This window comes from Perissodus microlepis, chromosome 15 (genome assembly GCF_051167445.1).
Source record: "Perissodus microlepis isolate ML-2025 ecotype Zambia chromosome 15, ASM5116744v1, whole genome shotgun sequence".
NCBI lineage: Eukaryota > Metazoa > Chordata > Actinopteri > Cichliformes > Cichlidae > Perissodus > Perissodus microlepis.
In genome coordinates, this window is record NC_140475.1 from 22836827 (window position 1) to 22981005 (window position 144179).

Here is a 144179-nt window from a genome sequence, read left to right on the forward strand (position 1 = left end):
TCATTTGCTTGTAAATGCAGCTGCTCAGTATCAGTAAGGAACTTAGATAGTGTGTGCCACTGTACTTTACGTTTATTATTATTAGTGTAAATCATGTACATCACTGTTCTCTACGCTGCTGCTGCTAAATGTCCGTCTCTGTATGTTTGCCATTGGTTTGTTTTTATATTAAATGTCACCATGGACGACTTCCCTGTTATCTGTGTACATGTACTGTACACATGTGTAATAACCATAATCAGTGTGGCCTTCACTTTCTCAATATATTATTATTAGTGTTCCCAGCATTTACAGACACAACTCAGAAAACAAGCTTTTGAAAACGCTGCCCCCATTTCCCGGAATAATCCCAGAAGAACCTGAAGTTATTAGCTTTTTAAGGATCGTGAAAATGTTTCTCTTTGTCAATGCTACTCTCTCAATCTCCATGAGACTTTTACTTTCATAAAAGTGTATATAGAGAGCATTCATCATATAAAATGAGAGTTTTGAGGTGTTTCAAACCAAGAATGTAGTTGATTAATCTTTAAATGGAGCCTATTTGAAGATTCGCAGCAGCATTTTCAGAGGTGTGAGGTTTAGTCACTGCATAGCTCGGAAGCTCTGAAGATGAGTAGACTGTCATCCTAAACAAAGACATTTATCATGAATAAGATTTTGTTTCTAAGATTTTACATTTCTATGTTTCCTCCCATCATCCAGGATATCAGTGTTCATCCCATGTAAGTATTAGAAATATGCCCATTTTTGTTGTGATATAAGAGTATGTATGTTGTTTGCAACCCATAAATGTTTATAACCAAAACAACAATGTGTAAAAGTCCAGATTGGTAAAGGACTGTGAGACCTTTATGTCCTTCATAAAGAGGACGGACACAGAAAATGAAATATGGGGAAAGAACTTTGTTTGTTTAGGAAACTCAAACAATATTTGTCTTGCATTCCACACCATTACACCTTTTCATCTTTTAAAATAATGTGGGTGTTGCCTTTGACTGTGTTTTATCGGGTCATGTGTCTCTGGTAATATTCAGTCCACATGAGTTGTGCATGCATTTACTGGAAGTGTTTTCCTACCGAGACCTCTTCTCAGCCTCATATGAAACAAAGCCTCTGCACGGCTGATTATCACATTAAAAATGTTTCTTCTGGCCTGTAATCAGATCTTTGATCTTCTGAGCTCCACAGCAGCTCTGTCATGTGTGCTGGGTGTTGGCTTGTTAGGACTTTTTTTCTGCTGATGTTTCCCATGGGAAGAAGAGCTCAGCAGACTCTGCTCACATGGGTGAGAAGTCTAAACCGTAACGATCGAGGAGACAGATGTGAAATGAAAGTAGAAAACTGGAAAGAAACGAGGGTTGCTTATCAAGATGTACGACCACAGTGCTTTAAGAACCCTGAGTTAATATCAATGGGTGGACTGCGCAGGAGGAAACATGGTGGGGGGAAGTTTAACCTTCAGGGGACCTTATTTTAGGACAAAGTTACACTGTGAAAGGTTTATTGCAAATGTGTTTATAATATTATTGCAAATGTGTTTATAATATTATTGCTGTATTCATTTACAATATTTCACAGGAATTTGCACTACCATTAAGATAATTTCATTTACATTATTATTATTATCATATTATTTTTTATTAAAGTTTACTGTAAACTGGTTTACTGCTGGACTAATGTAGTTTACTGTTTACAGTAATACACAGTACAACAAACAAATTAAGCATCAGGAAAAAATATTGGTACTGCACTGTTGAGTGAAACATTGGTGTTGGTATCTGGGTTTGCATCACTAGAACAAATATGTTGTGAAGATATTTTCTGACTTCTTCGTGAATAAACATAAGGCAGTTTTTTAGAGAACACTGCCCTCTTTTGGCAGAAATTAGACATGACTTTGACTCTGCGTGGAAACAAACTGCTTTTACTTCATGAGCCACGTGCAGCCCAGTCTGATCTCGAGTATCAGACAGTAAAAATGTCCCATAATAGCCTATTTTTATTTTTTTTTTAAAGTCAGTAAGTCACTTACTTATTGTAAGTGTGAAAAAGTACTTTTTGAAAAAGACCCCCTCAGAATCAGAACACCACACTGAGGGAACCTCAAAGTAATCCACCAGGGACCAAAAACTTCAACAATAACTCAGTAGCACAATGAAGCTAATGGGCAGCATCACGAGGATAATAAAAGACATCAGCACAGGAAGACAGAATCCTCGAATCCAGACACTTACATTTAAAACAGCTGATTTTGCACTTCACTTCTAATTTCACTCTTTTAAAGAAAGCTGTCATCACAAAAGCGCTATATAAACGCAATCCATTATTATTATTAAGAGGTATATTTAACTGATAAACTGTACATTGTTACATACACTGTTAAGGAAAAGATTAAGAGAAAATAGAAAGGCCAAAAATGTTAACTTCACAATAAAATGAGTACTTTCGATCATCAAGTTGAGAGAAAATTAAAACTCATTAATTACATGTAATAATTAAAATCGTTCTTTTTACATTAAAATACATAACAATAATAAAGCATTGTAATGGAGGCCTGGTGAGGGAAAAACGGCTAGCATTTAAGAAATTAAATTAAGAAAGCAACATTTCACTTGGTCTTTAAAATGATCTTTGACCCTTGGTTTACATTGTGTTCCTGTCTGCAAGCTGTTTTCCTCTCATCTGTAGGATCCCTGTTACACGGGGACTCAACCGTAGTAACCGAGCCTCTGTGTTTACCCTGAGCCAGCTGCAGAGCTGCAGATAAAGCTGCAGCTGAGACTGGAATGATGTATATTAATATGCACACGGTGTTTCAGGAAGAGACCTGCCAATGCTGCTGTATTTTCAGGCAGACAGCAGCTGTGTAACTTTTCATTAGAACATAGTCAAGTCATAAATCTGGGCATTGTTCCCGGCAGGAATAACAAATATTTACATTATCTTTATTCATTGCCTTGTTAATATTCATTCAGTTTGTATGTCGGTGTGGTCATTTATTTGTTTTTACTGTATAAAGAACCAATGACGTAATGTACTGTTTTTATTAAAGACATATACTTTAAAAAAATATTTTAAAGTTGTTTTTGGAGAAGTTTTACGAGACACGTCGTTTAATGCGCTGTTTTCGACAGCGGATGGCGCCACAGAGCCACCTGTTGAAATTCAACAGAAAGCACTGAAGCTGCCTCTGAGATTGTCTATGACGATGAGTCACTCTGTGTTCTAGTAGAGGAAATACTAGACGCTTAGAAGTGTTCCTGGGTTCTTTATATATTTATATATGTTCTTTATATATACAAACTGTATATACTTTCTAGATAAAGACTTTTTTGAGGGGGTCTTTGGAAGGCTTATAAATAAAATTGACCTCTCTGTCTCCCAGAGGTCTGGCAGCGTGAGGGTTCAGACTCTCATAGGACCAGAGGACGAAGACCTCTGATAAATCTGATGGAGCCACTCTTTCAGTCTGGGGGTTACATCTCCTAATGCTCCTGTCACAGTAAAACCACTTTAGTCTTTACTTTCCACATCTGGTCCAGCTGGTCTTAAACCCCTGGAACTTTCTCAGTTTACTGTCAGCTGGGATTGCTGCAGTTATTTCTACACTGGACTGGTTGGTTAGTCATCACCTGCTTGTCTGTGTGGAGCTGTTAACCACCCTCAGAGGTGTCTCTTAGCAGGACATGGGACTTGCAATATATGTTCTTGTATGCTGCCCTAGTTTTAATGTTACATCGGCGAAGTGGAAGGTCAGGTGTTCCAATCCTGATCAAGGCATCCCTTTAGTAGAACAGGACTCCTGTAACAGTGTGGTGCATGGGGCACAAAACTAAAATCGCTGTCTCTTAGCACATGATGTGAATGCTGTCTATTTTTAAATATATAAAAAGTGAATTTATGACACAGTGACATTTCTCAAATATAGACATTATGATATCAGCCCAATAAAGATTGTCATTTGATTGATAGGGTTTGTCTCCATTATTGTAGGGTCTTTACTGTATGATATAAAGCACCTTGAGGTGACTGTTATTGTGATTTGGCGCAGTTATTGTGATAAAACTAAATTGAATTACATTTTAAATGAGTTGTTTTTCTTTTTAGATAAATGCTATTTTACTTTGAAATGTGACTTATTGTCTCAAGTACTCTGCATTTAAAAGAAAATCACAAGTGATTTATCTCTGTTATGTTAATATTATTTATTAACTAAATTTCTCAAATGTAAAAAGTAGAAATGTTTGTAAAGCAGCATCTTTTCCAAAGTTTGTGCTGAAATCCGGTAATTGCTGTTAGATATTTGTTTTACTGTTTACGTTAATGGACATTAATATCAAAATAAAAAAACTGAAGCAAAGCAGCTCATTTACATCTGTGTGTTTCACATAAAACTATGTAATATATAAAATACCCGCACAAACAGACAGACAAAAGACAATGCTTAAAGTTCAAAGTGGTTTGAAAAAGAGTTTGAGCCTTTTCTGATGCTTCAGCTGTTCAGTCTTTGCTTACTTCTCATGAATCTTCACTTTTAATCTTTGTGCTGCAACCGAAGCCATGAGTGCCTGAAATCTCCGACAGGGCCTGATTATGGAGCCTCCATAAAGAGCGGGGCTGCAGAGTCTCCAGCTGTCCGGTCCCTGAATTTCCCTCAGAGTGTGACCTCCTCCTGCCGGTGAGAGCTGCACTTTTTTTTTTGCCGCTGAGTGTTTCGCAGCTGATAATCATCAGATCCGCATGAAGCTGGAGCTGTTCAGTCGGACTGCGACTTCCCGGGAGAGTTTAGAGAGGAAAGAGTCAAAAACAAAAGGCCAAAGGTCCTTCTGGCTGCTTTTAACTGTCGCTTTCAGTCCCATCGGGACCTGCTGTGGAGGACTCACCGGGTTTGTGTTCCTTAACTCGGCCTTTTTGCGGTCCGAGCTGCCGCTGGATGGGACGCACATTTTCTGCTCGCTTGTGCTGCGATGGAAGCGGAGAAACCACCGGGCTCTCCGAGGTACTTATGATGCCTTTAACTTCTGTTTTTCATTCGTGTGAATGCTGTGAAAAGCAAACAACCTGTTGGCAAAGTTCAGTCTTGGTGCAGGTTCAGTTAATTCAGAGTTATTTTATCATCTCATAAGTGAGCGAAAATCCAGATGTAGCCAACTACAGTTTACAGAGAGATCAAAAGGAAACGGCTCGTATTCATGTGCACGAGCTAGAAGTCGACTGTAATAAATGTTTTAAGTTAAAATCAGACATTTTACACAATCATAAAGCGACAGTTTAATATGAGAATTTTATTTCAAGTTAAACATAACAAAAACAATATCTTTCATGTCAACAATCAATATTGCACCGCTTAACTTATTCAAACCAGGACTTTAGTTTTGGCTTCAAATGAAAACTGTCTGTAAATAATGTGATAATCTGACTCTGATGTTCCTGCAGTATAACTGTTCAAAATGCAGAATTTATTCATAGAAAGTTTCTGCGTAACAATGTCTGAGATAGATGGCAAACAGCAGATGAGCAGTATGGGTCCCTTTTATGGTTTGCCAGCTTGCCACCGGCAGCCACAGTTTCTGACTTTAGCACCTGTTTCAGACGTTATTATGCAATTAAATTCTATAAATAAACTCTGCTTCAGAAGTCAAAGTGTCGAGATGATGAAGTCGACTTTTTGAAGTCAACTCGATGGGCATGTGGAAGCTGTCAGACCCCAAAGGCGTCCGGTAATGCTCATCTGCTGTTTAGTCTCTGTTTCATTCATATTGTTATGCAGTGATTGCAATGCTCATGTCCAACTCTGCTTTTTAATATTGGAGCTTTATTAGAATACATGTACATGAATAAGGGTTCAAAATAATCTTTATATGCTCCTGTCTCTTTAAGGCCAGCCTTCTCTTTAAAGCAACTTTTTTTGATTGGACAGCTTCTGGAAACCTACAGAGGGGCAGCAACAGGCCTCAGTGAGCTTTGTTGCTTGTAGAGACATAACAGAGAGCCATATATTTGGGGGGGGGGAGAAGAAGTCCTTAAGCATGCAGTGCAAAAAAAAAAAAAAGGAAAATTTTTATATTAATAATATTATTCAAATGAGATAAAATAAGATGAAGAGTATCTCTCCCTTCAGGTTTATACTCCTTAAAGCGGCTCGCTAGCACCTGAGCACTGAATATGTGAAGCCTCTGTTGGAGTTGTGCTGCTTATTTTTATTATTTCTGTAAGCGAATCAATACAATATTTTATTTTAGGGGCTAAATATGCTCAAAACTTCACCAAAAAGTTTGCACACATGTCAGAAGTGGATAAAACCTTTGTATTTTATGGGTTTTAAATATGAGAGGTGCAAAATGGTCCCATAGGGCCCCCTGCAAAATTTCAATGCAGTTGCCCGGCTGTTTTGCTTTGCATGCATGTATGGCATTTAATACACGCGTCTTAAGCTGTATGGAAAATCCTCTTTGAGCCATGCCTTATACCCAACAAGAAGTCCACCACTTTTCAAGGTGTATCACAAACTCAACTCAGAGAGGCATCAGCGTGATCTTTGGCCAGTCTAATCGAAACACACTTCTTCAAAGTTTTGAAGTTCTGTGTTAAACTGAGTATATATCTTCTAGTCTGTCTCAAACTTCACATGCTAGACAACTCAGTTATTGATCCAGCTGCGGGGACGCCTGCATTACAGTAATGAGTCACAGTCACAGTGCCACCTACTGGCAACAGTAAATCAGCATCATGTGATCCCTCGTACAACGTTCAGTGTACGTTATGTTTGCGCCGTGTGTTTTTTAAAAAAAAAAAAAATCGTGTGCAGCAGTATGATGTGTCCTTTGTGGGTGTTGTATAATGCAGCGTCATGGACACAGGAAGTGACATGTTTATGCAACACCCAAGAAGATTCCAGGCTTTAAAACATCGAAATGGGACCTGTGCTTTGTTTATCTGTGACCTCCGTAAACACTTTCTTGATGAGTTTTTGGGCTCAGCCACTAATTTCAGGTCATATTTAATAAAATTGCTGAAGTTCATTTTGTAAATTACGATCGTTATTAGAGTCAAGAAGGAGGATTATCCAGGATGTGCTCATTGGCCAATGACCTGTAAACTCACGCATCACTAGACGCGCTTTTCATGCCCAAATTCTCAGCAAGGAGGCTTCTCTTCTTCCATCTTTTCTTTACAGTCAAGTGGCCTTCATGCTGAGGGACCAGTTGTCACTGCCTGCATCTTTAATAACAAACATGTTTACGAAAAAATTTAAAGGTACAACAGAACAGGCTTTTGTGACGGCTACAAGCGATCGGAAGTTTTACAAATTTGCCTTTAACCTTGACATAAACAATTAAAATCATTTACATTTTCATTTAACTAATGACTTATTGAAAATTAGCTGTGCATAACACACCTGCACAATTTTCTACTTGCGTATTTATGGTCATTTATTTTTTATTTTCACATGTATTTAAGCTCAATATGTTAACATAAGATTTCACAATATTTAGACATTCATATTTTGATATTGATGTTAAGAACTGTTCTGCAGTTGTTCTGATGGCGCCACATGAAAGGACCAGCTTTCGAGCGTATATTGTTGTGACGTTTCCTTTCATCTTTCCCAGTGTGCACTGTGACCTTTAGCATAGGTAAAGATGTAAAAGTGTGCCCCCTCTGTGGCATTACACAAACATTTTAAGATGGAATAGCTCAGTTAATCATTACATCATCAAGTTACTGATTGCGCTTTAACCTCTTGAGTATAAACATTTTTATTTAGCTTCTCGAGTAAGGATTTCAGTGCCACCAAAGTTGACGTCCATTTATGTGCAAGTTTCTTACAGATTTTAAAGTTTGAGAGATTTTATTTTTTCCTGACTGATTCAGCTTTCCTCTGTCTTTTATTTCTAGCAGATGTTTTGAGTGAAAGCAGCAGAGACGGGGAAGATCTGCAGCATTTCATCGTTGTTTTCTTGCTCCCGATCAGCAGTCTGATCCAGCAGGTCAGAGGATTTATTGAGGATTTAACCACGTTATAAAACCCTTTAAAGGTGATCTACCCGAGAGCTCAGGCTTTTACTTCAGTCTATTTTTCTTCTGGTTGGCCTCGGAGATGCTCTGCAGTGAGAGGAAGCTTTATTCGCAGGATTTCAGTGCTGAAAAATTGGGACAAATGATTGGACGCACGATGCTCTGCTGACCGTTTTTCTTCTTTTTTCAATTTTGGATGTTCACTTTCGAGGTCGTTCTCCCACCACCACGTCACAGATAGCAGACAATGTCTACCGAGAACAGCCCGCCGCCCCTGCCAGCTTCTCCAAGGTCGTTCCATGCCCTACCTCATCACCCGGCCCCGCCCACCCCATCACCTTCCCCCAGCCCGCCGGCCACCATCTGCAGCCGGCTTTCCAACGGCAGCCAGTCGGCGCCCAGCCCCACGAACTCACGGGGCTCGTTCCACGGCATCTCCTTCCTGCTTCAGATCGGACTCACGAGGGAGGCGGTCACCCTCGACCCTGGAGATGTGTCGCTGTCCTCCGTTAGGGAGCTCGTCTGCTCCATCGTGGATCAGAAGGTAAAACCAAAGGGTTTTTTTGGGGGGTTTTTTCTGTACACTTTCCTTTTTTTCCTCTCTTTTTTTTTTTTTAAATCCACAACCTTAAAGCAGAAGTTTGGAGAATTTAACTGGTACATCTCACCTTCAGGATTCAGAAAAGTTCCCACATCCACCCATTTAGTTGTATAGAAATGAGGCTCAGCACCTTAGCATCCCTTTGTCCTCCTCACCCCACCTTCAGAGGCTCAGTGCCACACAACTTTCTTTTTACCTTTCATTTAAACTTATTGGTCAAAGGTCGGAGTTCAGACACCGGTTGACCATAGGCTGCAGGGCTGAACGCAGCGACACAGGTTTGATTCTGAGCCGAGGCTCTTTGGTGACTGTCTAAACCCACTCTGTTAGTTGTCTAATAAACAGTCCTAAAAAAATTTTTTTTTAAACTTCGGGGTGTGTATGTGCACATAAATATGCATGATTCGATTCCTTGGATCAAAGTAAGGCTCAAGCATGCCGATGCGGCTTTCCACCCCGGTGCAGAACCCGCTCGTTGCTGAGGAAGCCACAGAAGGGAGAGTTTCCAAACCAGCAGGATGTCGGTCTGTTTGCTGTACCTCTTTTCCTGATTACCTTAAGAGCTTTAAGGAGAGGGTGCTATTTGGAGGAAGTCGTAACAATTATAATCTGTGCTGACCAACAACAATCCCAGCGACTGAGAAAACACAACCCCGGCACGTCTACGTGAATGGAAAACTGATCTGAAGAAAGTGTTTTCCTCCTTTGGTCAGCCTACAGGAGGAAAACCCACAACGTGTCATTCAGTCTTTCTGATTCATAGCATCAACTTCTCCTCCTTTTTTTTTCTTTTTTTTTTTCCCCCTTCGCTGCCCTGCTGGATTCTTCTTTTCTAATCGTCGTGTGTCGAGCCTGTCACATTCTGCACTTCAACAAATCTGAACTTTGGCCGCGATGTCTGCGAGAGCTCGTGAGCTGCAAGCATTTGATTGCATTTGTGGAGGAAGGAGTGTTAAATGTTCTCCTCTGCAGTGATGAGCTAATAACGATTAGTCCGCTGCCTCTCCAGTGACTCTGTCAATCTCTGCGTGATCTGCAGCTCCATCATCTTGGTAGTCGTCACTGAGCTTGGAGGCACATGAACTGCTCCTTACCTGTTTCTTGTTAGAATGGCCGTCCAGCTCACAGGGGATTTCCCAAACACACTGTGTTACTGTGAGTAGGTACATTCCAAGACAGTCGATTAGAGCCTGTCTAAAGAAGCGGCTTAATAATATGAAGGACCATCAAAACAAATGAGAACCGAAGTACCAGGATGAGATTTTTATAAGGTAGTTTGCAAACCAGGCGGGATTTGTGCTTGTTTAGAGACTGTTGCAAACCCCCACAGGCAAGAAATGAATCCTATGTGGACACAAATAATTATCAGGTGTGTGGACTTGTGCACAAAGCCCGATGTTAATGGTCTGATGCCAAAAAAACCCTTAAGTGGGTCCTTGCGTGCTTGCAGACGGTGATATACAAATATATTAGAGTCCATCATATAGCGACCAGGGCAGGCATCATTCTGTCAGGCACGTCTAAAAATAAAACCAAAAAAAATTGACGAAATGTGTCGCCAAATATAAGCAAAGTGGGCAGGCCGACACTGTTAGACGCACTCGGGGAAGCATTCAACTTTGTGTCAGAGCTTCTTCGGAAAGCTTCTAGCTTCCGCTCTGAGCCTCACCTTATCTCTCACCATCTACTGGTTTTCTGGTTTTTACCACTGCTGAACGTACCACCTGCGTTTACACCACTCAGTGCATTTCCCAGCAAGCTACAACACGCACTCACAGACACACATACCCAAATGAACACACACAGTTTGCAGCAAGTTTGCAAGGCATGATGGGTTGGAGATTAAAACCTAGTGATGCTCTCATTTTTAACTTCTTTCTGCAGACGCGTTTCCAGCACTGGCTGGGTTGTGCGAGCACATCCAGTCTGTTAGGCAGTGTTTGTTTGCAGCTTGTCACTGGCTGAGCTCACACCCTCAGCAGAGGAAAAGTCTTTTTCACAGGGAATGTCACTTCCTGGTTGGCATTGCTGTGTCAGCGGCTGCACTTCCTGTTTTACAGTCGTGTGTTTGGGGTCGGAGGAGCAACAGGGTGGTCAAAGTGACAGAAAGTGATAAAACAGCCAGCTGATAGGCTGTGTATCTATTGTTATTGCGCATAATGGCAACCGAAAGAGTGTTTTGGTTTGGGGGGTTTTTTTTGGGGGGGGGGGGGGGGGGGGTTTGTGCACATTATTTGGCCTAAATGCCAAAAAATGTGCACAAAAAACACTGATACGTGCGTACATCCAGGTCTCACCACTTCTGTGATATGAAGACACGGCTGTTGTGAGGAAGTTGATTTCCAATTTTTAACATGAAAATGAAGTGATGGGGGCTTCGACTCTCATGCATGCTCACAGTTTAGCTGACAAAATCAAAATCATGTTTGAATATTTGTTTAAAAAGCTCCACACGGGTGAAAAAAAAAAAATCTTTAAAATCTCTTCATTTCTCACTGTCAGGTCTAAGCATTGAGATTTTTAAGATGCTTTCTTTTAATAAAAATTGAAAACAATCAAGTTTTATTTGTATAGCATAACAGAATCAAATAATAAATCAAGAAAGAAATATAAGGAAAAAATTCTTTAACAGTTTAAGTGTCTGGGTGTCATCCTTGATCGTACTCTATCCTTCCATTCTCGTATCCTTTATAAGCCTGAGCTGGTCCAGAACTCAGCTGCCCACGTTATGGGTATAACCCACCTCGACTCGCCACATCATTCCTGTTCTGCAACAGCTTCACTGGCTCCCAATTAAACAGATTTCTCCTACGGACATTCAACCTCACCATCTCTGTCGGACCTTCTTCATGTTCCCACTTCTTCTTGCAGTCTTAGATCTTCTTCCTCCCTCCACCTGACTGTTCCCTCTGCCAGTCTGTTCTGGGGCCAGACCATGAAGGGCTTTAAAAGTAAAGCAAAATCTTAAAATAAATTACAAAAGTTCTGAGCCGCCAGTGTAGTCATTAAAACTGGTGTAATATGTTTACGTTTCTCAGTTTTTGTAATAGTGTTTGCACTTTAATGCTTTATGACTGATACTCTTTGGAAAGTCATTACAATAATCTAAACAAAAGGAAAAAAACCTGTCACTAAACCTGAGTGTTGAACGGATTCTCGCGGTATTCTTAAGGTGGTCGTAGCAGGTCTTTGTTTGTCAAAGGTGAGATTAGAATCAAATATTTGTTGACAGCTTTACAGCCTACTACAGTGATTTTCAAACACGCAGACATGTGTATTTATACCATCACTACTTCTGAAGTTTTCAGATAAAGCCACATTTGATAGCTTGTTTCCAGTATCTGCCAATATGTATCATCACACCTACAGCGTTAGTTTTCTGTGGTTTCCCCCACACATAAAAGCATTTTTTTTCATCCCCTCGCTAAGAATCACACCTGTTTAAAGTCTGCTAATGTAGTAAATATGCATGTAATTTGTTGGTGCAGACATTTGCACAGAATTCAAGGGCAAAACTGGATTTACTGGCCTGCTGCAATCAGTGAGCATATGTAGGCAGATATCAGCCGACAAACTGCAAACAAAACATGAGGTCTAGGTGTCACAACTGAGAAAAAGAAATTGTGACATGTGCAACAGGAAAAGAAGAAGTGAAAACGGGGAAATAAAGTGACTGCAGAGGATTTTTCCAGCTCTTGCAGAATCTTCCCCTCTTCCCTGCCACCTGGGAATCTCTGTGCATCTGCATTTAAAAAAAAAAAAAAAAAAAATCATAGAAATGCATGTAGAGACTGACCTGCTTGCCCACTCCTGGCTCCAGGATGATGATGATAATAATAATTAATAATAATAAATTAAAAAAATATTGCAACTACCAAAATGTTTTATTTGCTAAAACTACAGTATAATTTATAGTGTCATTTCTTTCTTTGGCTGATTGAAAACCCAAAGTAGATGTTCCAGCAGGAACGCTTAAAGAGGTGAAGAGGTGGAAACTGGTCTTGTTTGATTTGTGCCGAAAATGACTCGATCGCTGGAATTTCTCAACCTTTTTTCCTCCTTTTGCATCCACATCAAGAAGCTGAGAGCTCCGTCTGTGGGCGGGTGGATGCATCTGCTCTGATTTACTGTAGTCCTGCCGCGTATGTAGGAGGCCAGAGGAGTTGTGGCAAAGTATAGGGAAGTTCCCCTCCTCTGCAGGTTGCCTTGCTACACCCTCATCCCATGCCACACACACACACACAGTCCCATCCTGGATTGTGAAACACTGAAACCGCAGTATTTTTAATCATCACTGGGCAGACGATAAGCAGCGATAAGATCGCAGAGAATTTTTCTCCTGCAGCTTTCAAAACTTTACGGAGCTTTGCAGCCTCCTGGTTTTGGTCTTGCAGCATTTTTAGTCGATGTGTTGCATCAGCAGCAAGCAAAGGAGCAGCAGCAGCATGTGTGGAGTTGTAGGAGACATGTATTGTGACTTTCAGTCTTATAATCTGTCACTTTTTCAGAATTGCAAAGAGTCTCCTCCTTTACTGTGAGTGCAATAAGGAACAAGCAGGCCGGGCACAGAGGTACTGAAGGGTTAACCAGTTCATCTCTGAAAAAGGCAGCATTAGAGGCTTGTTTTGCTTTTAATTAACTGAATTTACGATCTTTTAGAAAGAACCTTTTTCAGTCACCATAAGTAAGTTCACCTGTAGTGTTCTGCAAGGTTCGATTTTAGGTCCTCTTTTATTTTCTGATTTTCTACACAGATGGAGTTTTCCTTGAGACTTGGTGATCCTAAAAACCCAGCCTCTGTTTCAAACTTAGTGCCTCAAAGTCACAGTAACCTGTCACAATCAGAACTTTTGTGTCAGAAACTCAGGAGTTTGATTTGGTTGAGCTCTCAGCTTTGAACCAACAACATTAATTGATTAAAAAAAAAAATCCAGACCTGCTTCCTCTACATTTGAATAATCTTGAGAATAACACCAATGCATACCTGGGGAAAGTCATCTATACATTTATCTCTCAGGGCTTGACTCATTGTAACTGACTCCTCTGTGGTGTGAACGAAAAGTCACTCTCGCCTCCAGCTGGTGCAAAAAGCAACACTTTTTGCACTGTTTTTCTGCTCTTTACTGATATCTTTTAAAGTACATCTGGCTGTGGAGCTACAGAGTAGAAATATCAGCCTCATTCGAGCAATCGCTCACCTTAGACCTCATGTGGGGTCCTGCTGTCTGCTCCTAAGTCTGGAGCATACTGTTTGCCGTTAGCATTACTGTTAACAGTAATTAGAGGAATTTTCCTTTAAAGACAAATTGGCCATTAATACAAAATGCACAGAAAATACTTGATCTCTATTTTCTTCATTATTTGTGACCACTGTGAAAGTTGCATGCATTTCTATGGATCAGGAATGAGGAAACTCCTTTAAACCTCCCCTTTTAAACACATTTTTATTGACTCGCTTTAGGTGATGTCTTCTTACTGTCTGGTTATCTTTTAGTTGTCTTGCTTACTGCCTGCCTCAAATCTTCAAATCTCCTGAATAGTTTTTTTTCCTTTTAAATTTTGTGCAACTCTAATGTTTAGCTCTTTGTAAATCTTCCCTTTGAATGTCCTTCTGTTGCGTAACTGTCAAAGCGTTTTGCAAATTCTATTAAATTGTAGATGATTATATGGCTAATAATTTTGAGTGTCTTGACGGGTCTGGGAGAAGTACAAACATGAAGGGAACTGATAGATGGCTAGATCATTTGTGGCATTGTTAGTGGTTGTGTTTGTATGTTTTGACAGTTTTACGCTGTTGAAACCTGTTGCTGTCTCTGTTTACCTCATCCCCACCAAGCTCTGCTAGCATTTTAAGGGGCTGCTCAGAACGGCCTCCCCCTGATTAGGTGCTTTTCTTCTAACCTGAAAAGACCCTGCATCTGGCCCTACAGGGGCATTTTCAAACCTGCCCACCAGTTCCTGCACTGGAAAGCACCGCATTAACGTACTTAATCCCAGCACTAACAGCCCTTCATCACTCAGCACATCCTAGAGCAATTTATGAAGCTTAAAACTTTTAAAACGAGCAGTTTTAGTGGGGTGAATAAAAATAACACTGTCTGTATTTCAAAAGATGCCCGCCAACAAAGGGTTTTGGATAATGTGATATTTACACAGTTACAGTTTGAACTTCACTAACCTGGATTATGAGCTCTTAATGTTTCTCAGGTTGTTGTGATCACATCTAAATCTTGCATTTGAATGTTAGAAAACCTGAAAAAGTCATGTTAGCTTATTTGACAGTGACCAGTGGTTCAGGTGTTAAATTTCTTCCTCAGCAACAATAACCAGCATTACAAAACTATGTGCTTGCTTTTAATAAAGGATATCCTTTAAAGCAGTGTCTCTCTTTGCTGTGTCCTCTACTCTGCTGGTTTCCATGGCTGCCAAGGCCAGGTGGTGCTTCAGGTGGAGACGTGAATGTTAGTAGCACAGGTATGTGAGAGTGGGAGTCAGTGTTATGGTGCTTTTAAATGCTTGTAACTCTTGTAGTTGTTGTAAATCTTCAGGTGTGCAGCTCATGTCACCCCAAACACAGAATATACATGTTGTTTACACCAAAGGCAAACGGTGATTAGGATATGCCTTTAGCTTTTTGTCACTAGTAACCGCTCAGTTCGGCTCGACTTGACTCAACTCAGTTTTTAGGGTTTTCCACTAGTTGGTAGTACCTGGTACCAGGTAACTTTTTTTTTTTAAGTACCTACTTGGCTGGGCGTCCAAGAGATCTGTGGACACTGAAAAATGTGATGCATGCCACCAATTGGCTAGTCAGTGGCGTCACTCGATGATTCACGAAAATTAAAAGCACCACTTTTGAAATCCAGAAACAAAGGAAATGGCTCCACACAAACTAACACGGTTGTCCCCGAGTCAGACCAAAAGCCACTGATCGAGCAGCAGGTATATCATCGCCTCAACGAACATCCTTCCTTGTTGTGGTGCTCGTGTTGCAAACAAATGACATCACTGGACTTTCGGCTGTGTTGCTATAACGACCCCACGCTTATTATGTGCTACTCTATTCTAACGGAAAACAACCAAAACCGAGTCGCATCCTGTTAAGTTTAATAGGTACAAGTGGAAAAGGGCTAGTAGACTAGCCACCGTATCACCAGTTGTAACCGCTAGCTATCTGCATGGCTTCACCTTTTGACGACTCTGCTATGTTTGTTTGTGTTTGGTTCTTGTTAGATAATTCTATTAAAAATGCTCTGACTTTTAATATGGTTAAAACTGTGCTTAAGTTTTAATGAGTAAAATTCTTGTATGTCAGCAGACTGTTTGTTGCAAATGAATATTGGCTGATAACTCAGCAGTCCACCCTCTGGTCCAGATGTGGTCACTTCTGGCTATAAAAACCAACATGGTGGTTCCCAAAATGCTGATTATGGGTCTTCAAAATGTAGAATCCAAAAGTCTCCGGTACAAACTGTGCAGATGGTCTGTGTTTGCCGAAAAAGAAATGGGGTAAAATATTGACTTTACTCTTATATTTCAAGGTTTTACGGTTTTTAAAGTGAAATAAAAGCCATTTAAAGCACCGTGACAGGTTCCGTCATATATCTGTGTAATAAATCAGCTAATTGTAGGTCCAGAGGTCTGCACTCTCGCCTCAAAGCAAGAAGGTTGTGGGTTTAAACCTGATTCATAGTTGGCTGAAGGTGGAGGTACATAAAGCAGTGGGTGGGCATGAAGTGTGGAAATGAATAATATGAAATAATTTCTTAGCTGCCTTTTTATTTAAAAAAAAAAAAAAAAAAAAGTCTACCTTTTCCCCTTAAAATACACAATTATCACCAGAAGTTCAAGACTAGTATAAAGGTGTAAGAATAAATTAAAATAATAATAATTTAAAGAACCCTATAAGGTACCTTTATTTTCTGTGTGCCTGTTTCCACAATCCTCAGATGATTTGAGCGTTGAGTAAGGATTTGGGTTATGGAAGTAGTGCTTGTGGGTTATGGTTAGGGTGTCTCCGGGAAATGAATGTAAGTGGATGTAATGTGTCTCTGAAATGACCCGGCTGCTGTCTTTGTGTCAGATTTATAGAGCTTCACGTGTGTCTGGTTCTGCTTTTATATGAATCTCAATCTCATTGCGGGGCTGAGTGCATCTGCACATATGCTTCATTTCCACCGGCATGGATGTTAAAATGCACAAAGGATTTAAATCGCCTAAATCAATAAATGACTCGATGTCAGTTAAAAATTAATGCAGTTAAGTGCACAAAAATAATCTAACATCATTTTATGATTTAATATTTATCAATTAATTTCTCTTTATATTGACTTTATCATTTATTCTTCTCATTTGTTTTGTTCATTCATATTTTTTCCTCCCTATTTTTTTTTGTTTACATCATTTGTTTCCATTTGTTTTAATTTATCTACATACATTTTACATCTTTTTTTAAAAAAATAAAAATAAAAAAAAAATCCCTGTTCTCTTCCAATTCAGTATGCAGATGAGGTGGCTATTACAGGGTAAATAAACTAACAAGCAAACCCATAAGCAACGCATTTAAGGAGGAACTGGATTAGAAATGAGTGCATCAGCGGGACAGCTTGGAGACAAAGCTAAAGAGGAAAGGGTGAGATGGTATGGAGGTGGGATATATTGGACACAGGATGATGAAGATTGAGGTGCCAGACAAGAGGAAAAGAGGAAGAGATAAGTGGAGATTCATAAATTACATAATTTTCTTAGGGATTAATAAAGGAATCTGATTCTGATGTAGTGAAGGAGGAGATGCAGAGGGTTGTTGTACCAGAGGAGGATATAGGAGGCAGATGTTGGCGACCCCTAAAGGGAACGTCTGAAAAGAAAACAACATAATGAAATGATTTATTTGTCTTTTTATTTGGTTTGGATTTTGGCAGTTTTGGCTCTCTGTAGGAGCTCCACGGACACACACATCCATTTTAATATTAAAAACCTTTTTGATAGATATTAGATGAGAAGAGCAGCCAAAGATCATGCTCAGGCTAATATCCTACAGCAACAAGATAAATGTCTTTACCCAAAACTGTTTTATTTTTTTGTTTTTGTGTTTTTTAGGGGATCACATGATTCTACAGGGTCAGACAAATTTAAATTTCCAAGGTTTTTTTTTGTTTGTTTGTTTTGTTTTTGTTTTTTTAAATAAGGTAAAAAAGAAGATTATGGGCCCTACTACAGAACCCTGTGGAACTCCATAGTTCCAGGTATGTTTCAAGTGCATAAGAATAGATGGCTTATGTACATAAATTATTTACATAAACAAAATCAATCAGTTCTCCATATGCAGTTCATACAGATAGCGTAACCGGGTTACTACATAGTCCAAAAAATAATATAATTATAAACAGCAATCATAAGGCTACACTAGGGTGGTTTAAAAAATCCAGAAGTTAAATCAATTAAAGATTAAATGTAAAATGAAATCAACTGTAAAAAAAAAATGAAAACTGGCTTAAAATTTATAAAATAAGAAAAATAACCTATTTTAATGTGGTTTAAAGTTTGGAATGTGCCAACCTTGATTATGATGCCAGGCAGCATGGAGCATATATGGTAAACGTGTGTTCACCAGTCTTGGAGAGCAGCAAGTAACCAGCCTGATCCAGATGACCTGAGCAGGGTCGCAGCGTACGAGCACGTCTGAGACCACGCAGGGTCTCAAAACCACGAATTACAAGTTTGACTTCTCAGTTTTACAGGAAGCCTGTGCAATGACCTCACTACAGGTGATCAGTGGTCACACTTCTTTTGAACTAAACCAAACTCAACAGTGTTTAGTATGACTCACACGATGTAGTTCCTTTTATCCCAGTAATGTTTTCCAGTCTCAGTAATAAACTGCAGAGAAACGGGTCCATTGTTTGAGCCTGTGAGAAGCTCATTAATGACTTTCGCCTGGGCTCTTTCTCCGCTGATACACTCTTCAAATAAGCCTTTATGTTTCATTTCCAGGTTTTTCCAGGATTTTATAAATTCTTAGAAATAAGCAAGGTACAGATGACTTAATAAGAAGTTTAAATGTAGCCAATGTGGACCAAGGCTTAGCATATAAATTAAATAAAATAAGGATTATTTTGAATAGAGAATAAAGCAAAGCCACTATACTAGAGTACAAAAAAAACTGAAGCCAGGAATGAGTAGTTCGACTTGAATTAAATTAAAATATTATTATTATTATTATTATTATTATTATTATTATTATTATTATTATTATTATTATATTTTTTATTTATTTATTTATTTATTTTAAATGTTAGTGATTAAAAATGCTATTAAAGGAGTAAAGTGTTCAGTTTTAACATTTTAAATGTGGATGTGAGGAGGTGTAATCCTGTCACTTACTTCCTTTTATGTAAGATGTTGAATTAAAACATTAACAGCAACGCTTTTTTTAACTTTTGAAAATCCCAGCTTAGCCTTTCGAGCTCCATTTGTCGTCTCATTAGTCAAGAAAATCCCTTGAAAAGCACAAAGTTTCCAGCTTGAACTCTGATCCCGATCATCACACAGCTGCTGTCTGAAACTAAAAGTTTGTTATAAAATCTTTTATTTATCCTGTTGAGTGTCTCTTTAGATTTTGTGTCCTGGGATGCTTTAACTTCTCCGAACTGTCGAGTATTTTGTGTGAGCCCTAAACCCCCACGCTCAGTTTTCTTAATATGACTTTAGGCCTCGTGTTTTTGATATTAATTTAATTATTTAATATATAGTTATAGTTGGTATACAATCTTATAGTTTTTGTTTTATAGTTTGTTTGTAGATGTAATGAAAAGGTTTGAGTTTCAAAGCTAATGAAAGAAAGAATGTTAATAAGAATGTTGTTTGTTGATTGTCATTAAATTTTTGTTAAATTTTGTGTTTTTTAGTCCGTTATAACCGTTTCTGCACTGTGGTTAATCGATTACTGGTTGATCTATGCTCCTGTGCTCAGTTATGACCACGAGGCGACCGAAAGCATGAGATCCAGAATATGAGCAGTGGAGATGGGCCTCCTCCAAAGGTTGAGCCACACACAAGGGGACTAGGTTGGAGCTGCTGCTCCTCAATATCAAAAGTGCCAGTTTAGGTCGTTCAGCCATTTGACCAGAATGGCTCTTAGGTGGCTCCTACGTGTCTACTGAGAAGAGTTCCCAGGGCAGCCACAGGGCATGTTAGAGAGTTGGCGTCCCTCGGCTGGCTTGGGAAAGCTTTGGTTTCCCCTGGAAGAGCTTGAGGAGGTGAACGGGGAGACCCGGACCTGGATAAGTGGCCATTGTTTATGATGGGACAGTTTAGAGTTGCATTGGGCAGCATTTTTTTTTTCCCTCAGAGGGCCAGATTGGCTTAGATACAGTAAGTGAAGAGCCAGATATTAACCAGCTAACATTAAACTTTAAGTGCTGTAATTTATTAAAATCCATTAATGACAGATTTCTTGAAATTAAGCTGGGATACTTCGAAGTGTGATCAATGCGAAAAACCTAAATGCTTCCTACATTTGTTTATTAATTGAAATGCACACCTGCATCAGTAAATACAGACCATGTACATAGATGCAAATTATGTTTTATCATTGCAACGGGCTTACTCTTATTTTGAAAGTTTTGGCCTAGCAACTACCTTTATCTCTGTAAAAGTTCCCCAAACAGTTGGTTAGGGGTTCCAGTAGCGCAGAGAACGCTGCACTAAAAATGTCCTTATGAGTGTTTTGGCTTACAGCAGATCATCTTGATCAACTCTTCTGCGAGCAGCAGTGAAACTTGGACAAAGTGCAAACAGGAAATGGAGAGCATTCACCTTAGCTGCTGCAAAAGGTGCAGCTTTTACTTTGAAGGTGAACGTCAGTACAAAGAAATGTATCACTGGGCTTATCTTACATTTATGTGGTATTATTACATTTTTATTTAACAAGGAAGAGAACCTCAAGAATTTAATTGACTCATTTGTATGATTTGCGACTCATTGCTTCCTGTGACAACATGCAGTATACACGTTTTGTTGTGTGCTTTCCTGGCCCAATTGGGCTGGGCCCAATTAGCCCCTCTGGTGAGCTGCACTTCTGCTCCAGCTACTGCTAAACTAAGTAATAGTACTGAGTGAGAGGAATGTTTGAGGTCGATGATTGAGAGGTGAATGTTTGCTTTTGGAGTTTGAGCGTCACCTTTAACCCCTCACATCGATCTCACACTTGCCATTTTCCTACCTGTTTTATGTAATTAGTATAGATAAGAGCAGAGCTGCCACCACTTTGCATGGACTGAGTCAAGTAAGACCCTTCTCTCTGACTACAGTTTGGCGAGGTGAGCTGTACGCTGGCCCGAGGAAAACGACGAATGTCTGTGAGAAAAACGGCACATGTTCCAGTCTCATTCCCTGATCCAGATGTGCTAGACGAAATGTCTGCACAAGGGTTTCAAAATCATTTTATATTAAAACATATGTTTGCAAAGTGTTGAAAGAAGCATTTACACTGGAGGACAGTAGTAAAATCTGTAATAAATGTGTGAGGAGAATTGTTTTGCCTGTAAATGTGTAGTCAGATCTGTTAATGTATTCTCAGCTCTCTGTATGAGCTCATTTACCTGCCAGAAGCTTGTCCGTGTCCAGCAGGAAGTTTTTATACATAACAGGCTTTTGCCTGCAATTGAAATAAAAGAAGTTGGGTAATTTTTCTCTTGAATTGAGTCTTGCAGGAAGTGCAGTGAACACACCTGCCTGTGTGGCAGATGATCAGCAGTAATGGCGTCTAATTATGGCGCTGGTATTCAACTGCTAAATGTCAGCACATGAGTGACCTGGTTACTGACCTCATTCACCTGCTTCCATTGTACCTGCCACTGTGATAAGAGCCGGGAAGTGGGTTTGTTTCCGTCTGGGCGATGTCGTGTGGTCAGAAAAAGGAAATTGGTTTGCGTTTAATGTTTACTTAGCTCTGCGCAACCATGTCGAATCTAATCGGGATATCTGCAGCTCATTTACATCCAATTTGTCAGGTGAGATGACATCATGTGCAAGGATCACCTTGTCTGTGTCTGCTGCTCTCAAAAAGGGGGCTTTATGTCCAGTTTTTAATGTCAAATGACCAAAGTTAGTATGAGAGGTCCTGGAACGGTGTCTGTGTTAGTGGGCTCGCTGGTAGGCAGATGTCTTCCTGTGCTTGACAACATGATCTCTGAGGTCACCGTAAGTGGGGAAACTTGCCGCTTCCTTAAAGTCCTGGCCATTAAAAGTGATGACTGAAAAACCACAGTGAAAGAAGAAGTTAAAAAAAATGTTGTAATATTAAACGTATTGTACTTGTGCCTCAAGTACAGAGGGCGAGTCATGCGAGAGATGTTAGACTGTGTGTATCAGAAAACTGCTAAAAATGATACTGTTAATGTTCAGAATGTACCCAGACTGGCTTTGATTAGTTACTAAAGAATAAAATGCAGTATATTAGTTTATTTAATTCATGAGCTGGGTGCTTGAGGTGGTTTAAGTGGCTTTGAATGGTTGTTGGTATCAGACGGGCTGGTCTGAGATTTCAGAAACCGTAGATCTGCTGGGACTTTCCCAAACAATAAACTCTGAGTTTACAGAGAGTGATATTAAAAAGAGAAAATTCCCAGTGAGTGACAGAAGCCAGGCTGTTTAAGGTCAGAAGGCAACAATAACTCAAAGTACCACTCGTTACAATCAAGGTCTGCAGAAGAAGAACGTTTCAGACTCTGGAGCAGATGGCTATAGCATCAGAAGACCACACCATGTTCCACTCCTGCTTTGGCACACTTTGGATATTTTGGGACCAAATGAGAATCGTGTAAACCCCACAGCCTACCTGAGTATTGCTGCTGACCACATCCATCCTTGTATGACCGCAGCGCGCCCATCTTCTGATAACACATCATGTCACAAAGCTCAAACCGTCTCAAACTCATTTCCCTAACATGACAATGACTTCTCTGTACTCAAACGGCCTCCACAGTCAGCAGATCCCAGTCAAACAGAGCACCTTTGAGATGTGATGGAACTGGAGATTCACATCAGGGATGTGCGGCCAGCAAATTTGAACCTACAATCTCTAAAGGAATGTTTCCAGCACCCTGAATCTCTGCCACGGAGAATTAAGGCGATCCTAGTATCATGTAACTAATATAATGGCTACTGTTGTGGAGTAGCTGTAACGGGTACATTTTTACAGCAGATTCGTGAGCTGAAGATTACAGTGGGGGATGTTACTTTGAACATTTTCGGTCTCCTGCTGTATTATTCACCCACAGAGGGTTATTATTTATCAAACATTCCTGTTTCTCATGGTATAAAAGGAAGACTTCAATACGAAAAGTATTGCAAACACAGACCAATTTCTACCATGACCCATTGGTCTTCTGTGGTTTATCTGATGATGTTTTGGTCAGATCTGAAATGAGACGCAGAGCAGAATCTGCTGGTCCTTTTGCCTTTTGTGTTCTTTCTCTGTGGTTTTTCAGCAGATGTGTTTTTGATTTTGCCGTTTCTTTTCAGATCGGGTCACACTATCGGCTGTTTCCATTTATCTTTAAGAGATTGTAAAATCTGGAGTTTCTGCTGCAGTTGTGAACTTTTATCAGTAAAAAGTCGCAGCTCTGAAAGGCGTCAGCTCGTTTGTGAAATCTCAGCGCTGGGCGGCTTTGAGTTGGTGTCGAAACTTCTTTTTTTTTTTTTTCTTTTTTTCTTTTAACTGTGGTCATATTGCTCCTGAATGAATGCAAAGGAAGCGCTGAGGTCAGTTTAACACACGCGGAGGTATCTGAGCAGGGAGGATGTTTTTGTAGTGTGTGTTTGTGTGCATGTTCCTCATGTTGTAATGAATCTGACACACACAAAGTGAGTCTCTGTAACACATTTTGTGAGATTTTCGTGCTTTAAAGTTAGTCTCCAGTGACTGTGCTGCAATGTCCTCTAAACTGCAGGAAAGCAAGTGGATGTGTTGTGGTCTGACTTTAGGCATCTTTGGAAAATGACTGTGGAAACCAGTTTGTTGATGGTTCTTGCCTTGGACTTTTTTCATCTATCTTTTTAAACTAGTAAATAGCGCCCTAGTAAATTTGTAAATCCAGTAAATTTATACAAAGTTAGGGAACTTAGGCGTAGTTACAGCAAGTGGTTGGTGCCATGCCCGACTGCGATAGGCCGTCAAAGATCGCTTGGTTTGACCAATGTGCATGCCTCCCCGGTTAGGCCAAACATAGCCTGGCTTACCTCTTCAAGCAAGCATTAGTGCGATCGCTGTCCTACACTTCTTCGACAGATGGCTGGCTCTGCAGAAATCACTAATTAGTAAATATGTGAGAGGACAGTGTGCCACTTCTTCCTCAATTAATCTGCAAAATGCAAAATCACGAAACCTGTGCTTTGCAAGCGTGCATTTGAAAAGCACCTGTCTGTGCGTCAAACAGAAAGTGAGTGCAAAAGAGAGCAGAGAGACTCAGACTGGATTATAAGTTATGGTCAGGCACAGTACGAGGCAGCGGTGCCTGATGTGAGCACACCCTGAGCGGATTCAGCTGGTTCTTCCCAGTTCCTTCCTCACAGCGACGAACCCAACAATCCCTCCATTTTCTTTACTGTTAATTAAACAATCGGATGGGGCTGGAAGATCAGGAACCTTCTTGCTGTGAGCTGATAGTGCTGACCGCCACCCCGCAGCTTATTAATTTAACACTGGTGTTGGATCAGGACTGTCGGCAGTACTATAGCAGAGGTGGTGAAGTTGGATCGGTGCATCGTTGGCAGCCAGGATCAGATTATCAGATTTAGTTCAGCTCTCTGGAAACTTTGAGTTCAACATGGTGTACATCTGTGAGGAGAGTCTTACCTGACTCAGAGTCTGTGTGACGATCTGCTCTGCTCCCATCAGATACTAATTACATAAGACAGGTAGGAAAATCCCAAGTGTGGGTTCGATGTGACGGGTTAAAGGGTTCAAACTCCAAAAGCAAACATTCACCTCTCAATCATTGACCTCAAACATGCGTCTCTCAGCACCGCTGCTCACTTTAGCATTAGTTGGGGCAGAAGTGCAGCCCACCAGGGGGGCTGATCGGGCTCAGTGATTGGCTTTGCAAAAGTATTAAATAAGGAAAGAGCAGGATTTTAGATTTGAAACAATGAGTTGCAAACCACAATGAAAATGGATGAATTTATGGGCCAGGGCACTAAAAGAGGACTTTATTAATCACGGCTCTATTTTCCTGGTTGTATAAAAACGTAATAATACTACAGAAATGTAAGATAAGCCCTGTGACATGTTTCTGTGTAGGGAAAGCAATCTGAGTGTGAGAATACGAGTAAGCAGTATAAGCAGTGATTTTAAAAGTAATCGGTAAAATCTTACATTTTTAATCTTTCCAGCCAGTCAGTGGATCTAACCATCAGTCAACATTGATGTAGACTTCTGAAAGATGAGCTCAATCAGCAGTTATTGTCCTTTATTAGCAGCAGATAAATGGATAAAGTAATATGTGCTGATGAATTTCATGCCAGCTGTGCCAGTCGCGGTGCTGCAAAGCTTTTATGTGAGGTTATTAGACTGGAAGACAGGGGAGTCAGGTGGCCTTAAACAGCTGCTGCAGGAGGGTGTTAAATTAAAGGAATTAATGATTAATTTATGAAGATTGCAGTTTGGTCTCCTGCAGTGACCTCCGGATATTCAAAGCGAGCAGCAGAAAGTTTGACCTGAGCTTCTCTTTGGATAAAAAAACAAATAAAGAGTTCAAAGGTCTCAGAAAGAGAGCAGGGAACAGAGAGTGTTGTCCATGAGCCAATTTCATAGCATTTAAACGGATTCAGTCCTCACTCAGGTAACATAAGCACTGTTTTATTAATGGACAGCCACGATTTGGTGAGTTTTGTTTTCATATTTTGCATTGAGCACTGATTTTTAACAAGTGGATGAATGAAACTCCCACTCGCTCTCACTCGCTCTCACTCGCTCTGACAACCTTGGCCCTCTCTGCGCTGCATCCTGTTGTTTCCTGTGCGAGGTGACAGAGACGAGCGGATGCCGGGGAAAACACTCGCAGCTGTTTGCCTTCACGTTTCCCATCAGCACATTTTACCGCCGTCCCTCCAGGCTAATTGCACGCACACGGCAAGCGCGATCGAGAGTTTTATTGGAGCAGCGGAAGACAGCAGCGGTTTTATCTGTTTGTGCTCTTCACGTCGCTACCGGCTACCGGATACATAAACATGATCTTAAGCAGCTGTTTTATTGACCAGGATTATTTTTAAAGGTTCTGTTTCTTCAACTATAACAAGCAACCAATCACAGTGAAGTGCTCGTAGTGCAGGTGCACGTCATCCTTCTATGCTTTGGTTTCAAACACAGTCTTCTTTTTAGGTAATGTTCAGATATTTTGTGCAGAAACATTTCTCTTTTAGCTTTTGTATTTGCTTCAAGGCTTTTGGCACAGCAAACCTTTATTTTCTCTCAATATAAAGGAGGGTCTTTAATGTAATCTTTCAGAAAGGCTCAGGAGGAAAAACAGGAGGTGAAGCTGAAGTGTGACCAGGATGGACAAGATTAGGGATGAGTGAATCAGAGGGGACAGCTCAGAATGAGAGGTTTGGATATGGGCAGAGGAGGGACGAAGGATGTTAAAGATGGAGGTTCTAGGCAGGACCAAAAAGAAGATTCATGGAGGTAGTGAAGGACTAGCAGAGGGTTGAAGTGACAGCAGAGGATGCTGGGAAAGGGTTGGGTGGACGCAGATGGTCTGCTGTGGCAACTCATAAAGGGAGCAGCTGAAAGAAGAAATGTAACTTTAACCTTTTAATTTTTTACCTTTGAGGTTTTTTGTTCCCTTAGTTGCTTTTTAAGTTGCTTGTCATGTTTTGGTTGCTGTAACACAGTAACTTAGCAACTAGGATTTATCTCTTATTCCCTGTTGGATATTGGTGTTATTAACAGCAGATGCATGTAAGGGAAATCTGTGGGAGCCAGAAGTTTCAGTTTTTCTTCTACTTTTGTCATCACAGCACCTACTCAGCATCAAAGTTGGCCACTGTGCAAACACAACCTCACAAAACAATCTACATGAGAAGTACCACTGGCATTTAAAACACCGCAACGTGCAGGAAACAAGCTGTTAACAGGGAGATATCGCTAATGCTAATGTGAGCAGAATAATATTGTACTAGACGCCTGCTAAAATTAAACTTCTTTTTTTTTTGCACCTGCTGTACTTAAAGCACACATGGGACTAGAGGCACCTTTTAAAATTGTGGATGTGGTTTGTGTCATATGTGTCATAGTCTTTAATAAATCAGCAGTTTTGGCTCCACCGTGCTGTCTGGAGGTCAAAGGTTAAAGCTTAGAGCCTGCAGGTTTTGACCTCTGAGACCCTTAATGACCAAAATCAGACTGTGGAGTTTGGTGATAGCATCAGAGAAGAGTTAGGAAAAATTACTGTGTGTGTGTGTGTGTGTGTGCGTGTGTGCGTGTGTGCGTGTGTGTGTAAACCCGGTTAATGGAGGATTACCCATAAAGAGAGGATCAGTGTGTATTAAACACACACTCTGGTGCATTAACGGTCCTCTCAGTGCGCTTCTCTGCTCACCTCAGAGCAAACGTCAGCTGACGGCTCCATATCCAACACGATTGGATGGAGACCAAATGCATCGTCATGGCAGCTGATCTGAAGTGTTTTCACTTCTGGTTCAGACCTCACCCAGTCCGCTTCCTGCTTTAGTCCTGCTTTCAGAGGTTTCTTTGGTCCAGATGATTTTCTGAAAGCTTTTTTAAGATAAAAATAAAAAGTTGAAATGCTTCATTTGGTTTGATTAAAGGGGCCTCTATCTCCTGTTCCAGTAAGTTCGTATTAAACATGGTTTCATATGACGTATGATTAATGCCTGTGAGGTGAAAGTAGAGTTGGTGTATTTTCCAGGGAGAAAATAAAACGTTAATGTGTGAAAACGTCATTCTTAGGCAGGACGGGAGAGGAAGATGTGAGATTATTTCAAAGCTGGGAGTGTGCATGACATGTTGCTGATGGTATCTGATTATGTTATATTGTGAATTGTCTTTTATAAAAACATGCCGGACAGGAAGTGCACGTCTGTGGTAAAATTTACATGCAGCCCGGGGCGTCCATTGTCATAGTTAGGTTAGCAGTCATCAATTTGAATATAAGCTGATGATGCTCTATAGTGTCAGAGTCCACCTTTATATACTGGCCCACGGGCTGTTATCTCATTCAACATCTGGCCGAATATTCTTGTATTCAGGTGGGAAAATCAATAAGGAACAGCAATGCAGACACGGAGGAGGAGCTGACACATGCCCAGTAGAAGTTCACGACCTTTTCACATATTGTTTTTATAATAGTAAAGATTTTCTCTGCTTTGTATATGTAAACTGTAAATTTAGCGTATATATTTGCTCAGTTTTTAATGGATTTAATCGACACACTTTTTTGTCACGGTGAGAGCTACAGCTCACTCCTCATTGATGGGGAATTTCAAAATAAAAGCTTGGTACCTTCCATGATAGCGGCTGATGAATTTGTCCAGTGTGAGGTAACCAAGGATTATTTCAAACCGTGAATCATGCAGGAGTGCTTCTGCATGACAATAAAACAACTAAACATATAAAGCCATAAATGTGCAGAAATGTTCTTTTTTTAAAAATTTTTTTATTGGTTTTATGTATTAAATCAATATTGATGTAGAGAGGAGCACTTTGTCTAATCTAATGCATGTTTTGTCATGTTTAAAGAATGAACGTGCAACTGAAACCTGTTCTGCTGATTAAAGAAACAACATCAGGCCAGCTGAGTGACTGCAGCATCGTCCTCCATGCCCTCTAGACACAATTTTATTTCCTCCTATTGGACAATGAGCTAAAGCAGAGCTCTTATAACACAATCCAAACCTACTTAGCTTCAACTTTAGAAAGTAATAACTGATCAATAACAGAGTTAATGAAGTTATTTTGTCTTGTTTTTTTTTTCCTTTAATCAAAGTTAAATATTTGACCATTGAAGAAAAAAATATCGCCTTCGATGGTCCAAAACCCTGCAGCTCTCCACCAGCACATAAAAGCATGACCACACATCACTCATACTAGAATCCTGTCAGTGTTAAAACTGCTTTTAATATTTTATTGCTTGCTTTTAAGTCATTGCATGGGTTTCAGCCTCCTTACCTCTCTGCCCTTTTAACTTTAAGTGCTTCCACGGGAATGCTGAGGATGAGGTGCCCCTGGTTGTCCAAGGTTAGGGCCTCGGTGGTTGCAGCAACTGTATCGAGGAATAAACTGCCCCTGACTCCAGCAGACAAGTTTAAAAACAGTTTTTAATTGAAATTTTTTGACAGCAAGTACAAAGAGCCACAAAAGGATCAGGGTTGCAATGTTTTCGGAGGATGTGCCCATCACAAGTAGGCCAGCGTGAGCTGAGTTTCATCTCCTGTGAGAACTCAGACACCAAATAGTTTCTACAGCTTTTTTTTTTTGTTGTTGTTTATCGTGCCCCTGATCAGACCGTCCTGTTCCCGTGTTTCTGACTGTCAGCGTCTCTCTTTTTTTGAGAGGCAGTGTGTAGCCGCACGGCGAATGACTGCAGGGTATTAGTGACGAGACCTCAGCCATAATTCATGATGCACTTTGTGTGTGTGTGTGTTACATCTAACGTGATCCACGCAGCTTGTGCCTCGTCACCTGTTGGGTTGTTTCCTGCCGTCACAGCGGCCTGCAGGATCCACACTGCATGCTTTCTGCACGCTGCTAACATCCTGCTCAGCTCAGCAGGAAGCTGCTCCACCTGCTCCGTCTGCAGGCTGCAGAAGCTGCTGAACTCCAAATCCACTGCACACACACTTTATCACAAAAACACACACACCCTTCACAAAGCTGCAAGAGCACAAACTCTTCGAATTAGCTCCTTATTTCCTCACTAATCAAGTTACTTAGAAGATTTGAGATGGACTTTTATTTACCCACATGGATTATGATATAAATAAAAAGGAAAATTAAAAACACCATCAAAGGATGGAGCAGATTAGTTTTGTTTTTTTTTTAAAATGTAGGTTATCAATAAATCAGAAACCACTGCTGCTTGTTTTACAAACCATGTGACAGTGTTTTAAATACACTATACAGGCAATTAGGAGAAACACCATATACATCTTTACTTGTTGCAGGACCAGCTGTGAGTGAAGTCTCAAGTGTCTGGGTGCCATTAAGTACAGTTTGTGCTCTCAAAAGCAGGAAAACCTCATGTATCAAAATGAGGTATATACGCTGTATGGTTAAGGAAATAAAACCTGCCAAACCACTGCCACGTTTCCTTTAAATGAAGTCTTTACTTATAGATGTCGTGTCACAGAGAAGTTAATGTCATTATTTCTCAGGAATTGTGCAGAAAATAACAAAAAGGAAACAGAGAAAGTCGTGAGCGGTAGTGAGAAGTTCCATTTTTACATGTGTTGGTGTTTCTTTGTAACTTCTATTGATTTCATACAAATGTATAGGCGTGTCTTTATTAAGCCAGTATGTGTTTATTTAAACTTCAAATCTGAGTACTCCATCAAGCTGAGTGATCTGTCTGGTGGTGATTTCCCAATTAAAAAAATAAATCTGGCCAAAGAAATCCTCCTGTTTGTAGGCTACAAGAAGTACAGTTAGGTCCATATACAGTTCTGATCAAAAGTTTAAGACCAATTGAAAAATGGCAAAAAAAAACCCTCATATCTTGCATGGTTGGAACAAGGTCCAAGTAGAGCTTCAACGTGCAACAAGAAATGGGAGTGAGACAAAACATTTTTTGAGCATACAATTTATTGAAAACAACACAGCTGATACAGCTGATGAAAAGTTTAGGACCACATGTCCTTAAAAGGCAAAATCTGTGCAAAAAATTTTCATTTTCTCTCAGGTGGTCACACTGTCATGATGTTCTGATGGCAAAGGCAAATAAACGTTTCCTTTTTGAACGTGGTCGGGTTTTTGAACCACATAAGCAGGGTCTCTCACAGCATGCCGTCGCTGCTGAGGTGGGATTCGGTAAGACAGTCATTTGGAATTTCTTAAATGATCCCGAGGGTTATGGAACAAAAAAGTCAAGGAAACCCCCCAAGGTTTTTACCAGCACTGAGCTGGAGGATCCAATTGGCTGTCCGTCAAGACACTGGACAATCCTCGCCCCGAATTAAGGCCGTTAGTGGTGCTGACTGCAGCCTAATAACTATCAGACGGCATCTGAGACTGAAGGGCTTCAAAAACAAAAAACGTCTTTAAAAGCCTCGTCTCCTTAACGCCACAGAACTGACTGTTTGGACTTTGCAAGAGAGCTCCAAACATGGGACATTGAAAGGTGGAAGAAAGGTTTTTTTTTTTTTTTTTTTTTGTTTTTTTTTTTTCTGATGAGAAAAAGTTTAACCTGGATGGTCCTGACAGTTTCCAACGTTACTGGCATGACAAGCAGATCCCACCTGAGATGTTTTCTATGCGTCACAGTGGAGGGGGCACCATAATGGTCTGGGGTGCTTTTTCCTTCAGTGGAACAATGAAGGGATGTCATACGGCCACTGGGTATGTCCAGATGTTGCTGAGAGCATCCCTCATGACTGAGAGCCCTCGTCTGTGTGGTAACGACTGGGTTTTTTTTTTTAACAGGACAACGCTACAGTACACAGTGACTACAGGAGGAGGGACTTCTTCCAGGAGAGTAACATCACTCTTTTGGACCATCATGTTTGTTCTCCTGATCTAAATCCAATTAAGAACCTTTGGGGATGGATGGCAAGGGAAGTTAAAAAAAATGGACAACAGTTCCAGACAGTCTTCTCAACTTGGAGAAATGTTCCCACTCGCTTCTTTGAAGCGCTTGCATTAAGCATGCCACAACAAATTTTTGAAGTGATCAACAAAAACGGTGGAGCTACTCATTACTGAGTTCATGGTTGGAACTTTGATTTCTGCTTTGAAGGGTTTATGGGTTTTTGGAGGTGTGTTCCTAAACTTCTGATCAGCTGTAAAACAGCCTGTTTCAGTTTAAGTGTTGTTTTCAATACATTGCATGCTCAAAAAATGTTTTGTCTCACTCCCATTTCTTCTTGTTGCATGTTGAAGCTCTACTTGGAACCTTGTTAAGATCCAACCATGCAAAATATGATATTTTTTTGCCATTTTTCAGGTGGTCTTAAACTTTTGATCAGGATTGTATATCGGATGAAGGGTTTAGGAGTTTCAGCTCCTTTACATGTGCCACCCTCTTTTTAAATGGACCAAAGGTAATTGGACAGTTTACTCAAAGGCTATTTACTGGGCAGGTGTGGGCAATTCCTTCGTTATGTCATTATCACTTAAGCAGATAAATCTGATCTGAGGTGTGATGCTTGCATTTGGAAGATGTTGCTGTGAACAGACAACATGCGGTCAAAGAAGCTCTCCATGCAGGTGAAACAAGCCATCCTTAATATGTGAAAACAGGAAAAAAAAAACCACTCCTTTGCCACTCCTGCTACAATAGCAGGAGTGGCAAAATCTACAGTTTGGTGCATCCCGAGAAAGCACTAATGAACTCAGAAACACAAATGGACCTGGACGCCCGCCAAGGACAGCAGTGGTCGATGATCGCAGAATCATTTCCACAGTAAAGAGACAAACCTCATCACGACAGCGGTGTGGTGTCAATGGGTTCAAGACTTCAGGCTGTCATTACCAGCAGAGGGATTTCAACCGAGTATTAGAAATTAACATTTTATTTTCAGTTAGTTAGGGTGTCCAGTTACTTTGAGCCCGTGAAATGAAGAGATAGTGTTTTAAAAAAAAGAAACGCTTTAGTTTCTCACATTTTTATGTATTTGAATCTCTTTCTTCAACCCAAGGTATGGATTTCAATACACTCCATCACACTGATGATGCCAACTTAAAAAATACTGCTTTGGAATGACAGATCCGTCTCACTAATGTTAAAACGCAGGGCTTTAAGAACAGTCAGATGAAGTGGTTAAGTTTACTGCTAAAACCAGGATTTTTATTTATTCATTCATCGCTTGTTTTAGGCACCATCTGAATGATAAGTGGAGGAACAGGCCAAACAATCAACAGTATGTTTCTAGTTCCAGCTCCTAATTTTCATTCTTGGACTCTACTAGGGTAGCTTTGCATGATTCACGCTTCAGAATAATCCCTATTTATCTAATATGGGTCTGAAATGAGCCCATTTCAGCCAGTTTTATTCTGATTAGCAGTTGGGTGGGACTTCTGTACCTAAGATGACCAATCAGAAAGGAGTTCATGGTCCCACAAATGTCTGTTTGCGTACATGTTACCGTTTATCCAACAAGCAGAGAGAAGTTATAACCCACACAGTTCTCAAAAGTCCAGACTGTGCATTGCTGGAAGCAGATGATGTATGCGTCTGCCTGATGCTGATTGGTTGACAAGGGGGCCTGAATAACTGTCACCAGGCGTGAAAGAAGCATGAAACTAATTTCTCCATTGACTGCGGAGCTCTCTGCCGGTAAACAGGTCATCCTCGGACTGCCAGCAGACTGCGAACGTGTTTTCCCTGCTGAGCCATAAATTCAACCTTTAAGAGATCCGGTCTCACTGACATTCAGAGCCAAGTAGAAAAAACCGTCTGAAACCTAGCATTCAGGGCAGCTCGAAGCCTGAGATATTGTATTTTTAAACTTTCAGACTGTATTTTGATGTATTTTCAAATGTTCTTTAATTATGATGATGGTGATCAAATGCACATTAATGTAAATATGCAATACATTTAGTCCATTTTCCTTATATGGACTAAATGCTCAAATAACAAGTATTGAGAGAAAGTTTTACGAAAGATTATTGGCCTGTCCCCCCCTGCAGAGGCATTGTGCCTCAAGCAAAGCAGCACCGACTCAAACATTAGATTTTCTCTGGGGGTTTTTTTTAGTCTGGGAACTAAACAGAGAAGCGGCCTTGCATTAGACATGGACAGTGACCCAAACGTGGAGCTGTCACCACAACATTTGTAAACTTCCTGTTAAAAGAGAAAAAGGAGCTGTAGCTGCTGAGGAATCTTCATGCTTTTCAGCAGAAAATCTAATTCTTGATTTAATTCTACCTATTTCAGCTGCTGTGGGCTTCTGGTAGTTTCCCAGTGTGGCGTTTCTGTGAATTTGTTTCATCACTTGTCATCTGTTCTTCATACGGAAAGGTTAAGTAATCTTTGACTTTGGAAAGAAGCCGGACCACGACAGGCGATGAGGTCATGATTTTAACAAAAAAAACCCTTCCATCTAAGTGGAAAAATTGTTGCAGTGAGAATAAACTGATGATAGTTCACTGAAAGGGGTCAAAGGTCAGCAGGCTATAGCAGCTCTTTTACAGATAGTTCAGCGCGGCTGTAAAACGAATAGAGCACAGAAACTTTGCAATTCAAATAAAAGACGTAAATATTGGTGTTCTTCTTCCTAATACACTTTAAATTTATATTCAAGGACTAAAATCATATTTACTGATTATCTGGGTTTCCTGCACCAGTTTTAAAGTTCATTCTCTTTTAAACAAAACCTTCTTAGGTGCTTTATTCACTGATGATCTCCTGTTTTGCATGCTAGTGCTCAGAATGGCACAAAATATAAAGACACTAACTACTATCAGTGTATCCCCACACATACACATTACCCAAGTATATTACGAGGCTCATTTTAAATTTTTTTTTTTTTTTTTTAAATCGGTCTTATTTTTGAAAGACCAGTTGCTGCTAACTGTTCCAAACACTGAGTCAGGACTTTTTGAACAAAATCCCAGGAACGAGACAGGAAGTGGCCCGCCTGAGTGTAAAAAGTGCTTTATTACATGTGTTTATGTCTAAGAGTCACAATCCATTTATCTCTTTCATCGCACAGATTATGATGAATGAGTCCTCCTCTTCAGTTATATTTGATGGGTTTTCCCCTTGGGCTATAATTTTAAAAACTTACCGCAGGATAAAAGCCGCAGCAGGCAGCAGTGGTGTAATATGTTAGATTGCTTTATTTTGAAAGCTAGCTAGTTCCTAGTTGGAAACGAGTTACCACTTAAAGCTGCCCTAAAGGCTCTGTGTAAAGTGAAGCCATTAAGCTAATCTAGCAATATTTATTGGCCAACAGGGGGTGCCTGCTCTGGTTTAAAAAGACATATGAGAGGAAAATGACCTTACTTTTTACTGAGATCAAAAATAAAGTGACCACTTTCCTGATGGCTGCATGGTCTCGGTCACTAATTTTAAGTCTTATTGAATAAAACGTTTACCTTCTCAGTTTTGGCACTTGGTTTCTAAAGGGACAGTAAAGCAGGGTAGGCTTTAGTGTCACTACAGTGTAAACTGTAATGTCCTTCAGTGTCACTGTTAGATCCACTCTTATTCACGATGCCTGGTTTCAAAAGCTAAGTTGGTGATACCTGAAATCCTCAGACTGATTCTTAAAAAAAGCACCAGTGGGTGAAATCCTAAAATTATTTGTTAACTAATCAATCAGCACTCCACCCTATTGAGTAACTGTGCTCACCTCATGCAAGTGAAAAATTAAAAATGGCATATCCAGCATACATAAAACCAAAATTGAGGCTTCAAAACTGCTGTTCAAACTAATGGGTAATGTCACAGTGGATGTGTCCGTCTTTTATATACAGTCTGTATTCGGCTGTATGTTGTAGCGATCAGCAGAAGGGGAAGCTGGGGGGGCATGTGGTCTGTAACTCAACCACCACACCACAGGAGTCAGGTGAACATGTAAAACCACCATGAGGCTACGACTGTGCCTGACTGATTTTTATGAGTGTTGCATGAATGTAGCGCTTTCTGTTTTTCTTTGTTTAATTCTCTGGATAATTTATTTCAAACTGTAGCCCGGTGTTTTGGAATGATTAGTTTTCTCTGTGAGGGCACAAATGCAGTCACCTAGAGTCCCTAAAACATTTGAATAGTGCAGCACATTTAACACTACCCGTGTGTCTGTGTCGTTTCTTTCATTAACCTTTTGCAGCTCGGACGTGAACTCTGAGCAATAACACCTCCCCCTTTTCCCTCCTCAGTTTCCTGAATGTGGATTTTTTGGGATGTACGACAAGATCCTGCTCTTCCGTCACGACCTGAGCTCGGACAACATCCTGCAGCGTCTGATCTCCGCTGAGGAGATCCAGGAGGGCGACCTGATCGAGGTGGTGCTCTCTGGTAAGGAATGAATAATTTTAGTCAGTTTTCTTTTTTTCCCTCAGCAGGTGGATATAATGTTCGAATTAAAAACATTTATCAAACATGCAAAACTCCGAATAGTGATGGAATCAAGTGTGCATACATAGCCAGAAATACTGCAGCCCTACCCATCCACAACCCATCACTCCAATCCTGCCCTGTCGGAGTTTAATTTTAAATGTAGCTGATCTGGTGTAACTGATCACCCCGTGCCAGCCAGTTTGCGGCCTTGCAGGGAGTTTATGCTAAATGTCGTCACAGCTGCAGGCCCATGGCGCACTTGTGGTGGTGTTTCGACTCGTCGTACGCCTCCTGACTTCTGTAACCTGACACATGTAGCAGTGTCTACACGATGCATCAATGCACGAGGATGGAGATGCTGAGATGGCACAGAGCAAGATCGCTGCAGCATTTGAACAAAATGCCGAAAACGTGCGTGACTGCTTTGTTTCCTGTTTCAACTTCTTCTTCTCCTGTTTTCAGTTCTGAAATGGTGTCATTTTTCTTCTTGGAGTGTTTAGAAACGGACTGAGAGAGAGTCCAGCTTTTATTGTCCCGTTAGTGCTTTTATTAGTGTTTCTATTTAGACTGAATCCCCCTTTTCTTGTTCTCTTGAGTGTACCGTAGGTTTCTCTTTTTTCTCTTCTGAATTTCATGCTTGAGCATGTCCTGTATAAATAACATTCTTTTACATTTTTGTCAATAATCATTGTATGTCCTCCTCTGGTAGCTGCTGAGTCTTTCCCAGTTTTTAAGTTCTTTATTTTCAGACAAGTAGATGATGTCCCTGAGATCTCAGCTTGCTACAGCTTAGAAAGATGCACAGACATTAATGAGATAAGCATGAGTAAAGAAAGAAAGCATGCTGCAAAAACAGAAGACACACTTACAACTGCATGTTGTTGTTTTTTGTGGGATTTCTTTTTTTGGACTTTCTATAAATCATGGTTTAATATTTGGGAGCTCAGGACCATTTAATAAGGTATGAAAAATAATCAAAAAACGATTCCAGCTAATAATAAATAGATTAACTTTAAAATCAGCAGTAAGAATAAAATAATTGTTTAAAATATATCTTAATGAAAAACACGGTCCGTTATTAAATGAATCAGATTTGCCTAACCATGTATTTGGTTTCACACTGAAGTCAAAGGTAAGTTTTAAACATTTAAATTGTATCTTTATTATGTATTTTTGCATCAGTTTCGTATCCTCCGGGTAAAATGAGGCTGGCACAGATCTCGTTTCCTCTCCGCCAGCGCCGCCTCCCTGGGTCACCCCCGTTCGCTCTAAACATAATATTGTGCATAGGATTGTCACTTCCTGAAATGTGTCAACAGGTTGGGCTGTGAAAACTAAAACTGACACCTTTACAGCCGAACACCCAGACGCAGAGCCGCTCCAGGATTAAATTACACAGGAGGGTGAAAACATATCGCAACCGCACAGGGTGCAAACCCACGACCACTTCCTCCTCCTCCTCGTGCACCTCTCGCTGCTACTGCTGCAAAACCCTGCAGAGCTCAGCTGGTTTATTTCACTGTTACCATTCGAGCTGCTACCAGAGCGCCAAGCGATCAAGATGAAACCGGCTCTAGTGTGATTCTTGCTGCTCGGTTGAGTTGTTTTCCAGCTTTTATAAACACAAGCAGCACAAAATGGTCTGTGTGGTTGTGTATATATGTAGTACATACACATTACATTTAAAGTAGATGAAACATTTTCAAAAAATGCAATAATTAAAGGTTGAAAATGCAAAGAACACATCCAATAACAAGATGTTTTTATGTGTTAGCTTGAAGAGTGACATGTGAAAAGTTCATCCTCATTTAAACACTTTTCTCTTCTCTTTACTTGCATATTTTAAATCCTGTGTAACTTCAGCTAATACTTCAGGGCACAACTATTCCACGTGAGGCTTTCTACTTTTGTAACCCCAGAAAGACTTGCCAGACATTGACGTTTAGTGTATGTGTGACCATTTCTAGCGATAAATTCATTTGTCAGATTGTAATTCTGATACGCTCACGCTCAGAGCCCGAGCATCATCGTTTTGGGGGACCATCTCCTGGCGCGGGTGGAAAGCTTCCCACAGAGACAGTCATAGTCTGACTGCGTGTGTGTTTCTGTTTCAGCTCTCGCCACAGAGGAGGACTTCCAGATCCGACCTCACACTCTGTACGTTCACTCCTACAAGGCACCGGCCTTCTGCGATGACTGCGGGGAGATGCTGTGGGGGCTCGTCAGACAGGGACTCAAATGTGAAGGTGAGGAAGCGCTCAGGAAGCTTCTAGGCTGCTGACATGTCCGTTTCCGCTCAGAGAACCCAGAAATTTTAGTCCCAGGAACTGTTTTTCTAACACAGTGGCTAGAAGTTTTGCCCAAGGAACTTTACATCCCAGGTATTTTTATTCCGGGAGCATTTAGTCCCAGGAATTTCTTTTCAAGGAAGGGGTTAGTCCCACAGCTCTAACTCTCAGAACTTTTCCTCTGATATGCTGTGATGTACTTTGTCCCCTTAGAGTCTTTGACTATTTTTTCTGTGTGCTGTGGCAGAAACTGTCTTCACAAAGACCCAATAAACATAAAAAAGCTGTTATTTAAATGCTTAATGTGCTTAAAGTGGGCAAAAATAAATTTTTTAAAAGAGTTCAGTCTGCATTTTAGGCTCGCCGTCTCCCGCCGGAAGGCAAGAGCTCATACTCGAGATGGAGGATGTGCGAGGGGTCTGATAGAGCTCTCTGTGCCAGGAAATTTTATTCCCAGAAACGCTTTTCAAGGAAGGGTGGTCGGAACATTTAGTCCCACAAAACATTTTCTAATGGAAGGAAGAGACAGGTGGCCTTACAGACGGAGGAGCTGAATAAAACAAAACGGGCACTGCACCAAGGCTCCCTATAAAATAAACAGGATTATTCTGAACTATGAAACATGCAAAGCCGCTCTAGTAGAGCCAGAGATGAGTTTTTTGGAGATGAATTCACACACAAAATTGCCCCAAAAATGACCACAAACAAATATATTTGTGCAGTTGCCAAACCCTAAGTAACAGAGAAGCAAATATGTAGTGAAAAGTAGAAAATATAGATGCTGTCCAAGTGTTTGAATTCACAGTTCTTGGCTTACATTTAAGTCTCATTTTCTCAATTTTCAGCAAAAATTTGTTGTTAGCAAAAATTTCATAGCTGTGCCCGCTGCATGTTCAAAGTGAGTGTTGGACCCTGCCAGGGATCTGGTTTGGTGTTTGATTTGGGGTTTGGTGAAGCGAGCAGTATGAGAGTCAGCACATTAAAGGTTGTGGTTCTCTGCCACCACTCTTGGGTTGAGGTACAGTTTTAGCCCCGAGTGAGGGAGTTAGGGGAGGGAGCGAGGTCGTTGTGGCACTGGCAGCAATGTGGGCGCTGTACCGAACTGCTTTTACCCTCACCTGGTCATGAGCTCTAGTTAGTGACTGAACAAATGATTGGCAAATGACTGCATCCAAAATGAGCTTCTGTGAGTGGGTGGGCTGAGCCGGGCTCAGTGGGTGAGGGGCTCAGTCCTCTGGATGGAGCTCAGAATAGAGCCATTGCACTCTTGTGCCAAAAAGCCAGCTCGGGTGATCTGGGTGTGTAGGAAGACCCAGAGTTACAGATCCAGGACTCACTGGAGAGATGATGGGAACACCTTGGGTTATTCTCCCAGGAGGAACTGGAAAATTTTCAAGAGGAAAATCTCGCTTGGCCTGCTAAGAGCAGTCTAACGATCATGAGCATAAAGTCTCAGATTTAGTCACCAGAAATCATTTTCAGGATGTGTGTGCATTAAAATAGGCTCCTCACTATTTACACATTATGATGAGAAGTGATGTCAGTGATTGAGCAGGGATGTAATAGAGGTCCGGCAGGCTGCGTGCTATTCCCTCTGAGTGACCGATAACTGGACCTTCAAACCTATAAAACTCGACTGTTTAAACCTCCATCAGAGTTCACAGTGATGTCATGTTTGCTTTAACACGTCTCATAAAGTTTTATTTTCCCTGAGGTAACACGTGGTGGCTTCTCGGGTTTCCACCACGTCCACGCTGACCAAATCATCACCTCGAGGGAAAAAAAAAAGAGGCACACACACATACACACACTCGGATATTCACACACTGGTTTTTAGACCTGATTTTAAAGCTGCAGCGGCTCGTCGACTTCCTGCAGTCATTTTTCAGACAGTCTTGTCTTTAATGTTTTGATCTCGGCGCTCTGTTGTGATGCCAAGCAGAGAGACACCCGAGCAGCTGATGTTTGGCTTCCGCTTGTACGTTTGAAATGGTTAAAAATGAAAAGTTCCCAAACGTGAAGCAACAGAAAAAAAATAGAAAAACAACCTTGATGGAAGAAAATTTTAGCTTTTTTTTCCCCTGCACATTTAAGCTTCTGATGTTGTAAACAGCTTTCTGAACCACATCCTGGACTCAATAAATTCTGTGTTTTTAAACAGATAATTTGGCTATGAGAAGATTGTTGGGCATAAATGAACCTTTAGAAGAGTAAATTAATACTTTGACACATTTTAATGCATTTATCTGATAAATAATGGGCCTTACTTTGGCCTTACTCGTACAGACAGATTGTTCATGAAGTCTGTGCTCCAGTTGTGAGCAGGCATCTAAATTCAATACAGCTTGTTGACCAGATGTGCTATAAACTTGGTACTCTGTGCTGTCGTCGCATGACCCTACACTGGTTAATTTGAGGGATGAAATTTTCTTCACTGAACCGTATCCATATTTCATATAAGCCAATGATGTTGAGTAACCTGGTTTTCATAGAAAATGGACAGAAAGGACTTAAAAGCCCGGCCCTGTCTGAAGGGTTTAAATTTCCTTGGTAAGAAAAATAAAAGGTTCATGCTCTGCTTTGGCCCTGCCGTGTTTTATCAAGAATCTGCATTCCTGAGGTTTAGTCTCGGCACATTTTAGCCACAAAAGGTACAAAATGACCCTCCTGCAGCACAAGACCAGACATTTATATTCAATTTGATTTTCAATTTAATTTTATTTACACAGCACCAAATCACAACAACAGTCGCCTCAAAGCGCTTTATATTGTAAGGCAGACCCTACAATAATACATACAGAGAAAAACCCAACAGTCATACGACTCCCTATGAGTAAGCACTTTGGCAACAGTGGGAAGGAAAAACTCCCTTTTAACAGGAAGCAACCTCCAGCAGGACCAGGCTCAGGGAGGGGCGGCCATCCGCCGCGACTGGTTGGGGAGAGAGAAGGAAGACAGGATAAAAAACATGTTGTGGAAGAGAGCCAGAGATTCAAAGAAGCTGAACATGGAAGCAAAGCTGCTGATTCACAGGTTTATCTGCGTTTCTACTCTCATCTGTGGTTGTGAAACCAAAAGAATGAAATCATAGATATGAATGATAGATATGATCTTTCTCGATTGTTGTTGGGGCTCTGGCTTAGAGAGAGGGTGAGACTAGGATGCCTCCCGGGGAGGGCCTTGGTCTCATCCTGGAAGAGCTGGAGGTACTGGGGGTGTCTCCCAAAGGCCATGGGTCGGACTCGGTTCCTTTATTAACTTCGGGATCAGAACTTCAGTTGAACTGTGAATCTTAACGATGATTCCTCTCCTGTGCAGGATGTGGACAGAACTACCACAAGCGGTGTGCGTTCAAGATCCCCAACAACTGCAGCGGCGTGAGGAAGAGGCGACTGTCAAACGTCTCCCTGCCAGGCGCCACCTTGTCTGTCGCTCGTCCACCTTCCACTGACTTCAGCCCGGCACTGCAGGAGGAGGTGGGTCTGCTGCGCTCACATGAAATCACTCATTAGTCGTATTCATTTTAGTTGGTTTTTTTTTATTTTTTAAATGAGTTAAAATGTATGCACAGACTTCCCTTGCAGTTGTGCAGCCCCAGCCCCAGTACACACACACACACACACACACACACACACACACGCACACACACACACACGCACACACACACACACACATACACACACATGCACTTTCTGTCTGATGGCTCGAGGCAAACCACTTGATTTTTCCATCCGGTTCAAGCCAACAAGCAGAGAGAGTCACAGTCAGATTCTCACAGGCTGAGCAAGCACACAGATCAGAGGGGGACCCGAGCACAGTCAGACCCATATACGTATCTGACCTGAGTGGACCCGAGCAGCATGTTGTGCAATCAGTTAGTCTGATTGATTAACAAGCAGCCAAGCTAGATTTTACAGATCCCAGAAAGAAACTGTTCCTTTAAGAGACCCGATGTGTGATCACGCTCGGGCAGCAGATCCTAAAGAAGTCTCGCTTTCTTCATGGACATTTCAGATAATTTGGACTTTGTTAGGAGGTCTAGAGGTCCATGCACAAGTGGCGAATCAGTGAAGTGAGAAGGTGGATTATCCAACTGTTCTGTACTAATTCAGGCCCATTGTGTCACATGCTTCCTGCTCCTGCCAGGACAGTGCCCTGCAAGCTGCATGCTGTACAAGGACAGTCATTGTTCTTGTTCTCGTGGATGGAAAAGAGTTTGTCTGTACGCCGCTTTCACGATGAGTGAGCAAATCTCTAAATTTGATGTTTCAGATCAACCTCTGAAGCTCTGGCTACTCCTTTCATTTCCTTTTAGTTAGAACTAAAAAAAAAAAAAAAACATCAATCAAAGACCAAAAACGAGGGAAACTTTCACCTAAAGATCAGCTGCGTGATCCCACCACAGTCCAAGTGCTCGCTCGTTAGGTTAATTGAGTGTTAGTTGGCTTTAGATGTGGGCGTGAGAGTTTCTAGTTGTGTGTCACCGTGTTAGCCTTATGGTGGACTTGTTTCCTTTAAAGTTTCCTAACTCTGATTCATTAGCAGCTCAATCCAGACACATACAGCGGAACGCAGAACAAACTCTACACTAATTCATGTTTTTAGAAGCGTTTGTGTGCTTGTGTGTTATTCTGTCTGTGAAAACGATAGCTTGAAAAGTTTTAAATGAATTCTGATAAAACTTAAAATTTGGCTTACATCCACCAAAAGCTTCCGGCCAACATAATGGTTTACAAAAATCCTCATAGCTCAGAAACTATGATTCTCACATATATGTCATGTTTGACCTCCGACCTCTCCTTCGAGGTCAGAAGATTGCTATAAAGAGTTAAAGTTTTTTAGACTAACAAGAACATGCTGTTGACCTGCAAGCTGGGCGAGTTGCTCCAGCAGATTGTGTGTTAGAAGGAGTTTCAGGAGGGCAAACTGCAAACCTCATAAAGTGCATTTAAAAAGAACAAAGAAAACTACATTTAATACTTTTCCCTTAAATGTAAATGATGCTAGGAGAGTGAGTCACCTCAGCACAGATTTGTGCTTCTTGTTCACATTATGAACACAGAGCACCTTTACTGTGATAATCAGTAGATAAGTCTGCCAACACCCACGTGAAGCTGTGCATGCATGAGCGCAACAACATAACAGGCTCGCCTGTTTCCAGATTCAGCTGATTGCCTCTTTCAGGATGTTTGTGGTAATTAATAAAATAACTTGCATAAAAATGGAGAAAAAAAAGAAGACGGCATCATTTGTTGTTTATATTTGAAAGTTGAATCCACAGATGGTTCAGACATCTTGGTTCTGTATCGGCACAAAATACTATAAACTGAAGTTTTGCCAGAGGCAGAAGAACTGAGATAAAATCTGAACTCTTGACCTCATCAGTCAGAGGATCTGGAAGCCCTGCTGGGAGAGGAAAGGTCACTGAAACTCAAGCTAAAGCTGTTCTCAATGATCACTTTTGATTCTATGAAAAACATTTCTGTCCTGGTGGAAGTCGTCTATTCCAAGGTGGCAGTGCCCTACAGATATAAAAGATACTGTAGATAAGGGTAGGAATTATTAAGCACTTTCTTCCTCCAGCGTCTAAGCGTGATGTCTTTTAATGATTAGTTTATACATGAAGAACAAATTTAAATACAAACTAAAATGAGTTACTGAAGTGTTATTGGTCAGTTTGCCCTCTGTTTGGAAATCTGAGCATAAACAGAAAAATAAATCCTATTTCTTCTTCGCATTTTTGTTTCTGTTCTCCGCCCCTCTGCAGCGTCCTCTTCTGGGTGCCATGAAGCGCAACTCCTTGCTGAGCGGCCGGCCCATCTGGATGGAGAAGATGGTCCTGGGTCGGGTGAAAGTCCCCCACACTTTCTCCGTCCACACCTACACCCGTCCCACCATCTGCCAGTTCTGCAAACGCCTGCTGAAGGGCCTCTTCCGCCAGGGCCTGCAATGCAAAGGTGACGACACACACGCAATAACACACACAGGAAAGTCTCAGAAAATAGAGAAACCAACAGTCCAAACTCCAAAGATATTCAATCTGCTGTGAAGTCCTAACCTTCCTTCACTTTTTTCTTAATCGCCCTGTGAAGTGTGTGGAGAGACTCTGCAGTACTCTGTGGGAACCATCGGTTACTCTTCGTCACATGGTTATTCAAGAAGTTTAAAATGTTTGATATGTTTTTTGTATGTTTGCTTTTTAGACTGTAAATTTAACTGCCATAAGAGATGTGCAGCCAAAGTACCTCGAGACTGCCTGGGCGAGGTCGACTTTAACGGAGGTGAGTCGGTTTCACCTTTACCGCTTTAATCATCTGAAACCTTTGATGGGCAAAATTTAATATCTGCAGACAGATTCTGACGCTGTAGGCAAAGGACGGGAGATTTGCTCTTGGACTCTTTTTAGTTTCTTCCTGTTGTTGGATTTTTATTGACCGCTGAGGACACTTTGGTTTCATACAGGTAGAGAAGATCAAGGAGGAAATGCAATCTCAAAGCCAACAGCTGCCTTCTCATGACAGTTTATGCGATTAGGTTCTTCTGACCAGCGCAGGGAACAGGAAGTTGGCTATACCAGATTCCATAAAACAGTCACAGTTGTGCCCAGAGGCTAAAACAAAACCGTTAAATGGACAGTTAAATGGGTTCCCACCCTGGCTACTGTTTATCTGTAACACCATATCTGATTTCCTTTTTTATTATTCATTGGAACATATGCTCTCCATACAACAATAAAAGACAGCAGTTTAAATAATAATTAAAATGACTGACTAACACTGAAAAGAAGTCAAAAGAAAATAATAAAAGATTACATGAATAAAATTAGAAAACACAAAACTTTATTTGCTCATTCCCCCTGAGCACTAAAGAGCAGCTTGCAACACAGAATTTCTTGCGCTCAAGGCAGAAAATATTTTTAAAAACCCTCAACTGAGGTTCTCAGAGTTCAAAGTGATGTCAAAAAATTTCTAATTTTGCAGCACTGATGGTACCAAACTCTTAACATTAAGTTTGACTTCATTTCGCTCCCTGATTACCCTAACAATGATTTTCCTGTGGGTGACCTGCTCTACGAGACAATGAAATGAGTGAGGAGTCTATATAAGAAATAAAGGAGACAGAAATCTCACGTGTGCAGAGCTCAGACTTTACACTGATCACGTCAGAGTATTTTTGATCTCCTTTTGGTCCCTTGTAGGCCCCTCACCCCATAACACCATTTTATTTTTTAAATTGGATTGAGAAGCGTTTTCATTTCAAGTCTTTGGCATTTTACACCCAACCCCTGCTGGCCATTAGAGGAACTGCAGCTCAGTGAAATCTTGGGCTGGAAGTTTTAAGACCTGTTCCCAGACTCTCATGTTTTTCCTGTTTCTTCAGAGCCAGCCAGTCCCGGTATGGACTCAGAGGCGACGATGGAGGTGGACTGCGATGTGAACAGCGATGGAGGTCACAGCATGGACGAGCAGGACGAGCAGTCCACCGAAGACAAGATCTTCTTCGAGGGTCCCTGCACAGACTGCGAGAAGGATGACGAGACGGTCAGAACGATCAGGTGAAGCAGACGACTGGAACTGGTGACGGGCTTTAAAATAGCATTATAAAAATCTTAATTTATCCTCATGAGAAAATCTATTGAGCCTCAGTATTGGATGCTTTGTCATAAGTAGAGAGATCATGATATGTGTGATGTGAACAGGTTCGATTTCTCTCGGATATACGGTACAATTTCAAAGTGGGGTCCAGTGTTGGATGGCATGTTTTTACCCCCATCAGCAATAAACCACAAGCATGGCTCACCCTCATGTGGTTTGTAACTGAAATCTACAACAAACGAGTCTGTTCAGTGTTAAGAGAGCATAGAGCTGGCTTTAGAGAACAGAAAAGAAGGAACTCCTCCAAAGACTTGCATACATTTTATTTTTTTATTTGAATCTTTGACATTCTCATTAGTATTGTATTTTTGTGTGGGCTTTTTTTCCTTAAAATGCTTCTTTGCATGTTTTTATTTGGTTTCACGCAGCCCGTCGACAAGCAGCAACATCCCTCTGATGCGTGTGGTCCAGTCCATCAAACACACCAAGAGAAAAAGCTCCACAGTGGTTAAAGAAGGCTGGTTGGTGCACTACACCAACCGTGACAACCTGGTGAGATGAAGCACAAAACACAGACAAACTAAGGTGTCTTTTGAGCTTTTTTAGGCCTTTGGGTGCCTGACATAAACACAGCTGGTCTGTTTGCAGGAACAACAACAAAAGCAGGAAATATCTGAATTCATTTTATAATTAAGTAAAAATATCAATCCAGTCTAATCCTTTGGCTTCGGCTAAAAGCTCTTAGGAGCAGCAAAAAAATTCCAAAAAAACAGACAAACACTAAAAGCTAAAACATTTATAGGCAATATTCACACACAAGACATATGAAACACAATGCAAATATAAAATGTTGTATATTACACTGTAAGCACTAATTGGCTAATGTGAATAGCATTTTTCAATAATGTGCTTCGCTGTAGGAGTTACTGGGAGAAAGGCAAAGCCGTCACTAATCCCAGCGTCGTATTTAGAAAATGTAATAAAAGTGATGTTAATCTCCACCAAAATGTCAAACGTTCTTCCTTTTTTATTTGCTCTACCTCACTGCCAAATTTCAAAAATTTCAGCTTGGTAGTTTTTGGAGATGAACAAACATGGGGCACTGATAACCTACGTCAGCTTTAGCACTGTAGTCTGGAAGTTCGAGGTGCTTCATCAAGTCAGTGCAGAAATTATTAAATCCATTTTAATCACTGAGCTTTGGTTTTTGGTATATATCCACACAATCTGGAAACATGTTCTACATGCAAATGCTCTACTAGAAATTAACAAGCAATTAAGTGCATCATGTGAACACATCTATTGTCATCCAGGGAATTAAATTATTGGCCAATAAAAAGACTCTGTCCTACATATAGTACTGTTTGAAAAGGTTTCGTGTACTTCAGATACTTCCATTTATATCCATCACTCAAAACCTCAAAGGAAAGTCTTTGATTACTGGAAACTAAAAGGGATTTAAAGATTTTTATTTTCTCTCTGGACTCAGATTCAAAGCATTCTCCCTAATGACATGTTTTGTCTTTGCAGAGGAAGAGACATTACTGGAGGCTGGACAGCAAGAGTCTGACTCTGTTTCAGAATGAAAGTGGAGCCAAGTATTACAAGGTAGGAGACCCGGTGAGCCCCAGATCTAGTTTCAGCTGCTCGGCCAAACAAAGCAGCAACGTGAAGAGAAGAGCTGGAGGGAGTCGGGTTCATACCGTAACACAGCATGAACCTCATAAGACATTAACACACATCACTGTCTGCTTGTCCACTGTAATTGTTCCAAGAGCAGGTTGTCTATCATTGGTTGAAAGCTCTGTGTTGATAATGTAACTTAATATATTTAAAGAAAGGTGGCAAAGAAACACTAAAAATATCTGTTGTACCAACACTGACATTGAATAATGCGCCTGGCATTGTAAATGCGCCATTTACTGGCCATTTCAGTAAATGGCCAGTATTTGTATAGCGCTTTACTAGTCCCTAAGGACCCCAAAGCACTTTACACATTCAGTCATCCACCCATTCTCACACACACATTGGTGATGGCAAGCTACATTGTAGCCACAGCCACCCTGGGGTGCACTGCCAGAGGCGAGGCTGCCGGACACTGGCGCCACCGGGCCCTCTGACCACCACCAGTAGGCAACGGGTGAAGTGTCTTGCCCAAGGACACAATGACCGAGACTGTCCAAGCCAGGGCTCGAACCGGCAACCTTCCGATTACAAGGCGACCTCCCAACTCTTGAGCCACGATCGCCCATTGTGATTGTAACAAGAACTGGGTGCATACGTTTGAATTTATTTTAGACTTTCTTTAATCCAAGGACAAACATATACATTAACTCACTCAAATATTTTTAAGAAGTGGTGCTGACGTTTCTACAATGTCTTAAGTTCACGTTGCTAAGGCCTGTTAACTGTTGGTGATCACAATTGGCCTCAACTGGTAGTTCCTCTTTGCCAGCATAAAAGGATTTGTTTGACACCACTCATTGGACTGACCCATACTCAAAACCATGGAGAAGTCCAAAGAACTCAGTGAAGATCTAAAAAGGTCATCCAAGATTCAAGATCATTGTTCAAAAAATTGTTCTTTGGATATGTCACCACTTTGGTGAGGTCTGGAAGACAAACCCAAACTGTCACCCTCGGATGATGGACAACCCAGGGTTGAAGCCTGCCATGAACTGTCCACAGTGAAGTGAGTTTTACGTCACTAGACTGAGTGGTTGCTGACCAAGAAAGAAGCCCCCTCTCCAAAATCAGCACTGTCAAGCTTGACTAAAATTTCCAGCTGCCCACATGGACATGCCAAATAACTGCTGAAGAAAAACTTTATGATTTATACAAGATAAAGAGCCACAGTGATAAGAGGTGTTTGAGAAGTAAAGGTGAGGTTTTCAAACCTACTGTAAAGCATGGCGGTGGTAATATCATGTTCTGGGCCAAAGTAGATGAAATAATAAACAAAAAATACTTCAAATCCACAGATAGACGCTTGAAACTTGGATACAATTAGCTGTTCAAACAGAACAGGCTAAATTTAAGCTTCTGGAATGGGCTTCGCAAATCCTCGACCTCAACCCCATTAAAGATTTGTGGGCTACGCTTTAAAGCCATGTCCATGCCAGGAAACCAACCAGTTTGAATGAACTCTACCAATTCTGCCAATAAAAGGTGTCAAATATTCATATTGAACCAGAAGCTTGTTGGTGGCTACCAACTCTGGTCAACTTGCTAAATATTGGGTGTGATGTTTATATCTGAGCCCATATGTAGACATTTGACCATGTGTGAATGAGAAAAAATCCAAAATAAATTCAAGCTCATAATTCTTGTTTTTGAAGTCATTAAAGATGCATGCTGCGCAATCATTTAACTGGAAAAGCAACAGTTCAAAGAAGTCACTAAAAGACCCAAATTACCACGACATTTATGCCCATGACGAGTGCCTGTAAACTTCAGCTGTGTAATGAACAGCCAGAGCAGCAGTGTGCTCACCGATGTGTTTTTAATGACAGTGCAGATCTGTGGCTTTTATTTATTTTTTTAATCCAATTTTGAAGTTGGACTAAATAATTTCCTTGAAAACTGTGATCACTGAATTCAGCTGCAGCTCCATCACTTCCCTCTCTCATACCTCACGTCCTTTTATCTCGCGCCTGCCACCGACCTGTTGACCTTTAGCACAAAGCGCAGCAGAAATCCTCCTTTGAAGAGAAAGCCAGGGAGGCGGTATGAAGCACAAGGCCGGGGAGGTGGGGTGGGGGATCTGTGGTGGTTTTTGGAGATGTCGGGTCGCTTCCCTGCCGCCTCTTTGGCTCACTGCCACGCTGCCAAGTGCCCGAAGCTTCTAAGTCACGTCCTGCCTTTTAATCAGAGGATGAAAAGATGGTGATGGGAGGGCGTGGCTCGGGGTGAACTTGGCAAAATGTTCAAATGAGTCCGAGGAGCGTGGAGACACCACTGAGCCAATCGCTCTTTTTGAAATGTTTGATCTGGCATGGTTAAGGGTTTGTGGATGGGTGCAGGGTTTCTGCACTCTGCCAGAAAAGGAAGGAAGAAAAGTTTTAAACACTGACATTCAAAGAGTGTCTTAGTTTTAGCAAGGAGAGGAGAGGTGCTAGGATGGAGCCCTCTGGATAATTTCAAGACCTCATGGATGATTTTGACTCTTAAAAAATCAAATCAAATCAGAGAAGATATGTTCTATAAGTGCCGAAATTCAAGTTCAGGCTAAAGGGACCTTTTTAGATTACTTCATCCACAAGACCCAGGATTTAAACTTTCTTTTTTATTCCATAGGAGATCCCCCTGTCTGAGATCCTGCAGGTGGAGCCGGCGCAAGACTTTGGCAGACTGCCTCAGGGTAGCAACCCACACTGCTTTGAAATCATCACGGGCAGCATGGTGTACTACGTCGGGGAGGACAACGGTGGCCTCTACCACAACCCAGCTTTGGCAGCATCTGGCGTGGGACGGGATGTAGGACAGAGTTGGGAGAAAGCCATCCGGCAGGCGCTGATGCCCGTCACGCCCAAGGCTAGCGTCGGGACGGGGCCAGGCCAGGGGAAGGATCACAGTGAGTAACGGACCCTCTTTAGTCTTTGGTCCTGTTCTTGGTTTTGCCTGTTCCTTCTGTACCTTCAGCAGGAAATTCAGTTTTGTGTAAAAAATACGGATGTGACCGCTGTGTCTGAAAAGCCAGTGTAGAAGTTAATAGCCAAAACAAACAAACAAAACCCCCAAAAAAGTCCAGTCATTTTCTTTTCAAGCTCTCAATACTACCATGAACTGAATGGCTGAAAACCTAAATAAATACAGAAGTGTCATAAACCTGCATTTATTCTAATGGCCAGCAGGGGGCGGTGGGTCTTGCTGTAATGGAACATTCTCATTTTTTTTTAACTATGACTTCAGTAGATATGTTATGCTTATGGAAGCCCGTTTCCGCCACTAAATAAAAACAAAAAAGCTAGTATCCATAACTCGAAATTTCGAGTTACTTTTCTCAAAATTTCGAGTTAGCTCTGCCAATCAAAAATATACGTGAATGAGGTCGCTTTCTTGTTACCCGGAAGCATATGACGCAGAGGAACGCGCACTCAAAAACGGATCCCAACAAATTGGCGCTTTCGCGAGTACGTTTGCTGATAGTAACACCATGTGATTCAGCTAATAACACAGGGATTTCATCATTTGTGAAGCCAGGCTGAAAACACTCAGCAATCTGTGCATTCACGACTGGATGTAATGTAGCTTAGCTGTAGCATTTGTAGCTGAGGGCTTCAGCTTCCGGGTAACGAGGAAATGACGTCATTCACGTAGATTACTGATTGGCAGCGCTAACTCGAAATTTCGAGTTACTTTTCTCAAAATTTTGAGTTAATAAATCGAAATTTCGAGTTACTTTCTCGAAATTTCGACATATTAACTCGAAATTTCGAGAAAATAACTCAGAATTTCGAGAAAATAACTCGAAATTTTGAGTTATGGATCCTTTTTTTTTTTTTTAGTGGCGGAAACTGGCTTCCATATATGCTAGCTGCAGGTCATACTGAAAAAAACAAACTAGGAATTAATTTTGTGAAGTATTGTCATTTTTAAGGTCAAAAATTGAGATTTAACCAGTGACTTATCAGACACAATTCAAAACACCAAGATGGCGACCGTGACATTGTTTAGTTTGAGGCTTTTCAAACCAAGATCATGGTGGCTACACCAGTCTTTCTTTTACTCTCTCTATGGTTTACAAGCGTGTAAAAAGACAAAAACAGAATATTTGAGGAATTAGTCTTGCATTTATTCATGTTACATAAGACCCAACCTCTTGAGGAATGGCAACCAATCAAAAATGTGAACCCAATAAGATGACACTCATATTGGCTTGTTCATTCCAGCAAAATTAAATGATTGAAAATGAGGAAGCACCGTCAGTTCTCTTCCAAGATTTAATGGTCCATTGGCTCCCCAATGTGATAAAGTCGTTCCGTACAGTCAGAAACATTCCCAAAGCGTAATGGTTCCACCTCCATGCTTGACTGCGGGAATGTGTTACTGATGGTCTTCTTGGTGCCTTCGGGTCATTAACAAGCTGTGTAGTTTTGGGCTCATCCACCAGCTCTTGTTTGGAGCTAAAGGACGAAGGTGACTGATGGTCATTTTAGATTTCTTTCATTTCCCATTTATCACCTTCTCACTGAGCTTCATGTTGCTCGTCTTCTAGTCTGTTCCAGTCTTGTTCTTTGACATCTCGTTGCTCTTGTCCGTAGTGGTGGAGAGGCTGGAATGTTTGAAACCGGTTCTTTAGCGAGGTGTGCTTTATACACAACAAGGAGAGATCAGGAGTATCTGTAATTGATTAACTAACTCTAATCTGCGTGCCCATTTGGCTCACAGCCAGTCTGTGGAAGCAGGAACTCTAGCTGGGTTACAGGGGATCAAATACATACCTCACTCAATGACACAAGTCAATTTGACTTTTATGTAATGTGTTCTTTCTGGATTTTTGGTTGATACTCTGTTTCTCTCTGTTGAAATGAAACTATTGTAAAAATCGGAAACTGTTCATTTGTTTGTAAATGAACAAACTTACAAATTCAGCAGGAGATAAATTATTTCCCCCATTGTATGTATACTTATAGACATATTTTTAAACCTGTGGATATTTCCACTGATGGATTGCATCTACTTTTGTTGTACATGTAGTAGTAATAATTTGAAAAGCGTTGTTATGGTTTGTTCTACCTCTGACGATCTTTCTGCTGCTGCATCACTGAGCTGATGCACTTCAGTCTCGATACATACAGTCTTTCTATTTTATATTCAGTCTGTATATTTTTAGAAAGATGGAATATCTTTCTAAATTGTATCTTTATGTAATAAAAGGCAGATGTTTGATAATGGAGGCACACCCAGTGAGGTTCATGCACACTATATTAATGCCCATCTTTGCCCTTTGATACAGTAATGGAGTCGCTTCTGAAATCAGATTACTTTTTATGCTTTAATGGACGTGCGTTTGTTTGTTCGCCTGTGAAAAGCTTCCAAATATTGTTTTAGGAGGCCACCGTTACACAACACACACACGCGCATACACACGCCGTCTGCTGGCATTTTAACATGATTGAAGGGATTTCAGAGGATTTTCCGCTTCATCTCAGCTCCGATCCATCTCAGGTTAAACTGTCTCTTTGTCTGAAAATAAGAGTCTTAAGTTTCATCCTTTAAATTAGAGCACCTAAATGCACCTCGTGGAATTAAAGTAAAAGAGCATTAGCTGTTATTGAGCACAGTTGGTGTGTTATAAAAGTGCGGCGCTTCAGGGGACGCAGTCAGCAGTGGCGTTTTCCACTTGTTGAGTAATTAATGCGGAGCTTCAATTTCCTCCTGAAAATGGATGTTTTGTTTTTGAAATCATGGCATCAATAAGTTAATGCACCGGTGATGTAACACCACTTTTTTTTTTTTATTACCTCATAGACACACAGACCGCCACTGGACCTTTATAGTCATGTATAACCGAGGGAAATCCACTCCCACCCAAAAGAAAAAAAGGAAAGAAATGACACTGCTCTGCTGCAGATGCATTAGTGTCAATAAAGTTATATAAATGGAAGCGATCAGCAGGCATGCAAACACTGGTGCTGCGTTTACAGGTCGTGTGGTGTTCTGTGGAGATTATTGAAGCATTAAAAGACTTCATGTGATGTTATCCTTTTTTTTTTTTTTCTTTTTTCAGTGGTCCAACCGTTTTATTGTTGTTATTGTACTGTTATGAAATGTTATTCTATCTGACGAATGATTACATGACATAAACTTGCAGTGGTCGGGGTTTGTCTTTGTTAGGGAACAGCAGTAATCGCACAGATTTAGACAGGAAGAAGCATTTCGTCAATTTAAAAGAGTCAGTATTTACAGAAATAACAGGTTTTTTTTTTTCATATCTGATCCATCCCTGTGGTCAAAGGTGATCACAGTGTAGGGGCTCTTGGTTATCTACCTGTTTTTTTTTTTGTTTTTTTAAATATTGATTATAGATTCTTGATCGGATTAAGCTCTTGGGAATTTCCACGCCATGGATCCAAAATGTTAACTTGATGTTCTCACTTTTGCCTTGTGACATGACGCTCCATCTTCCTGGAAAATGCAGATTGCCAACAAATTGCTCCTGGATCGCTTTCATTTAGCTCATTTCATGGAAACTCAGCAACCTGACCCCCTCAGAATCAGCTGTTTTTGTGCAATAACTTTAATATATTTGATAAAAACATGCTAGTTTATTCGTTTATTCTCGGGTGAGTCTCTAAATCTAAAGACAAAATCACGTTTGGTTTTTTTTTTTCTTAGCACCAGTTCAATGTCTGATGTAGAGGAACAGAAACAAACGTTTGCACTTTGTATGTTTGATCTGATACGTCACTGGAGAAAATGTCACAAGGTGTACAGGAGTGCAGTCCTAGGAATGTTTCGGCTGCTCAAACTCTCAGGCCTCTAGTGAAAGAATTGCATCCCTGGGTCAGAATTCCTCAGCACTCTTTGCAGATGTGTGCTTCCCACTTCGATAAACCTACATCAGCTCTGCATGGTGACCTAAATATCAACAGGCTGCCTATCTACATCAGACTGCAGGTATTGATCGCAGAGGGGTGACCCGATCAAACCCCGGGCAGCGATCCAAAATCGATGTCAGCTCATCAGTTTTCTTTGCACAGAACGCGCCGTCGGCTTTCAGTGTCAGCCTGAATTAATGCTCCCATCACATGAAAGGAGGAGACAGGAAACAGAGGCTTTTATTCTTGTGAGATCTGGAAAGCGATTTGGAGATCGTTGTCACAGCTGGAAACGTCGTCAGGGCTCTTTTCATTGTGCGGTGTACAAAGAAATCCGCATGTTTGATCCCAGCTGGAAATCTCCCATCACCTCTGTCTTTGATAAACAAGGAAATGTTGAAAATGAGATTTTAATGATTTGGAGGTTGGGGGAAAAAACACGTGTTTGCTGTAAGTGAAGGGGGTTAAATACCTGCAGATTTCACTTTTTTATATATATATCTATATATATATATATATCTATGTATATATATATATGTATATATGTATATATATATATGTGTGTGTGTGTGTGTGTGTGTGTGTGTGTGTATATATATATGTGTGTGTGTGTGTGTGTGTATATATATATATATATAGAGAGAGAGAGAGAGTTATAGAGAGATATAGATAAATATGTATATGTATTTTATTTTGTGTCTTCTCAGAGGAACTGTCTATCAGCATATCAGTGTCCAACTCCCAGATACAAGAAAATGTGGTAAGCCATCACACACAAGCAGATTTTTTTTTCCTCTTTATTTCAGATTTGTCGCTTCTTAAAACACAGTTAAGGATGTTCTCACCGTCTGAGGTGCTCTAATCTGTCTTGTTCAGGATATCAGCTCAGTGTATCAGATCTTTGCTGACGAGGTCCTCGGCTCGGGACAGTTTGGGATCGTTTATGGAGGTGAGAGGTCGTGTTAAAATGAGACATATTTTATATGCATTACAGGCAATTACAAACAATCAAATTGATCTCTTTTCTCATCTTCTGCAGGCAAACACAGAAAGACCGGCAGAGACGTGGCGATCAAAATCATCGACAAAATGCGGTTTCCTACTAAGCAGGAGAGCCAGCTGAGGAACGAGGTGGCCATACTTCAGGTGAGACGTGACGAGCTTTATTAATTTAATGTGAGATTAAGTTAGAGCTGTACAATCAATCAAATTTTAATCTCACAATCTCGGTTTCCCACGATGAATGCAGTGATCAAACAATATTTAAAATGAGGCTGAAGATGTAATCGAGCATCATGTTTGAAGAATCCTTTTTATAGTTTTAAAAAATGGATAACATCTTTACAAAACTGTTAATTACTTCATTAGATTGCTCCAGTTGGAATCTGGTTTTCACAGATTGTCTCCTATGTGTGACAGAACCTCCACCATCCGGGGATTGTTAACCTGGAGTGCATGTTTGAGACGCCCGAGCAGGTGTTTGTGGTCATGGAGAAGCTTCACGGTGACATGCTGGAGATGATTTTATCCAGCGAGAAGAGCCGGCTACCCGAACGGCTCACCAAGTTCCTGGTTACACAGGTGAGAACGTGAAAGCTCAGGCGGAAGGAGACACTTTTTTGTCTGTTTTCTTAGGCAGGGTTTATGTGGATGTCTGATAGGACTCTGATAGGAGTCATTCAGTTTGTGACTGTTGGGTCTGCAGATCCTGGTAGCCCTGAGGCATCTTCACTTCAAGAACATCGTCCACTGTGATCTGAAGCCTGAGAACGTCCTGCTGGCCTCTGCAGAGCCGTTTCCTCAGGTTAGTACAAATGCACTTTCCCACACTGAGGCAGCTCACCCAGGAGTTGCAATTGGTTGGAACTTGGTTGCTATTGCGCTGGTCCTTGATGTCATTCAGCTGCTTTCCAGGGAGCCTTGTCTTTCGGTCTGACAGTACTCCACACCAGTGCACTGCAGACCACAAGAACCAGAAGTTTTCATAGTACCGATCTCACCAAGGGTCCAGAGCAGAACGATAGTCGCCGCCACAGCTACCTTCTGTTTAATTATAAATTAGAAGGACGAGGAACTCACGGGAGAGCCAGTGGATTAATGCCGCATTTCCCCCTCTCAACCAGGTGAAGCTCTGCGACTTTGGTTTCGCTCGTATCATCGGAGAGAAGTCGTTCCGCCGCTCAGTGGTCGGCACTCCGGCATACTTGGCACCCGAGGTGCTCCGCAGCAAAGGCTACAACCGATCTCTGGACATGTGGTCGGTTGGCGTCATCGTCTACGTCAGTCTGAGCGGGACATTTCCCTTCAATGAGGACGAGGACATCAATGACCAGATCCAGAATGCCGCCTTCATGTACCCAGCCAACCCCTGGAAGGAGATCTCAGAAGAGGGTAAGGGAACATCTGGACTTGGGTTCATTCATGTTCACATTTGTAACAATTTGTGTGTTTTAACACCGCTTGACTATTCTTCTCCGACAGCCAAAGACCTGATTAATAACCTGCTGCAGGTGAAGATGAGGAAGCGCTACAGCGTGGACAAGTCGCTGAGCCACCCCTGGCTGCAGGTAACCAAACTGCTTTCCTTAGAAGAGTCTGCAGTATCGCATGAGCGTTGTTAAAGTAAATAAAGATTTAATGAAAGTAAAACATTTATTCCCCCCTTTAGGAAAAAATGTAATGAGGTCATAGAGCAAGAAGGGCGAAGGCTGGTTTCTCATTCACTAGTCTTTGTGTAACCACAGGAGTCGCCCCCTGCTGGCCATTAGAATGAATGCAGATTCACGTTGGCTTCATATTTATGTTTTAGACTTGGAAGCTGTGTCCATCTTTTGTGTACAGTCTGTGATGCAGGACATAAAGTTATTATTTTAACTCTGTTTTTGAATGATCAAATCATACCTTAAATCACCGATTTAAAGGGACAGTTGACCTCTATATCAAATATACAACAATAGATTTTCTCAGGCTTATAGACATGCTTCTTAGCAGATTTCCCTAATATGGTCATGTAACACAGCCAAGGGGCAACCAATCAGAAGAAAGTTGGCTTAATAGGGGGGAGGAGCTATAATGGCTTGTTTCAAATGGAGGATGAACTGGTCCAGTCTAACATAAATAAGGATTATTTTGAGCAATGAATCATGCAAAGCTCCTGTAGCAGTCTAAGATGGAGCGAAAGCTGAGCATAAAAAAAAAGTGTTTAATGTTGTCGTTATCGTCCAGGACTACCAGACCTGGCTGGACCTCAGGGAGTTCGAGACACGGCGAGGTGAGCGATACATCACTCACGAAAGCGACGATGCCCGATGGGAGGAATACGCTGACGAGAGAGGCTTGCACTACCCCAAACACTTCATCATGTCTCCCAACCTGGATGACATGGAGGAGGACCCCTAGAGGCCTCGGCCATGTTGACTTTTCTTAAGAGGGTTAGCCTCAAACCCGGGAAACTATTGACAGAAGCGCCGCTGTGTAGGCCGCAGGCTTTCCCCCATGGCGGCGTGTGATGACCCATGAGGACACGGTGATCAGGCAGCGATGCAGCGATAATTCAGGTCCAGAGAATTAAAAATTTTCAAATATTTTATCTTTTTCCAGTTTATTTTTCGTTTCTACAAAGCCATAAACAAACGGATGCTAAGAGCCGAAACACGGAAGCATCGTGTTTTTTCTCCCCAGAATTCAACTTGGGGCTTCAACATACGTCAGCACTGCCAGTGGAGTCGTGGAAGGGCTAATCTAAAACCAAACCAGAGACTCAACTCACTTTTTCAGCTCAATAGCACAGTTTTAGCAGGTGGTCGTTACATTTTAGTTCTAAAAAGCTGTGTAGATGTTAATGTCGTCTTTTGTGACTAACTGGAACTCACGAGAAACAAGCGCTCTCACCCAACTGTAGTTTTTGTTCTTGTTGGGATGTCTTTGCACTATTGGGAAACTTTTTTTTTTTCATGAGAATTTCACTGTCAGTAAGTCTCAGTTTGATCATCTGCAAAAGTTTGAAGCCATGTTAGCCTCCCTCGAGGCTGCAATTACAATCTTAAAATTAGAAAATGAATGTTGGCCAAATAGTCAACAAAACATTTATTCAATGCAGATTAAATTACTTTTATCTGACTAGTTTTGAGAACAGATTTGGCCTTTAAAGCATCAAAACAATATCAATGCTATGTTCCAAGACCTGCAGTTCCTCTAATGGTCACTTGAGGCTGGCCCTACGTCTAACAATGGTTCTTAAGTATGAAGTTTATTTAATGAACACTTCCTGGACTCAAATAAGAAATATTTTTTTATGTACCATTAATTGTTAGTAGAGTTGGTTAGTTTTTCTATTTAAAGAAACTCTTTTGCTAACAGACTTATTTTAGCTGGTGACAGATGCAGACATTATGTTAAAGTTAAGTGGGTATATACATCACTGTCTCCGACCTGTAATAATGTGGCTGTATGGCAGAAACTTTTGCAGAGGAACAAACGTGAGTTATTTTCAGAAACTCTGGATGGGCTGAGAAGAATCGAGCTGCTATTGTCTCCTTTGTCTTTCTGAACTCTAACGTGTTCGTCAATCCCGATCTGACTCCAGCCTGAGAATTTATTTCACATGTTTTATATTTTTGCAAGAAATGTTTTGTCATGTGGATGAAAATATTAAAGATGAACGGCAAAATGCGGGAGAGTCGTCATTGTTGTTCCTGTGCCAGTCGTCTTCTAGATGAGGCTCCAGCACTGTGGAAAAAAACAGGCGGACGTCTTCGCAGGTCTTGACTTACTCCATAGAGTTTGAGTTTTTCTGGCATTTCCTTTGAGCACTCTCAAGACAAAAACTTTGCCTTCATTTATCAGTCATAGGAAGTGATTTAAACCCTTCATCGGGCACCAGCAGTGTTTTACTCGAGGACTACTTGCACTCTTGTCACACTTCGACAGCCTATCCAAGTTTGCATGTTCTCCCTGTGCCTGTGTGCGCTCTCAGACTTCCTCTCACAGTCCAAAGACATGCGTGTTAGGTTTACTGTTTGCTCTAACTGACTGTAGGTTAGTCCCGTGATTAACTAATGACCTGGACAGGTGTTCCACGTCTCACCCTGTGACAGCTGAAACCTTGTGACCCTGCACAGATAGAAGAAACTGATGGAAACACAAATTATGTGGGCAAAATGTTTTTAAAAAATCAGATTATTTGGGCTTTTTTTGTTTTGTTTTGTTTTTTTTGTTTTTATTTTGAAAAATTGTAGTGTGGGTTTAATAACTGACCATAATTATAAATAAGCAGTAATTAGAGAGCCAGAGATTTAAATATGCAAAAAAAAAATTATTAGTTCATCAAGTTCAGGGCTGGAGTCTATCCCAGCTACCGTTGGGTGAGAGGCGGGGTACACTCTGGACAGGTCAAAGGACTAACACACAGAGGGACTGACCGCCATTCACACCAACTTAGAATCACCAAGTGATCTAACCCAACTAACTGTGTGTCTTTGGACTGTGGAAGGAAGCCCGAGTACCTGGAGAGAACCCACGCAAACATGGAGAGAACACGTGAAGTTCATGTGGGGGGGATTTTGTCAAATTTTGAGATTCGACTGTGTCCATACCAAATCTGACCAAATTAATGAAGACTAACACAAATCTTTATTTTATTCCTTTATTTTTAACTTGTTTCAGTTAAATAATAAGCTCTGTGGAACAAATATTAATGAAGGTTGTAGATCTTCAGTGTAGATCTTTTATAAACTGCTCGCAGTGAGGTTTGTGGATTTCTTGAGGAACGGATCAGTTTTGGGTCAATACACATTACTGCTGCTGCTTTTGTTTTTTTCAATTACTATTTTAATAATTCTAAATAACCACTGCACTGAATCGAAGGCAGGTCTTTTCTGAACAAGTTCCCCTTAAAATTGGGCAACGTGTACATACATATTTTGGTTGGATGTAGCATGAATTTGAATTTGGGGTGGACTGTTTAAGCTACACACAAAGTCTGATGTATGTATTGTGAATTAGCTCCAATCTCAAGGATTTAAAAAGCACAAGTGTTTCTAAAATTTTGGATGCCGGTGGCAGATTCAAGGTGATAAACGTTTCGAACGTCTTCGCTCAAAACAGGTTTAATGAAATCATGCAATCCCTTCCAAATGTACTAGTCAGACTCTTCAGCAAGGGACACCATGAATCGGAGGAAAAGCTGATAGCGATCTGCAGCAGGATGTTTGGAAATGATCATTTAATTACCAGTCCTGAACCGGGTCGCTGCTTGTTTTGGCAGCAGCGACCCCACCGCCACTGCCACCACATGTAACCGAATCTTTTAATTTCTACCGGAGGAGCGATGGGCTCGTTGTGAATGGCTGCTGCACAACAGTGAGCTCAGCTAACTGCTTCAAGATGTGCAGGATGGCAGCCGGCTGACCAATGGAACGAGATCCTCCTACGTGAGATGACCTATGACCTGAAGTGCTGCACAGTTTAATCCAGTCATTCAGTGTTTGGTGTCCATAATCTGACAAGAACAGTCCACGAATGTTTTAATGTTTTGAAATTTTTATTTTATTTATAGGTCATAAAACTACAAAATATTTGTTAAAACACATCAGAACATGATCTTTTAAACCAACAGACATCTCGTAATGTCCAAACTCTCACACTCCCCAAGTTAAAGTGCCAAAAACTGCAGTTCCTCTAATGTCCACTTGAGGCTGTCTCCAAAAGTCCCCATAGACTTCCATATTAAAAAGTTCAACTTTACAGCAGAAACAAACATGTTTACAGCTACAAAAGAACAGTTTTGGCCTTTTTGGATAGTTTCCTCCTTCATAATGACTCTACAGGAGTGAATCTAATTAATGACTCACCCATTTTGGATTTCACACAGGCTTAAAGGAAGTGATGAAGCAGCTGTCTGCTCGTTTTTAGCTCTGTAAATCTCTTTATTGTTTGCTTTGTGGTGCAGTCAGTTCAAGAAGTTTGGGACAGTGTAGTTGTTTGCACTCACTACTGACTCGACAGCCAAAATTTCAAAGTCGTCTCTTTCAGGCGAACTTGAGCTCGGTGAATCCGGCCACAGGCAGCGGTGCCGGGCTCTTCTTCTCAAGCTTCAGCCCCTCTGGCTTCTGGGGTTTGGCAAGGCGACTGGGGTGCAGCAGGCTGAAGAAATGGAAGCGCTCGCCCATCTTGGCGGGGTTGGTCAGCATGTTGTAGCTGCTGCTAAGCTGCTTCCTGGTGGACGGGTCGCTGCAGTTCCTCAGCAGAACCTGCGGAGAACAACCGGGGGTTAAAGCCTTGGGGCATACTGTGTGTGTCTGATGTCCTGGTTTTCTAACTGTGGGCCACAGCGTGTCACCCAGAAACACTAAAATGTTTGGATCATCTTACAATCATACGATGTTTTACTTTTCTTTGTGCTCATTGTTTTAGTTCTGTCACAAAGTAAGTTTCACTGAACTAACAGCTTCACCTGCCCAGAAATGGCTACAATATCTCTGCTGAAAGTTTTTCCCTGCACAGCATTTTTCTGAAGAGGTAATATTTTTAAACTCGTGAATGAATTTTTGCATAAACCTGGTGGGAATGCACCCTAGGTCTGTGTACTCAAATTTTAACCTGAAACTAAGAAAAAGGAGCAGTGTGTCACACTCTTTGGTGTTGGATTTCCACCAAATGAGGAAATGACACTAAAAGAAATCATGCTGATTGTTTTTATTGGCATCTGTCAGTGATGAAGACTCACCTGCATCCTGGTGTCAATACCCATGTTCTTCAGGAACATCCTCTGAGTGACGGGGCCCAGACAGGCCACGCCTCCTCCCGCCATCCTCCGCAGATAGTTGAAATCCACGTCGGCGGTGAGGTCGGCAGAGCCAGGGGAGGCGAGGACGTCATGAAGCTGGTGACCTTTAAAACCCTGACCAACAGCAAAGGAGCAAAATGATGAGCAAACCTATGATGGGTTCAACGCAAAATCTTATTTACAGTGGCAGTAGCAGCTTCTTACACAGTTTTTCCTTCAAACTACATGAGGAGATGTTTAAGAAGTACAGCATGAATAAAAGGTTTAAAACTATTTCTAACCATCTAAAACGATTCTAACCCAGTAAAAAAAAAAAGCTGTGAAATCTTGGCAACCTCAGAAGAAGAATTGAGGAAGAGGAGCGACGGGCCGGTTGACCCTGGTTTCCCCCTGCCTGACGCACAGGAGCCTTTCTGCTTCCTACAGCTGCTTCCTTCCACTAGAGCTGAACAAAACATGCTCACATGAAGGTCTAAACCTCAAACTGGTCCTCACGAAGACAAAAGAATTACAAAGCACGACAGCTGGAGGACACACGGAGTGCACTGTATGTGATCAATAAAAACGACAAAGACTCAACATACATCCAACTCTGAATTGTTCCTATCAAAATGTGTGCATGAGGTCTTAAAACACTGATGGAAGTATTAGAGACTGCATTAACGTCAACCTGTTTTTACTACTGTTGTGTAAAATAAGCAGGTCCGTTGAGCTGCTCTAAAGCTTTATTCCTGAAATGATTGTTTATTAGTTGATTAACTGCATACTCATACTTACTAATTCAGTTTAAACACTAAAGCATTCAGTTTATTAACAAAAATCTTTGGTTGCAGCCTAGCAGCAGCTTCTGAGGCTACAACATTTAAGTGCACAAAAACTGCAGTTCCTCTAATGTCCACTTGAGGCTGTCTCAAAAAACGAGTCAGTTCCCATACACAAAAACGTCCAACATGTTTACAGCCTGCTACAAAAAAACTGTTTTGGCTCCTGGAAAGCTTCACCCTTCAAAAGAACTGTATAGGGGAGATTTTTTCCCAGTTCATTCACATTTATACTCCATTAATGCTTAAAGTTAGGGGCGTGGTCACTCTGGCAGACAGGTAACCTCGAGAGAGGAAGCAGTGTTGAAAGATGAAAGTCTTGGATGATATTAGTATGTTAATTAGCAGGTATCTGTATCAGCTGTACAGTTTATGATAAAGCGTGCTAACATAGCTAGAAATGGTGGTAACCTCCATCTTTTGTGTACAGTCTATGGCCAGTCCCTCTTGTTGTTAGGCGTAGTTGGATAAAAACTACCAAACATGAAAGAAAAATAAGTCTTACCATTCTGTTGTATTCGCAGGTATCAGTAATTTTATAACTAGCGTGAATGACATCCCAAAAATCCCTCCTTGAGGCCCAGGTGGGGTCACAGTGGGCAGACCCACCCTGCCCACTGTGGGACTCAGTAGCTGCACATGTAGGGCACATCTGCACTGTGCACTGCCCACAGTGGGACCCGCAGTGTACCCACCCACCCACCCACTGTACGCCCACACCCTAGGTGAGGGCTGCCCTACGTGCCCCACACACGTCCCACTGTACGATGCCCACATGTGCCCCACAGTTCCATTTCACGCTGGCACAATCCATCGCAGTAACCGGGGGATTTTTTACAATATGCAGACTTGGACGTTTTTATCTGGCTGACTTTGAACATATGTGACACAGGAAGCTTTAGCAGACGGGCTTGATGTGTGTGTCGTACTCTGAACGTGTCCGTCTTGGTTCCATTGTGGCCATAGTCGATGATCAGCGCCGCACCGCCATCCTCTATGATGCGCCGGGCAAGCTGCTGCACAATGACCCCGCCCTCTGCAGACACTTCCACATGATCCCGCTTTTCATCTGCCTGACACACACACACACACAGTAACTTAATAATACATTGCTTCACACTCTATCATCTCTGCTGGAGACAAAAACATGGCTGGACTGTAAACACACACAGGTCAGGTTTCCACCTTTTAAAGGTGGACTGGACATTTTTTGGAATTATTTATTAATCAAAAGCTGAAATTTCCTCAAGTTCGAGCTTCTCAAATGTGATGTTTTCTTTTCTGCTTTATTTAGCATTCATTTTTCTTTGACTGGAACAAATGACACTTACAGACGTCTTGTTGAACTCTGAACATTTTCTCTTTTTCAAACAGTCCATAAACAAATGCAGTGTGATAAAATTGATCGGAACAAGTGAGGAGAGTTCAGTTCAGCAGTTCGTCTCCTGTTTATAAAAAAGCTGAACTTAATTTCTCATTTTGTCTTCCTACATTTCCCATGATACCTCATAAACAACCCTCAGGTACAGTTATCCATCATTTAAGGTGGGAAAAGGATCATTTAAAAGGTGAATCTTCACTACAGACGCAGAAATAACATTGGCTGAAACAAAGTTTCAAAAATCGGTGAGATTACGATGGCCACACCCTTCTTTTATAGTCAGTTAATGAGCCAGAAATAGTAAACAAACATTTTTTTCTTCCTTTCTGTTGCCTTGCAGATCCCTCAAACCATCTTAAGGGGGTTGTATCTGCAACAGACGAGCTTCATCAGTTTGTATTCATAATCATAGCTATGACACCATGAAGGCTGAACCAAGCCCCTTGCCACCCACAGGGATGTGCACCTATTGTGAAGGCAAACCAAGACACCGTTCCCAGGTTGCAATCAAACCAGCCGGCATTCAGGCATGGGTGACGCCCCATAATGAGGAAATAAAGACTGACGAACCCGCTGCACCTCCTGACCCGGACAAACAAAATGTCTGGTTACTGTAAACTCATCGAAACAACGTTAGTGTTCTTTGGATGGTCAGTCAGGTCCTGGCACAAAGATTAGTGATCTTCATATGTCACATTTTATGCAACCTCCACGTGGAGCATCACGACTACCAGGACCTTTCGCACCATTTACACCACGGGTGGGGGAACTCCAGGCCTCAACGGCCGGTGTCCTGCAGGTTTTAGATGTGTCCCAGCTGATGACTTCAAACTGTTCCAAAACTACATCTACTTAAGTGTTTATATTTTCCACAGTGCAAAGGAGAAACAATTCCCCTTTAATCCAAACATCCAGACTTTTATATCCTTGGAGGTTTATCTGAACTTACAAAAGCATTTTTTTTCACCCACTTTAAAGACTGATGTCCTTCAGTCTTTTAAAAGTTGTGGAAATTGACTCTTCACACAGACTCTCTGAGGTTTGTTTTACAGTCCTCATCTGGTTTTTTATTGCCCACATTTATGCCATCTATACATCCACAGCCTGCTTGATTTGGCCTCTCCAGCTCAGCTCAGACACTTTGAACATCCTGCCAAAGGTCTGACATCATCATCATTATTACTGTCATCATCTTCCTCGGCAGCAGAGGCAGAAGCGGGTCTTAATAAAAGGCGGGATTCATTTCTCTTTGAGGTCATCTGAACTTTTAAAATTCAAACAATGAGCCACTTTATCTGGTTTCAAGAACCAGAGAGGCCTTAATAAACTGTGATGTGGTAACCATAAAGGAGTGTAGATTTTATTTGGAAACTGTAAAAAGCAGATGTTAATAAATGTGCGCTTTGCTTTCCTGGACACAGAAGCTCTACATTTACTGACCTGCACGAGCGACGTCGAGGCCAGGGTCGGAGCCGGCGCCACGACAAACCTCAGCGTATCCGGCTTCTCTGAGTCGATGTCCACCAACACCTCCCTCCAGCCTTTCTCCGTCCTCTGCCCCAAACAGAGAAGCAGACATGTTTAGATGGGCCTCTGTGGACAAAACAGCTGAAAGGCGTTCTTATTATGAGGGCGCTGCAGGTGTCAACAGCAAACATCAGAGGAACAGCCACTCAGAAACCTTTGCACAAGACATGAAATCTCTGTTTTTCATATGGTTTTATTTAAACTTAAAGCAGAGCATAATGACTTCGCTACAGGTTTTTCTTGTTAACACAAAGATTCACCAATTTTCACTTTGCTAAAACTCAAATACGGAAAAATTAATCAAAGAACAGTCACTGCTAAATCACACAAATAACCTATCATATAAACAGCCTCTTTCACCAAACACAGCCGTTAAACACTTGGCATTTTTATGGACTTCTTGTGTTTTGATTTGGTGCCATCTGGTGGTAGGAACAATCATGACAGTGTAGTCAAATGCAATGCAAGACCACAGTATACAGAGAGGACTTTAAGGACTAATATGACAGTAAAGAAAAAGCTTTATTGCTACATAAATATTGCACACACTGTGTTTTTAAATCTCACCTGGAATTTGTGAATTGGCAGGGCGTCAAAGAACTCATGAGCGACAAAGACACTAAATCCTGGAAGAAGAGGAAAAACTCAATGAAGATTAGATAACCTTTATTAGTCCCACACGTGGGAAATTTGTTGAATAAAAACAGAGAAAGACAACCAAGACTAGCACAAAACGGTAGCCCATAATTACATAATCTAACTGCTAAAACTTTAGTTACAAAAAATTACGAGAAAGTAAAGAGGAGATAAGAAGGAAGCGCAGAATGAGCGGAGCTGCTGTAACAGGCTGCCACGCACGGGGGGCGCCGGAAGAGAAAAAACATATTTTAATAGAGATTAAAAGCTAACACATAAAGAACTCAAATGGAAAACAGTAACAGTATAAGCCTGAAGCCTGATAAAGCCTGATGTCCTCAGATCAATTCAGCACTGAAAATACTCACTGTCAAAACCACAAACTGTATATAAAAACAGGGAACACTTCCTCAAACCTGCATTTTTTTATTGTCCACCAGAGGGCGACTCCTCTGGTAGCAGAATGGCTTCTTATTGTAAAGATATTTCTGAGGTAATGACCCAACTTTTCATTTGAAGCACAAGTAGAGGCTTTCCTAATGACCTTATGGACTCGGTGTTAGTAAAGTCTTACTGAATAAAACACGAGGTTTAATATGTGATTAACAGTCTAATTTAATGTTGATGTTAAAGTAGGGTATGATTTGATGAGTGTGCAGTGTACCTCACTTGTCAAATCTGGCTTCCAAGCATAAAATGTCGATGGCCAAAACACTCATAAAACAAAACAATGACTTTGGTAACCAGTTTCAGGTATTTGTCATTTTAACACAAACTCCTAAACTATAGATGGACTAACTGTGCTTATGTGCTTACTTTAACCAGGGAAAACCCTGCTAACATCTTCAGGTTCTCTAATTTTGTGGCATGGAGATGTTCCATATCAACCAGTATGACCACAGCCTGCTTTCTGCTCCGGTGTACCTGTCGGGACATCGTCTAACCGGCGGTACCACGACACCGGTAGCCCTGCTTCAGTTTCTCCGCGGCGGTAAACCAGATCATCTTCTGCGTCTGCCTCCTGGCTGCGGTTTCCTGTCAGATTCTGAGCCTGAAGCGCACTCAGAGCCGGACTCACCTCGACCAGGTGCAGCGACACAGAGGCCCCGCCCAGCACCGACTGCAACTGACTGAACACCTGAAGAGAGAAAAAATTGCAACTTGATGACACAGATGTTTCCACTTTGGGGTGAAATCTTTAGTCTTTCATAGAAAAGCATTAAGCCTGTCCGACGTACTCTGAGGACGTCGCTCGCCAGCGATCCTTTTCCGGGTCCGAGCTCAACCAGCTGCAGCTGTTTGGGTTGACCAGCTCCCATCCACTCACTGATGATCCACACTCCGATCAGCTGGAGGAGACCAAACATGTTTGAACCAGCAGGAGAAGCACAAAGTTTTCTTATCTTACTGAATCTAAACGTGCTGCTTTCAAGGAAAGTCAAGTCATTTCCGCCATATGTAGCAGTACAGTACACAGTGAAACGAGACAGCATTCCTCCAAGACCATGGTGCTACACATAACAGTAGAGACAGGACCGCATAAAGTGCAAGTGTGTGAAAATGGCAAACAAACAGTGCAACAGCACAATACAGACACAACACGGTGCAGAGAGCTTCATACCTGGATCACCAGGTCTGTGGGTCTGTGACATTAAACAGCTGAACTTTATGAAAAGGAACTTTTTTTTACTGTACATGAACACTGATTTCAAGCAGCATGAAAAAACACAAAAGCCCTCCCTGTAATGTGTTTATCTTACTCATCTGTCTTCTTGTCCTGATCATATCATATTCACATCATACTTATCATATTCCAGGGTTTAAACAAAGGACAACTCACAAAAAAAACTTCTTTAAAACCAGACTGCCTGTGATTTATCTTTTCGATAGGAGCCAATTTTTTTTTTTTTTTTTTTAAAGTATGTATGTATTTTATTATACATTCATAGTCATCATATGCATTCATACTGAAAGTCTGTATTCACAAACTGTATTCACTTAGCCTCTGTGCTAAGAAAATGCATTGACCGACCATAGGTGTTTGAAGCCACAATCTCAGTTCCAAACTCTTTGAGCCTCTGAGTCATCACTTTTTCCGTGTGACTCCTGGATTGCTCAAAGATCTCGTTTTTTAAGTACGTTTTTAATTTTGTTCATTCCTCAAAAAGCAAGAGGACAAGCAAAAGCCCACAAACTGTGACCAGCTCTGACACGGTCAGAGCGCCAATGAAGCAGGAATTTATCGTCATCGATCAGCATTTGACCTAGAAGCTGATCCCACGTGCCGTGAGAACAGGGCTGCGTCATTTTATACCATACTTGCAAATACCGCTATAAATTTTTACATGATATAAAAGCATCATATCATGATATCTATGACACAGGACCATCCTGTTATTCTCCCCAGCATGCACAACAACTGAAAACAAATTAATAATCATTTTTAATGAGGCCATTTTAATTTTTAATCCAAAATATTTTGGAACATATTTACTATTGATTAAGTATGTGTCAACCGCTAACAGTAAAATGACCGACGAAGGCCGATCAAAGACACGTTTACCTGATGTGAACAGTGTATATCAGAGGCCGGCCGAGTGGAAACATCATGTGAAATGAAACTGAAAGTTTGAGGGGTTTTTCCAGCCTCACCTCTCCAAAGATCTGGCTGATTTCTGGTGAAGTGATGAAATCTCCTTCAGGTCCCAGCATGTTGTTCCTCACATAATAACCCTGAGAGGGGGAAAAACAAACAAGGAAAAGATACTCACTAAAAACAGGAAAACATAAAATGTAAAAACAACGACCTCTTTTTTATGAGCTGATTATTCCTCTCAAATAATAATGGCAATAAAAAAGAAAAGCTGGCATTTACCTGGAAGTATAATCTGATGATAATACTATCATCAAATCAATCAGTTGTTTGGACTATAAAATGTGAGAAAATGTTAAAATGACTCTTAATGTTAATGTCTAATTTTGCACACAAGAGTTTTTCCATTAGAGAGGAAATACCAAAATAAAAGCACAGATTATAGCTGACATCCTTGTAGTCTTTGGACCTCTCCTGTTTTCCTGTATTTTCTCTCATATACTTGCGGTTAAAGCAGTGGATGTTCAATCGATACGATCTAGAAAATAGAAACATATGAGTGTTTTCCCCTCATTCACAGTGGCTCTTGGCATCATTAGTGATGCCTTAAACCCCTTCAATGGAATATAAACAACCCCTGACTTGACCTGACCTGGCAGCTTCCCCTGCCCTGTGTGAATATCAGAGTCAGTATCATGTGGAAGACGCCACTCTAACACAACCAGCTGCTGCTTTTACCTGCTAACACTATCATCGGATTGGTGGTTACCACAAAGCCCAAGAGAGTTCAGACCACAGGAGTCACTGTGAGGTCTGGGTGTTCATAATTTGACACATTCCAGATGTAGGACGGGTCTTTAATTACTAAAATGTATTTGGTAATCTTGGATTGCTCTCTTTGGAGCAGCTACAGACCTATCTCTAAGTTACCGTTAATCGCTAAGCTTCTAGAAAAGGTTGTGTCTAAGCAGCTTATGGCAGCTCTGGACAAACATGGCATTTACGATAAGTTTCAGTCCGGTTTTCGTCAATTTCACTCCACGGAGACAGCTCTTCTTAGGGTCTCAAGTGATATCTTGATGAATAATGATGCAGGAAAATGCTCTGTTCTACTCATGTTGGACCTCACATCAGCTTTCGACACAGTTGACCATCACATCCTCATTGAAAGGCTGAAAAAATGGGTTGGTGTATCTGGAACTGCTTTAGAGTGGTTCTCCTCTTATCTCCATCGCCGATCCTTTTCTGTGGCAGTCTCCGATTTTAGGTCATCCTCTACCTCCCTTACTTATGGTGTCCCTCAAGGGTCAGTTTTGGGGCCTTTATTGTTTTTAATTTATCTTCTCCCCCTCCAGCATATAATGGGCTCTTTTGAGGACATTTCTTATCACTGTTATGCTGATGACATTCAGTTGTACGTTTCTTTTATGCCCGAGGATTTATCTAAGCTTCAGCGTCTGAATGATTGCTTAGATTTGATCAAACGTTGGATGGCTGCAAATTTCCTCCAACTCAACGAGGGGAAAACCGAAGTCCTCGTATGCGCCCCTGATAGGTTTCTATCGCAGATAGTGAAAGCTCTTGGTCCTCTCTCACTTTATGTTAAATCCTCTATCAGGAATTTAGGTGTCACCTTTGACTCGAGTCTCACATTGGATGGGCATGTGAAATCTCTGGTTTGGTCTTGTTTTTATCATTTGAGAAATGTGGCTAGGCTAAGCCCGGTTTTATCTCGCTCTGAACTCGAGATTGCTATACATGCATTTATTTCGTCACGCTTGGATTATTGTAATTCGCTGTTTATGTGTCTAAGCAAAGGTTCTCTGGATCGTCTGCAGGTTGTGCAAAACGCTGCAGCTAGGCTTTTGACAAAATCCTCCAAGTACTCACATGTGACACCGTTATTATCTCAGTTACACTGGCTTCCTGTTAAATTTAGAGTTGATTTTAAGATCCTGGTCTTGACCTACAGAGCTGTGCACGGACTGGCACCTGCCTACATCTTTGATCTGCTACAGCCCTATGTCCCTAGCAGGTCTTTGAGGTCATCTGATCAGGGCTTACTTGCTATAAAAAATACTAAGAGGAGGACTAAGGGTGATAGAGCTTTTGCCACTGTGGCCCCTAGACTGTGGAACTCTCTCCCCCAAGCATTAAGAACTGTGGACTCAGTAGCTGTTTTTAAAAAACAACTCAAAACTTACCTTTTTAAAACTGCTTTTGGTTAATTTTTTGCCTGTTTTATTTTCTCTTTTTTCTCTTTTTAAATCTTTTTATGACTTGTAATCTTATGTGCAGCACTTTGTGATTCTGTCTTGAAAGGTGCTATATAAATAAAAATTTATTTATTTATTATTTATTGAATTAATTACAGAAGACCCGTTCTGCTTTTCCTTATTCTCTGTCATATATGCCCTGTTCTAATAGTGGAAGTTCATGTTAAACATCACCAAAGTTTTAAAATATGAGGTCAGTGTATGTGTAAGTAATCACTGTGAGCCAGAAGCTCTGAACACCCAGTTTCATACAGCTTTTTCTACTCCTGGATCTTCATAACATGGGAATAGGATATCCCTAATATAGTCATCTCAGGCTCAGAAGCCACGCCCAGCATAGGCACCCAATCAGAAAAAAGAATTTAAGTTTGTTACAGACAGAGGATGACCTGAGAGACTGAACTAAGGCCCAGAAAGACACAAATAAGGGTTATTTAAATTTGTTATAGTAAAGGCAGAGGATTCAAAAGTGAACAAAAGCTTTGCTTTTGAATTCTGATCCATGACCTGCAAGTGGTACTCTGGCACACACTTAAGGTGGAGTTGATCCATGACCTGCAAGTGGTACTCTGGCACACACTTAAGGTGGAGTTAATCATTCTGTACCTTCACAGGGTTGGTGAGCACCTCCCTCATGTACTCTGCCACAGGGATCGGCCCCGTGGCTTTTATTTTAGAGGTCAGGTGGCGCAGCATGGAGGGTGGTTTGTTGTTTCCATCAGGTGCAGAGCTGCAGGAGAGTTTGGAAGGGGCTGCTTGCCATCGCACTGTCACACAGAAACATTCAATTCATACATTTAAAAAAAGCTTTTATTTTTTTCTGAAGGGGGGGGGAAGGAAGGAGTATTTGACCCCAAAACATTAAATCAAATTCAGTAAGCCATTTTTATTCGACTTTATTTTCCTGTTTCATTTAATGACATTTTTTACTTCATAAAGATACTTTAGATCCCGTTCAGGGGTCGCCACGGCAGATCACCTGCCTCTATCTCATACCGTCCCCATGTTTATCTACACTAATAAACTATTAATTGAATTTATTATCTGAATTGACCTCTCACCTGCTGCTGACGGCCTGACAGGGTGGATAAAACCTCTGCTGAGCAGCTGCTGTGCTTTAACACAGAGAAGAGCCCTCATTCTGCTTCACAGGAAAGAACAGAACCACCTCATTACTGGATTTTACTTTTCCACATGGAGGGACTCTCTGCTCTTTGACAGCACAGCGGCTAGCCGGTTAGCTTCAACTACGAGGCCATTAAGGATACAAAAACAACAGAAACCTGCCGTCGGAGGCGACGTTTCATCTCCTGGTACACAAGATAAAAACGTCTGAATGCGTTTATTGATATCCGTGTGTAAGTTACAGCAGGTCAAACGCTACACCGTCCCCGTGCAAAAGCGTTAAAGCAACACATGCTAACGCTAAGCTCGTCGCAGTAATAGAGATACCATCCGGTTAAGCGTCAAAATAAAACTTAAAGAAAATGAATCTCAACGAGAGTGATTAAAGATATACAGTAAATATAAATTATTGTACGAAAACCCAAAGCAGCAATAAAACAATAAAAATGATACAGTAATAGTATAAATAGGCCTACATTTTTCTAATGTATCTGAATTATGTTTCATGCCCATAAACTTGATACATTCTGCACGATTTGAAAACCACAGCGATACATTTTTCTTCTTTCTTAATCTTCAGTCTCTGTGAATTTGTCTCTATTTATTCCAGAGCACATTAAGCCAACACCTGCCCTTCAGTGTCCCGTTACATTTTTAAGTCCGTTGTGGAAAGTAGCTTTCCCATTAATAGTCATTGACATTTTATTTTGAAAGATCTTTCTCCATTTCCTTTGACATCGTGTTTTAAAACAGCACCTTGACGCTTCAGACGGACAACAAACGCTGTGATTGGAGGACAGACGGTTACGTAGGGGATAAAAAATTTAAACTCGTTTTTAATATTTGATTTAATATTTTTTTAGCGTGCTCATCAATATAATTTACCGTAGTTATTTGTGTAAAATATCTCATTTAGATTTATTTGTTTTTATGTAACGAATCAATCAAAAAAAAAAAAAGTAAAGCGTGCGTGTTGCCAGATTGGCCGGAAATGCCGCCAAAAATCTTATGTTAATTTGTGCCAAGTATCGACATCACACCTCAGTCATATATGACTACAAAAATATAAAAATAAAAACCGATGCTGTCTGTTATATATCTTATATCTGAGGTTCATTTCAAATAAAGATCTAAACTAACTTAGAAGGGATGCTTCTCTGGGAGACCAGAACTTGCCTGAGAATTGTTACATTTTAAAGGGTTCTTCTGTAATAATGCGACTAATTGATGGTTACCAGTGTAAAAACTACATTACGTCAATTACAACCTCCCAATAGTCAATTCGGGCTGCTTATTGTTCACAAATGTGAAAAATATTGGCTAACACATAATGACCTTGTACAATTGTATAATTACATTTTAAGATTTTTATAAATTTGTATTTATTCTAAATTCTGCTACCAGGGAGCTGGTTCTCATTTGATGTTTAATGACAATAAATGGATTCTGAGTTGAATTCTGATAGCACCCCACTATGAGAGCTGGCAACCGTGCACCGGAAACGTTTCGTTCAACATCCGGGTCAGTTTTCCTCACGCTGCAAACAGCATGGCAGCGAAAAACAAGCAACGTAAAAAGTCCAAAAAAGTGACATTTGAGGCCGAAGAAAACGAGCCGGAGGCGGAAAACAGCGGCGGAGAGGAGGATGAAGGTGAAGAGAAGAATACGAAAGAGGAGGAGAGAGAGGAAGAGGAGCTCAGTCTGGAGGAGGTTTTACGGCTCGGAGGAACTAAGGTGAATTTACCTGGTGAAACAGGGCCAACACTCACAAACAGAGTCAGAGAGCGTTTTAACGTGTGGAGGTCGGTTTGTTTTTATAGCTTTCTGAACTGACACGAAAGTTTATGTGACGTAAAAGCACAGTCACCGGACAGTTTATTAGGTACACTTTGCTGTTACTGGGTTGGATCCACTTTTGCTTTCAGAGCTGCCTTAATTCTTCATGGCATAGATTCAACAAGGCGCTCGAAACATTCCTAGGAGATTTTGGTCCTTAATGACGTGATCGTATCAGACAGCTGCTGCTCATCCATGATGCGGATCTTCTGTTGGTGCTCTCCTGTATTGAGCTCTGATGCTTTTGGAGGCCATTTGAGTACAGTGAACTCAGTGTCATGTTCAAGTAACCAGGAAGGCTGTGGTGTTTTAACAATGCTCAGTTGGTACTAAGGGACACAAAGTGTGCCAAGTAAATATCCCCACACCATTAGACCGCTGGCTGAACAGTTGTTATACACTCAGGATGGATCCATGCTTCCACGGTATTATTTACATAAATAAATAAAAACGTATCAAATAAAGTAAACATTTAAATACAATTTATACACAAATGTTAATCAGAATTCTTTGTCAGGTATTTTTAATCTTTTCTTTGTGGTTCTTCTCTACGTCTTTAGGCCGACTATGTCCTCCTCGCCGGCCTCGAAGACTCCAACGAGCTTGTCGATGGCGGCATGAAAGGAGCGATAGATGACCTGGAGGAGGGTGAGCTGGAGTCATTCATCACCAAGCTGGGCATCCGGGCATACGCGACGCAGCAAACCATTCCGGACAAGCCTGAGGGAGAAGCTGCCACGGCTGCTGGCGAGAAGAAAGCTAAAAAGGTCAAAGTGGAGAAAGCAGAGGAGATGGCACCTGACACTCAGCCCAACGTCATCAATCAGAAGCAGAAGAAGACAAAAGAGGCGCCCGTATCGGCGGCAAAAAAGGCGAAGCAGAGCCAGACCGTGTTTGAGTTCCAACCGCGGCAGGTGCTGCTGATCAAACCTGGTGGTAAGTGGTTCGAGCTGGATTACACAGAAGAGGGCTCGTCGGCGCCACAGGATGCTGCCCTGGTCTCGCAGTACAAGACGCTCGCTCAGCAGCTGTTCGAGGCTGAGGTGAACCTCTACAAGACCAAGAAGAGCTTGCAGAAAGGCGCCAACTCGGCCTGGATGAAGACAGTTGTCTCCTCCGGCGTGCTGGCGGACAGAATGGCAGCCATGACGGTTCTGATTCAGGACGCTCCGGTGCACATGCTGGAGCACGTGGAGAACCTAGTCACCATGGTGAAGAAGAAGGGCAGTCGGCGGATGGGTCTGATGGCAATGGACACGCTGCGAGAGCTGCTGCTGTCCAACCTGCTGCCTGAGGACAGGAAGCTCCGCACCTTTGCCCAGCACCCGTTCGACCAGCTTGAGGAGAAGGCCAGCGGCAACCGCGACGCCCGCGACCGCCGCCTCATCCTCTGGTACTTTGAGCACCAGCTGAAGCACCACGTGGCTGAGTTTGTGGTGGCGCTGGACTCGGTGGCTCACGACACAGTGCCCGCCACCAAGGCAAAGGCGTTAGCCACTGCCCATGAGCTGCTGTGCAGCCGTCCAGAACAGGAGAAGGCGCTGCTCACCCAAGTGGTAAACAAGCTTGGAGACCCCGAGTACAAGACGGCGGCGAAGGCATCGTACCTGCTGGAGACGCTGCTGCACAAACACCCCAACATGAAGGGGGTGGTGTGCTGCGAGGTGGAGCGGCTCCTGTTCCGACCCAACATCAGCCCAAAGGCGCAGTACTACGCCGTGTGCTTCCTCAGCCAGGTGATCCTGAGCCACGACGAGGACGGGCTCGCCGCCAAGCTCATCACCATCTACTTCTCCTTCTTCCGTGCCTGCGTCAAAAAGAAGGACATTGAGTCGAAGATGCTGAGTGCGCTGTTGGCGGGCGTGAACAGGGCGTATCCCTACACCAGCGCCGGGGACGACAAAGTGAGAGAGCAGATGGACACACTCTTCAAAGTGGTTCATCTGGTGAAGTTCAACACAGCCGTGCAGGCGCTCATGCTGCTGTTCCAGGTGATGGACTCCCAGCAGAGCATCTCAGACCGGTACTACGTGGCTCTGTACAGGTAAGAAAAACCTTGCCTGGCAGCTTGTTTGTGGGCTCTAAACAGACAACATTCAGGTGTTTACTTTCTCCACCTGTGTTGCAGGAAGCTGCTGGACCCCGGGCTGTCATCGTCCTCCCGCCCGAACATGTTCCTGAACCTGCTGTACAAATCCATGAAGGCTGACGTGGCGCTGAGGCGGGTCAAAGCCTTTGTCAAACGGCTACTGCAGATCAGCGCCGAGCAGAGCGCCAGCTTCGCCTGTGGGGCGCTCTTCTTGGTGTCGGAGGTCATGAGGGCCAAACCGGGCCTGAAGATACTGCTGCAGGAGGAGGAGGGGGTAAGAAATCTCAGAGGGTGTAAAACTGATGCTTTAGATTTTCCTTTTGGACAAAATGCTCTCAAAGATGAACTGCTTTAAACTTTTGAATTATGGCTTCATTCAGAATGAGGAAGAGGAGGCGTTCAAAGACCTCGCTGCAGATGATGATGATGATGATGAAGAGGAGCGATTCGTGGATGCTGACAAACTAGAGGAACAAACAAACACAGAGGCAGAGGAGGTCAAACCTGTAGCATCATGGGTACATCACCAGAACCTGGAAGGTCTGTGAAACACAAAGATTAGTGCTGATGTTCATGAAATCGTAATTATCTTTCTGTCAGCCTTCTTTGTTTGAAAACTGTTGTTGAAGGATGGGTTTAATCTAACATAACCGCCAGTGCCCCTGGTACTTTCCACCATTTCCACCCATTGTCTTCCTGGGAGACTATTGTTTAATAGCTAGTTGTTTTGTTTTAGCTTCATGAAACTAATGGCAGATTTTTTTTTATTTTCCTGAATCAGGAAAAACTTTTAGATCATGTTGTAATCTCTATTCCAGCTACCGGCTCTAATTTAAATATGCAACATAGTTATGTGTGTTTGTTGCACCTGGCTGATTAAAATAAAGCAGGACAGTAAATAAGAAGACAAGCTTCATCATGTTTGTTTCTCCATCCTGTTTTCTTTCAGGAATGAAGAGTGTTCAGACCTACGACCCGCTGCACAGAAACCCGTTATTCTGCGGTGCAGATCGCTCGACTTTATGGGAGCTGCAGAAGGTAAAAAAAAAATCTGTCCTAATAAACACAAAGTTCGTAACCAGAGCTTGTGTTCACAAGCTGCTGTGTATAACCTAATGTCTGATGTTCTCTGCAGCTCACTCTGCACTTCCATCCGTCAGTGTCGCTGTTTGCAAAAACCATTCTGCAGGTAAAAGCCCCGCCCCTTTCCACACGCTCAGGAGCTCTGTAGTCGTCATGATTCTTGCTGTTAATGTTTGATATGATTTTATTTCCACAGGGAGACTTCATCCAGTACTCTGGGGACCCTCTGCAGGACTTCACCCTCATCCGCTTCCTCGATCGATTCGTCTTCAGAAACCCCAAACAGCTCAAAGCAGAACGTAAGACAAACAAGCACCGAATTCTATTGGATGCATTTTGTAAAATGGATCAAAAATGATGCAACAAACACAGATGGATACAAAATGATCACATGTAGATGGGAAAATGACGAAAACTGGTGTCAAATGTTCACATTTGTGAAATAGTTTAAAGAGATTCAAAAAAGAAAGGATGATTAAAACAAACTGACTTAAAAGAGGAACAAAAACAATGAAAAAGGGATGAAATAAAATACAAAAAATGCACAAAGCTGCAAAACAGCAGCAACCTGCAGAGAAACAAGAGACAGTGGACAGTAAAGACAATATAAATAAGTCTTTACAAGCTGAAAACGACAGAAAAATAAAAAAATTCAGACTCAGAAAGATGGAAAACGATAAAAAACATCCTGAAGAGTCGTTATTATTAGTCTGTGGTTTCATTGCTGTCTCGGCTCAAAACAGATTTAATCATGCTGACTTCACACATTGTGACAGTTTATTGAACTAATATTAATAATTTTAAGTGTAAACTTTCGTTTTTTTAATATTTTTTATTCTTTAGAAAACACCGACGCCGCTGTGATGAAGCCCAAACACAGATTACGTGTCAGCTTGCTACCAGGTAACTTTAAACAAATTTCACACTTTCTATGTTTGTTTGTTTTTCCTTCACCTGCTCTGTGATGTCAGATGAAGTGTGGATCCTTTAAATTATTTGTGTGTGTCAGTGAACAGCGCAGAGTTTCTGTCCAAAGAAGAAAGTCAGGTTCCTGTTGATGAGATCTTCTTCCATCGGTGCGTCCCAGCAAAGTCACCTGACACATTTCCACTGTTTTTTGACTGTATTCTGTTTAATGAGTTTTGTTTCTTTGTTTCATTTGTCAGCTTCTTCAAGAAACGACAGCAGGAGAAGCAGCAACGCCGGCCACGAGGCGACGATGACGACGAGAGCCTGGAGGATGTGGACGATGATGAGTTTGAGAAACTTCTTGGTAAATAAACCATCATCTCTAATTTAATGCTCAGTATCTCCTCATGAAAACATCACAGATCCTTGGTTAATGGCTTCAGTCGAGACACTTGTACAGTTAAATTTATAAACACGATTACATAAAACACTGACATTTCGACGTAAACAGAACTGCATTTAAAATCTTTTATATTTCAAATAAAAAGTAAAAATTTAAATCACAGGCTGATCCAGTCTGAGTGTAGTTTGGCTCACTGTGAGTTTGGCCCACACGTGCCTGATAACACCTGGGCGTGATCCTGATGATGGGAGGATCTTCCTGATGAGGAATTGGTGAACTCCTGGGCAGTCTGAGGTGCTGTTTGCTGCTACCCTTCAACAGTTAAACATTTGGCACGTGTGCTCAATGTCAACCTGCTCTCATCCGTGAAGAGACCAGGCCGTTAGTGGTCGACCTGCCGGTTCTGATGTTCTCGGGGGAATGCTCGGCTCTGGGCTGTGACAGGGTTCCCGCTAAAGGACGAGCAGCCCACCGGAGGCTGGCTGTGCTCCTCCTGTTCTTCCTCCTTTGCTTGTAGTATAACTTAAAGTTCTCTGGCTGAGTAACTGTTTGTTTGTTTTTTGGCAGACACCTTTGAAGGCGATTCGTACTTTACCGACCTCGGCAGTGATAATCTGGACTTTGCAGGGTGAGTTTTCAGGTTTACTCTTGGGTTTTATTTCCATTCATTTATTGATTTACTTTGTAATTCTTAAATTTATTTTCCGTCTGTTTACAGTATTATTGTTTTATTTATTTCTGTATTACTGTTGCTACACATGGGAAAGCAAATACAGGAAATACTAGGAAGAGCATTATGTTGGTATTTATTTAGTCTAAAAACAGAATAATCTGATTGGCTGTGAGACTCGAACACGATTTTGGTTTTGTTTGAAAAAAACAAATAAAGACTTTAAAGACTTTTACACACTGACTGAACCATCCTCTTCCTCACGACTTTTTTGTTTTTCTGTCAGTAATGTAAAGAGTAAAAAAGATAAGAAATCAGGAGATGACTCGGAGTCGGACGTGGACAACTCGGACATGGACGACCTGGACGATGAGGAGGTGTCTCTGGGCAGCATGGACGAGGAAGACTTTGGAGACGAACTGGAGGAAGAAGGAGGGATGTTCATGGACCCTGATGGAGACGAAGAGGGTATTGATGATGATGAAGGTAAAAAAATATGACAAAGTACGAAAACTTATTTTAATCCAGCTTTGTTTTGAGTGTCAGTTCAATATTCTCTGTTTTTAAATTAATACACCAATACCTTTATTTTTTTCTGACTATATAAATGTCTTTTTTGTCATTATTTGACTTCAGATTATATTGATGTTCATATATTCAAGTCCACGCTGTTATGAGTTAAAGGACAGAATCGACCTGAGCTCTTACAGAAACCTGATCCTTCTCCTCTTCTTTCAGTTCCTGAGCTGGAGGATGAAGATGCTGCATTTGGAGGTCAGTACCTTTAGAAATCCTAACCACTGTTTTTTTACATACTGAAGAGGGAACACAGTACATCATGGGATATCTGAGCCAATAATCTGTAAGCCTATTTTAGACGAGCACCCCATAATTCAAAGAAAACCACTAAACATTTACATTTAAGGTTCTGGAACCAGTGAAGTTTAATCATTATAAAAATACAGATTAATAAATTCAGTCAACTCATCTGTTAAAGCAGCACCTAATTAAAATATAATATCTTACAGTTAACTTAAAAACATTTAATAAATGAATGCAAAATTTGGGGTTCTATGCTAAATTATGAAAGATGGCTGGAATTTATCCTTCTGCTAATGTGGAATTATTCTGCTTATTTTCAGCTCCTTATTTTCATTCTTGGACTCTTGTAGAGCAGCTTCGCATGATTCACATTTCAGAATAATCCTTCCCTATCTTATACTGAGTCCATGCTCTGTCTGAAATGAGCAGTTATAGCTCCTCCTCATTGGCTGCCCCTCACAGAAGACTTGTCGGTGGGGCGTTTATTCCTGTGATGGCCATATTCAGAATATTTGCTCTTTGTGACATCATAAAGATCCAAGAGGAGGAAAATCAGTGTGAAACTGAGTGTTTAGAGCAGTCTGAAGCTGAAAGGATTAGCTGTGCACGTGCTAAGCTCCTTATTTGAACTTGGGCCGTGTTGAATATGAACGTCCATCACTGGAACAGAAGATATGAGAGAAAATAATTCTTTTCAAATGTAATATTGAAACTGGGAAAAACCTTTTCCACTGTATAGATTCAGAAGACGATGAGATGGAAGCTCCAGACATCACCCCACAGACCAAGAACGGAAAGAGAAAATCCTCCGAGGACCTCGACTTCTCCGGATCTTTAGGTTAATGCTGGATCTGTAGCTCAAAGAATTATTAACATAATTTAATGTGTCAGTTTGTTTTGGCTGCGTATAGAAAACTCAGTCAGCGACTCCGGAGGTTATTTTATTGATCACTGTTCAATGTTTCAGGTTCCAAACAGAAGAAGAAGAAGAAGGAAAAGAAAGATGCAGCCATGTTTGCTTCTGCTGAAGAGGTCAGTTTGACTTCAGAGAATTCATGGAAACAAGCACAACAGGATTATGGAATCATAAATATTTCAAAGGTCTTATAACATCATTATTGTTATTCTTTTTTTTTTGTCAGTTTGGCTGCCTGCTGGACGAGAATGCCGGCTCCAAGTTTGACAACATCGGGCTGAACGCCATGGCCAATAGAGACAAAGCAGGTGAGATCACAGAGCTTCACCTTGAACAGCTCATACTACTGCAGGAACAAGCCCAGTGGCCACCTGAAGGCTGAGGATAGGATTTTGTGCTGGGATGCCTTTTAAAAATATGACCTCTAGGTCATCGTTATGGTTTCTATTATAATTACAGCACCTGAAATGTTCTGTATAACTAAAATGTTCATTAGTAAGTTAGTTTTATTCCTTATATTGACCCAACAGCCATCTCTGTTATTACAGTGATGTCATTTAATGGACCTTGAAACTAAGAATGATTACATTCAGACTGACATGTGAGGGCTGAAGGATGCTGAGGCTGTTTCAGGTTATAACAGGGTTAAAAACAAACAGACGAGATGAAGGCCGGTGTCTCTCGTCTCACGTTTCATAACTTCTCCACACAGTGAAAGTCCTGTCAGTCCCATTCAGCTGCGCTGCACAGATAAACCAAATGTGTTTTCTTTTCTAACACTTCCTGTGTGCAGGTCTGAAGCAGCTGAAGTGGGAAGCTCAGCGCGACGACTGGATCCACGGCCGTGACGCCAAGACGCTGCGCAGGAAGAAGACCACGTTCAACAAGAAGAAGATGGGGTTCGGCCAAGCCAGGACGGGAAGCAGGATGTTTGGGAGCAAGAAGAAGAGGAAGTAGACGATGAGGATGCTGAAGATGTTGGCCTAAAGCTGAGGGACACCTTCGGTGACCACGCCTTCCTCGTCTGTCTCCCGGACGCTTCCCGGACACTCAGCGGTCTCATCGTAAACCGGGAGGACGCGGACATAAAACGGTGTTTACAGATTCAATCTGGGGGCTGGTGAAGAAGAGCCACATTTAGCTTGTTTTATTGTTTTGTAAAATCAAAGACTTTGTTGTGCTGAACATTTTGCTGCAAATCTCATCTGGATCATTCCATCTCAGTCCATCATGTTTAAAATAAACTTTGGTTTTAAAATGCATAAATGAATACTTCACGGGATGAAAGCAGGGCTGTTTCATGATGTTTTTGAGGGAACATTTGTGTTTTAGGGTAAATATCTGGTCCTGTGTCTCTATGAAAATGGACTCTGAACGAATGAAGGATGCTTGAAGTTGCTGAAATATTTAGATGTCTACAGCCTGTAGAAACATTTTGCTTCTCACACAGTGTTGTTTACACAGAATTGTCTTAAAAACAGTCTAAAAGTGAATCGTTACACTTGTTAAAGCTTAAATGTTGGGGGAAAAGTTCACCGTGATATTTCCAGGTATGACGCAATATACAAAGTCCAAGTAAATTTATTACTTGCTTTGTTTTTAGTTCCAGCCACATGGCCCAAATTTCTCTGGCCAATGAGAGGGTGTGTGCCGCTGTGCCGTTTTCTTGGTTTGTTTTTCACCTTCGGACTGTTTTCAAGAATATCCCGTGTCTTGTATGTGAGAAGCTCTAAATAAAATCTACTGTGGTTTCTACAAGTCTCCAAATCCGCTGTCGGAGATCACACATTTAAATATTTTAGGGACTTCAAACGCCCGTTTTACGTTAACTGGAGCTGCACTGCTGACGCTCCACATTCATATTTACTCTAACACATTTGAAGCTCTGGGAGTTTTCTAGATATTGGAATTTTAAAGTGCTCCCTCAAAAAAAGGATTTCAGAGTGATGTGTAAAAACATCCCGACCTTCATACTCAGCTGTGAGAGGCTGAAGTTTATGAGTGCGATAATTCAAGCACAACATCAAGAACTTCAAATTGAGACCGCAGGTGTGTCTACCAGGAGGCTGGTTGACATCAGCAATTTTTTTATTTTTGAGAAATCTCATGATTCGTTCCTTTTAAGAAGTCAGAATTTTCTTTCAGGCAAATCTGAGCTGACATGGGATGAGCCTGTTTGACACATAAGCAGCAGATTTCCTTGTGTCTTAACAAATCAATTCACATACAACCTGTGTGTGTGTGTTTGTGTGAGACAAACATTTAAGTGTTTCATGATCCTGTTCAGTGTGATTACAGGTTTAATGATTGTTTCTGTTGAACATACTGATCAGAATGTGCCATTTTTAGAACGGTCTACACCGTTTCAAGGTTTTGTTGTTTTACATTTACAAATTAAAATTGGTTCAGGTTTTTTGTTGGTGTGGTATTAACCATTAAAACTTATTAAGTATCAACTGGGATAGGCTCCGGCTCCTGCCCGCAACCTGAATTGGATAAGCAAAAGAAGATGGATGAATGGATAAAATGATCAAATATAACAGTTAACATTAAACCATTTTAAATGTAATTTAATATCAAGCAATACTACTTTTCTGATTTTCTCTGTCGCTGTTTCACAAATTCCTAACTTTTAATAGACCAAATGATTAATCTAGAAAGTATTTTGTACCTGAACTGATGGGAGATTATTAGGTACACTTGCTCAATAAATGTAGTCATTTTAAATTAGTTGTAAATTAGTTTAGAAATTGCTGTAAATTAGTTTACAGCAGTAATGATATAATTAATGTTATCAACAGACAAAATGAAAAACTAACACTGATTTTGTACAACAGCTATAACACCTCTTGTGGCTGTTGTTAGTTTACAGCTATTATATCAAACTAAAGTAATAGGAAGTGCAAGAATCTAATGCTAAAGGTCAGCAAAGAAAAAGTGGGAGTAACAGGGACATCAAGAAAGTCCCCAAATACATATACACACACACCTCTAAATATATATGTATATCGATTGATCGATCGATAGCATAGTGGTAACACCACTCGCCTTTGGAAGTTCAGGTGAGTGGTTTGACTCCCGACCAGTGTGTCTACATCCAGTGAGAGTCCACAAATGCTCTGGCAAGAGGGAACCAGGATGTCAGGTCAGGGGGAAGGGGGTGGCTATAGCTCAGGTGGTAGAGCAGGTCAGCTACTGGAAGGTTGGTGGTTCGATCCCAGGCTGCATGCCAAATATCCTTAGGCAAGATACTAACCCCATGTTCCTCTCTGATGCATCCATCGGAGTGTGACTGTGTGTGAATGTTAAACAGTAAGCACTTAACAGTTAGAAATGATTGGGTGAATGAATTAGTTGTATAAAGCGCTTTGACTGCTCATATAGAGTAGAAAAGCGCTACATAAGAACCAGTCCATTTACCATATCATCACCCCCACTTGAGATTGTACTTGGGTACCAAGTGTGAGACAAAAAGTTTGGCTGCTTCATACAGCAGCAAATATATACAAAGTATATGTGTTTAAAAATAACAACAAAGGCAGGATTTCCTTGACTGGGCTGGATACCAGCCACATTTAATAACTTCTCCACAGAGAAAAGACAATTCCTGTATAAATGAATGAGATCAGATGAGTCTTTACAGGAAGTGATGTCTTTTTTCCTAATGTGCAGTGCTGAAGCAGCCGAAGTGGGAGGCTCCAGATTCCGATGCCAAGGCGCTGCACGTGATAATGACGATGACGTCGATGGACACCTTCAATCCTGTTTGGCTGACCAGGCCTCCTGGTCTCTCTCTCGGATGCCGTAGATCCCCGCCCACTCGTTGGACTTGTAGTAAACTGGGAGGAAGCGGACGTCACAAAATTAATTTTGTTGTGTTGGAAATTTGTGGGTTGAGAGACTGGCAGCAGAGCTGTGCAGCTGATTAACTTACAGAAATTATGATATGATGTTCACATAAAGCAGAAGGAAGGTTTACAGGGAGTGCAGAATTATTAGGCAAATGAGTATTTTGTCCACATCATCCTCTTCATGCATGTTGTCGTACTCCAAGCTGTATAGGCTCAAAAGCCTACTACCAATTAAGCATATTAGGTGATGTGCATCTCTGTAATGAGAAGGGGTGTGGTCTAATGACATCAACACCGTATATCAGGTGTGCATAATTATTAGGCAACGTCCTTTCCTTTGGCAAAATGGGTCAAAAGAAGGACTTGACAGGCTCAGAAAAGTCAAAAATAGTGAGATATCTTGCAGAGGGATGCAGCAATCTCAAAATTGCAAAGCTTCTGAAGCGTGATCATCGAACAATCAAGCGTTTCATTCAAAATAGTCAACAGGGTCGCAAGAAGCGTGTGGAAAAACCAAGGCGCAAAATAACTGCCCATGAACTGAGAAAAGTCAAGCGTGCAGCTGCCAAGATGCCACTTGCCACCAGTTTGGCCATATTTCAGAGCTGCAACATCACTGGAGTGCCCAAAAGCACAAGGTGTGCAATACTCAGAGACATGGCCAAGGTAAGAAAGGCTGAAAGACGACCACCACTGAACAAGACACACAAGCTGAAACGTCAAGACTGGGCCAAGAAATATCTCAAGACTGATTTTTCTAAGGTTTGATGGACTGATGAAATGAGAGTGAGTCTTGATGGGCCAGATGGATGGGCCCGTGGCTGGATTGGTAAAGGGCAGAGAGCTCCAGTCCGACTCAGACGCCAGCAAGGTGGAGGTGGAGTACTGGTTTGGGCTGGTATCATCAAAGATGAGCTTGTGGGGCCTTCTCGGGTTGAGGATGGAGTCAAGCTCAACTCCCAGTCCTACTGCCAGTTTCTGGAAGACACCTTCTTCAAGCAGTGGTACAGGAAGAAGTCTGCATCCTTCAAGAAAAACATGATTTTCATGCAGGACAATGCTCCATCACACGCGTCCAAGTACTCCACAGCGTGGCTGGCAAGAAAGGGTATAAAAGAAGAAAAACTAATGACATGGCCACCTTGTTCACCTGATCTGAACCCCATTGAGAACCTGTGGTCCATCATCAAATGTGAGATTTACAAGGAGGGAAAACAGTACACCTCTCTGAACAGTGTCTGGGAGGCTGTGGTTGCTGCTGCACGCAATGTTGATGGTGAACAGATCACAACACTGACAGAATCCATGGATGGCAGGCTTTTGAGTGTCCTTGCAAAGAAAGGTGGCTATATTGGTCGCTGATTTGTTTTTGTTTTGTTTTTGAATGTCAGAAATGTATATTTGTGAATGTGGAGATGTTATATTGGTTTCACTGGTAAAAATAAATAATTGAAATGGGTATATATTTGTTTTTTGTTAAGTTGCCTAATATTTATGCACAGTAATAGTCACCTGCACACACAGATATCCCCCTAAAATAGCTAAAACTAAAAACAAACTAAAAACTAGTCTGTGAAGGTTCTCAGTCATCCAGGTCATCGTAGTCAAAGGAGCTTGCAAAGAAAAGCGTCTGGACTTCTTTAAGTTACTTGAAGACGTTTCACCTCTCATCCGAGAAGCTTCTTCAGTTCTAAGGTCAAATGGTGGAGAGTCCCAGATATAAACCTAGTGGGAGTATCCCCCCACAGAGGGACAAAAGGACCCCCTGATGATCCTCTAATCGCCTGAGCCAAGGTGTGAAACTGGGTGTGGGTCCCAATCAGCCAGAGTTTTGGGTGTGTTCATTGTGAAACCTGGCCCCACCTTATCATGCGAATTCCTGAGGTCAGATGGCCCAGGATGTGAGTGGGCGTTAAGGCGTCTGGGAAGGGATCTCAAAACTGGATTATAGATGGCAGACAGTTGGTGTCGTAAACCCCCGCCTCTGTTCTAAAAACTACTTCCAAAAACATTCAGCTTTGATATTAATGAGTTTTTTGGGTTCATTGAGAACATGGTTGTTGTTCAATAATAAAATTATTCCTCAAAAATACAACTTGCCTAATAATTCTGCACTCCCTGTATAAACATGTTGTTTAATTTATGGCTCAAAAAATCAGGTTGTTCTGCAGTAAATGTGTACCTAATATACTTTTACACATTACTTGATTTAATGTATATTGTCTTTTATTTGGTGCCATGTTGGTATCTTCAGATGAACTTCAATAAAACTTTGTTGTTCTGCTGAAATTGCACTAATCATTTTTATTTTCATATGAATTGATTTATTTCACCAACTTGGGTTTTAATTGATTTAAATATGACCTCATTTTCATCTGTTGTATGTACATTTCAACGTTATCTGTGCTCTGACATTTTCATTTTCATACGTTGTGCAGACTGTGGTGTGTGTGTTTCTGATTTTCTCATTTAGTAATGATTTTAAATCTGGACCACACTATATAAACAGTAATTATTATTATGAAAGAAGCCAGTGTCCATATTAGAGTTGAAAAACGCCTTCTGCTAAGCCCCAGTTTGAACCTGGAGATTCCTCTTACCTTCTAGGATGGATGGGAACCTCCTGTTCATGGTGTTCCTGAAATCTGCAGGTGGTGCAGGATATAAAACATGAAATTTAGGATGATATAAAGCCAGACCTATTTCAGATCCATTTAACGTCATAATTTCATACCTCGACTGGTGTCCATTGTGTGAAACAGACCGTAAGCCCCGAGGACGCCCAGCAGCTCCAGAGCAATCACGCCCTTCATGAGCTTCTTAGCCAGCGGCTCCAGAGGTTTCGGAGACATCTGAGGGGAGACCAACAAATACAAACAACTTTATTTACAAAGACAGGGATAGACAGCGTGTTCTCTTCTTTCATTTTGCCTCCATTATGAAGGTCACATTAATTCATTACACTGCATCTAACTTTCCTGATAGACTATTTTTATTTCAGTGCTACACAGAGGTACTCAGCTCTGCACCTCTAGTACAGATAACAGACAGCAGACCTCGCTCTTCAGTGAAAGTTAAAATAATGTCTGCACATATTTTAGATTAGAATGAGAATACCTTATTTTATTGTGATTATATGTAATTTTGTACATTTAAAACCTATAACAAAAACAACAGATCGTCAATATTTTATATTAAATTCAGACAGAAGAAAAAGGCTGTAACTTTATTTTGAAAATAGTTTGCCACTCTTCCAAAATAAAAATCCGAGTTGGATTTTCAACCTTAACGCGTTTGTTTAATGACAGCATGACACAACAAGCCGGGCACTCAGGAAACATCAATATGTTAGCAAACGGTCGCTTATTTCTTCGTTTTGAACTGAAGGCGTTTTATTTAACACCTTTGTTACGTCTGAACTTACCTTATATTAGATTTGTGGTACTTGAGATAAATGAATAACTGCTTTAAATCTAAATCAGAGCACTATAAATTATATCATTAGAGTAAACTGCTTGCAGAAACAAATCTTCTGCCCTTGTAACAACCACAGCAAACTACTAACACGCTGCTTCCGGTGTACGGAAGCTCGGTAGGGACATATCGACTTTTTTTTTTGGCGTCCTTACCTCATTAAAACCATTAAAACCGCTGTTTACACTACCGTAAATATAAAGGCAGCAACTTTTAGTGATAACACGGCTAAAAGAGGCTCCTTTACATTTGATAATTCTCTTTTTTATTCAATAAAATAGTAATTTGATAAATTAATTAAGACTAATTATTAAATTATTTTCTATTAATTTTTTTCATCAAATCAATATAATCACTAGTAAAGAACAATCACGTAACAGCTCCTTGCTATAATAATTTATAATAATTTTTCTTGACTATTTTATTGTATTTATTTATTTATTGACAAACTAGATATCACAATACATAAATGAAATTTAATCAAACGCAAAGCAAAACAGAAAATTAAAAATAAAAATGAATGCACAGTTTGAATAAAAACTATTTAGCTGAATTCCCTGTGAAAAGATGAAAAATCTGAAATTTTAAATTTTATATGCTCAATAAAAAAAGAAAAAAAGACCTTACAAGAAAAGCTGAATGTTGGCCCATCTTATCGGTTGTACGGTCACCTAAGGGGTTAATTGCATGAATAAATAAATAACTGGTGAAAAGGACTAAGTACGAGTGCCTTGTTTTTAGAAATACAAAAACTGTCTTAGATAATGTCACCTTTTCTCCCTCTCTCTCCCCTGTGATAATAAAAAACAACAACAACATAGAATCAACTCTTGAATCGTCTGCTCTAAAAGCGTCTTTTATTACTGTTTTTGCTATATATATATTTTCTTTTTATTATCATAACAACAAAATTTTGGTCAGTTGAAATTCTGAAGTTGAATTGTGATTTAATCATTGTAGTTATGGGATGTTACCAGGAGGTGTCAGCGTTGTGGCAAGATGAACAAAACAAGATGACAGCCCCTGTCATAAAAACAAGGGGTACGTCTAATAAAACACCTGATGCACCTGATGAAAGTCTGAATAATTGTTTTTAATTTTTAGTTGTGAAGCAGTCATAAGGAAAGAATTCACTTTCATGAGCAGATTCCACTGAAGACACCTGTAATTTCTGTTTTGTTTTTTCTTTTTTTCTTTTTTTTTGAGGAAATAAAATCTAATGTCATTTCGTTGATATAGACTTAGCTGAATGAGCACCAGCTGCAGGTTAGATTCCCAGTTTTCCCGAGGCTGCCTCGGTTTTACAGCTGCTATTCCTGCAGGAATCTCAGCAGAGCAGCAGCCAAACGGGTTTAGACTAAGAGACAATATTTGCTCACCTGGGTCACAAAAACCTCACTTTACAGCATGATTAGGTGCAGAAATAGGAGCTAGAAAAGAGTCCTCTGCAGGGCTGGAAACTCATTAAAAGCCACTGCACTCAGAGGGCATCAGAGGTCTTCAACAAATGTGTTTAATTTCTAAAATTATTTACTACTTTCTCCCACATACAGTTTCCTTTTGTCCATTCTTAAGTCACATATGTCTCATAACAAATCTATAATCAGGCATGATGGTGGAATCTATTCTATGTTGCTGTGAAAAATACTTTAAAAGTCAAGTTTCAGCTGGTGAAACAGCACAAATGTTGCTAAACACATAACCACAGAGGATTTTACAGTAATTACAGTATCTACCACCATTTTGCTTTAATTTTAGTGTTTCTAATTTAATCTCCACAAACAGCTTGTTACTGTTAAATATAAATACATGTCCTCATCCTGACCGATTCACACGAACATTCAAACAACGGAAACAGCAAAAATATATCCTCAGCATCCAAAACAACTGAAATAACCATGGCAACACTTAATAATTTGTGATTTTTGAATGTACAATGCAAATACCGCATTTTACTGTAAATATGTGTAGTGGGTTGCTGTTAATAAAGTTGTGAGTATTTATTTATTTTTTAAATTTTGAATGAAACAAAAGGTTAAAAAACAAACAAACAAACAAACAAACCAAAAAGCAAAAAACCTTTAGGCAATTTATGTGATCAACAAAATAAATAAAATAAATGAAAAATACAGCCTTACAGCTGCTGACATCCATCTCAAATACTGCCATCTATGATATGTGTATTGTATGTACAGCACACACCATTTATACAGTCTAAAAAAATACATGTGTATAGTACATTATTACTTCCACTGCACTTTCTGTACATATAAACAATCACAGTGTATACGATACTATACAGGTAATAGTACTTGTTCATTTTTCCATTTTTTCTATTATATCTCTAATTCACTTTCTCTTCCTATCGCTTCTTCCTCTGCTGCTGTAACAAGGGAATTTCCATAATGTGGGATTCATACAGTTTATATAAATTGTATGTCCACACTTACAAAGAATGGCTAATCAAACAGTTGATTTCTTGCAAACACGATGGCCCATGAAGCACAACAGGAAGAACAATCACCACAGCACCTCCTCTGTCAACTCCTCGATTCCTTTCTTTAACTCCTCTCCGAGCATCTCTTCAAACTAGTTCATGCATTTATTACTTCTTGGCTAGACTACTGTAATTCATTATTATCAGGATGTCCTAAAAACTCCCTGAAAAGCCTTCAGTTGATCCAAAACGCTGCAGCAAGAGTCCTGACAGGGACTAGAAAGAGAGAGCATATTTCTCCTGTATTGGCTTTCCTTCGTTGGCTTCCTGTTAAATCCAGAATTTAATTTAAAATCCTGCTCCTCACATACAAGGTCTTAAATAATCAGCCCCCATTTTATCTTAATGACCTTATAGTACCATATCACCCTATTAGACCACTTCACTCTCACACTGCAGGCTTACTTGTTGTTCCTAGAGTATTTAAAAGTAGAATGGGAGGGAAAGTCTTCAGTTTTCAGGCCCCTCTTCTGTGGAACCAGCTTCCAGTTTGGATTCAGGACACAGACACTGTCTCTACTTTTAAGATTAGGCTTAAAACTTTCCTTTTTGATAAAGCATATAGTTAGGGCTGGACCAGGTGACCCTGAATCCTCCTTAGTTACTATTAATCTCTGGCTCTCTTCCACAGAGTGTCTTTGTTCTGTAGAAATGAAACGTCTCCACGTTGGAGCCTCATTTTAAAGTCATGTCAGTTAAATATGATGTGAATTTTTTTCATTATACAGATGTGATCATAACATTTTTTCCCATAGGACTTCTGTTATTTAAATTCACTACATGGCACAATGTGAGAAGATTAAAAACAAAAACTTTTGTAATCACAGGCACACAGACAAATGCTGGAATGCAGAAATGTATGAATATGAAGGACAAGTTGTTTAAAGACTCCTCCTCTCTCCGTGGTTTGTATATCTCAGTTGTGGTTATGATTTAGTGATACTTAAAGGTAAAAACACTTTTGGAAAGGACACACTTTCCCCAGTTATAGCTCCTCCTGGAGTCTTCTCTCTTTGCTGCCCTCGTGATGCATTTTAGGAGCTGATGTGTCCTTCAACACAGAGGACAGAGACCTGCTGAACTCATGCACACAAATAAACACAGAGTGTTCATGGATAATGTTTGGGAGCTGGGTGTAGTCAGAAGAAGTAAAGAATAATCTGTTTCTATCTGTTTTGTTGCTGAATTTATAGCAGGGTCAGGAGGTGATGCCAATTTAAAAAAAATCACAACAATCAGATTATTGTTATATGTATGGTGGGTAATGAAGAGCCGATCAAGCACACAACATGTTTGTTTCCTGTGTCAAGAATTTGGAGGCTGTGGATGCAGAGTAAGGAGTATTATCATTTTTAGCTGATGAAAATAAAATATTTATAACAAATCAATAAATCACAGCTATTTTTCATCATTTATTCCCCATGAGGATCTCTAGACAGGTGGTAGTTCCATGTTGTCCCCATACTTGCCCGTCTTATCTCAGGATGCAAAATAAAAAAATATCTTGGTGCACGCTCAATCATCCAGGTAAGGAAATCCCAGAACGCTGACTCTGTTCATGTGGAGGTGAAGTTTTCAGTGAGAGAAAAATAAAAAAAACTGGGACATTTTAAAGGTTCGTACCTGTAAAGAATCTTGTGTGTGTTTTTCTTATTTTATGATAATGTATAAAGTGACTTTTAGTAAGGTAACTCTCGATTTTTGTATGTTTTTTTTAAAAAAAAAAGGGTTTCAGTTTCAATGAGACTACCTGTTTAAATAAAAGATTTAAAGCTAATAATAAATATTTGCAAATTTTTACAGGTACGTCACGTGTGAGGAAGATCTCTTTCCTGGCCACAGATTCCATATTCATCCTTCATGCCCACTGATTCTTCGTTAAGTCTTCCTCTGTTGTATCTGAAGCCTCTTTAAAGTCTTCAGTCAATGTTTAATCCATAACTTATGACTTGTAAATACTTTTAGTGATCCTGTGCAGGTGAGGGAAGCCCTTCGTTGTGTCACAGCTTTGATAAACACTTCGACCCCCTCTCGGTCTTCATGTGCAACCAACAAATGAAGGGAAATATTTGCGGTCATGTTTGATGGCCACAGAAGATAAAGCAGCGGCTGTGTGCAGAGAGCATGGTGGTCCAGCTTCTCTTGTTCCTTCACCTCGGCTGTGTGTGCCGGCTATCCTTTCAGATTCACCGGCAGGTAAACACACACTGTCAGCGCACAAACAGTGAACCCTGCAGCTGAAAAGGAAGGAGGAGATCCCGGGCAGTCTCCACTCTGCCGGGAACTAAACACTTTCACACAAAGGGAAAGGTTCATATTTCACGGTTATATAAAGACATTAAAGATCAGCCTCTCTGGAACCAGCATGTTTTGTGTTTTAGCACTCCTACAGCTTTTTGAGCTTCATAAACTACATTTGAGACATGCATTATTGTTAAAATGAAAGAAAAATGTGTATTTCCACTCTGTGCATTCATTAACTCAAGCGTATAGGTGGGCCAAGATTTTGTGAGAACCTCAAGCTTCATGATTCTGGATTCATAGAGGCCTGATCTGGTCCCTTGGCCTTGAATTGTAAACATGAGCATTATGATATTAACTGGCATCGTTATGGTATTTAAAACCACTGTATGTAAATCTAAATTCTTGAGGATTCTTAGTTGAAATTATACATACTAAACAAACTAGCACATCCTTTATATCATAAAGACAGAAAAATGTCAGACCACCTTCACAAGAAAAGCTTCCATCCAGTGCCTTTACAATACAGTGGCCCCTGGTTTTCCTCTGCATGTATACCCAGAGATGGCCTCATACTTTACTGCCCTGCACCCGAGTTCCCTGCTCTCATTTTTTGCCCCTTTTGATTTGTTATATGCATCTGTAATGTAACTCCTATATCTTAATACTTCAACAATGTTAATACTCTGTGCTTAGATGCTGCTAACTTTATGCTAGCTTATCACTCTGTTGAAAGAGACGTTTTAAATGTTTTAAATGAAATTTGAAATGTTTACAAAAAAATAAAAATACAGAACGTAACACAAACCAATTTTATGGCAAAATGTAACCAAACAAAAGTTGAAGATGCGACTGAAAAAAGAAAACACACCTTAGGTGTAAAACAGAAAAAAGGTGTAATAGTGATCATTTTGATGCATGAAATGAGTTACAGAAGGTAAGAAAAATCTTTAAAGCTATCGAATCTGTGGATCTGATTCTGTCCATTTCGTTGCTAGTGGACTGTGCGGCAGATTTGGTGCCATTTTTCTTTAATTCTTTTCACTTTTAATTATTTTTTGAGAGTCAAAATTAAACCTGAATCTGCTGTGAGCCTCCTACAGGGGCCAGCTGAGCATACGTACCCACCCCCCTCGGGGAGTTTATTACCCGGCCCTGGGATGCAGGCGGCTGATTGGACAGCGGCTGCGCAGCAGCGAGCAGCAGGTGTCGCAGACGCTCAGTGCGCACAAACCGTCCGCCGGCCACAGTGCGCGCGCAGGTGAGAGGCAGCAGCTCCAGTGATAAACAGACAGGCGGGATCCAGCGGCCCGGTACCGGCTGCCAGCTGAGGACAGGTGGGGTTCACGTGGTTGTTTTCCAGCCTTGCGTGGAGCTGTTTGGATGAATCTGGAGCTGGAGCGTGCACGATGCTGAGCGCCGTTAAAATGGAGGGACACGAGCATCCGGACTGGAGCAGCAGCTACTACTACGCAGAGCCCGAGGTCCGTGAATTTCACCCGTGGGTGTTATCAGTCAGTGGGGACGTTGGCTTATTGGTTAAATATCGATCAGAGGCAGAGGTTTCCCAGAGGAGGCAGATAAAACCCGATCACGGGCCGGAAAATCTCAGTGATGGAAAAACGATAACTGAGGGTCACTTACAGGATCTGAGCTGGAATCTGAGAGGCTCAGCTGTACCGAGCCTACACAATTTACCCCAGACGTTTACGCACAGTTTGAATGTTTCATATAAAAGTATAGCCAGTTATTAGTATTACTGAGTGTAGGCTAAAGTTTAGTTTAATAAAATTAGAGATTAAAGAGTTTTTAAAGTCGTTTTAGAGCATGTTAAGTTTGTCAAAGGAGCCACTCTTCGGCTGGATTTCAAGTAAAAACAAGGAGCCATGTTTTTCATTTTAAGTAAACTAAGTAAATATTTGCAGTAGAATTTGTTAAACTGGGATCTAGTTTGTTCTTAGAAATCCAGGTAATTAAAGCGAAAATCGGGAGGCTGTTTGACCTTCAGTACTCGGCTGTGTCAAATAATCTAAACTGTAACTAACACTTAAAAACGATACCTGCTTTAAATTCGATCATAACTGCAAAACAAACACCGAGCAATAGAAAAATGGCTGCAGCTGCCAGCGAGGACACACACGGGCAACAGAATGTACGTTTTTACGCGATTAAACGTCACCTTTAGTTTTCTGCAGGATTTACGAAATTTCACACAAGCTTTTCATTCTTGAGGGACAGATTTTAACAAGCGCTTTGACTTCCTGTTAAAACCTGAATTTGGGTTAATAAAACAAAAGCGTTAAAATTAGTTAACAAGAGAATAAAATAAGAAAAATAAATGTGGAATATTTATCTAAAAATGTATTTTTTTTTAAAACAAAAAGACAAAAAAATATTTTATTCTAGTTAGAAAAATAATTTCCTTGGACGTTTTTGCTGAATAAAATTTTTATACATCTAAAGTGAAAAACCTTCTTTTTTAAAATTGTAATTCTCGTGATAATTTCGTTCTATTCAAATAAAATTGTCCCCTCTAAAAGTTGCATTAGTGATTTATTTAACATCACCAGTAGTCCCCACACCCTGCGCGTGAGCTCGGGTCTATTTTTAAAAAAATAAAAATAAAGTATAAACACGTCACAGAAAGGTAAAGTGGAAGGTTTGGACTTCACCTTCAACAAGAAAACCACAGAGTGAAAGCAGCCTTTACAAGGATGTGCGTGCTTATAGATTTAAAGATATGGACGGACTCGGATTATAGCAAATACAGCTCAATTAATATCTTTAATAACAGGAGTTATGGATGAATTAGACAGAGGAATACAGGTGTATTAGAAACCCTAAAAACATGGATACTGTTAAACTGGGTGATTGGAAAATCAAACAGAAAGTTAGTCTTAGTCTTTATTATAATAATCAGAATCTCGTGGTGAGCAGTTTTCACTGTTTTAAATAACTTCCGATCAGTTATTTGAAACTAATCAGAAGCTTTGGTGTATTTTTATCTCTGCGCCTGCTGTGACGCTTTATTGGAGTTTTTATGTGTATTTTTCAAGTTTCCAGCCTCCTTTTTTCACTCATTTCACTATTTTTAGACTTTACGATCAGTGACAGAACACTGATCGTAGCACGGATCAAGAACGAATTATTCCGCTCTTTTTTGGCCCGTTTTGGTCTTTTCTGACTCTGATCTTTGTGTCAGGCTGAAATAAATCCGCTGGGTTTATTATTGTGTATTTATGCGACATTATCAGGCTGTTAACTTTAAATTAAATTTAATTATTTAGGGATTAAACTCAGTGTGTGTGTGTGTGTGTGTGTGTGTGTGTGTGTGTGTGTGTGTGTCCTCGTGCATTAATTAATGTTAATTGGCTTTCTCTGTGTCGCAGTGTTACCCCCCAGCGGCCAACATGAACTCCATGAGCACCTACATGGGCACGCCTGGCATGACGGCCACCGGCCACATGAACGCGCATTACGTGAGCCACCCGGTCGGGGTGAGCGGCTCTTCGGTGGCCTCCGGAATGACGCAGAGCGCCGGGGCCGCCGCGCTGCCGCCCAGCATGAGCCCCATGAGCCCGCCGCCGTACGGGAACGTGCCGGTGATGAGCCAGGTGTACGGGCAGGCCTGCGCCATCAGACCACGGGAGTCCAAGGCCTACCGGCGCAGCTACACGCACGCCAAGCCGCCGTACTCGTACATCTCCCTGATCACCATGGCGATCCAGCAGTCCGGCAGCAAGATGCTGACGCTCAACGAGATCTACCAGTGGATCATGGACCTGTTCCCGTTCTACCGGCAGAACCAGCAGCGCTGGCAGAACTCCATCCGCCACTCGCTGTCCTTCAACGACTGCTTCATCAAGGTGCCGCGCGCGCCTGACAAGCCGGGGAAGGGCTCGTTCTGGACGCTGCACCCGGATTCCGGGAACATGTTCGAGAACGGCTGCTACTTGCGGCGGCAGAAGCGCTTTAAGTGCGGGAAGAAGGCGGACAGCGAGCCGGGCTGTGATGCCGGAGCGCCGGGCAGAGGCTCGGACTCCCCGCCCTCCTCCTCCTCCTCCTCCTCATCGTCACCTCAGTCATCTGACGGAAAGGGCGCCGACCTCAAACCCCACCGAGGAGAACCGCCAGCCTCAAGCCCCGTGCGCGTGCCCTCCCCGCTCACACACACGCAGCACCTGCTCTCGCACCACCCGCACCCGCTGCTGCTGCACGAGGCCGCGCACCTGAAAACGGACCCCTACCACACCCACTACTCCTTCAACCACCCATTCTCCATCAACAACCTCATGTCGGAGCCGCAGCACCACAAGCTGGAGCCGGTGGTGCAGTACGGAGGTTACGGCTGCCCGGTGTCCGGGGCTCTGATGGCGGCCAAACCCGGCCTGGAGCCCGCGCACAGCGACAGCGGGTACTATCACGGCGTGTACGGCAGGCCCATAATGAACTCCTCCTGAGGCCCCGCCGGACTCCTCACTGCAAAAACTCTGATCTGTACATTTGTAAATGTGATAAAGGGCAATTCCCCTGTTTTTCATCCATCTGATAAAAAGCTTCATATGAAATCTTTGTTGTGTCGTTTTTATTCAGCTGAAGGTTCACAAAGGTTAAACCGGACAGGACAACGGGGCCCACTCAAGCAGCCAAAAAAATTACTTATAAGGTTTGTTTTCCCTTAAATTTGACTTCTTTGTGTGTATACATATATCTAAGCACAACAGAATAACACAATTAACAGAGAGGAAGGAGACCAGAGGTGTGCCAGGACTCTATTAAACAGAATTTTTTAAAACCTTCCACCCATTTAACATCAGATACTTTCAAGCTATTCTGAGGATGACTTTAGGAAAACCTCTCCATAAAGATTCAAGAACTCAATGAATCCATCTTTCTCACTTTGAGGACTCTTTAAGGAACATTTATGTGGAGAAGATTAGGAGCTCACAACATCCTGGAAGATCCTTTGTAAATGCTAGTGGAGGCCTGCACACATGCATTTATATTTTCCTGCAATGAGGTTGTATATTTTTCCACAATTCTCCATTTATGACTTACAATTGCATAATTCTTCATCATTAGTCCAAAATATTATTTAAAAATCTCAGTATTTACATAAAATTGAGAATAAATGAATGTTCTACAGGTTCTGGAAGACAAAGCAGGATCTCAGTGTTCCTGTTTTGGCAGACAAAGTCGTTTTGAAAGGTAAAAAAAGATTCTCGAGATTCTTGTTTCACATGAGTGTCTTCCTGAAGCTGTTGGCTCTGGCTCATCAAACATTTGTGCTCAGAAGTCTGTAACAGATGATCCCAGCATACCAACAAATATAACATACACAAATGTACTCCTCAGGGGTGTGTAACATCTTAGGTTTTCTCTAAAATGTGCTGCTGTTTCAGGAGTGGTGATGCCTGCATGGCTACACAGGTGTGAAAATTAAAAGTAAAGATTCACAGTGGAACTTCTTTTAATTCCAAAAAGTATGAGTGGGAATGATTTGTCCTTTTGTAGCTCCAGAGTTAAAGAAGAGAAAGAATTCAGGTTGTTGTGCTTTTTGGTAAAATACAATTATTATGTATTTACTGATATAAAACTGTAGTGTGACCGAAATGACTTTAATAATTGTTTTCGGTTAGCTTATTGGACCTCAAGGTGATTATGTGCACCTTTTTGAGGGCTAAAATGATGCACAAACTTTCCCAAGCAGTAAAATATGCATATTTGTACATTTTTTCTTAATTTTTAAGGTGGAATGTCAGGATGTAGCCTGTGTTTGGCCAAATACAAAACCAAATTAGGTGAAATATCAATTCTACACCGTCAAATCTTCCTCGGGTCTTTGTTCTCCCTTTCTTCTTCTTCTCTGTGTTCTTCGGCTTCTTCCTACAATACAAACACATGCGTCTGAGGTTATGTTTGGTTTCTCTAAGGAAGCTTCAGGTTCAGATGTGAGGCATATAAAGCATTAAGGAATCAATAATACTAGAAAAAAATCTGCACAAATGCCAGCCCATCTCCAAATAACCTATATAATTAAACACGCTTTACAGACAAGCACAAGCAGAATATTAAACTCAAACAGAAAACTACACATTAGCCTAAAAATGAAACAGAATAAGATAAAATGTTTAATTTAATGCAAAAAAGTACAGTAGATTTAAACACTGATGCATAAATAATTTTTTAAAAGTTAAAGTGATCAAAGAAACATTAAAAAATAACATTGCATAAAAATAAGTCTATTAAAGTCTGCTTTTAGAAGTAAATCAATAAATACTTTTGAGGTGTTTATTAAATTAATGCAACTTTTTTATGTCAGTTTTTGTATATCAAGACACTAAATTATAAAGGATACAAATATCTTCTGCCTAACAGGAATACCACAGAGGGTGAGCTGAGCTGCAGTATCCTTAAAGGTGCAAAACGTGTTACTGAGATAAAGACTGTGAGTAAACTCTGAGGCAGCATTAGCACTAAATGGCTTGATTGACACCCGCAGGGTAACAGATAACATAAAAGCAGATAACAACTGGAACAATAGCCCATGAAAAGGTGACAAGCTCTCCTCTTAAAGCACATTAATGTCACACAGAAGTGATGTTGAACTGCAGATAACAGGCTTCACGGGTCACATGGTCACAGTCAAGAAAACAGTTATTCAGCACAAAGACATTCTGGCTCAAATAAGCCGAATGCTTTAAATAAATTGAACGCACATATTTATACATGAAATTTAAAAAACTACAACAGGTTAAGCACTGATGTGAAAAACATATGGCAGAGTAGGAGTGACGACATTCAGTGAGGGTTTTTCATTTTCTGCATTCTGGTGAATTTTTACGCATCACTTTGCACATTTTCAGCTTGTTTGTATGGTGTGCGGAGGGAGGGAGGCTCCTCTACTGTCTCTTAATAATCTTGTTTCCTATTGTTCCTGCTGAGCCAACACCCATATTCACGCTTCACTCTGCGGTCCTCTGTCATGTTTGCTTCGCTCCTGATGTGAGAGGCAGCGTGTAAAGAGCCAATTCAGCTCTTTAATATCAGGATGATGTTTCGTCTTTTGTTTGGGTAATAATCTGTTTTAATGTGCACATCACACCCGCTCACCCTGATGATGTCATTTGTTTTCATGTATAAACTCCTGGAATTTAACCCTGTGATGTCTCAATTATCCTAACCCTAAATTACACATCAGAGTGTTTAATGTTTAAAATTATTCCACAAGGTTTTGGCAATCAAGGAATAAAAGATCTGACTCTAATAAAAAAACTATACAATAACCCCGAGGTTTAGGATTAGGGTTTGGGGGTGTAATGCAAATTGAGGCCGACTGACAACAAAAAAGGTCAGGTGACTTCTTCCTAAAATTAGTAAGCAAACTAACAAGATTAGAAAAATAAATCATTTTTACTTACTTAAAAAATGTTCTACTAATAAACCTGGTTTGAGATGTTTTTTGGGAAAACCCCTGTATAAGGAAAAGACCTTCACATATTGGAGACGTTGTTGTTGTTATTGTTTACTGTTGTTGTGCTTATAAAAACTCAGCTTCTTCTTCTTTTTTTTTTTTTTTTTACATTTTCTAGGTGTTCCCTGCATCTCCACTGAGATCTAAATCTTCTATTTGACATTTTCTTTTCGTTTTTAATTGTTTATCTTCTGTACATAGCACAAACAACATAATAAAATCCATTAAAAATGAATATTATTGCGGTATCATTGGTCACATATTGTACAGACTCACTGGAAACCAGGCTGCAGCTGTTTTGGTAATTAATAAATCACCCGAGTTTATGAAATTTAAAGCTGCCAGGTTCCAGAACTCCAGCCAAAAAATAGAACACAAACAAGAAAACAGTGCTGATTATTTTCTTGATCAATCATTTTAATCAGTTTATTAAATGTTATAAAAATATGGAAAATATTCCTCTATGTCTCTATGGTCTGATTTTACTGTCCAAACACTCCAAAAGCCACAAAAGAACCAGTTTGCTGACAGTAACAGAGCTTCAGTAATATTTCAGCTGATGCAGAAGGACGCTCCACAGTGTAAATGGATCATCTCCACGAACAAACAACAAAACAAACAAACAAACCCAACCCTGTAGACTGTGTACATTTTCTTCTTTAGCTATCGAGTTCCTTTTAGAAAAAAAATAATCAATTTTCTTCCAGTCAGCACATTAATTATCCTTTTTATTTTTTTTAATGTCAGCATTTTGTCTCTGTGTACTTTATACTCATATCAATTTGAACTTAGCTTGCAAAGGGAAGGAGATCAGTTTTCCCTCATTAATATGAAAATATATGCAGAACGATGCTTCGCCATCTCCAAATAAAGACGCTGTGGTGTGCGGGGTGTGATGTATGCTTTATATCATTTATGAGTTACTACAAGCATCAGGATGAGTCAGTTCATCAGTTTTAGTGGTCTTTTCAATTGTTTTTATAGATAGTTTGGATAAAGAGCCCATGGTGGTGTCCTCCAAGGTTTATTTTACCAGCCGAATACTTCAAAAATAAGAATGTACACAAGAGGAACTCAGTCTTCTGTCTAATAGATTAACTAGAACTGTTGTGGCTTTCATTTTGGACGAAACCCCCAAAGCACATTTGTACCACTTGTCCTTCTGTACCAAAGCTTCCTTTTGTAGTCACCTATAGTCTTTTCAAATTATAGGCTATCTGTTTCCGAGAGCTGCGTCTCTGGTGGGCATCGAGCCACTGCAGACATCCAGGGGAAACATGTGGAGTGAAGCTGTGGCTAATAAATGTAATTAATGAACAGAAATATAACAAACTTTGCTTTTTGTGTAATGCATTTTTTTATTTTATTAAAAAAATTAATTTGGATCCTTTTCTTATTGGCAATGATTAGAAATGGACTGTGGCAAAAAAAAAAAAAAAAGAAGTCTGAAAACAGCTCCAAGTATTTTTAAAAACTGATTGAATCTGTGACTGAAAGCTCTTTAAAAGCTCCGTATGAATGTGGTTCATTTACAGTTTAAAATCCTGCAGCTTCACTCTGTGCACAAAGCCATGAGTAAACAATATCTTCAAAGACTAAAGCAGGCCATTTTGCATGACTTACAGCTTCAAACAAGGTCAAGACTCCATCCGTGTGCATTGAATATTTGACACGGAAATCAGTGTGTTTGTTTAATTGTGCGCCGGTGTGACTGGTGCCTGCCTCTACCTGCTGTAAGAGTTTAGTTGTTGCGAAATCAAACAAAGCTGACCTGAGCAATATAGGTTAGTCTTTAAAAAAAAATAGCTTGCCGCACCTCTGGGCCAATCATATTGACTCTGATTGTAAAACACAGGTTGTGTGCTGGAAGAGGGACACAACAGGCTGTGTCTGAAGGTGGAGGTGTCAGAAGAAAAGAATGAAACATTTACATTTCTGGTGACACAGTTTCAGCTTCAGTATCTGGTCGTAAAACTTTAATATGAATCTTTAAAGCATCATCAGTGAAGCACAAAGAAAAACAGTGTTTAGGTGTAACATTTTTAAGGTGTGTGCAAAGCTTCGCCATAAAAAATACCCTCCCCAAAACCACCAATAAATTAACATGAAGAACACAAACTCTTTAATTAAGACTATGGATGAGGGAGATGAATTAATCCAGTAAACATGTAAACATCCAGACTGGGATTCTCTTTATTAATCCATAAATTAATCAATAATCTATAAATAACTGCAGTAATCAATATCTGTTTTGTATTCTTGGCTTGAACGATATCAGCATATGATCAGCTCAGATACACAACTGTGAGCACAAAAGTCCCGCCCACCTGATTTTTAACAGCGCTGTTAGTGAGGGGCAGCCAATCAGATCAAAATTAGTTCAAAAGGGGAGGAGCTAAAAGAGACAGGATCAACTAAGGGGCAGCACCAAGGCCAAGTATAAGATACGAAGGATTATTTTGAGCTTTACAGGGGCAGCTTTGCATGATTCAGAGTCCAGGTTTTAAAGGTGCAAATGAGCAGAATATGTCCACTTTGATGTGTTTGAAACCAAAACCACAATCTTATTCTCAAACTCACCAAATAACAACCCAGAAAACAACTGGATGCTGAATAAACTGTTGACTGGAAGTCTTTTCTTGACATGTAATCACAATAATTCCACAATGAAAAGTTGTATCGAAAGCTTAGGGTCAGATTTAGTCTGCAGATGTCAAAGGTTGTTTTTTCCCTGATGGCAGAAAAGGTAAAGGAAAAACATGCAGATCCACATGGAAATTCAGCGTCACTGGAAATTTAAACGGAAAACAATGGTCACTTCTCATAAACAAAGGCTGCTGCTGAGGTGTGATGAGGTGTTATGGGATGTGATGAGGGGCTTCATCAGACTCGCCGCCTTGCTGAGCATCTCTGTTTGCTTAAGAAAAGCAATCAGCGCGTTATGAATAATAATGACCTCTTTCTGACCAGGAATAATGGGAAGGCTGCATGCCGAGCGCCTCGAGGTCAGAGCTTAGCCAGCGATGCTGTGTTTGGACAAGGAGCGTTTACCACCCATACACACACATGCATACATATAAGGGATGTCCTAACGTAAGCTCTGTATGCACAATTATTCCTACAGTCCTGAGCAAATGCTCCAAGACATAAATGCTGGGGCTTTTTTGGTACCAAATATTACACTCATTTACAAAAAACAGCAAATATTTAATGAATAAAATATGAAAGTTTAGTAGCATTTACTTAGCTCATTTGACCTTTATTTTCAAATATTTTAAGCTTCTGCTTTTGACAAACAAATCTATGGGACAGTATTTGCTGGGAGGGATTGTGTTCACATTGACGGACAGGTGACAGCTGCCTGTCACCTGCCAGTATCTGTTAGACCTTACCTCCATGAATTAATGAAATAACAGCAATGTCTTGAGCCAGCCCCTATTTCTTTATATTTAGTTTCCGAGGAGCCAATCTTTCTTGTAATTTTGTAAAAGCGGTTTGGAGGAAGAGTTCTTCAGGTTTTCTGAAGGTCAGTGAAAGATTTTCTCTGTCAGGCTGCTTCTTCACTCATTTTCATTCTAGTCCTTGTACCTTTCAGATCAATGCTTTTGTTTGTTAAGCACCTTAACACTGACCTGTGAATCATTCAAGCGTAACAAAGGCACCAAACTCACTGGACCAACCAGTCTTGTGTCAACACATAGCAGAAAACTTAACAAAGAATATTAAATAATTTAAAATGCATCTTCAGACACATAACTGAGATAACATAATGAGAAATCTCAAAGCTGACTCAGTTTGACAGAATAAAAAATATATTTTTGTACCCACAGGAAAAGGAGGAGGTCAGGAAAGAGATCCAACAGTGAGAGTCTGCAGTCATCTGGAAAAAAACAGTAGAGGCTCTGCGACGATTTGAGCTGTATTTCAGTCGGCAGTGTGGAAGATCTAGTCAAAACTTCTGGAATTATGAACACAGAAATGAGCAGTTATGTGCAATACTACCTGGAAAACATGTGATTGGCAACAGTTGCATTTTTCAGCATGACAACCATCCCAAACACACTGCCAATGCAGTAAAAGCATACCTGGAGAGAAAAACGCAATGTTTCAATGAATCGCTGCCCATATTTCCCATTTTTCCTCTAAAATGTAAAGATGTGAAGGGTGGCTCAGCACTTTTGCACAGTACTGTATTAATTTATGGCTTTCTGTGAGGTACAGACCTTTTAAGTATTTAGCACTCCACCTCTGGCTCAGAAAAAAGAAAAAAAAAGGGTAATGACCAAAACATCCACAAATCAGTGGTCACAGTGGCTATGTGCATCTTTTATATACAGTATCTGATTTCTTAGAGTGTGTGGAGTCCGTTTGCAGCACTTTAAGGCTGTTAATCCACTAAAAGGGATTAGCTCTTGTGAACAACCCCTTAACTTCATTTAAGAACACCTTGTTTCAGAACAAAATTGTTTAATATTTGTTTGTTTGTTTTTTTGGTCCCTTTAAATCCATTTATCTTCTTTTTACAGTCCTACAAAAGCACTCCTGCAGAAGTCATTCCTCTACATCCTGACAGTTTTCAGCGTTGATGGCGATCTGGAGGGAAATTTAAAGACTCGTGTGCTGCTTCTTTGTTTCTGAGTTTGGGTTCATTTGCCCAAATTCAGAGCCTGGTTTCATCTCTTTGTCTCCTTTGCCTCCTCGGACCGCTGCTTCTCGGCCGAGCCTCTTCTGCTGTTGTCTGAGCATGTGTACACTGAGCAAACCTCCACATCTTCCTCATATTTGCGCTCAGCTTTATCGGGCCTGCGACCGGCTTCCAAAACACACTCAGGAGAAAAACACTACAGACGGGGTGAAGACCAGCAGACACGTCTCTTCTAAAAGTTCGGGGACAGATTTATTTGGTTTATTAAGGGTGTCTGAGCATGTGAGGTGGAGGGACATGATGCTATGCTGCTGGCGGTCAGTGTGAGGTTGTGTGGTGTCAGTTGTTGTTAGATATCAATTAAAACAGTGAAAATGCCTGACTTAATGCACAATCTGATATAAAACCGGTAAAATGTGGAGATTGAGGCAAAATAGGCAATGCAGCAGATGCACTGTGTTTAGCATAATCTTCCCCAAGCATTTGAGACTTTAACCTTTACAATATTTTTGTGTAACATCCATTACAAATCAAACCAAACTGCAACTGAAAATATTACATATTAAAATAATTATATAAGTAAACCAAGTCTAGAAATAATAAGCACTGACTTCTGGCTTTACACAGGACACAAACCTCAGTCTTCCGTGTGAAATGGAGCTATTTATCCACCATAATCTGCTCCTTGTACTGATTATTTCAGCACACCTGACTTCTGAAAGCTTTTCTGATTGAAAATGTTTCTGCCAGAAAGCCAAACCTTTCTGACAACCTGTCACAAGTGGTGGTGCAGACCAGAAGTATGCAGGGGTGGACTAAAGTGCGAAAGAAAAATGAGATTTAACTGGCAAATGGAAAGAAAAACAACGAAAGCTAAAGGTGTAAAACTAAACCGAAAGTCCAGCTGCAGAGCATGAGTCTGTGACATCACATCACAGTTAGTTGCCCTGATGGAACAACACTAAGATGGCGATATCACATTACTTGTCGGACCACAAGTGAACAAGAGCGCAAAAAGACTGTATATAAAAGGTGGACCAAGCTTTGAGGTTTGAAAAGGGAGCACAGCGTGGAAGCTGAGTTTTTGAAAAACATTTAAATGGGTGCCACACACCAAATGTGCGAATAAAACCAGGAGTGCAGGAGTGAAGTGTCAAATAAAGGACTTGAAGAAACAAAGGACACTTTTCAACAAGAAAAGACAGATCTCAATTTTGTCCACCGTCCCTGACTTCCAGCCACCTGTATTTGCTCGGCGGGTTCCTCTCGCCTCAGCAGAGAGCACGGCAACAGACGGATCACCCGAGGCTGCGTCCGTCTACAAAAGGCAGCAGGTTTTTAAGACGGTTAATCGTGATCTTTGCTCTGCTTTGCTCAGCGGCTCAACATAGGCGACGAGGATCTGCAGGGTCTCACGTTGGCTTCAGGGGTCAAAAGCCCAAAGCTGTCATGTTGACTGTGATCTGATGCGATGTATGCGGTGGCCTTCCAGGACAAATCACATACAAGAGTGAAAGACGTTACAGGAAATGCTCCAAATGCTGCGTGAAAACACAGAGAGCTGCAGGCCAATTTATGCTTCCTGCACACGCTTCAACAACAGAAAACCCACTTTTCTTCTTTGCAGTTTAAAACAGACTTTGTTATTTTATTTTTGAATATTTTTTTACTTGGCTTATTTATTTTATGTGTTTTATTTTGAACTATCATCTATTGTTTCAGCCTCTGAAACATCTGTTTCTAAATGTGCAAATGACTTCAGTTCAGTACTAGAATCAGGGGTGTAGTGCAGTTCCTCCAATGTCCACTTTACGCTGGCTCCAACAGTGACTTGCGAGTCATTCCCCACAGACGCCTGTGTCAAAATGTCAAATAAACATGTTTACAGCCTGCTATAAAAACGAAACAAAAACAAAATGTAGCATATTTCTGGGTCTCCATGGGCAGCTTCTTTTTCAGCCCAACAGGCTTAAAATTTTGGGATCATGGCTGCTTGGATTGATAGACATCAACACTGGAGTATATTTCTTCGAGTGCCTATTGGAACATTTTAACATAATTACGTGACAGATAATGTGCGTGTGGTGCAGTAATGAATATCAAAAAGTTTTTGGTTCAGCTTTGATGTTTTATTAGACTGTTACTTTGGACTAATTAGCAGGAATCTGTGTCTGTGGGTGCAAACTTAGGAGTCCACCTGCCACCATCCAAATGTTGTAAACAATAGCAAAGAAGTCTGAAGGAGGTGGAAGGTGTGCGAACATGTAGGCCAGTCTTTAAAGGCTTAAATGTTCAGGTGATCTGCTTTACCAAAACCTCCCATGACAGTCAGAGTACGAGATGATAACAGGAATGAGAGACACCCACCGTCTCCTGTAGTCAGTCACCAGCTATAGATGGCTAAGAGAGTATATTTAAAAATTGAAATATACTAAAATATAAAAAAAATATTTTTTAATGTTAATCATGAGGTTCATGAAGGCATTCTTCCCTCTTTGAGAAGTTTATATGGCAGAGTTACAGAGATGGACTGTAGTTTATTTGCATCGATTTGTTAAGCTTGTTTCCAATGTTTAGGAACAATTGAAATCAGATTTATCAAAAATTTGTCTTTATTACATTTTGTTTGTTTCAGCTCTGCAGAATGACTCAAAGGGGAAGGAGAAATCAGATTTATTGATCAGATTTAAATAAACTCGGGGGATATGTTCACATATGAACTGGCCTTGAGTTAGTTTCAGCTGCCCAAGCTCTCCTGAAGCCAGACACTCAGGTCAGACTGCTGGATGCTGTCCGTAAAGTTTTGCCAAGTGCTGCTTTAAAGGGCCATTTCTCATCTTTGATCTCAGTATGAAAATAGTCGCCTGCTCTGATGAGAACTGTGAATTTGTGGTCTTGCGTTGGTGGAACGTCTTTGAAAAAAAGGGTCCATCTTAGATAAACAGCAGTTTGCCATTCATGGAGATCTACAATGACGCTTTCTTAAGGCGAAAAAGAGCTTAAGCGTCAATCTGGGTGCCTTTCAGACCTCCAGCACGGCCACCCAGAGAGCTCCGAGTCTGGGCGTTTGGGTTGGGGATGGAAATTGGCAGGGCAACGGTCAACTATGGCTAAACGTCAGAGTTATTGGTCTAAACGTCATCTTCATTCTCACAACTTTGAAGTGCGAAAACACTCGATGAGAGACGAATATTTAGAGCTGAACTGCGGAGCCACGTGCAGAGCAGAGCTCAGCCAACCGCCTGGATGCCGACCAGCCTGATAAAGTAAGCAAGAGCAGGTCACCTGATGGTACAGTTTCACTGAGAAAAGGCTTTAAGTGACATGAAACCAGTTATATGTAGTGCTGTTTAATAGCTGGCGACGGAGACCCGCCGCAACAAAAAGGCGCCTGAGACGGCGCCTTGATTCATGGGAACGCTGTGGCTCTGCCTTTGTGGCGGCTCCTCCACTAAGCAAATACTCCAAACTGTTCATTCCCCGCCGGCCCTTTCTCTACTCCGGCACATTGTTTGTGCCCTCGCATTTCATTCAGGCTGGGGGGAAGATTGCTCTCAGAGCCACTGAGCAAACAGTGGAGAAAAGAGCCTGCCATCTTTACTCTGTTCCCAGGAGAACTTGGCTTTTTTATTTTTTTATTTGAGCTCCAAGCTGTCACGCTGAGCCCAGAGTTTGATGTCAGAAAGCTGAATTAATTGCTTTAAGCCAAAGGGGCGGGCCACCCATCACCAAACGCTCCCTGAAATGTTTTATTGGAGATTATTAAAGCTTTCTCGATACACAAGGTGCACAAATATTGGGCAGCAGTGAGAGTCCAACTCTGTTTTCAGCCCTTTGTTTCTAGTTTTGAATCATTTCAAAGTAAAAATGTGAATGCTTTGCTCGCTCACAGTCAACAGTTTTTAAGGATTATGTCTAAAGATTATTTTAGCTGTGCCTTTTCCTCTAGAGACCGCCAGGTACACGAGGAGCTGAACATAGCTGGCAAAGGATCATACCGAAGTCTGAGCATGGAGGAGCAACAAATCAGTGGCGAAGGCTCCCAGATTAAAGTTTCACAGCATTTCAGAACTTTTACTAGATAGCTTTTATTTAACCACATAGACAACTTCTAAAGTTTGAAAATCTCTTTTTCAGGAACCTGATTTTACAGAAAATCACTAAAAGAAAAGTTTAATATCTTGGTAAAAGAATTACACACAGGGTGGAGTCAAAGGTAATCCATACAAACAAAGACCTGTACTATAACCAGTAACTATTTTTCTGGCAGATCTTTTCTCCACAGCTCTTGCTCCCACAAACACATTTTAACACCACAGCCACCAATTTAAATCATACTTAACCTATTTGTATTCAATTTATCTAATAATTCAGGGTTACATAGAAAGTACATTGTTTAAGTCCTCAAATCACCATTTTATTTCAGTATATAGTAAAATCCATATTAACATGTCTTATACCTGCATTCTTTGCATTGAACAGCAGGGGGTGAGTTGTCGACGAGCCTAAAGGAAAAAAGGCCTTTGCTACTTTGCTCTGTGGCCTCTACTTTTGGGCCTTATTGGATAAAAGTTAATTTTGTAGATTATGAACATGAAAAAAAACCCGGAAAGATGGATTACCTGGAGTAAACTGATCCATGTGGTCACAGTCCACACCTCGCCATTCATCATGTGTTACTTCGAACACCAAGATGGTTGTAAAAGTGCTCAGTTTGAGGCTATGCTAACTTTACTAACCAAAAGGAGCATGGCACGGTGGCTATGTCCATCTTTTAATTACAGTCTATGATTTCACCCTACAACATCATGTTTTTCAAAACAAACAAGAAAGTAAAAATGAAATGAATCTCAGGTGTGAATGGTGGACACATCCCACCTCTAAATTGGGACTACTCTCCCTTCACTTTGTGTACATGGCTATCAGTCAGCAGATGATCATTATTTTATATCAGGGTCTCGCATAAGTCTCGCATATCAAATAAAAAGGAAATCAGGCAGGTTTGTTGTATTTTCGTGGAGACTAGGTTGCCTGTCAGAGACCAGACAGAGACCACACATTTATAAAGTTTATGCAGCTTTTTCTTTAAGGTCATTGAAGCTTTGACATTAGACAGCTTGTTCTTCCAGTGAAGACGAAAGTCCTCTAAAGGTCAAGAGCCACAAAGTTTTAGGTTACCGCTGTAGATTTATCTACACAGAGCTCTCAGATCAAAAAATGCTTCAATGCATTTTAATTTGGAGAACAAAACTAATAAAGTGGATTTTTTTTTCCCTAAACGGGACTCGGAGCAAAAAAAGAGCTTAAATTTCCAACAGCCACAAATAAAGAGCTCGTTTTGCATACAAAGATCTATCTTGCTCTAAACTCCCTGCTGCCTTGTTCCTGACCTCCACTTAAAACCCACGAGCAGGTCATTCAAAGTAAAGTACACAGTGGAGTGATAAACACATCTGGTGCTCTGTGCTATCAGCACATTAGTGGCTCTTTGTTAAGGAGGCCGCAAACGCTGAGCAAGCTATGAAAAGCCTTGAACAAAGAATGCCAAAGCACAGAGGATAAAGCTGCGTCCTCTGGGGTTAAATATTAAAGAAACCCATTTGTTTGTGTCCTTAAAGAACAGGAAAAATAATATTTGATTGACATTCAAGAATATAAGTTTTGTGTAGCTGATAAATCTGACGGACTCTGTTGCACTGTTTCTATAAATGAGCTACTTTTGCTAAGATAAACCAAAAACAACCGTCTTCTAAATGGACTCTGGTGGCGATTTTGCATGTGGGTTCTTCAAGGCAAAACCTAAAGAGAAAAAAGACGTCTTTGCGTTTAAGCTCACAGGATGATCATGGAAATAAAAAGCTTGTTCTGCATCTCCTCAGGTTTAACCTGGAAAATCTTAAAATCTTCTGAGGATCATGGAGGGAAGATTCCTTCCAGCTGTGGCTTTAAATGACAGGAAGCAGCTGTGGCTGCAGAATATCCCAAAAGATGTCAATAATTTAAGCAGATTACACATCTATAAGACTCCAGATGATGCTTTGCTAACTGTAAGGTTGGTTGTGGGAGAGCAGGGGCTAATATTATCAGCCTGTTTTGGTTATCTTGCAATGCAGCAAACAAAATAAATATATCAAACTCTCCTCAGTTAGTTCAAGTTCAATTTGAGAGAAGAAGAGGAAGAGGAGTGAATGTCCAGATGAGCGGTGGCTCGTTGAGCCACAACAAACAGTCTGTTTATCTGCTGCTGCTGGAACTCATTCAGAGCTAACAGAGCTCAAATGTGACTCAGATACGTTCACTTTATTTCATTTCAGGGACATTTGGAGTTTCTGTTATATCAACTTGGATCCTTTCGGTTGTGATTGATAGAAATTGCAATGTTCATAGTGTGGCGTGGAGCATGATGGAGAAAGTTTGAGAAACACTGCTGCCTAACCCTTCCAGTCTAAAACTCCCTGAATCTTAGACCAAGTCTTTACCCAAAGGTTTAATGATTTAAATTATAGAGATTTGTTTTCGTGACGGTGCAAACCCCATTTATCCAAAGTAAGGCAGGCCAAATCTGGTCTGATAATAAAATATGGACAGCTCAGTTTAAGCTGCGGTCTGTAAAGCAGTGCTCGGCATGTAAAGCCATACTGAACAGACAGGTGTAAGCTGATGCTGAAGGCATCTCAGGTGACAGAATGAGCAGTCCATGTGTGATTTCAGCTTTTAAATAACATATTCTGTGTCATAATGATGATCACGTTTGCATTCTCACACACACGCATTCACATGAACAGAGTACACTATGAAGAGGCATGTAACTGCAGTAAAATATGTTTCTGTAATACAAATCTCAACATGACGGAGCTGTAAAGGCAGCTTTTATTTTTATGTAGAGCCAGTTTGATTGCAAAAGGTCAGATTGTGTGTTAGAGGTAAACTGTCTACACAAACGCTGATTTATCTGATTTATTATGCTGAGGCCTGTAAAAACAGGTCTAGCAAGACTGACATAGACACACGTGGTTAAGGAGCAGAACTAATTCTTTACTTGAATTTTACATCAGCATGCACATGGTTTTACTAAATAACCCTGAGTTCATGAGCAGCCACATGACGATCTGGAAAAAAAGAGTTTTGTTGTTGCTGCTGAACTGACATCGTAACACTTAACTTAGATTTAGCTGGTGTTGTTGAGCATATTAAAAATCAGTCATCAGGGAGACTCAGCTGGTTATAGTTTTATTTAAATTGTGGGGACAGAGGAGTCTTAACTTATATTTCTGTAGCGTTTACAAGAATTCTTGTTTTTATGGTCAATGTCATCAAATTGCTTGAATTACATTAAATATTATACAATATACATGTAATTTAAAAAGGACAGGTGGAAATAAAGAAGTACTTATTTTATTTTCTCCTCTCTATTTCTAAATTGAGACATATTCAGGTGCATTAATTATTTATTCTCTTTATTATAGTTTCCTGTTATGCTATCAGCTTCTTTTATGAATGTTTAAGACTCAGAATGGTTTTTTTCACTTCTTTATTTTTGGAGCACAGTGGAATAAGGAGCAGCGCAGGGGCACCATCTGCTGGCCAAAGTGCAGAAACACCAGTGGACAGCTGTGTTTCTGCAGAAATCAACACTGCAGTTCTGTTTAGTTGTTTTTGTTTTTACCCTGACATTACAGGAGACATGCTGCTCGATGTTTTTTAAATTAGACATTAATAAGAACTGCTGAGCAGAAACTGTTTCGTGTTTTGACATCTTTGGATAAAGAGGATGGATGTGACAGAAAGAATGAATGGACAGAAATGGAGCATTTGTTGGGGGTTGGAGCATCCTCTAGCTACCAATCATGAGATACAAAGAGATGTGTGACAAGAGGTCCATATGTGGACAAGCTTCAGGCTTTACATTCAGCCCAGCTCGCTGTTTAAGCTTCTGATGGTACAAGTTCATCCACACGTGCTGGACTCCTTCAGCTTAATGAAGGAACCTCTGTAAGCTTTAATGAGATGACGCATTTTAGGGTTTTCACTTTAAAACAGTGAAAATAATCCATGTTAGGAAGCACACAAGGACTCTGGTGGTAGAAAGTATTAGCCTTAGTATGTGATTGCTGTCCTGATGGAGGTATGCAGTTTTGCTCAGGTCCTGATTTCACTAAATGTGTACAACAAAAGTGAAAAATGCAAAATTCTCCCAGCCAGTAAAGCTGCTTGTAGAGTTTACCAAATTTATTGCTCCACTGAAGTCAACCAAAGTTGGGAGAATGTTTTTGGTGCCGTTTGTTTGGTGTGTTGTTGAGATTTTGCAAAAACTTCCAGGTTAAATTTCAGAGAAATGGAAGATAATCTGAAGTTGTAATGCAAAATCAGGTCACTAGGGAATTATATGTTAGGACACTGGCCTTGGTGGGAAAACTTCAGGGAAACTTGGAGGGCTCCAAGGGATGACATGTGGCTCAAGAAGTAGATTGAGTTGTCTACTGATTGGAAGGTTGGTGATTTGATCCCCAGCTCCTCCATTCTGCAGGTTGAAGTATCCTTGGGCAAGATACTGAATCCCAAGTTGCCCGTGATGCATCCATCAGTGCATCGATCCAACATAGCAAGCGTGTTTAGTCAAAAGTACATGTATGAGTAAATGAGGCTAGCAGTAAAAAAGGACTTTGAATGCTCAAATTCAATAGAAAAGCGGCCCAAACACACCACGGCTGACCTTTAGTTCCTCTCTTGCAGTTTTATAATGAATCTTTTCTCATTTGAAAGGGAAAAAAAGATCTTGTCATCATTCTGAGGTTTCCTGTCGTCTCATTCTGCATTCAGCAGCACAATGCAGCTGTCTGCCTTCCAAATGGGAATCTGGGGGAGAAATCCCTTTAAGTCAGAAACCCTGAGAAGTGATCGTGGGTGAGATGGCTCGTTACGGCGACCAGCTGCTGTGTCAGACTTCCAAATCGAGTCTTAATGTTCAAAAGCCTGAGAGTCATTTTCTGCCAGGGAGCGCAAAGCTTCTGTAAAGCCATCAGCCTCGGCTCTGTTCGCCACAATAAGCTGCCATGACCATATGTGCAGCGCCAACATACTAAAGATGGAAAGATGGAGGCTGACATCAGCAGCACTGGCACGTTTTTTTTTTACCCGAGTCACCTGTAAAGCTTAGATTAGGTTCTTCAGACAGGAAAAACAAACTATCAAAGCTATCGCTAACAGACAATAACTTCACAAAGATCATTAGAAAGACAACTTTGTATAATTATCAGTCTTATACGTGTCTGGAAAACATTTGTTCTTTTGGGAGCGACATTCAAGCAAGAGGTTAAAGATGATGATGAACACGCCAACGAGCTGTGATGGTTTGCCTTTGATCAGGAGCATGTGAAGTCGTCAAAGGTTTACAAAGCTTAACATTTACTTTTGAACAAATACAATGAGAAATTAAATGAGAAAAAGAAACTTCATTTTTTGTTTTCATTTCCACCTAAGAAAATGCTACAGTAGGGCTGTGCAATGGTTACCACTGTAGCTAACCCCATGTTTTATGGATGTATTTGTTGATTCATTATTTTACTCCTTTTTTCTTAACCAGGCTTGCTGCCTTTTTAAGTACTTACAATTAAAACTTTGCCTCTGTCTCCGGACACTTGTTTGCTAATGCCAATATTTTCCTGGACACAGTTACATTATAGGCAGTAATTAAAGACATCAGATGTCTTTAATTAAAACATATTTCTACTTAAAGTCAGTTTAAACGAGTCACTATTGGTGTGGCTCATTTTAACTGTGGTGACTTTGTTGCTCAGTTTGGATAAAATGATGTGAATGAATGTGCCTCTACTCACATCAGGTCTCATTATGTTTTAAAGACTTCAGTATAACACAGTGGCCCCGCCATAAAACAAAACAAAACAGGAAAACACTGTATCCCAGCTGTCATAGAGAAAGTGGCAGGGTACAGTCTGGACAGATCACCAGTCTGTAGACAGAAAACCATTCACATGTACAGCCAATTTTGAATTAGAATTGCCAGTTAACCTAACCTATGCATGTCTTTGGACTGTGGGAAGAAGCTGAAGTATATACAAGCACATGGAGAACATAAGTTTCTAGAAAGACACCAGCCAGCAGGGAGATTTAAATCTAGGACCTACCACCATGGTGAGCCTAGTGGTACAGCGGTTACTTGAATTAAAAACTCAGGCAGTGCTAACGGGATATTGCTAGCATCTTTTTTATCTTTTCATAGGAAGAAGCTCTTGAGCTTGAACCTGCCGGTTGGCTGAGGTCTTTCTGTGAGGAGCTTGTATGATCTCCCTGTGTATGAATGGGTTCTCTCCAGCTTCCCCAAACAATCCAGACATGCTTGTTTGGTGATCTGAGTGTAGGTGTGAAAGTCCAGGGTGGACTGTGTAACACGTAGGATAGGCTCCAACACCCCCACCACTGCTGCAACCCTGAATTTAAAAAGTTGGAGGAAAACAGATGGACTTATTCTGATAAAGCATGACAGCATCCCATCAACGTTTGTCTTTTCTCTTTTGTTATCAAGGAATCTGTTCACCTATCATTTTTTCCCCATTTAATTACCACCATCGATAACTCCAGTTTTCCCTTCTCCTCAGGTTAAGAGCCTCGGTGTCATCCTAGACAGTTCACTTTCCTATAAATCTCACATCAATAATCTCACCCGTTCTGCCTACTTCCATCTACGTAACATTAACAGATTGCTTCCTTCTCTTTCCGCCCAGTCTACGTCCATTCTTGTCCACAGTCTTGTTACCTCCCGTATTGACTACTGCAATTCTCTTCTGCATGGTCTCCCCCAAAAACCCCTCCATAAGCTTCAACTGGTTCAGAACTCTGCTGCTCGCATTATCACCAGAACCCCCTCCTACCAGCACATCACCCCTGTTCTTCAGGAACTTCACTGGCTCCCTGTAAAATTCCGGATAATATTCAAACTTGTTCTGCTCACCTTCAAGGCCATTCATAACCTCGCTCCTCCTTACCTTTCTGACCTGTTAACCACCACCTGTTCTGCCCGTTCACTTCGATCTTCTTCTTCTATCCAGCTTGCTGTACCTTCCTTCCGCCTCACCACCATGGGTAGCAGAGCTTTCAGCTGCTCTGCTCCCAGGCTGTGGAACTCTCTGCCCCCAGAAATAAGAAACATTGGTTCTCTCCCCCAGTTTAAATCCCAACTCAAAACTCATCTGTTCAAATCTGCATATTCACTGTGAATCCACTGTTTGTTAATTTTATCTTGTGCTTTTGTTTTATTGTTCTTATTCTGCCATTGTTTTACTAAGTGTTTTATCCTATTGTAAAGTGTCCTTGGGTGACTTGAAAGGCGCTCATAAATAAAAATGTATTATTATTATTACCTTAAAAGTACACTACATACATAAACTGACCTGAATTTGTATCATAAGCTGTGGTTTGCATAGGTACTATTGCACTCCAGAGGTGTTCAAGTCCATGAACCATATAGAATTCAGTTTGATCTCAAGTGAGCCAGGACATTAAATTATTCCATAATAATTAAATACTGTTGATTTATATTTAATAAGTATGCCTTAAAAAAACCTGTGAGGTCTCAAGAAAAAAAGGTTAAATTACAGAAAAACTGAAACGAGTAAGTTTGTGGTCACATGGGTTCACAATTTATAGAGAACAATCAATTCTCTGCAGTCTTCAAAATTTGGAAAGCAGTCTAGTGGGCTGGATTGGACCTTGTTGGTCTCGGTTCAGAACATCAGAATTTTATCCATTTATCACTTCATCAAAATCTCAGCGATCATAAAGTATGATCGCCTGAATGTTTGAGGTAAACAAAGAATTCTTTTTTTTAAGGTTAATTTATTTAAAATACAGTTAAACATAGGTCCTAATACAGATTTCTACAGAAATAAAAGTAATGTATGAGTGGGTGCATGACGCTATATTAAATGTTGAGTCTATTAGCTCAGATTTTTTTTTGCATTTTTACATAATATCTCTTTCTATAGATAACTGCAAGTTGCTAACTAATTGCTTAAAGACTGCTGCTAATGACTGTACAAATGAAACAAACATTGATTCACAACATTGTATGAGATTATAAGAGTAATTGTGATACTTAAAATACATTTTGCTTGTAACATACTACTACAGTTAGATACTAGATTGGCTATGAAGGTCAGAACATCAGTAGGTTTTAATTTGATTAAATGAGCATGATCACTTAACTACACAGTTAACAGCATTAAAATCAGCCAGTTTTGTTAAAAAGCCTATTATCAAAGAAGATTTAAGACTACGCATACACATCACTATAATAGTAAACAGAATATTTTACAGACTTAAAATACAACATTTTTATCCATTGGTAGAGACACAGGAGCATTTTCTTTGAGAAAATCTGTCCAACTTTGGGTAGAAATCCTCTTTAGAAAACAAGCGTGGATTGCCTGATCCTGGTTCTGTGCAGCAGCCGCCCTTTCTTCATGTCCTGAATATCTGGGAAAAGTGTTCAAGTTTCTCCTTAGCCTCGTAAACATCTCCATCAGTGCACGAAGGACATGCACCCCTCATTTCCTCTTTCCTGTTGGAAAAAACAAACAAACAAACAAAAACATGATAAAACTGATTATTATCAATTATGTGGCATGATGGACATCAGTGTCTGGGTCAAATCCTGATTCATGGAGATCCATTCCTGCCTCATTAGAGCTCCTAGATGATCACAGTTTGTGACTTTCAGCTTTTTAAGGACTGACCAAACTGACCAAATCTGTATTTTCCAACATCACACAGGATCATTACATAGGGTAAAAGTGATGATTAAGTGGCTCAGATTAACATTTTGAAGCCATGAACAGAAAACTTTCCAGATCTCAGTCCTCAATGGTCAGTCTTTAAAAAGCAGGTGGATCTGACCCCTCACATAAAACATATATGCAGGTATTTCCTGGATAATCCTCCTTTTAGTATTAAGTATAACACAAAGCGAGTGACTGAGCTCATGAACTCATCAGAAAATACTTACAAAGGTCGGAGGTCATAGACTTCTAGAAGGCCAAAAATCATTTTTTGCGGTCAGGGCAGTCACCCCCTGGTGACAGGATTTTTCATCAACGTCTTTAACAAAGAGAGACAGTTAATGTACTCATGTAAGGAATATTGCTGGTGAATAATTTTCTAGCTGTTTAAGCAGGAGGGGGAAAAAGTCCAAAAACACTCTGAAAACATTAAAATATATAAAATAGTCTGTGTAACGGAGGAGGTTAAATACTATTCTTAAAGTAGTCTGCATCCAAAAGGTGTAGTGAATTTCATCAATGGTAAAAGTTTATTTTAAATATTCCTGAAATGTATGGTTGGTTTTCTTTCTTATTTTCCCCCCTCACATTTCACACCTGTGAGATATCAGGTGGTTTAACGTGAGTTTGCAACCACTTATTTTCTTATTATTTGTTATTGTCACAGTCCTTCAAAATTTCACTGGTTGTCACGGCTGTCATCGGTTTTATGTTTGTCCAAAATTTCCTGTCAAAGCCCCAACTAGTGACGGGTGCCATCATAAATCTGAGAAACAACAGTTTACTGGCCTCGTACATTAATAAAATAGTAATAATTTGTTCAAGTAAGTAGTGTTTCTGGGCTGGTTGTCTAGTTCCCTAAAAAAAACCTCAAGGCAAACAAACTAAGCAGCATGCTGCCAACAGGTCACTCACCTTGGATGTATCTATAAGGCTGGGAAAGACAGGGAAGCTCCATATTGATGGCTCATTCCAAAACTCCACGTGACGATCTGAAACACAAAATCACAAACAGAAAACTTTGAGAAACAGTTTGGCCCGGCTACCTGCAGCAGTGAGTGATGGAGATATAAAGAACATCACTGAAGTAAAAAGATGAATGGAACTACAGCAAAATATGGCTGTGAAGTCAGTTTTCATCATAGCAAAGTTTGTTTGAAGTTGTATGTTTTCCAGATGGTTTTAGAAGCAGGAGGAATGTGTGGTACAGCTAAACGAATTAAGTCATTGAATTGATGGTTCAGGCCTGTGAAGCTTTCACTTTGAGATGCATGGAAATCTGTGCAAGAACTAAAAGACTCATTTTCAGGCTTGTGAAACATATTGTTGTGGGTTGGCTGTATGGCTGCCTTTGTGTAATCGGGAAGCATTACTGATTAAGCTGTTTGCTGAATAAGCACCTTTTTGTTGACAGTTTGTGATCTGTACATGTACAAGAGAAAACTGTTAGATTAAAGCCTGTCAATGAACTACACACGTGTCTTGAGGTGGTTTTCTTCTTAAGGAGTTTAAATTTGAAACCTCTGCTTTAAGATAAACTAATGTTAACTGCTTAACTGTCTTCAGATTAGCGTGCCAGTGTGACTTTTCAGTTAAACAGTATTTACCTTTCAGTAGATCACTCCAGACTGCTATTTCTGACAGTGTCTTCAGTTGTGAGGCTGGTAGGGACACTTTTAGCCTCACACTGATTGAGTACGCTGGTCTGTAGTCAAGGACAAGATCCATTCAGTCACACTTCAGGACATCAGGTAATTTTTGATGAGGAGCTTCAAACATGTGTAGTCCTGTTGCATCTCCAAACTTTTCTCCAAAATGACCATAAAGTTGAGTCGACGTGGCATTTTTACATCTACTTGATGATTTTTTTGTCTGCAACCCAGCTAAATTTCTTCTGGAGTGTCATCAGCCAGCAAAGCCTTCTTCTCTCTTAATGAATCCTTTTCTTGCTTTTGTTGATCTTGAACATTTTCTTGCTAGTGTTGGTCATATTACAGCCAGGTTTACAAAAAAAAGAGAAAAATAAAAAGCACGTGCCGTTTTCAACAGCCATCTCTTCTGAGTAAAATGTTTTCCATTGCTGCCCATATGTGTGACAATGAACAAAATGACAAAATTAACAACTTCATTTTCATTTAAAAAAAAAAAAAAAAAAAAAAGAGTAAAAATGTTTGCAATATCCTCCAGTAGGACTCTACCGGAAACACAAATGACTTTCTTCATTAGAAAGCAATTTCTTGAAAAACTTCAGAAGAGCAAAAAGTGACAAAGGTCCACGAAAGAAAGAAAAATGTCAACATGGAAAAGCAGGTAATTCAACTTGATATCAATTAGCATTAGTGGAAGGGACAGTTTAAAAGCTGACTTTTGAAAGATAAAGTCACAAAAAACATTTCATTTTACTTCCTTTTCTTGGATTTTTGCTCTTGCTTTGGTGTCTGTTTACATAACTCTCAGCTGAGCACCGTCACAATTTAACCGACTCAGAAGGAACAAGCTTGTGTGCTGATTGGTTGAAGACATAGGTGGGAAAGGGACCAATTGCCATTATGCACAGTACAAAGTGAAACAGTGACAACATTTTAATTATATTTTGATTATCAAAGGAAAGTTGGAAGAAAGTTGGAAGAAATTATTCTTAGTGAAGTGGAACCACTCACTGCTGTCTTTGTCATTGCATCTCATCCACAGTTTCTTTTCTCATCACTTCAGAATGTTGTCTTGTCTCCTCCATCTTTTTGTCTGAGACCTTCTCAGACACAAACTGCTTCTAAAACAGGGGTGCCAAACTCCAGTCCTCAAGGGTCGGTGTCCTGAAATTATTCCATGTGTCCCTGCTGCAAAACACCTGAATAAATTTTGTAGGTCATTTACAGCACCATGTTCGTTCACCTCTTGAGCTCCTGTAACATGTATCAAATGGCTGAAATGCCACCTCAGCATGCAGTCAGGTTCTATAGAGTCTTGCTAATGTATAGCGCTTTACTTAGTCCCTATGGACCCCAAAGCGCTTTACACTACATTCAGTCATCCACCCATTCACACACACACCTTCACACACTGGTGATGGCAAGCTACATTGTAGCCACAGCTGCCCTGGGGCGCACTGACAGAGGCGAGGCTGCTGGCTGCTGGCCCTCTGACCACCACCATTAGGCAACGGGTGAAGTGGCTTGCCCAAGGACACAACGATCGAGACTGTCAGAGCTGGGGCTCGAACCGGCAACCTTCCGATTACAAGACGAACTGCCAACTCTTGAGCCACCTGAATAATTGTATTCAGGTGTGCTGCACATGGAAAAGTTTCTGGACACCGACCCTCGAGGACTGGAGTCCGTTACCTGTGCTCTAAAAGATCAAGATAGTGAGCACAATTCCCACCAAATAAATCTGGATGACTGAGTTTAACTCATTACTCTCAGTTTTCTGGGAACTGTTATAAATAGTCTGGCTTAAGAGAGGGACCACCAGACCTCTGGGGAAAATTAGTTAAAAAACGGGCACTGTCACTTTTGTTTCTTAAATTTGAATTTAGTTGTGTGTTAGAAATTCTAATCTTTTGAAGCTGCACACAAGCAAGTCCTGTAACCTCAGCACTGGTAGATTTTTATCAAGTCATCCTTTCTGTGAAGACTGAGAGCAATGCAAACAGACACACGGCGCCAGTATTCGGTCTTCAGTCCAACACATCCATCCTCGTTTCCTCCCATCCCAGGTTCAGATAGGTCATGACTGAAGAGCAGAATTCATTTCCTTTGTTAAAAAAATTGTGTACTTTTCTATATTACCCCTTGAGAATTACGAGAAGGTCTTTTATAGATACAAATTCCAGCCGTTACTGCAACTGCAATTGCAACTACAACTGCAATAGCAATAATCACCCCTTCTCCAACATACAGGGCCACTTTCAGTCCATCGATCCTCTCACCAGGATTTTGGCCTGCAGACATAGGTGTATGATTAGACTTTTGTTAGACATCATCTTATAGAAAAGTGCCCCCTGCAACATCTTTATAACAAAATTTAGCTTATTTATCTTTATAAACTCACCAGAGTGAGCGACTTTCAGGTTGACAATGCTGACGACAAGAATTTCTCTCTTCATGCGGCTTGGTCCACTCTGAAAGGCTCTGCACTCGTATATCCCTGTGTCATTAGTTGTTACATTCTTCATAATCAAAGACAAATCTCCATGCGTCATATTTCTGTCCTTCACATCCACTCGGTTGATAAAAGATGGATCTTGGTCTTCTGGATCAAGTTGTTCATCGCGATAGCTGAGCACATACTGACTACTGTTAGCTCTGTGCCACTCTAAAACCTTGACTGGAATATTTTTAGGATTTCTGCAAGGGAGAATGACAGTCTCCCCAGGTTCAGCTGCGACATTTTCCTGTACTGAAGGAGCAGAATCATCCCCCACCTTCAGCTGATCCATTTCAGGGTCATTGGTTGTGCTGGAACCTGTCACAGCTTTCAAAGGACAACGGTTTCAATACTTTGAATAATGCCAAACGTACAACAAACGCACTTGATAAATAGCAAAGAGAGATAAAAGCATATCCTTTTAACACTAGAAATGCCAACTGGGTCACTTTGGCCCATTGGCTTTTTAAAAATCCTGTAACTTTTTAAATTAAAACCCCATGATCTTATATTGCACAATTTTTCCTAAAATGGGGTCATTCATCAAATACTGAATTTTGGGGTGTGTAGGATTGAAAGGAAAAAAAAAAAAATATTATGACCACTTTTACCTAGAACCAGCGAGGACGTCATTTTGACCCTATAGAAATGACTGTAAAACCACTATTGTGTGACACTCGATAGTCCAGCAACATGATTGTTTACACACATTTTACATGCAGGCTGCTATAACATGAGCAAAAGCTAGCTAAATATGATTGCAAAAATAAAATAAATGGGACTATAGGTAGATAAAAAATTAGTAACTACTGCCAGGCTGATGATAGGATTTTGAGCCCGAGCAAATCGGGGGATTACATTACCAAGTGCGTGGAGAAGCAAACAGAAAAGTAGCAGGGGAAATGTATCTGAACTGAGCAGAGAGTAGAGTGGGGAGAACTAATCTGAGAAAATAAAGGGTGAAATCCACAACTGAACAGCAAAACATGTTTCAGGCCTGAGCAAGACAGTTTAGGAGGTGATGTTGCAGAGGCAGAGCAGTGTTGATGTTGGATGACAGGCAACAGACTTCGTGACTGGGGAAAGATGAAAAACTTTGAATGTTCTAATTTCTTAATAATGATTTCAAATGTTCTTACATTTTTGTAGCCGGCTGTGAGGTCAATTTTAAATTGTAGGCAATCTTCTTCACAGCGTCTTTTTTTAGGGAAACTAATACAAATGTGTAATTCTAATGTCTTAGCTTTTGTGTTATTTGTTTTACCCTTTGTCTGTTATTCTAATGTGTATTTTAACTTCATAATCTGTGCTGACATTACCTAAATTATTATTTAAAATAATAATACAACCCTTCACAATAATCTCAATTAAATTACTCTTAAATACTTGATCTGTCAAATCTTATTTTTTTGGTTGAAAATTAACAACTTAACTGCTTCAAGAAATGACATCATTACCATTACTGTTGTTGTTGCAGGAGGGGTCCTGGTGTTCTAGTGTTAAAAGAGTACGTGTTCACCAGCTGAGATTTTATGAATCTGAGACCTACTAATGTCAGTCCAGATATACCTGTGAAGGAACGTGAGATATCTAGCAGCAAGCAGGATGTGAGAGCTTCATTGGGTATATCTGCATGTTATTAAGAATAATGGAAAAGTGACGTGTGAGACAGATAGGTAGACTGGTGCAGCATCAGCTGTGATATAGCAGAATGTTCTGGTAAAGAGCGAGCTGAAGGAGAAACTGATTTAACAAGCAGTCAGTTTTCCAGATCACACTTATTGCGTCTATATTTGAGTGTTAATTCATCAGAAGGCTAAAAGATTGCATGTAGAGGATTTTAATGCGGCCCTGCACCAATTTAAACTCCTGGAGACACATTGATACAGTGGGATGCAAAAGTTTGGGCAACTTTGTTAATAGTCATTATTTTCCTGTATAAATCATTGGTTGTTACAATAAAAAATGTCAGTTAAATATATCATATAGGAGACACACAGTGATATTTGAGAAGTGAAATGAAGTTTATTGGATTTACAGAAAGTGTGCAATAATTGTTTAAAAATCAGGCAGGTGCATAAATTTGGGCACTGTTGCCATTTTATTGATTCCAAAACCTTTAGAACCAATTACTGGAACTCAAATTGGCTTGGTAAGCTCAGTGACCCCTGACCTACATACACAGGTGAATCCAATAATGAGAAAGAGTATTTAAGGGGGCCAATTGTAAGTTTCCCTCCTCTTTTAATTTTCTCTGAAGAGTAGCAATGGGGGTCTCAAAACAACTCTCAATTGACCTGAAGACAAAGATTGTTCACCATCATGGTTTAGGGCAGAGCTTCCCAAAGTGTGGGGCCCACCCCTTAGGGGGGAGCAGAGCCATTGCGGGACAACAGTATCCCACATTCTTGATTTTTAGTTCACAAACACTTGTTGTAATGACTAAGTACTCCTGACATTTTGGAGATGTTAGCTCTTTATACAGTAAAGTTACAGTGGGATACAAATAATATCAGGCTGATCCTGCAACGATCTGTCCCCCGGTTCAAATCACGGACAAACAGCATCCCATAGTTGTTTATATTTTCAAACCCATTTTGCACAGAGAGGCATTTTTTGAAAAATGTATTGATAGCAATGTTGAAAATTATTACACAGGAAAAAAAACAACTACACGTAAAATAATTACACCGTGACGCCTCTGCCTTTCTAAATAGAGGGACAGTAATTGCGTGTTTATATGCAAGCGTGTAAAACCTGCAGATAGTCAGATTAACAGTAACAGTATTTTATCTCTATCTGCCATTCTGCAATTCATCTCATGTAAACAATAACGTGGTGCACAGCATGACGTGAAAAAAGGCACATACCTTTGACGTTGCGTGACGAACTCTGTATTCCTCGTCCACATGTAAACGCAAAAAAGGAGTTTTAAAAAATCTCAGTTTTCTGTGATTCGAAACGCTGTTTATGTGTGGACGAAAGGCCCAAACGCATAGAAACAGCTGCGTTTTCAAAAATACCCGTGTAGGTGTGGATGTAGCGTAAAAGAGTTAGTAGTTTATTTTATTATACCTGTCATTTATTGCAGTTTACTTGTATTTGCTTAATTGTTTACTAAATGTTTGAGGTGTGAAATAAACTGCAATGGAGCAAAATATGGGTGTGTGTGGTTGGAGGATGTGTTTGTGCGCACGCGTGGGGGGAGGGCGCAAACATTTTTCTTGTAAAACAAAGGGGGGGCTAACAAAAAAAGTTTGGGAACCACTGGTTTAGGGGAAAGATACAGAATGCTGTCTCAGAGATTTAAGCTGTCTGTTTCCACAGTTAGGAACATATTGAGAAAATTGAAGGCCACAGGCTCAGTTTTCAGCTTATGTTTTGACTCGTAGTGCCGTCTTAAATTAAACCCCTTAATTACAGCCACATTAGCTCCACAAATAAGATACAGGTTTACCAGCAATGTTTGTAAACATATATTCAGTCTCCTGCCGCCGGTGCTGAAAGGCTCTGGTTTCAGAATCAACTTTTCTCTTCGCCATTGTGAGGGGCTAGCTAACAGAAGTTTGACCTGATTGACGGGGGAATGTTCCCAGGTAGCCTAGCGTTCTGCAAGGAGGCTGCAGCGCTGCATTATGGGATCTGTAGTTTGTGTGTTATTAGCGCCTCATATCGCCGGGTCATGCATAACAATAATAATAAATCTATATAAACTGATCTCGCGGGGCGGATATAAATGTACGCCGGTCCGGATGTGGCCCGCGGGCCTTGACTTTGACACATGTGGTTTAGAGGCTGTAATTTCTGCAAAAGGCGGATCTACTAAATATTGATTTCATTTCTTTTTTTGTGGTGCACAAATTTATGCACCTGCCTGATTTGGTTTAAACAATTATTGCACACTTTCTGTAAATCCAATAAACTTCATTTCACTTCTCAAATATCACTGTGTGTGTCTCCCATATGATATATTTAACTGACATTTTTTATTGTAACAACCAACGACTTATACAGGAAAATGATGACTATTAACAAGGTTGCCCAAACTTTTGCATCCCACTGTATGTGTCTGTAGTATTTATTAAATAACTGTGTCCAGATCTGACAGGGTGTGAGCGGTTTTGCAATGATTTACAGAACAAACTCACCATGATGCTCACCTGCCAACACAGACACCGCCAGAATCGGGATTATCAGATAGTGCTTAACAGCCATTTTCACAAACTGAAATGACAAGAACAAAGATTAACACTCCCGATTTTCAGCCAATGGGCATTTTTGTTTTTTGCATCACTGTATAAAATATAATTCTCTATGAGAAAAAAAGTTCAGCAAGATATTCCACCATGCTTTTTCATGTCAGAAAGCTGCAAAAAAAGTTATAAAAGAATAATGTTCCACACGTGAAAGGGTTTGCAATATTTTACCAAGTGCTTAAACGTAAATATCACAAAAATAATATGTATTGCAAGCAGAAGTAATTAAGTTACTAAGCTTAAAAAAAGATAACTTGTTGGTCTATAATATGTGAAGCACATGTCAAATGTATCCCTCATGAATGATATCAAGTCATTTTAAGCCACAAACAACATTCCGATAACAAGGTAGAAGCTGCAATCAGTTTTTGGCAGTGACTTGTGAAAATGTCGCAGCTGAACGCAGCTTGATAACAAATTATCAACTGTAATAAAGAAGTAAAACTTTTAATACAATCCTTTTTTCGCACGCACGAGATCGGGGTTGGATCAAATAAAAGGCGTGTACTATTAACACCGGAAACAGCCGTTCTGAGTTACTAGCTAGCGGTTTGGTTAAAACTCAAAATTGACAGTTCGATAAAAAAGGCGAACAGACACTTACTAGCAAAAAATATTCTGCGGGCCAGACAATGCCCGACATAGGTCTATTTATGTGTTTTATGCTGTTTAAATCGTGAAAATGTAGCATTAAACTAAAACGTGCCGAGTCATTCAGCGAGCACACTGCGAATCAATGAAAAGGTTAACTTAAAAGTTTATCTAACGTCTTAGACTTGAAAACTTGTTTTGGGGTAAATACCTGTTTTCGTAGCGTTCAAGTTGTATGTAAATGCATAAAATCATCCAGCTTTTCAAATTACCTTGGCTGTATGTAGTAGTGATGTGACGTTCTGTATCGAGGCTTCAAAGCTTGTGTCGAGTAATGAAGGGGGCGTTTCCGCGGTGCGCGTATCGAGGCTTGCTTCATTTATGGGAGGAGCTGAAAATGATGACGTCCGAAGCCTCGCTGCCCGGCTGTACCACGTGACTGGTCCATTCAAAATGTGGGTGTTTGATGGCGAGTTGCGGTTAGTGAGAGTTTGGAGAGAGTTTGGAGGTTTATGAGAGTGAGGAGAGAAAGTCAGGAGAGAATGGAGCCAGCTAAGAAGAGGAGGATGTCCTCCCCTGTGTGGGAACATTTTGATTTTATTCCTCCCAACAAGGTATGTACATTTCTACAGATGATGTATTTTCATAATACTGATGGTGCAATACAATTTATGTTAAGCTGTCTTTACTTTTGTACAAGGTGAAGTGTTTGCTATGTGCCAGGGAGCTGGGATATAACCAGAGGTGGAAAGAGTACTAAAATATTTTACTCAAGTAAAAGTACTATTACTTTGCTGAAATTTTACTCAAGTACAAGTAAAATTACCTGTCTAAAAATTTACTCAAGTAAAAGTAAAAAGTAGCTCATTTAAAATTTACTCAGAGTAAAAGTTACATAGTTACTTTTTTGTCAGCAGGAGGACAGCCTCTTCTGAGTAGTGCAAAAAAGACAATGGGATAAATCTCAAAGTAGTTGTTTTTTAATTAAAAGAAAAACTTTACAAATTAAAGCGCAGTGGCAGTTAAACTGCAAGTCTATACATCAAAATGGATAATGGTCACCAAACCAACCAACCAAACTGTCAAAACCATATAATTCTTTTACATGTGAATGTGTTTTAAACTGTCAAATAAGAGAACAAGTACTGAATTGAGCTGTACGGCAGCTGCTACAAAAATGTGTTTTAATTTTTTAAACTTGGCCCTGCTCTGTTAATTTTGAGGAGCAATTCAATTCAATTCAATAAAACTTTATTGATCCTGAAGGTTGACCCCGAAGGAAATTGGGTTAAGGTTGCCGACCTTTGCCAGCGTCATCTTACCCTCCGACCATACATACATTACACAAACATCACATGGGGAAGACAGGTCAGAGAGGTATAACGATGGAAAATGCACCACGTGAGGAAAGATAAGGAGAAAAAAATAAGTCCCCCTAGACTGAGCTCCAACAGGGAGATCAGTTTGAGAACAGAAAAAAAACCCACCTCTGAACATAGCACATGTTATTCTTTTGCCTGCAGTGTGAACATATTTGGGTTAAGTAAGAAAGTAGCCGCTTCTGTCTTCTGTCTAATTTAACTAATTTTTTTTTAAATAAATTATTATTATTAACAAACAGGAAAAGTGAACACATTTTCTTTTGGCAATTTACCAATCAAGTAAAAATATTTTAAGTTGCGTGGACAACAACGTGCCCAATAACAGCTTATGTCTTAACTTAATGTGATTAACTTGAGCACAGCCTTTTTTGCTAAAATAAATGTACAAGTTTCATTTAACTTACCTCTACATGCTTGCGCAGGTTTGATGTGGAATTTTTAAAAGCTGCTAACTCGGTCTCTCTGGGCAAACACAGCTTACACTGCATAATAAAGCTGTTGCCTTTCTTGCACTTGAAGCCGAAATGGTCCTTTAAATACGGCCAGGGGTTCACATCGGTTTCTTCGAGTTCAGGGTCAGCAGAATTCGATGGGGTTTCTTTTTTCGCTGGATCCGTACCACCGATGTCAGACTCCATTTTTATCGTGACCCAACGCTAATTTGTTCTACTACCCATCATTCCCTGCAGTATTTCCGAAGCGCAATGTTGTTGTTTTTTTGTTTGTTTGTTCTTTTAATTTACTCAGTAACGGGTGTGATTGAAAATGTAGCGAAGTACAATACTTTTTAAAAAATATACTTAAGTAAAAGTAAAATTACCGACTTGGAAAATGACTTTAAAAAGTACAAATACACAAAAAAAACTAGTCAATTACAGTAACGCAAGTAAATGTAATTCGTTACTTTCCACCTTTGGATATAACAACAACACCTTATCCATGCTTAGGCACTACAGAGCTTTGCATGAGAATAGGGGGAACACCGATTGTGGAGCAAGACCAGGTGAGCCATCAAATGCCATGATAATATAGCATGCAGTAATGTTACTAAATGATATAACAATATTATACAACTGTTATAAGTTATGTGTGTGATATTTATATTTGTGCTTTGTTTTTGTTGTCTTTCCTCAGGAGAACATTCTCAAATAGATGAAGACCTGGTTAGCATGGTGATTGAGGACTCCCAGCCATTTAGCATTGTGGAGGACAAAGGATTTAAAAGATTTGTTAAATCATTAAATCCTAGCTATGTTCTCCCCACTAAAAAGGTCATAAAAGCAGTGAAAATTTAGTTTTTACTGAATAAAATGTGGGCAGGACTGAGGCTCAAAGCCTCAGTGTGTAGCTGTCCATACCTCAACGTTACAAAAGCACAACCACTGTCCACACCCCAACCACACCTCACCTCACAGTAAATGATCATTTCCATTTTAAGCATTTCCAAATGATCATTTTCCATAGTGCCAGTATAAATATACACAGTATACTGCATCACTACAATATACATGTTTTACACACTCCTTTTGTTGTTGACATTTACAGGCTGTGTGCAAAAGGCCACACTCTTCAAATTCATGCCAACTAATATTTTTACGTCCAGTAGATGTCCTACTAGAGCAAATGAAGCTTCAAGAAGCTTTGCGCTGGGGTGAACCAATTGGATGAAAAGCTTCAGTGCTTCATGAAGCTTCATCTGCCCATCACTAGCTGTATGTGCCCGTTTGAAGCTGAAGCAAGCACCGGGACAGCCAACAGGAAATGTGCGATCGCAGGGGCTGCGGAAGACGATTAGTGCCACTGGAAAGAAAGAAAAAAGTGGGCACGTCTTATGTTTTTTCTTTTTTTCAAAACTCTGAGATTAAAGTCAGAATTGTGAGGAAAAAAAGATCACAATTCTGGAAAAGAAAAAAAAAGACTTGCCCACTTTTTTCCCCAGTGCTCCCAATCCTCTTCTGTACAATTATAATGTAGCAATATATTACAAGCTGTAGATTCAAGCTGCTCTTCATATTTTTTGCCAGATGTCACCAAAGATGACTGTGTTAAAAAGCTTCTAGTAATGAACCGCTTTTCATACAAGGTCCTTTGCTTCAATCTGAAAAATGTAGACAGGTTGTGAATGCTGCCTAAACCTTGACAGAAAGCCGTGGAGGACAGGAGGACCATGACACTCAACTGAATATCACTTTTACAGTCCCATACAAACATTAGGATCGATTACACTAATGTTAATGTGAGTTTGTTTATTGTGCAGGTTTTGTTTGGTGGTGTCAAGTCAAACGTACATTTGTTTTAAGGAGAAACGAGCAGACAGTTCACTCGTTAAGTTAAAAGAATGGTAATTTATTCACAGGGGCGTTTGGCCAGTGTAGTAATTTAACCACTTTAAACTTAGCCCTCATTTTATTTAGTACCCCTAATAACACAAATACTTGCACAAACAGGAAATACTCCTTGCACTCTTTTTGTAGTAGTGTATGCCCTCTGAGCCTGCCACCTTTCTGTCTGTCCTGCACATTTCCCTTCTCTTGTTTTCTTTGTAAAATAAAAGTATAACATGTATTTATAAATTATACTTGTGTTTTAATCCTGCAGTGTATCACACATTTGATTTACATGCTTGAAAAATGCAAGTGTCCAGAGTCAGGACAGACTGAGAAATTTCTGAGGTGAGTGCTGATCAGACAAAGGCCTTCCACCTGTGATGATCAGACAGGACAAACTCAGCAGTGTGCGAGGAAAAGGAGGAGGAGTGAGACAGAGAGCAGAGAGAAAATAGACAGGCTATTCTGTCTTTGTGAAGGACTGCTAGAAATGTTTAAAATAACTAATTATCTGTCCTGAATCAATCTTTTTAGCTAATGTTAAAATAATGTTATCAAGTGTTTTCAGTGTGGGAGAAACTACTCAAGTTCTTCAAGTAAAAACTATATAAAGTAGTTAAAAAATATATGTTCAGAAACTTAAAGTATGTAAGTATCAGCAGCAGAATGCACCTGAAAATAAATGTCAGTATTTTGGATTAATAATACTGCTGTGTTTGTTGCATCATGCATTATATATTCTGAGGTAAGTTGGTCTATCGTGTTACATCATATTTTAAAAGGATTTTATCTGTTTGTATCATTTCTGCCCAGTTTTACCCATTTAGCAAAGGTCAGCCTGTTTTTTGCCTGTTTTCTCCCCCAATAAAATAATATTTAATGTATTACTCTTCTTATTTTATTACATTTTTTTTTACATCTTGGGATTTTTCTTTTTACCCATATCGTATAAATTAGCTTTCAGACAAATCTAGTTGTGCCAATATATTAAAATAACAATATTTATCTCTTTAATAGATAATGCATCATTATATACAGTGTAAGAGACATTTGCCTTTGAGATAAAAAAGATATAAAGTGATATGAAATAATTTCACATTCAATGTTTGCTGAAGCTCAGTATTTAAAACATTTGACAAGTTAAAAGGTCAAAGGTCTACCTCCCCCTCTCTCTTCTTTTCCCTGTTGTGTGTGCCTGTGTCCAGATTCAGATAAAGACAGTTCTCCCCAAATGTGCCAGCATCACTGCTGATATCACTAAAAGGCTCACACGAATACTAATGAAAAATGTAATTTTGAGTGTCATGTTTGTCAACAATGTGTTGTTATACTTTTCTCGTGTTAGCTGATTTTTGGGATAATGTCAACTAATATGATCATAATAAAATAATAATAAAAGCACTAAATGACATTTTAGTGTCTTTAATTGTCCTTAACAAAAAGCACAACAATAAAAACAAAGGACTGGAGTCTTTAGAATACAGTCTCCAAATTTGATCCTATTACTGAAAACACTTATTATTATCATTATCATTATTATTATATAGCTATGGGTGTGGGTGCTTTAGGGGCTACAGGTCCCTAGATATTGCTGCCAGTGCTTTTGATCCTCTTTGGATGTTGGCTGCCTTTTGTTCTATTCTCTGTTAACATTTTCTGTTGGTGTTCCATTGGTTGTCTTGCTTTCCTTTTGAATATGGTATACACTACTTTTTGTGTCATTGATGTCCCAGTGCTTCTGCCCTATTTTTTTTGTGTCTGATCATTTATGATTCGTTTTACCACAGCTTTATTTAATGATATCTGAAAATCAAATATTAGTAATTTTACTAATCAGTAAATCAGTCAATCTTTATTGACAGACTTTACGTCCATAGTAAAAAACACCAAACAAACAAACAAACAAACAAAACTAAACAAAAAAACAACACAACATGTAAGACTGCACTTAAAATGAACAGTGATAAGTCTGTGTGTTTGGCAGCTTTTGACCAGCAGGTGGCGAGGGAGCTCTGTGTGCACATGAAGCCTGAGGATTAAACTCTTTTGCAATCAAATTGGCTGAAAGACTTCATGAAGCTTCATTTAGCTGTCACTAGCTCGAGCTGGTCCTTAAATACTGGATGCCTGATGAGTAACAGGTGTGACAGGTGAAGTTGGAACCTGAGGACTCCACCCAGTGGGTGGGTCTGGACAGGGCCTGCCCAACATTTTCAGAAACAGCAGGTGAAGAGAACACAAAAACAGACAACATCCTTAACCAGCCGGGGCCCATGAGACACTGTTTTACAGCTATAGCTGTGATACTTTCTGCGCTTTGGATCTTTACTATTGTCTGAGCCAAAACTCCCACCTTGTCTTTATTACTGACTGCCATTCAAGAAACCCCAAACAGAGGCCAATACTGAAAAATATAAATCAATGACTGAAAACAGCAAAACACACAAACCATGAGAGAGCTGATGGTTAACTTAAGGTTGTGGTCCAATCAAATCTCTTAATACGTAATTTTTCTGCTTCTATGGAATGGAAAAGGGTCTTTCGTTGTATTCAGACAAAAGAAAGGGAGGGGACGCGAGTTTCATTTTACTGTAAACTGAGTGAAGTGTCGTTATTAAGTCTCAGTCAAATATGACCAAGTGAAAGAATGAAGGGTACATCTGTCCTGTGGCTGCTGTGTAAATACACCACATATTTTTTCGTCAGATTAATGTGAAACTTAAACTAACCGAGTGTTATTCTATTTAGGGTTGATCTTCCTGCTGTGTGGCTCAACAAACCAAGGTTAGTTCACTTTGTTTTATTCTACCAGGAAACCCCACTTTATACAATTACATGTTTAAATACAACATGGTGTACAAAAAACAAACAATGGCATTCCTCTTAATGTTTTAAGATGTCCAAACACATTAAAATCTTGTGGACGTATGCCTTTTACATGTTGGTAAAATGTTTAGGATGAGATGGAGATATAACACTCATGCACCCTGAAAATTATGAAGGTCTAAATATGTATCAAAGGGACTCACTGAACATCAGTGGATTTCTATGGGGCAAACGTACTTAAACCAGCCACTGTGACCATTGCAGCAGAGTAGAATGAATGATACTGATGGGGACTGTGAGGGTTTGTAGTTAAATTCCTGCTCTTACAGGATCAGTGAGTGTCTGTTTAAAGATTATTACCATACTTTTACATCACTATGGAACACCAGCATTTCTGCAGAGGACAGAACTCCCTGCTTTAATCTACCCTGATGCTCTGTGCTATGTTGTCATGGCAATATGAAGTCAAATAAATACAATATACAAAAATGCACATTTAAAGGAGTACAAGAAGACAGGCAACTGGAAGAGCGTTTGAAGCAGGATAACTTTTCTGGATTTCTCTTAATTTAAGTGAAATTTTTATGAATACAAGTCAAGGAGGAAACAAGGAGGCAGGTGGTTGGATTATATCTGAGGACAGGACGCATCAAGGAGAAACATGAGGAGAGAGAAAACAGCAGAGCGATGGTGGAGAGCTAATCGTGGATCAAGTCGAAGAAGCAAGCACCAAAACTGTGAGTAAACACAACACACAGAGTTAAAAATTACTGTGCTGATTAAGGAAACATTACATTTGGTTAGTTTGGAGTCTGGAGCTTCAGGTTTGTGGGTTCAGTTGGTCTCAAAATTGAGGAAAGAAAAAAAATGTTTCTTTTGAAAGGTTGTCGGAGGACTCTTACTGTAAGAAATATCTGGGGGTGCATCTGCTTTTATTTAAAAAGGAAAGAAAGAAAAGTAGAATTTGGTTAAGTCACATTGGACAGGGAAAATTGGAGAATCGGGACAATAATGTGTCCAAATTTACTGTTTCCTTAATCAGAACAATAATTTTGATCTGAACTAGAAATTTTGAAATGGATTATTTTATTTCTTCTCTACTGATCACTGTGTTGAATGTTTAGTTACTTATCAGTCTACATTACTGTTAATGGTATTTTTAAAAAATGCAGTTTATTCGTAATTTTGTAGAAAAAGGCTCTGCACCTGTGAAAAAAAAACCCCACACCCCCAAAATCACTGTAGATCAGAGTAGCTAAGCCCTGGTTAACAGCAATTATATTACAGGAGATTAAAAATATTGGAATGATTGAAAGAAACAAAGATTGCTTTAAGGTCTGAAGATTTGACTTTCTTAATGAAAGAGATCAAAACTAATCTATGTGTGACACTGAGAAAAAACCTGAAAGCTGAACAGATCTGGAGGTCATGTTGTTATACAAATGTGCAAACTTGTTTTAATGACATTAGAAATAAAAAATGGGATGTTTAAAAAGGTAATATATAAAATAGATGTTTATATTACTTGAAAAAATGATGTTGGTTAGCGCTGCTGTATTTGGAAAACTATTTGGCTAGTAAGCTGATATTAAATATGACAAACTGAGGATAGGTAATATATTCTGCACACTCACTATTATTGTTGCATCCATACACCAGTTAATATTTTATTAAACATCGATCACAATTTGTGATCAATGCAAGTTTTAAGCAATAACATTTATTTGCATTACCTACTAATTTACAAAATATAAAAAAGAATCTTGGTGTTTTTAATTGACTTCAAACTTTTGAACTGTAGAGTACGATGATGAGCAAGCGATGAAGAGATTGCTATCAGCTCAATTTTGATGATAGACAGCTAAAAAAAATGAGCGTTTTATTGACACTGATGGCAAAATCCTGATCAGATACAGACAGACACATGCATACAACACACACTACTGCTCAAAAGTTTGTGCCCAGATTCAAACATTCTTATCTTAACTGTAAATTTACATTTGCTTTAAGGTAATATTACACAACGTTTACCAGTAATGTTTTCACAGATGTGTTTTAAAGGAATGATTTATGTTAAATCCCCCATGATGCATTAGGAAATGTCTACAGTTATACAAGGGCCCATTTTCAGTAACAATCACTCCTGTGTGGACAGATCACATGGTTATAAACCAGGTGAAAATTGACTTCAAACTTTTGAGCTGTAGTGTAGATTGCAATGATAGTGCATAGTTATCTATTACAGAAGAATATATAGAAGTATGAGGACAGGGAGACACTGTTAAAACGTTATGAGCTGTATTGCTGCAGAGAAAGTGGAGTCTGTCAACCTTGAAAGCTCCCAAGATAGGCAGCTGGCAGGACTGAATGATGCTCTGCCTCTGTGGTCAAGTACAGACATAGGCCTTAAGCAACCATGAGCCACTGATAAGCGTGAGAGATTAGGAAACATGCATAAGTTAGACTCCTTTGAGCCACTAATAGGAGAAAATGAGCACGCAATAAAGTGGACTTGTTAGGGAGAGATTGCCGTCAGAGTTAAAACACTCCAACTCAATTTTGATGATAGACACAGCTAAAAAAATGAGCGTTTTGTTGACACTGATGACAAAATCCTGATCAGATACAGACAGACACATGCATACAACACACACTACTGCTCAAAAGTTTGTGGTCAGATTCAAACATTCTTATCTTAATTGTAAATTTACATTTGCTTTAAGGTAATATTACACAATGTTTACCAGTAATGTTTTCACAGATGTGTTTTTAATGAATCATTTATGTTAAATCCCCCATGATGCATTAGGAAATGTCTACACAATTATACATGGGCCCATTTTCAGTAACAATCACTCCTGTGTGGACAGATCACATGGTTATAAACCAGGTGAAAATTGACTTCAAACTTTTGAGCTGTAGTGTAGATTGCAATGATAGTGCATAGTTATCTATTACAGAAGAATATATAGAAGTATGAGGACAGGGAGACACTGTTAAAACGTTATGAGCTGTCTTGCTGCAGAGAAAGTGGAGTGTGTCATCGCTGAAAAGCTCCCAAGATAGGCAGCTGGCAGGACTGAACGATGCTCTGCCTCTGTGGTCAAGTACAGACATAGGCCTTAAGCAACCATGAGCCACTGATAAGCGTGACAGATTAGGAAACATGCATAAGTTAGACTCCTTTGAGCCACTAATAGGAGAAAATGAGCACGCAATAAAGTGGACTTGTTAGGGAGAGATTGCCGTCAGAGTTAAAACACTCCAACTCAATTTTGATGATAGACACAGCTAAAAAAATGAGCGTTTTCTTGACACTGATGACAAACTCCTGATCAGATACAGACAGACACATGCATACAACACACACTACTGCTCAAAAGTTTGTGCCCAGACTCAAACATTCTTATCTTAATTGTAAATTTACATTTGCTTTAAGGTAATATTACACAATGTTTACCAGTAATGTTTTCACAGATGTGTTTTTAATGAATGATTTATGTTAAATCCCCCATGATGCATTAGGAAATGTCTACACAGTTATACATGGGCCCATTTTCAGTAACAATCACTCCTGTGTGGACAGATCACATGGTTATAAACCAGGTGAAAATTGACTTCAAACTTTTGAGCTGTAGTGTAGATTGCAATGATAGTGCATAGTTATCTATTACAGAAGAATATATAGAAGTATGAGGACAGGGAGACACTGTTAAAACGTTATGAGCTGTATTGCTACAGAGAAAGTGGAGTCTGTCAACCTTGAAAGCTCCCAAGATAGGCAGCTGGCAGGACTGAACGATGCTCTGCCTCTGTGGTCAAGTACAGACATAGGCCTTAAGCAACCATGAGCCACTGATAAGCGTGACAGATTAGGAAACATGCATAAGTTAGACTCCTTTGAGCCACTAATAGGAGAAAATGAGCACGCAATAAAGTGGACTTGTTAGGGAGAGATTGCCGTCAGAGTTAAAACACTCCAACTCAATTTTGATGATAGACACAGCTAAAAAAATGAGCGTTTTGTTGACACTGATGACAAAATCCTGATCAGATACAGACAGATACATGCATACAACACACACTACTGCTCAAACGTTTGTGGTCAGATTAAAACTTTCTTATCTTAATTGTAAATTTACATTTGCTTTAAGGTAATATTACACAATGTTTACCAGTAATGTTTTCACAGATGTGTTTTTAATGAATGATTTATGTTAAATCCCCCATGATGCATTAGGAAATGTCTACACAGTTATACATGGGCCCATTTTCAGTAACAATCACTCCTGTGTGGACAGATCACATGGTTATAAACCAGGTGAAAATTGACTTCAAACTTTTGAGCTGTAGTGTAGATTGCAATGATAGTGCATAGTTATCTATTACAGCAGAATATATAGAAGTGTGAGGACAGGGAGACACTGTTAAAACGTTATGAGCTGTATTGCTACAGAGAAAGTGGAGTCTGTCAACCTTGAAAGCTCCCAAGATAGGCAGCTGGCAGGACTGAACGATGCTCTGCCTCTGTGGTCAAGTACAGACATAGGCCTTAAGCAACCATGAGCCACTGATAAGCGTGACAGATTACGAAACATGCATAAGTTAGACTCCTTTGAGCCAATAATAGGAGAAAATGAGCACGCAATAAAGTGGACTTGTTAGGGAGAGATTGCCGTCAGAGTTAAAACACTCCAACTCAATTTTGATAATAGACACAGCTAAAAAAATGAGCATTTTGTTGATACTGATGACAAAATCCTGATCAGATAGACAGACAGACACATGCATACAACACACACTACTGCTCAAAAGTTTGTGGTCAGATTCAAACTTTCTTATCTTAATTGTAAATTTACATTTGCTTTAAGGTAATATTACACAATGTTTACCAGTAATGTTTTCACAGATGTGTTTTTAATGAATGATTTATGTTAAATCCCCCATGATGCATTAGGAAATGTCTACACAGTTATACATGGGCCCATTTTCAGTAACAATCACTCCTGTGTGGACAGATCACATGGTTATAAACCAGGTGAAAATTGACTTCAAACTTTTGAGCTGTAGTGTAGATTGCAATGATAGTGCATAGTTATCTATTACAGAAGAATATATAGAAGTATGAGGACAGGGAGACACTGTTAAAACGTTATGAGCTGTATTGCTGCAGAGAAAGTGGAGTCTGTCAACCTTGAAAGCTCCCAAGATAGGCAGCTGGCAGGACTGAACGATGCTCTGCCTCTGTGGTCAAGTACAGACATAGGTCTTAAGCAACCATGAGCCACTGATAAGCGTGACAGATTAGGAAACATGCATAAAGTTCATAAGTTAGACTCCTTTGAGGCACTAATAGGAGAAAATGAGCACGCAATAAAGTGGACTTGTTAGGGAGAGATTGCCGTCAGAGTTAAAACACTCCAACTCAATTTTGATGATAGACACAGCTAAAAAAATGAGCATTTTGTTGATACTGATGACAAAATCCTGATCAGATAGACAGACAGACACATGCATACAACACACACCACTGCTCAAAAGTTTGTGGTCAGATTCAAACTTTCTTATCTTAATTGTAAATTTACATTTGCTTTAAGGTAATATTACACAATGTTTACCAGTAATGTTTTCACAGATGTGTTTTTAATGAATGATTTATGTTAAATCCCCCATGATGCATTAGGAAATGTCTACACAATTATACATGGGCCCATTTTCAGTAACAATCACTCCTGTGTGGACAGATCACATGGTTATAAACCAGGTGAAAATTGACTTCAAACTTTTGAGCTGTAGTGTAGATTGCAATGATAGTGCATAGTTATCTATTACAGAAGAATATATAGAAGTATGAGGACAGGGAGACACTGTTAAAACGTTATGAGCTGCATTGCTGCAGAGAAAGTGGAGTCTGTCAACCTTGAAAGCTCCCAAATTAGGCAGCTGGCAGGACTGAATGATGCTCTGCCTCTGTGGTCAAGTACAGACATAGGCCTTAAGCAACCATGAGCCACTGATAAGCGTGACAGATTAGGAAACATGCATAAGTTAGACTCCTTTGAGCCACTAATAGGAGAAAATGAGCACGCAATAAAGTGGACTTGTTAGGGAGAGATTGCTGTCAGAGTTAAAACACTCCAACTCAATTTTGATGATAGACACAGCTAAAAAAATGAGCGTTTTGTTGACACTGATGACAAAATCCTGATTAGATACAGACAGACACATGCATACAACACACACTACTACTCAAAAGTTTGTGGTCAGATTAAAACATTCTTATCTTAATTGTAAATTTACATTTGCTTTAAGGTAATATTACACAATGTTTACCAGTAATGTTTTCACAGATGTGTTTTTAATGAATGATTTATGTTAAATCTCCCATGATGCATTAGGAAATGTCTACACAGTTATACATGGGCCCATTTTCAGTAACAATCACTCCTGTGTGGACAGATCACATGGTTATAAACCAGGTGAAAATTGACTTCAAACTTTTGAGCTGTAGTGTAGATTGCAATGATAGTGCATAGTTATCTATTACAGCAGAATATATAGAAGTATGAGGACAGGGAGACACTGTTAAAACGTTATGAGCTGTATTGCTACAGAGAAAGTGGAGTCTGTCAACCTTGAAAGCTCCCAAGATAGGCAGCTGGCAGGACTGAACGATGCTCTGCCTCTGTGGTCAAGTACAGACATAGGCCTTAAGCAACCATGAGCCACTGATAAGCGTGACAGATTAGGAAACATGCATAAGTTAGACTCCTTTGAGCCAATAATAGGAGAAAATGAGCACGCAATAAAGTGGACTTGTTAGGGAGAGATTGCCGTCAGAGTTAAAACACTCCAACTCAATTTTGATGATAGACACAGCTAAAAAAATGAGCATTTTGTTGATACTGATGACAAAATCCTGATCAGATACAGACAGACACATGCATACAACACACACCACTGCTCAAAAGTTTGTGGTCAGATTCAAACTTTCTTATCTTAATTGTAAATTTACATTTGCTTTAAGGTAATATTACACAATGTTTACCAGTAATGTTTTCACAGATGTGTTTTTAATGAATGATTTATGTTAAATCCCCCATGATGCATTAGGAAATGTCTACACAATTATACATGGGCCCATTTTCAGTAACAATCACTCCTGTGTGGACAGATCACATGGTTATAAACCAGGTGAAAATTGACTTCAAACTTTTGAGCTGTAGTGTAGATTGCAATGATAGTGCATAGTTATCTATTACAGAAGAATATATAGAAGTATGAGGACAGGGAGACACTGTTAAAACGTTATGAGCTGTATTGCTGCAGAGAAAGTGGAGTCTGTCAACCTTGAAAGCTCCCAAGATAGCCAGCTGGCAGGACTGAACGATGCTCTGCCTCTGTGGTCAAGTACAGACATAGGCCTTAAGCAACCATGAGCCACTGATAAGCGTGACAGATTAGGAAACATGCATAAGTTAGACTCCTTTGAGCCACTAATAGGAGAAAATGAGCACGCAATAAAGTGGACTTGTTAGGGAGAGATTGCTGTCAGAGTTAAAACACTCCAACTCAATTTTGATGATAGACACAGCTAAAAAAATCAGTGTTTTGTTGACACTGATGACAAAATCCTGATCAGATACAGACAGACACATGCATACAACACACACTACTACTCAAAAGTTTGTGGTCAGATTCAAACTTTCTTATCTTAATTGTAAATTTACATTTGCTTTAAGGTAATATTACACAATGTTTACCAGTAATGTTTTCACAGATGTGTTTTTAATGAATGATTTATGTTAAATCCCCCATGATGCATTAGGAAATGTCTACACAGTTATACATGGGCCCATTTTCAGTAACAATCACTCCTGTGTGGACAGATCACATGGTTATAAACCAGGTGAAAATTGACTTCAAACTTTTGAGCTGTAGTGTAGATTGCAATGATAGTGCATAGTTATCTATTACAGCAGAATATATAGAAGTGTGAGGACAGGGAGACACTGTTAAAACGTTATGAGCTGTCTTGCTACAGAGAAAGTGGAGTCTGTCAACCTTGAAAGCTCCCAAGATAGGCAGCTGGCAGGACTGAACGATGCTCTGCCTCTGTGGTCAAGTACAGACATAGGCCTTAAGCAACCATGAGCCACTGATAAGCGTGACAGATTACGAAACATGCATAAGTTAGACTCCTTTCAGCCAATAATGGGAGAAAATGAGCACGCAATAAAGTGGACTTGTTAGGGAGAGATTGCCGTCAGAGTTAAAACACTCCAACTCAATTTTGATGATAGACACAGCTGAAAAAATGAGCTTTTTGTTGACACTGATGACAAAATCCTGATCAGATACAGACAGACACATGCATACAACACACACTACTGCTCAAAAGTTTGTGGTCAGATTCAAACTTTCTTATCTTAATTGTAAATTTACATTTGCTTTAAGGTAATATTACACAATGTTTAGCAGTAATGTTTTCACAGATGTGTTTTTAATGAATGATTTATGTTAAATCCCCCATGATGCATTAGGAAATGTCTACACAGTTATACATGGGCCCATTTTCAGTAACAATCACTCCTGTGTGGACAGATCACATGGTTATAAACCAGGTGAAAATTGACTTCAAACTTTTGAGCTGTAGTGTAGATTGCAATGATAGTGCATAGTTATCTATTACAGAAGAATATATAGAAGTATGAGGACAGGGAGACACTGTTAAAACGTTATGAGCTGTATTGCTGCAGAGAAAGTGGAGTCTGTCAACCTTGAAAGCTCCCAAGATAGGCAGCTGGCAGGACTGAACGATGCTCTGCCTCTGTGGTCAAGTACAGACATAGGCCTTAAGCAACCATGAGCCACTAATAAGCGTGACAGATTAGGAAACATGCATAAGTTAGACTCCTTTGAGCCACTAATAGGAGAAAATGAGCACGCAATAAAGTGGACTTGTTAGGGAGAGATTGCTGTCAGAGTTAAAACACTCCAACTCAATTTTGATGATAGACACAGCTAAAAAAATGAGCGTTTTGTTGACACTGATGACAAAATCCTGATCAGATACAGACAGACACATGCATACAACACACACTACTGCTCAAAAGTTTGTGGTCAGATTCAAACATTCTTATCTTAATTGTAAATTTACATTTGCTTTAAGGTAATATTACACAATGTTTACCAGTAATGTTTTCACAGATGTGTTTTTAATGAATCATTTATGTTAAATCACCCATGATGCATTAGGAAATGTCTACAGTTATACATGGGCCCATTTTCAGTAACAATCACTCCTGTGTGGACAGATCACATGGTTATAAACCAGGTGAAAATTGACTTCAAACTTTTGAGCTGTAGTGTAGATTGCAATGATAGTGCATAGTTATCTATTACAGAAGAATATATAGAAGTATGAGGACAGGGAGACACTGTTAAAACGTTATGAGCTGTATTGCTGCAGAGAAAGTGGAGTCTGTCAACCTTGAAAGCTCCCAAGATAGGCAGCTGGCAGGACTGAACGATGCTCTGCCTCTGTGGTCAAGTACAGACATAGGCCTTAAGCAACCATGAGCCACTGATAAGCGTGACAGATTAGGAAACATGCATAAGTTAGACTCCTTTGAGGCACTAATAGGAGAAAATGAGCACGCAATAAAGTGGACTTGTTAGGGAGAGATTGCTGTCAGAGTTAAAACACTCCAACTCAATTTTGATGATAGACACAGCTAAAAAAATGAGCGTTTTGTTGACACTGATGACAAAATCCTGATCAGATACAGACAGACACATGCATACAACACACACTACTACTCAAAAGTTTGTGGTCAGATTCAAACATTCTTATCTTAATTGTAAATTTACATTTGCTTTAAGGTAATATTACACAATGTTTACCAGTAATGTTTTCACAGATGTGTGTTTAATGAATGATTTATGTTAAATCCCCCATGATGCATTAGGAAATGTCTACACAGTTATACATGGGCCCATTTTCAGTAACAATTACTCCTGTGTGGACAGATCACATGGTTATAAACCAGGTGAAAATTAGATTTAATCAGATTAAAAATAGAAAATCGGATGATCCATCACAAACCTCGACAATTTACTGTTTTCAATCTGCACAATGATTTTGGTTTGTGCTGATATATTTGGAAAAAGGTTTCTTGACTAACAAGTTGGGATCTTACATCACAAACTGACATCTCGTACCACAATGTACCAAATGAAAATGGGCCTCTGTAGATGTCATGGTTCCCTTACCCTCTTTTGCTGGCCTGCTTCTTTCTCTCTCTCCTCTTTCGGTGTATGCCTGTGTTGTTGTCTGTTTGCTTGTCTTTTTCAGGTGATGTTCCTCCACCTTCCTGTCCTTCAGTCACTTGTCAACAATCAGCTGATTACTCGCCTGTTCCTCAGGAGGTCTTCATGCTGGCTTCTAAACAACCAGATCATTGCATTACCAAGGTAGCATATCATGCCACAGTCATGTCACATTTTCCATCAGT

The 144179-nt window shown here is 40.3% G+C and overlaps 6 protein-coding genes across 9 annotated transcripts; 3 read left to right on the plus strand and 3 right to left on the minus strand.

The window, feature by feature from the left end:
- The first annotated feature begins 4746 nt into the window (after window positions 1–4746).
- Window positions 4747–60814, plus strand: LOC146372186 (serine/threonine-protein kinase D3-like). Of its 2 annotated transcripts, none has more exons than XM_084952445.1 (19): window positions 4747–4999; window positions 7900–8563; window positions 35679–35817; window positions 37974–38105; window positions 41466–41623; window positions 43915–44104; window positions 44351–44428; window positions 45528–45702; window positions 46171–46294; window positions 47273–47350; window positions 50039–50315; window positions 54993–55045; window positions 55162–55234; window positions 55325–55431; window positions 55705–55866; window positions 55991–56089; window positions 56409–56676; window positions 56767–56852; window positions 57511–60814. In XM_084952445.1, exons 2-19 carry the CDS (start codon window positions 8267–8269, stop codon window positions 57682–57684), a joined length of 2670 nt encoding a protein of 889 aa, XP_084808571.1. In that variant the 5' UTR covers window positions 4747–4999; window positions 7900–8266; the 3' UTR covers window positions 57685–60814. The 2 variants fall into 2 exon arrangements, with proteins under 2 accessions (XP_084808571.1, XP_084808572.1); XM_084952446.1 differs by having other exon boundaries at window positions 7903–8563.
- Window positions 60815–60859: 45 nt separating this feature from the next.
- Window positions 60860–72747, minus strand: ndufaf7 (NADH:ubiquinone oxidoreductase complex assembly factor 7). Its single transcript, XM_084952447.1, has 10 exons — window positions 72367–72747; window positions 71912–72072; window positions 69089–69169; window positions 67675–67785; window positions 67361–67574; window positions 66368–66426; window positions 65714–65827; window positions 63822–63965; window positions 62012–62185; window positions 60860–61535 (listed from the first exon to the last, which is right to left on the minus strand). Exons 1-10 carry the CDS (start codon window positions 72443–72445, stop codon window positions 61314–61316), a joined length of 1359 nt encoding a protein of 452 aa, XP_084808573.1. The 5' UTR covers window positions 72446–72747; the 3' UTR covers window positions 60860–61313.
- Window positions 72748–73920: 1173 nt separating this feature from the next.
- Window positions 73921–83618, plus strand: cebpz (CCAAT enhancer binding protein zeta). Its single transcript, XM_084953614.1, has 17 exons — window positions 73921–74164; window positions 74827–76310; window positions 76395–76629; window positions 76736–76895; window positions 77305–77393; window positions 77491–77544; window positions 77635–77737; window positions 78282–78341; window positions 78448–78514; window positions 78605–78711; window positions 79318–79378; window positions 79707–79906; window positions 80159–80194; window positions 80982–81080; window positions 81210–81274; window positions 81385–81466; window positions 81952–83618. Exons 1-17 carry the CDS (start codon window positions 73979–73981, stop codon window positions 82113–82115), a joined length of 3252 nt encoding a protein of 1083 aa, XP_084809740.1. The 5' UTR covers window positions 73921–73978; the 3' UTR covers window positions 82116–83618.
- A 1084-nt stretch (window positions 83619–84702) lies between these two features.
- LOC146372189 (protein CEBPZOS-like) lies at window positions 84703–88581 on the minus strand. The gene is made up of 4 exons (XM_084953615.1): window positions 88434–88581; window positions 87744–87861; window positions 87610–87654; window positions 84703–84997 (listed from the first exon to the last, which is right to left on the minus strand). The coding sequence occupies exons 2-4, from the start codon at window positions 87859–87861 to the stop codon at window positions 84915–84917; spliced, it is 246 nt and encodes an 81-aa protein (XP_084809741.1). The 5' UTR covers window positions 88434–88581; the 3' UTR covers window positions 84703–84914.
- Window positions 88582–94469: 5888 nt separating this feature from the next.
- Window positions 94470–97688, plus strand: LOC146372190 (hepatocyte nuclear factor 3-beta-like). The gene is made up of 2 exons (XM_084953403.1): window positions 94470–94705; window positions 96611–97688. The coding sequence occupies exons 1-2, from the start codon at window positions 94631–94633 to the stop codon at window positions 97679–97681; spliced, it is 1146 nt and encodes a 381-aa protein (XP_084809529.1). The 5' UTR covers window positions 94470–94630; the 3' UTR covers window positions 97682–97688.
- Window positions 97689–116898: 19210 nt separating this feature from the next.
- Window positions 116899–127470, minus strand: LOC146372191 (ICOS ligand-like). Of its 3 annotated transcripts, XM_084953945.1 has the most exons (7): window positions 127400–127470; window positions 126441–126504; window positions 122185–122607; window positions 121923–122074; window positions 119050–119126; window positions 118362–118453; window positions 116899–117917 (listed from the first exon to the last, which is right to left on the minus strand). In XM_084953945.1, the coding sequence occupies exons 2-5, from the start codon at window positions 126493–126495 to the stop codon at window positions 119061–119063; spliced, it is 696 nt and encodes a 231-aa protein (XP_084810071.1). In that variant the 5' UTR covers window positions 126496–126504; window positions 127400–127470; the 3' UTR covers window positions 116899–117917; window positions 118362–118453; window positions 119050–119060. The 3 variants fall into 3 exon arrangements, with proteins under 3 accessions (XP_084810071.1, XP_084810070.1, XP_084810069.1); XM_084953944.1 differs by lacking the exons at window positions 116899–117917; window positions 118362–118453; window positions 119050–119126 and having other exon boundaries at window positions 120274–122074; window positions 127339–127427; XM_084953943.1 differs by lacking the exons at window positions 116899–117917; window positions 118362–118453; window positions 119050–119126 and having other exon boundaries at window positions 120274–122074; window positions 126429–126504; window positions 127339–127427.
- Window positions 127471–144179: the final 16709 nt, after the last annotated feature.

Excerpts from the sequence above, each read along its gene's own strand:
- LOC146372190 (XM_084953403.1), top strand. The coding sequence starts at position 94,631 with ATGCTGAGCGCCGTTAAAATGGAGGGACACGAGCATCCGGACTGGAGC. Across the intron at positions 94,706-96,610 it reads ACTACTACGCAGAGCCCGAG|TGTTACCCCCCAGCGGCCAA; the intron begins GTCCGTGAATTT and ends TCTGTGTCGCAG.
- LOC146372186 (XM_084952445.1), top strand. The coding sequence starts at position 8,267 with ATGTCTACCGAGAACAGCCCGCCGCCCCTGCCAGCTTCTCCAAGGTCG. Across the intron at positions 44,105-44,350 it reads CCAGGGCCTGCAATGCAAAG|ACTGTAAATTTAACTGCCAT; the intron begins GTGACGACACAC and ends TTTGCTTTTTAG. Across the intron at positions 56,677-56,766 it reads GAAGGAGATCTCAGAAGAGG|CCAAAGACCTGATTAATAAC; the intron begins GTAAGGGAACAT and ends CTTCTCCGACAG.
- ndufaf7 (XM_084952447.1), bottom strand. The coding sequence starts at position 72,445 with ATGAGGGCTCTTCTCTGTGTTAAAGCACAGCAGCTGCTCAGCAGAGGT. Across the intron at positions 63,966-65,713 it reads CCTCGACGTCGCTCGTGCAG|GCAGATGAAAAGCGGGATCA; the intron begins GTCAGTAAATGT and ends TGTGTGTGTCAG. Across the intron at positions 62,186-63,821 it reads CCAAGACGGACACGTTCAGA|GGTTTTAAAGGTCACCAGCT; the intron begins GTACGACACACA and ends GCTGTTGGTCAG.
- cebpz (XM_084953614.1), top strand. The coding sequence starts at position 73,979 with ATGGCAGCGAAAAACAAGCAACGTAAAAAGTCCAAAAAAGTGACATTT. Across the intron at positions 74,165-74,826 it reads TACGGCTCGGAGGAACTAAG|GCCGACTATGTCCTCCTCGC; the intron begins GTGAATTTACCT and ends CTACGTCTTTAG. Across the intron at positions 78,515-78,604 it reads GATGAGATCTTCTTCCATCG|CTTCTTCAAGAAACGACAGC; the intron begins GTGCGTCCCAGC and ends TTCATTTGTCAG.
- LOC146372191 (XM_084953945.1), bottom strand. The coding sequence starts at position 126,495 with ATGGCTGTTAAGCACTATCTGATAATCCCGATTCTGGCGGTGTCTGTG. Across the intron at positions 122,608-126,440 it reads GGCGGTGTCTGTGTTGGCAG|CTGTGACAGGTTCCAGCACA; the intron begins GTGAGCATCATG and ends GTCCTTTGAAAG. Across the intron at positions 122,075-122,184 it reads CCTGAAAGTCGCTCACTCTG|GCCAAAATCCTGGTGAGAGG; the intron begins GTGAGTTTATAA and ends CTATGTCTGCAG.
- LOC146372189 (XM_084953615.1), bottom strand. The coding sequence starts at position 87,861 with ATGTCTCCGAAACCTCTGGAGCCGCTGGCTAAGAAGCTCATGAAGGGC. Across the intron at positions 87,655-87,743 it reads CACAATGGACACCAGTCGAG|ATTTCAGGAACACCATGAAC; the intron begins GTATGAAATTAT and ends CACCACCTGCAG. Across the intron at positions 84,998-87,609 it reads GTTCCCATCCATCCTAGAAG|TTTACTACAAGTCCAACGAG; the intron begins GTAAGAGGAATC and ends GCTTCCTCCCAG.